This window comes from Dromiciops gliroides, chromosome 3 (genome assembly GCF_019393635.1).
Source record: "Dromiciops gliroides isolate mDroGli1 chromosome 3, mDroGli1.pri, whole genome shotgun sequence".
NCBI classification, from domain to species: domain Eukaryota; kingdom Metazoa; phylum Chordata; class Mammalia; order Microbiotheria; family Microbiotheriidae; genus Dromiciops; species Dromiciops gliroides.
This window is the reverse complement of record NC_057863.1, coordinates 645814555-645956528: the sequence shown is the minus strand read 5'-3', so window position 1 is coordinate 645956528 and position 141974 is coordinate 645814555. Positions and strand designations below refer to the sequence as shown.

The following is a 141974-nucleotide window of genomic DNA, read 5'->3' as shown; positions in this document are numbered from 1 at the left end:
GGAGAACTTGCCCCTTTCTAGGGAATTCCAGTCTGTGAGTACACATACAATGGGAGGATTTAACATTTCCAGTGTTAAGGGTTAAAATTCTAGCTAAACTGTCTAAAATATCTAATGAGTGGTCGCCAATAAATTATAAGCTTTAGCAAGAGTTAGACTTTTAAGCATTTATTAAGGAGAATAAGAATTTGGTAAAGAGAGAGAAAAGCCTAGATTCCTATCTATTAAAGGGAGAGCACATTTCTAGCTCCGCTCTCCACCAGAGTCCAGAGGAAAGAGAGCGAGACTGAGCGCCAGTCTCTTCCTTCCCCCTCCCACTAGTCCGCGTCACTTCCTGATGCCAAAGAAAAGACTCCTGGTCTTGCCCTCAAAGACCTTCGCTTCATGGGCAGAACTCTTCTACAGTAAGTCTCCAGCAGGTGGCGTCATTCCAATCGTTACACCAGAGAAAGAAGAAGCCTACAAAAAGGGTAAGAGAGGAGGTGGCCACATGCTACAAAGGGAAAGAGAGTTACACATTTCTGTTGATGACTAGATTTTCCTTCCCCCTGAGGGTCTGACATCTTCTCCTCCTGAAGACCTAGGGAGCCCTTGGTTTTTGCAAATAGGCAGGAGGCCACTCCAGAGGACAGAAAAATGACAGGGCTGATATACATAAGCAGGTATTTGTCTTTGCTATTCAGACTGGACATCCTCTCAGTGCTGGAAATAAAAACTCTTGGTTGGTATAGGAACCTGACCAGTTAGCAGCGACTGACTTTGAAGAATTGGTATTGTCAGACCCTGCAGCCACCGAAAGCAAGAGACTTCCCAGGAGTGGTTTGGTTTAGTTTCCAGAGACAGTTTGGCAGAGAGATACAATCCAGACCTGCAGCAGAGAAACAAAATGCTCAGCAAGATTGTGGGGAATGTTGCTACTGAGACAAATTCCAGAGGGCCAGAAACCATCAATTCTCCTTTAACACAGAAGAGAAATGAGAAGATGGCAGGGAGAGGAATGGGGAGACTGCCCTTTTTATTTGCATCTCCCTTAGACCAGCGACTCCTTTCCCAGCTCCTTCCCTAGCTCTGGAAGGCTGAGAGGATTCTGAGGGAGGAAATTTCACCCTGGCAGAAACAATACAATGAAGAGTGCTCTTCCCCTTGACAGTTTGTTTTTTAATCGATTTTGTTATAAACCAAACAACCATATCAAATGCCATTTGCCAGACTCTTATGGATTTCAGGATTCGTTTAAAGAGAACAGGAAACTTGCCACATATAGTGTTGATCGATAGAGATTTCTATATTTTAATAATCCTCAGCCACTTCATATTATATTCCTCCTAGATTAGTAATGAACCTGAGTTGGTGAGGGTTTCTTTCTTGCCCTAGCTATTTGAGGCAGATGGCTAGCACAAGCGTGTAGGGAGGGTCTCCTGAACTGGTTAATAAAATGAAAGGAGTGTTCTATTGTCCTTTGATCAAGGACAAGGAGAATGGCCTTGAGGCATGTTCCTTCCATAATACAACAGAGCCTTTGCTTTAAAGAATTGCATCTTTCCCATAATACCTTGCTAGCACGCGATGTCATTCATTGGCTGGTTGAAGCATCTCAGTTTAAAAGAGTCTATAATTATGAGCAGCAGGTGGTGCTAGGGAACTAGACAGGCTGAGTTGTCAATCACTCACTGAGCCTTCAGCCCTACTGAGCTTGCTAGGACAAATCATTCCCCTCCCTTTATGTGGGTGCATTTCCCTAAAAGATCATAGCCCTTTGGAGTTACTTTCCCTTTCTGTACAACTCATTGCCCTCCTCTTTGCAGGGCAAGGCTTGCTTTTCAGAACATTACCACTTGGAAATGGCCAATACCAAGATAACAAAAAGAAAAAGAAAAAATCTCCATCCTTTATTCTCTCCTCAAATGAGCAGGCTACTGGTTTGGAGAGAGAGATTACGATGGCTGCAAGGAATGATTTGGATGCCTACAATATGTTAGCCCCTGGGGCAGCTAGGTGGCACAGTGGATAGAGCACCGGCCCTGGAGTCAGGAGGACCTGAGTTCAAATCCGGCCTCAGACACTTAACACTTACTAGCTGTGTGACCCTGGGCAAGTCACTTAACCCCAATTGCCTCACTAAAAAAATTTTTTTAAAAATATGTTAACCCCAAAGGCAGCTCCAGGGACTAAGGAGGAGCCAAACCTGGTCCCTTCCATCACTGACAAGCGAATAGTATCTGTGAAGAGGACAACGGTGCAGTCATCTGGTTTTGGCTTCACAAAGGTGAGACACAATGTTGCTCTAACTGTGGAACCCATTACAAGCTGGTACCCCACCAGCTGAGCCACTGAGCCCCTGAATTGGTTTACCTGAGATATGGTGGAACATTTTCTTCCCTCCAATAAAAGATTAACCATTTCCCTGGCAAAAAAACAAACAAAAAAAACAAACAAAAAAAAACAAACAAAAACCCACAAAGCCCTCCAGTCTTCTTAACTTTCTTATCATTGTTGTTGTTGTTCAATCTTTGTTTCTTGAAGAGGACCAATGACTTGCATGTGAATTGGATTTAAGTGAGGCAGAGTTGCACAAAGTCATCAAATGCCTCATTCTCTTTTCCAGAGTCATCAAAATCCAGGGGCAGAACAAAAGCCAAGACCACTAGTGATAGCCCAGGATGCAATGGCTGACCTTGGCATTTTCTTTTTTTGGGGGGGGGGGGGACAATGAGGGTTAAATGACTTGCCCAGGGTCACACAGCTAGAAAGTGTCAAGTGTCTGAGGCCAAATTTGAACTCAGGTCCTCCTGAATCCAGGGCCGGTACTTTACCCACTGCACCACCTAGTTGCCCCTGACCTTGGCATTTTCTTTTTTTCTTTTCTTTTGCGGGGCAATGAGGGTCAAGTGACTTGCCCAGGGTCACACAGCTAGTAAATGTCATGTATCTGGATTTGAACTCAGGTCCTCCTGAATCCAGGGCCAGTGCTTTATCCACTGCACCACCTAGCTGCCCCCTTCACCTTGGCATTTTCAAAGTCTGACCAGCCTCTAAGCTTCCGTGGCACCTGCTTCAGCTGCCTTCATGGCCGATGGAACAAATTGTTCTCATCCACCCACTCCTCTGGGGGAAGTCTTCACATGCTTCCTATTACTTCCTGATTACTGTCTTTAGGGTACCACCATCCTTCTGGACCCTCAGGCTCACCACCTGAGTGTGATCCTCTATTCCTCCTTCTCCCTCACCCCCCTCCCATATTCAATCTGTTGCCAAGTTCCATCAATTTCACCTTTGCAACATTGCTCAAATATGCCTCCTTCTCTCCTCTGATACTGTTGCCAACCCATCTCTTCATGCCTGGACTGCTGCAGTAGCCTACTGATTGGTCTCTCTGCCTCAAGTCTATCCACTCCAATCCATCTTCACTCACCTGTCAAATTAATCTTCTCAAATGAGTGCAAATCTGGCCGTGTCATCCTCCCCCTTCTTCAATAAACTCCAGTGGCTCCCTGTCACCTTCAAATATAAAAGGATCAAATATGAAATGCTGTTTGGCATTCAAAGCCCTTCATAAGGTGTCCTCTCCCCCCCCCCCTTTCCTATCTTCTTATACCTTACTCCCACCCACCCCTCAGGTACTCTACGATCCAACAACACTGGCCTCCCAACTGTTCTTCCAACAAGATACCCTGTCTCTTGTCGCCAGACATTTTCTCTGACTGTCTCCCAGGCCTGGAACACTCTCCTTAATCATCACCTCCTTCTGGCTTCTCTGGCTTCCTTTAGGAAAATAGAGCACTTCCGGGCCAGTGCTCCATTCACTGTGCCACCAGCTGTCCCCTAATAGTGGATAAATGCTATCTAAGGGGCAGGTAGGTGGCTCAGTGGAAAGAACACTAGTCCTAGAATCAGGAAGACCTGAGTTCAAATCTGACCTCAGACACTCGACACCTACTAGCTGTGTGACCCTGAGCAAGTCACTTAACCCTGTTTGCCTCAATCCACTCCAGTATCTTTGCCAAGAAACCCCAGTGGACAAAATTGGTAAGCTATGGTCCACAGGGTCACAAAGAATCGGATAGGGCACAGCAGCAGCAGCAGCAGCAGCAAATGCTATCTAAGTTGAAAACAGAGAAAGAACAAACAAGATCAGCTAACCAGAAAAGGGACAAGCAGCTTTACTAGGAAGGAGAAGGGGAGCCTAGATCAGTCTCATCTTATAACTGAGAGCTTAGGGCCACCCCAGTCCTGGCTCCTAGATGCTGCTACTCTCACTTTTCTTGATTAAGCAGAGAATCAGTCCAGAGCCCTACACAGGCTCCCCTGGCTTATTTCTCTGCAGTTGCCAGATTTCCATAACCCTCCTACATCCATATCTCCTCCTCTTGCTTGCTTGCTCAGCTCTCAAGTTTCTTATGTCTTCAATTTTCTACACAATTTTTTTTTCTTCCAAAGGTGGAAGAAAGGGAGGTAGGAAGTTTGGGAGTCAAGATCAGCTCACCCCCCCCCCATGCCCCCAACACTCTTAAAGCATGCATGTGGCCAAAGGCCTGTGACATCCATTATGGAAAAGGGTAACATGACATTAGGGGAGGTACTGCAGCATCAGTTTTATTGGCCATAGTAATAATCTAGCACTTATATAGCACTTTAAAGTTTACAAAAGGCTTTTTAAAAAAGCAAACATTTATTATTATTTATTGATTTTAAGCTTCTTTTCTTTTTACATTTTGAATTCCAGATTCTCTTCCTTTCTCTCACCCCTTCCTCACCCACTGAGAAGACAAACAATATGATATTAATTATACATGAGAAATCATCTAAAACATATTTCCATATTAGCCATATTGCCAAAAAAAGAAAGGAAAAAGAAAGTGAGAAAATCATACTTCAATTTGCACTCAGAGTTGATCAGTCCTTTGGAATTGTCTGATCAATGTATTGATCAGAGTAGCCAAGTCTTTCATAGTTAATCATCATTACAATATTGCTGTTACTTCTCACTTCCCTTTGCATCAGTTCATATTGGTCTTCCCATGTTTTTCTGAAACCACCCTACCTCATCATCTCTTTTTTAAATCATAAAAGTATTTTATTATTTTCCAGTTACATGTAAAGATAGTTTTCAACGTTTGTTTTCATAAGATTTTTAGTTCCAAATTTTTCTCCCTCTCTCCTTCCCTCCCCAAGACAGAAAGCAATCTGATATAGATTGTATATGTACAATCACATTAAACATATTTCTGCATTAGTAATGTTGTGAAAGAAGAATCAGAACAAAAGGGGAAAACCTCAAAAAAGAAAAAAAAAGGGGCGGCTAGGTGGTGCAGTGCATAAAGCACTGGCCCTGGAGTCAGGAGTACCTGAGTTCAAATGCAGCCTCAGACACTTAACACTTACTAGCTGTGTGACCCTGGGCAAGTCACTTAACCCCAATTGCCTCACTAAAAAAAAAAAAAACAATCAAAAAGTAGAAACAGTATGGTTCAATCTGCATTCAGAATCCACGGTTCTTTTTTTCTGGATGTGGAGAACATTTTCCATCATGAGTTCTTTGAAATTGTCTTGGATCATTGCACTGCTGAGAAGAGCCAAGTCTACCATACTCGATCATCACACAATGTTGCTGTTACTGTATGCAATGTTCTTCTAGTTCTGTTCACTTCACTCAGCATCAGTCCACTTAAGTCTTTCCAGGTTTTTCTGAAATCTGCCTGCTCATCCTTTCTTACAGCACAATAGTATTCCATTACATTCATATGCCACAACTTGCTCAGCCATTCCCCAATTGATGGGCATTCCCTTGATTTCTAATTTTTTGCCACCACAAAGAGAGTTGCTATAAATATTTTTGAACATGACCTCATCATTTCTTTTAGCACAATAGTATTCCATCACTATCATATGCCCAAACTAGAAGGAATAGCTAAGACAATACACTGGCTAATAAACTAGATGGCAAAGTCAGAATTCAAAAGCAAACAGAAACAAAATCCCTTGTAGGCTAGAACATTAGGCCAAATAGAACACAAGGGCGTTTCACAAGCATAAATGGGAAGTCTAATAGGGGTTCCAAAAAACCAACTTCCCAAGTACAAGTTGAAAGAGAAGTGGTTAGGCAAAAGTTTATCTGAAGATCTAGGAGTTTGGGTGAACCTCAAGTTCAATAGAAAACAAAGGTCAGATATAGCAGCCAAGAAAATTAATGGAATCTTGGGTGGAATTGAGAAAGGCAGAGGTTCCAGACTGCCCACAAATGAGATACTGTGTTCAGTTCTGGATACTGTCGAATATTAAAATATAGCTTTTGTATCTGCCTGCCTCCCACAAACAAATCAGAGAAATAATGTTTAATCTCTCCTACAAATTAATAAACAGATCAGAGAAATTATGTCTTATATCTCCTACAATGAACCAAATCTGAGAACATGATATATCTGCCTGTCTCCTACTAACAGATCAGAGAAATAATGTTTAATTTCTCCTACGAAAACAAATCAGAGAGAGACAGAAAAAAACATAAATATCAATTTAATATTTTATTGTCCCAAGAAGAAAGTTAACAAAACACGACCATGTGGAGATTTCCCTCCTAAGAGAGAAGCTCCGGGGACTCCCCATTTCTGAGGGCATATATGGTTTTAGTCCATTGATTATAGGGTGTTGTCAGTTTCAATAGTATGATACAGAAATCAACCCAGAAGCCAAAAGTAGTTTAACAATTTCAGTTATAACAAGTATGGAGGAAATACAAAAGCATCATGATAAGGCTACAGGATTCCAAAAAAGGGTTTGGCAAGGATGAGGAAGCTCAGATGTTCCCATAAAATAGGGACTTACTATCCTGAGGGAAAAGAAGTCACTAGGTAGGGTCTTTTATCGGCTAGCTATCTGGGTTCAGGTTTGGAGTTCAGTTGAAGGACATTTTGCTCCTATTAATTCTTTTAATCCAGGGTTTTATAAAACTCCCCTTGGGTAATAAGGTACCTCCATCAAATTCAGTTGATCCATATATTCATATTTTTTTTCAAATTTTTTCTTTAATTTTAGTGAGGCAATTGAGATTAAGTGACTTGCCCAGGGTCACAAAGCTAGTAAGTGTTAAGTGTCTGAGACCAGATTTGAACTGAGGTCCTCCTGACTTCAGGGCCAGTGCTCTATCCACTGTGCCACCTAGCTGCCCCCATATATTCATATTAACAATACAATATTTTAAGAAAGACAGTGATAAGTTGGAGGACAGATAGGATGGTGAAGAAGGGACTTGGGTCCCTGGTATAAGAAGATCAATGGAAGGAACTGGAGGGTTGTTTAGTCTGAGAAAGACTAGGCCCTGGAGTGCTTGAGTAGGTGGGGTCTTCAACTTCTGAAAGACTGTCTTGTGTAAGAGTGGTTAAATTAGCTCTGATTGGCTCCAGAAGTTAGAACTAAAAGTAATCATAGGGAAATTATAAAGAAGCAAATTCAAGTTTAGGTTTGAAGTCTAGAAACACTTCCATACAAAGTGAAATATACTTCCTTGGAAGAGGCACAGGAAGACCTCACAGGAGGTCTTTAGACAAAGGCTGACCACTCAGTGTGTGCTATGTAGATGACCATTTAGGTGTTCTATAGAAAAGATTCTTGTTCAGGTGTAGATGGCACCAGATGCCTGTAAGCTCCCTTCCAACATAGAAGTTCTGTGATTCTAAGTCTAAGGCAACAGGCAAGACAGGGGGCACCCATACCAGGGTGATGACAGTAAGAAGAGAGAAGTAGTATGATGGGGGATGAACCAGGAAGAAGCCAATGAAAAAAGCTAGGAAAGCAGAGGAAGGGTGGGAGAGACAAAAGAACCTAATGCCTTCCAGGTCCTTTCAACCCCTTGAAGAAGGAAACAGGACCCTCTTCATGTGGAAGGGAGACAGACAGCACTAGAAGCAGAAGGTCCCTCAGAGCATTCCCTAGGACAGAACAGGAATAGGAGAGGGGGGCCCTTCAGCCCATCCTGATGGCCTAGAAATAGAACAAAACCCATAAGGGAATCATCTAGAGAGCACAGGAGCCAAGAGTGCTCTCCTCCCCACAGTGGGAAAAGATTAAAGGGGGGAAAAGGGCCAAGAAGAGGGGACTGGGAACAAGATTAAGTATGATTTCAACAAGAGGAGAGAGCAGAGCACACCCTCCCCCTCCCCCCCAACCCAGGTCCACAGGCTATCCCCATGTCCCACAGTGGGGGTAGATTTGGGGCAGGGAAGCACCCTGAGCTCACCAGTCAGTGTTCTGGGGCCTGAGTATTCTATCGGATCAAAGTGGCTGTAACAATCCTCAGCCTCTGTCTTCTTTAGGTTCTTGGGGATGACAGAGAAGTCCTCGTTCTGAGTACAGCACCAGTGGGTATGTCTACAGAAGATCTGGTGAGGCCCACAGCATAGCCTCCCTTGGGGCAACATGGAGAGGAATCCTAAAGCATTGCACTGGTGGGTCCCAGAGTTGTAAGCCATGTCCCCAAATATTCTCCATCTCTGCAACACCCACACCAAGTCATGCTCTGAATAAAGAGCTGAAAGAGCAACCAGCTGCCTTAAACTAGACCCAGGTATCCAAGCTCCTAGTCTGGGATGCCCTGGGTCTTTCCATACCATCCGATATCTCTAGGTCCACTCCTCTCCTGAAAAGGGATATGAGACCTCGCTAATTAGTAAAATGCTCACAACGGAAAGCTCTTTAGAGCAGAAGACATGCTGGAACGTCCTTAAAACAGAGAATATCAGAGCTGAGAGGGCTTTGGAATGTGGAATGTTGGAGCTCGGAGGGTCCTTAGAATAAAGAATGTCTGAGCTGGGAGGAACCTGAGAGGCTATCCTAGTCGATTTCTACATTTTACTATGTTTAACACTAATGTCCAGGGAAAAGGGCCACAGAGGTGTTTTACTGTGGCCCTACACCCACTGGTCTCCTAACCTTCCCATTCCCCTTACCACTCCCTTCTCCCTTTCTCAGTGGCCTCACCATCAAACACCTCGCAGCTGGCAGGAATAGGATTCTCTTCTGAGATAGGTATGACTCAGAGGCCCGCAACTACTGGAGGAGAAAAGAAAGGAAGGTGGGGCCTGCATGTCCCTTTTTCTGCTCATCCATATGCACTGTCCAGAAATTACTCTTTCAGGTCAGTATGATCCCCACTACTTTTGTCCTCCAAGACCAACATGCTACCTGCTATTTTTTTTTTCCTTTCAGTTAAAACTATTGGCTCATCGGGGGCAGCTGGGTGGCGCAGTGGATAGAGCACTGGCCCTGGAGTCAGGAGGACCTGAGTTCGAATCCGGCCTCAGGCACTTAATACTTACTAGCTGTGTGACCCTGGGCAAGTCACTTAACCCCAATTGCCTCACTAAAAAAAAAAAAAAATTGGCTCATAAAACATGGAATGCCTATTCTGGATGGTACCTTAGAACATAAGATTTAGAATGTTATTGCTGAAAGGCGCATTGCAACATGAAATGTCTATGCCAGAAAGGGTCTTAGAGACTGTTTCGCACCCTCATTTTTCTCATTGGGAAACTGAACCCCAGACAGGGGGAGGTCTTTGCCTAAGAGCTGGTAAGCAACCGAGGAGCCAAGATTAAAATCCAGGCCATCTGACTCCAGATTCGGGCCCTTTCTCACTATTCCAGCTTCTACCTCCCGTATAATTCCAAACTAAACTAGGTAGTTTAAGCTCTAGGAAGTATTGGGGGGGGGGGGGAGTGGGGAGAGTCATTCATCTATCCAATGAGAATTCTGCCATCTTCTGACTTTTTATATGAATAAAAAATTATTTATTCTGGAGAGTAATGTTGTTTCTTTCAGGCTATGTTAACACCAGAGTTTGGGGGTTTTCCCCATTACTTATAGCTCAGAACAAATCACTTTTTTCATTTGCCAATACTATTATATTTATGTGATATGAGAAAAATAATAGGGTTCTGAAGGACCTCCCCCCCAACTCAAGGGAGCTTTGCCTGACCACATTTTTTTTTTTTGAGGGGCAATGAGGGTTAAGTGACTTGCCCAAGGTCACTTACAGCTAGTAAGTGTCAAATGTCTGAGGTCAGAATTTGAACTCAAGTCTTCCTGAATCCAGGGTCAGCACTTTCTTTATCTACTACCACTTTACTGCCCCTTTGCCAGGCCTCTTTTAAGGCCATCCTGGAGTAAATAAAGTTGGAGCTCAGACTCTGAATAGAAACAATAGAGATTAAAACCACATCAATCTGAAAGGCTTTCCCTTCAAAGGGTCTGTCCTCTGGACTCTGACCTCAGCAAGTACTGTTCATTTTAATATGGACCACCCTCAAGTCCAGTAAACCAATAGATTTGAATGATGCTAGCCAATTAGCTTTGAGCAGTGTGTAAGGGCCGCCTCTACTCCGGACCACAGGAAGTTTATACTCTCTCACACACTCTCTTGGCCTGGGATGTTGGAGGAGGCAGTCATACTGCCCTGGCTCTCTCTCTCTCTCTTTTCTATCTAGGTATGTAGGAATTCTAATTCTGAGCAATGTACTCTCTCTCTTTACTAACATTTAATATACTTTAATAAATGCTTAATGCCAAAGACTGATGCTATAGCTTCTTTATTTTATTTTAATTTTTTTATTGTTTTTTTTTTTTGGTGGGGCAATGAGAGTTAAGTGACATGCCCAGGGTCACACAGCTGGTAAGTGTCAAGTGTCTGAGGCCAGATTTGAACTCAGGTTCTCCTGAATCCAGGGCCACTGCGCCACCTAGCTGCCCCACCCCCATATATTTTCAAACAACACAGTGACAACTGGCAAATAGTCATAATACACAGGGGCATCTCATAACTCACAAGGTCTGTTCTCCAGATTACAGTGGGTCTGCATCTCCTAACCTCTAGCTCTTGAGCCCCTACTAACGCACTCACTTTTAGTAGTCAACCAGAGGACACAATTAGTTCAAACAATGTATTATCCTGGTAAGAAAAATAGAAACAAAACTTTAACATCATAGGCATGGACAACAGGCTCCCACAAATAATAACTAACATGTGTTTAGCACCTTAAGGTTTGCAAATCTCTTAGATCTATCATTTCATTTGATCCACAACAGCCCTAAAAGATGTTATTATTGTCTCCATTTTACAGATGAGAAAATAGATTAATTGAGGTTAAGTAGCTTGCCTAGGGTCAAACAGCTAATGAATGTTTAAATCAGGATTTGAATTCAGGTATTCCTGACTCCAAGTCTAACATACACCTAGCTGCCTCAATATATATATATATATATTTAGTGAGGCAATTGGGGTTAAGTGACTTGCCCAGGGTCACACAGCTAGTGAGTGTCAAGTATCTGAGGTTGGATTTGAACCCGGGTCCTCCTGAATCTAGGGCTGGTGCTTTGTCCACTGCACCACCTAGCTGCCCCTTCTATTTTCTAAAAATATATTGAGGGGGCAGCTAGATGGTGCAGTGGATGAGCTCCGGTCCTGGATTCAGGAGGACCCGGGTTCAAATCCAACCTCAGATACTTGACACTCACTAGCTGTGTGACCCTGGGCAAGTCACTTAACCCCAATCACCTTACCCCCCCCCAAAAAAATAAAGAATTTCTTAAAAAAAGAAAATACATGTGGCTAAGGCACATGTATGGAGAAGAAATTCATGCCTCAGTACTACTGGCCCATTAATATCATACTACATAACGAATACACTTCCTTTTCTTTTGCCGACAAAGATGAAAAAGAGTGAGATTAAGTGCATATTTAGAGGGGTCAGCCTTGTCAAGAAGAAGGGCTACCTCTTTGTCAGATACTGGGGGAAAGGAGGAAAGAAAGTAGCAGATGTCAGGATTTTTGAAATGAAAAGAGTGGAAAAGGAGGGTGGCCACTTGGGAACAGGAACTCATGTCAAATGGACTCTATTTTTCTCAGTAAAGTAAGAGATCAGTGCCTCAGCTCCCTCACGGGAAAGAAGAGAAAATTTGGAATAGCAGCCTCCATAGCCAATCAAAGCTGTGCTCTCTATGGGAGTTTTTTCAGGGTTTTTGTTTTCTTCTAATTTTGGAGCCCAGTAAAAACAGTCATGTGTACAAGATCAGATAAAGCTTCCATTAGACGTGGGAGCCATCACAGCATCTTGTGATCTGCTCAGACCTGTACTTCAGGAAAATTACTGTGGCACTTGTATGGACGATATCTAACAAGATAGGTGAGGTCGGAGGCAAGGAGCCCAGTTCTAGCAGTGTAGGCAAAAGGGGATGAACTAGCAGGTCTGTGGTGTATATGGAGAGAAATGGATTTATAGTAAAGCTGTTGAGGCATAGCATTAACAAGACTTAGCAACTACTGGATGTGGAGAGTGAGTCAGAATGAAGAGGTTATGAGTCTGGGTAACTGGAAAGATTGAAGTGAGGAGGAGGGATGTTTTTAGAGGGAAAGATAATGAGTTTTGTTTTGGACATGTTGAGCTTGAGATGCCTTCAGGACATCGGTGTTGACTTCATAGGGCTATAAATATGGAGGTACAAGGGACTTCAGAAACCATGATGTCCAGTCTTTTCACTTTAGAGGTGCTGGAAACTTTGCAAAATACTGCATACATGGGGCAGCTAGGTGGCACAGTGGATAGAGCACCGGCCCTGGAGTCAGGAGGACCTGAGTTCAAATCCAACCTCATACACTTGACACTTACTGGCTCTGTGACCCTGGGCAAGTCACTTAACCCCAATTGCCTCACCCCCCCCCCAAAAAAAAAATACTGCATACACATGCCTTCAATCCTCCCAACAACTCTGTGAAGTACATACCAAAGGCATGGTAATACCATCCCTATTTTCCTGATGCTGGAAACCGAGGCTCAGAGAAGGAAGATGGTCCTCCATCATTATATAGCTAGTAACCTTTCATATTCAGAACTCAAGCCCAAGTCCCTTGTCTCCAAGTCAACCCTCCTTCCTCTGCCCCTCATGGGAGTGGGGATGGAATGGAGAATAAGATTAGGGCCTTCTTTTTCCTCTTTTATATCTGGGCAGAGATCAGAGCTTTCTGTTATGGATAACTATCTAATTTAGGGCTAGATACTCTTTTTTGTTTTGTTTTGTTTGTTTTGGGGGGGGGGGGTTGCAGAGCAATGGGGGTTAAGTGACTTGCCCAGGGTCACACAGCTAGTAAGTGTCAAGTGTCCGAGGCCAGATTTGAACTCAGGCCCTCCTGAATCCAGGGCCAGTGCTCTATCCACTGTGCTAGGGCTAGATGCTCTTAAATACTCCCAAGATCCTCTCTGGCTTAGGTACAAATGAATTTGTACCAAGACAAAAGGGAAGTTAAGAAGACAAGGTCAACATTCACAACCCATCCAGCCTCTGTTTTTGTCTGTGTTGTATTCATCTGTCAAATGGCACCCCATCTCCCAGGGTGGTTGCAAGGATGAAATAATAATTGTTAAGTGCTTAGCACAGTGCTTGGCAGCAGCAACAGTAGTAATGGTAGTAGCATTTGTCAATAGCAAAGTGCCCTTGCTTTCGTGCTGTATTTTGACTTGTGGAAAAAAGAAACTCAGTCTCTGCACGTGTCAAACAGCTCAAAGAAGAAGGAATTACTTCTTGGGAATATCTTTGGACCTCTGGGTCGGGGGATTCCCCCCAACAAGTGCAACATGCTAAGTGATTTTACTACAAATTTGAGATATACTTCATCCCCACACCAGAAACCAATTCCAAAGACCTCACTAAATAAAACACATGACTTGATTTCCCACTGAGATTCTGATCTCCTCATCTTTGTGTAAGCCAATGGAAACATACACATATTACAGTTTGGGTATCTCTCTTTTATCGCTTAGCCTTAAGGAATGGTAGCTGAGATCACCGGGGCTGGAATCCCACATCACTTCCTATTCTGTGCCCAAGCATTCAGTTCCTAGATGGGATTCAGTGCTCTAATTAGGGGGATTAGGTTTCCTATTCTCATATTCACTGACTCATTAACAAGTCCCAACCTAGTATCCCAGGGATGATGTTAATTATAATAAAATTTATGGATCCTCAAAGTTGGGGGGGGGTAGAAAGGTACTCAATGCACAAATATGACTCAAGGATGAGTTAGGCAATTAATTCCAACTCAAAAAAAAATGTTAAACACAGAAGAATCACAGTGTGCATTAACAGAATAATTAGAACTGAATTCAATAACAACTGATCATCATGATTACAATTGATTGGGAGGCTAATATTTTAGTTTCATCACGACATAAGGCAATTTGGGGAAATGGCTAAAGGAGCAACTTACATTTCACCTCAGTTGCCAATTGATCAAACAGTCAAGCCTGATATTGCTGGTAGACACCCTCTCTAATGTTGAGCTTTGCCAAATAGTTCATTCCTTCTGCTGCCACAAGTACAACCAACTACTTCAGTGGACCCTGCTGCCATATTCATAGACATTTCAAAATCACAAGGCTAAGACTGAGTTTGAGGCTCCTTTTTCTGGGTTTATTCTCTCCTGATCCCCAACCGATGGTCATTAAGTGAATGTGCATCCTGAGATGGGTGTATCCAGACTTGCAGGTTACCTTGTGACTTCAAGAAGTACAGAGATCCCGGGATCACAAAGAGTTGAGCCTAAAAATGAAAGGCATCCCCAGAAGCTACTCCAGAGTTGTTGAAGGAGAAGGCCACCAACAAGAAGATCGGTCTAAGACTGTCCATTTTACCAGTAGACATATACCAGGAGTTGTTTGGACAGTGCTGAGCCTAAGCAAAATGTAAAATACATTGTTAGCAGTGCTGCACGCTGATTTATGTTCTGATAAAGCTTAACTAACAGCCTCCCAACAGATTGGAAATGCAATTATAGATAACATTTTATTATTGTAAAAGTATTTTATTATTTTCCAGTTACATGTAAAAATAGTTTTCAACATTTGTTTTCATAAGATTTTTAGTTCCAAATTTTTCTCCCTCTCTCCCTTCCCTCCCCTCTCCCCAAGACAGAAAGCAATCTGATATAGGTTGTAAATGTACAATCAATCACATTAAACATATTTCTGCATTAGTAATGTTGTGAAAGAAGAATCAGAACAAAAGGGGGAAACCTCAAAAAAGAAAAAAACCAACAACCAAAAAGTAGAAAGAGTATGCTTCAATCTATATTCAGAATCCACAGTTCTTTTTTCTGGATGTGGAGAACATTTTCCATCATGAGTTCTTTGGGACTGTCTTGGATCATTGCACTGCTGAGAAGAGCCAAGTCTATCACACTTGATCATCACACAATGTTGCTGTTACTGTGTACAATGTTCTCCTAGTTCTGCTTACTTTACTCAGCATCAGTCTACTTAAGTCTTTCCAGGTTTTTCTGAAATCTGCCTGCTCATCATTTCTTACAGTATTCTATTACATTGATATACCACAACTTGTTCAGCTATTCCTCAATTGATCGTCATTCCCTCGATTTTCAATTCTTTGCCACCACAAAGAGAGTTGCTATAAATATTTTTTTTTAACATGTGGGTCCTTTTCCCTTTTCTATGATCTCTTTGGGATACAGACCTAGTAGTGGTATTGCAGGTCAAAGGATATACACAATCCCATAGCCCTTTGGGCATAGTTCCAAATTACTCTCCAGAATGGTTGGATCAGTTCACAACTCCACCAACAATGCATTAGTGTTCCAATTTTTCCACAGCTTCTCCAACATTTATTATTTTCCTTTTTTGTCATATTAGCCAATCTGATAGGTATGAGGTGGTACCTCAGTGTTGTTTTAATTTGCATTTCTCTAATCAATAGTCATTTAGAGCATTTTTTCATATGGCAATAGAAAATACTTCATACAAATAAAATCAGATCTAAATAATTGGAAAAATATCAATTGCTCATGGATATGCAGAGCTAACATAATAAAAATGACAATTCTGCATTAATTCTAAATTAATTTACTTATTCAGGTGCCATACCAATCAGACTACCTAAAAATTATTTTATAGAGTTAGAAAAAATAATAACAAAATTCATCTGGAAGAACAAAAGGTCAATATCAAGGGAACTAATGAAAAAAAATACACAGGAAGGTGGGCTAGCTGTACCAAATCTGAAGTGATACTATAAAGTGGCAGTCATCAAAACTATTTGGCACTGGCTAAGAAATAGAGTGGTGGATCAATGGAGTAGGTTAGGCACAGGAGACACAGTAGTAAATGACTATAGTAATCTACTGTTTGATAAACCTGACTCCAGTTTCTGGGATAGGAACTCGATATTTGACAAAAACTGCTGAGAAAACTGGAAGATAGTATGGCAGAAACTAGGCATCGACCAACATCTTACATCATATACTAAAATAAGGTCAAAATGGGTACATGATTTTGACATAAAGTGTGATACCCTAGGTAAATTGGGAGAGGAAGGAATAGTTTACCTCTCAGATTTATGGAGAAGAGAACAATTTATGACCAAACAAGAGATATCAAATATTACGAAATGCCAAATGGATGATTTTGATTACATTAAATTAAAAAGGTTTTATACAAACAGAAAAAATGCAGCCAATATTAGAAGGGAAGCAGGAAGCTGGGAAACAATTTTTACAACCAGTGTTTCTGATAAAGGCCTCATTTCTAAAATATATCGGGAACCAAATCAAATTTATAAGAATACAAGTCATTCCCCAATTGAGAAATGGTCAAAGGATATGAATGGGCACTTTTAGATAACATTAATAAAACATGTCCTAACTTTGGGTTTTTATCCTTGTTAGTCTTTGATATTGAGCGTTGTGTGTGTGTATAGGAATAAAATAAAATACCTGCCTCATTCCTGACTCACATTATAGATCTAGTACCTTCCTACCCTCTTTTTTGAAGAAAATCTCAGACATGAGCCATAATCTAAGCTAAAAATTAATTTGTCCCCCAGAATGCAAATGTAGGAGGTTAACAAATCAAAAACACAGAGGGCCTAGCCCCCTTCAGTAGAGGCCAGGACCTCCAGGACTGAAACCAGTTTAAACTGTACATCTATGTTAAAAACAAGGAGTGGGCTCAGTCCCCCATCTCTTGTGGAACCAGAACTGGTTAACAGAGCCAGGAGCCAAGGAACAACTTGAGAAGCAAGAATACTGGGGCACACACACACATACACATCTTGCAAGGCTCGAAATATTATATTTAAATATTCGATCCTGCCAATGAGGGAACTCCACCCAAGCCTTGTTCAGGCTTGATTCAGCTTATTTGGCTGACAGACCAAATCAGGATAGGTTACCCTAATCAGGATCTTTTGAGTAGGTCAACAAACAGGCAAACCCTAACAAATGTAAGGACCCACTGGGTCCTTACTATCAGAGCCTCCAAGAGAATCCTAGGCCTAAGAACTTAGTTCCACTGTGATCAGTGGTCTGTGTGGTGCCTGGCCTTGGGTCCAGGCTAATCCAAACTCAAGCCGATTCCATGTTCAGAGACAGCTGGGCACTGCAATGTCTGCAAAGGACTTCTTTATCTAAGGGGGGTTTGGGGGGGAGGAGAGAGGGAGAGGGGCAGAGAGAGGGAAGCAGAGAGACAAAGAGGGAAGACAGAAAGGAGAGAGACAAAGAAAGGGAGAGACAGAGACAGGGGGGAGAGAGAGAGAGAACTAGCCTAGATATGAATCCACCTGCCTTGCAATGTCTCAAAAATAATCTTTGTTCTATTATGAGCCCATTTGACTAGCAACAGGTTTTTCAAGACTTTGGAGGCAATACGTTTAGTTTACTGTAAGCCTATGTATATGTATATGCAGATATAGATGTATAGATAGATAAGTGTGAGCCAGCACTGCCTAGTGCGTAAAGAGATGGCATCAAAGCCAGGAAGACCTGGGCTCCGATCCTATGTTTAATACATAGTGTTCTTGGGTCCTGGGCTAGTAATAACCTCCCATAATTCTAGGTAACTCTTAGAAGTTTTTAACCATTTTTTCATCCTGTACCCCCTGGGCAGTCAGTCTGGTGAAGTCTCTGGACCTCCTTCTCAAAAACATGTTTTTAAATGCATGAAATAAAATGTATAGGATTACAAAGAAAAACAATTCTATCAAAATACATGTATTGGGGGGCAGCTAGATGGCACAGTGGATAGAGCACCAGCCCTGGATTCAGGAGGACCTGAATTCAAATCCAGCTTCAGACACTTGACATTGACTAGCTGTGTGACCCTGGGCAAGTCACTTAACCCTCATTGCCCCACAAAAAAACAAAACAAAACAAAATACATGTATCAAGACATTTTTTTTTCTTTTTCTTTTTCTTTTTTTCTTTCTTTCTTTTTTTTTTTTTTGCGGGGCAATAGGGTTAAGTGACTTGCCCAGGGTCACACAGCCTAGTAAGTGTCAAGTATCTAAGGCCGGATTTGAACTCGGGTCCTCCTGAATCCAGGGCCGGTGCTTTATCCACTGCACCACCTAGCTGCCCCCAAGACATTTTTAAAATACAAGTTTATCGACCCCAGGTTAAGAACCCCTTCAAGACTCTGAGTTTCTAAAAAGGTGATGACTTAGATTATTGGAGGGAATTTCCTTTTCTAGGAATTCTGTATATCAAGGAAACTGCAGATCCAGTATGGATAGATAGATAGATAGATAGATAGATAGATAGATAGATAGATAGATAGATAGATAGATAGATAGATAGATAGATAGATAGATCAGAGAGGGAGAGAGACAGAGGGAGGGAAAAAGACACAGAGAGAGGGAAAAGGAAAGACAAAAAGAGGGAGAGGGAGAGAAACAGATAAGACAAAACAGAGACAGAGAGGGGGAGACAGAAAGAGGGAGAGAGACAGAAAGGTAGGTAGGAAAGGGAAGGGGAGAGGGGAGGGAATGGATGGAGATAGATAGATAGAAAGAAAATACTAATGTACTAATGTGTTCATACTTGTATTTGTGCATAGTATGTACACTCTGACTCACTCTCCAAGAGCTAGGCTGCTATATATGCCCCTCAGGCTTCTGAAAGCATTCATGAGGTATATCATCTACCTCCATTGCCTCGAGCCCTCACTGACTGTGTTCCTGCCACTGTTAGGGGCCAGTGATGAGCACTCCAGTTCTTTTTAACCACCTAATGTAAATTTATTTTTACACAGCGATAGCTACTTCAAATATATGGATATAGCAAGAATAGAACACATACATTTTCCCCTTGACATGTTGGGAATATATTGTTCCCCCACATGGCTACCATCTCTGAAGTTAGCAGGCTCCATACTTAGGACTGGTCCTAGCACATTGACATCCAAAGATGGCATCACTGCCATATGGACCTTTGTCTCCATTACCACGGGGCTGGGGTCCTGACAATTACTCTCAATATTACTCTTGCTCCTCATCTATCCAGCATCTATACTGGACTCCCTCTGGAACCCAGCTTCTAGAAAAGGGACACTAGAACACCCTGTGACCTTTCACAGGTCAAGAGGAGGTCCCAGACCCATGCTGCAGAACCACCAAACCCATATTGGGTCACTGCAGTAAGGACAGGTATGAAATGGTAGCTTTGCTCCCCGTCACCCAATTCCAGATGACAGATCCAGGGTGGACTGAGGAGAGGCATCCTATCTAGGAAGCCTGAATAATGTATGGAGAATGGAAGAAGTTCAGAAGCCAGCAGCCACGTGGCTCAGATATCAGGAACAGAGCAGGGTCTCACTTCCAGCCTCAGCCCAGCCTGAAGAAGAGTAACCAAGACAGGAATCTTGGAACAAAGGGAAGCCTACAATTCTGCCACTTGAACCAACAGAGCCTCCCAGCTGGCTGGTAGAGACAGAGTCCAGCAACACCTGCTCTTGCTCAGAGTAGCAAAGCAGCTATCAGACTTTGGGAGCCCTGAAAGTTCACGGGTCTCCTACCTGTTTCTGAGAACCTGGAATAACCCAACACTCAATGCCCCCAAGAAAACAGCAATAGGACCAACACAGACCTTCCCTCCAGACATGTTCTAGAGGCTAGCCCTAATATTAAGTTCAAAATCAGGAAGCAGGATGGAAGAATGAGCAAACAAAAAAAAAAATGTATCCCACCATAAAGAGCTATTATCATCCCCCATTGCCCTGCCCCCCAAAAAAAAAAAGAGCTATTATCATGCCTAGGAAGCTCAAGGCATAAACCCAAAAGAAGAGAATGGCTGACTCCAAAATAACTACAAGCAAAGCCTCAGAGAAAAACATAGTTTGGGCAAAAATTGAACTAGACTTCCTGGAAGAGGAAAAGATGGAGCAAGAGTTCATTTTTTCAGAAGCTTAATTTTTTTTTTTGGTGAGGCAATTGGGGTTAAGTGACTTGCCCAGCATCACACAGCTAATAATTGTTAAGTGTCTGAGGCTGGATTTGAATTCAGGTCCTTCTGAATCCAGGTCCGGTGCTCTATCCACTGCGCCACCTAGCTGCCTGCCCCAATATTTTTAAATAAAATAAAATGAGAGCATTTGATAGAAAAAAAGTGAAAAGAACTAAAAGCCATGGAAAGGGTATTATAGTTTGGCATGAGAATTACCAAACCTTGCCTAAACAAGAAACTCTGAAAATTAGGAGGAGCAAACAGAATGACTCCATGATACAATAAGAAATATTAAAATCAAGTCAAAAGGCTGAAATATACAAGAAAAATAGAAGACATCTCACAGCAAAACAACTGATCTGGAAAATAGATCAAGAAAAAAAATTGAAGTATCATTAGATTATCTGGGTTTGTCATGTCCTATTTCAAGACATTATAAGAGAAAATTGCCCAGATCTCTTAGAAACAGAGGGCAAAGTAGAAATATAAAGAATCTACTGGCACCTACTGAAAGAAATCTGCAAACAATTCAAAGAAATTTTTTTTTTCAAATTTAAACAAAAAGCTAATTAATATTAAGTAGTTAAATTGAACTGGAGTATTATCCATTGGTCTCTAACAGTGGAGAAAATATAGCCAGTTGGGGTTCGAGCTGATGGAAGTAGAGAATAAGGACCCCATTAACTTCTCAGAGTACCCTAGAACTATGAGGGGCATACGCAGCCAGCCTGGCTCTAGATGAGAAGGCCAAAGGATACTCCTTAAATACATACATCTATATACACATATATGTATTTACACACATACATATGTATATGTGTGTATATGTGTATATATACATGTAGTAAGGATAATCCACATTCACCCCAAGAGAGTAAGCTCAAAATTTCCCTTACTGACTCCAATGTACTGAGTAGGAGCTTTGGGTCTGGCTTCCGACCATGTATGACTCATGTCTAAAGGGTTTGAACTCTGAGGTGACCAAAAGCCCCCTAATTTATTGGCCACCAAACTGGAAGAACTGATGCCCTGGCGGATGCTCAGAGAGGAAGTGGTCCACCCCCTCTGCCTTCTCCAAGAGTTGGATGTAGGGTGGGTAGGCAGCACCAGGGATGGAGCCCAAATTCAGACTCAGGCTTGCCCCAGCTGGACATGTGCTCTAACTTCTGTGCTCACAACCACCATGTGGCAGGGTGTGGTAGGGGCAAGTTTCCTGAGAAGTAGCTGAAATGGTTCAGTCACAATCTTGGCCAGAAATGAAAAAGGGGGTGAGGGGGCAGAGGAGATGAGAAAATGTGAACAAGATGCTCATGAGTCAGTTAGCCAAAGGCCTCATGATTTCAAGAGAGAGTATATCTAGACTTTTGCTTTCAGAGCTTATGTGGTAGGAAGAGACTTGGATTCAAGTATCTCAAGTTCTAATCCCATCTGTGACATGTCTAAGATGTGTGAGTGTGCTCATGTAAGATATAAATACCCACATGGAATGTATAAACCTATAAAGAGGCAGCCCAGGGGGGAGGAATACACACACATTTAGAATCTTGCTTATTCCCCTCCAAGGGAGATTGCAATTCCTACCTTCAAGGGAACAGGAGAAGGGGGCCATAAGACTGACCACTCTGATACTGGACTGAGAGTTATATCTACCTCTCCCCACAAAAAAAAAAATGCTGGTCTTGGGGCATAATTTTTAGATTCAGAACACAAAACAGTTTTTCTGCTTGCTGTGCCTTAAAGGGGGAAGGGTAGCCCTTAGCTTACTCTTGCTGCAAACTTCTTAAAAGCAAAGACTTTTTTTTGTCTTTCTTCATATCCCCAGTGCTACTATGTGCTTGGCACATAGTAGATGCTTAATAATTCTAGTTGACTAACTAACTGTTTAATTCCTTTCCCATTGAGTGCCAGTTACACAAAAGACCATAAATAGTGAATGAGGAGTAAAAACCATTTATCCAAGGAGATACCAAATAGAAACTGGAAAAATTATTTTGTTGTTTAGTTTTATCTGATTCTCATTGGGGTTTCTTGGCAAAGATAAAGTGCTTTGCCATTTCCTTCTCCAGTTCATTTTACAGATAAGGAAACTGAGGCAAACAGGGTTAAGTGACTTGCCCAGGATCACATAGCTAGTACGTGTCTAGGCCTGATTTGAACTCAAGAGTTTTTCTGACCCCAGGCCCAGCACTCTATCCACTGTACCACCTAGCTATACAGATTAGAATGTACCAGGGAAAAAAAAAGCCAGAGTGAATAAGCTCTCCTCCTAGGAGCAAGTAGAGTTAGGGGGTTAGGTGGGGTGAGGGGGCACTGATTTCACCCAAGAGGAAATTTCCTGAAGTCTGGAGAATTAGAAATCAGGAATATATTGAGGAGCTGACTTTCTCCTACATGAGAAGTGATGCAGTTGCAAGAATCAACACAGTGACAAAATGCAGGAAAATATACAAAGGAAAAAGAGTTCATAAGGGACCATAGAAACAAGCAGAATATATTTGTTTTGTTTTGTCTTTTGGCGGGGCAATGGAGGTTAAGTGACTTGCCAGGGTCCACACAGCTAGTAAGTGTCAAGTGTCTGAGTCCGAATTTGAACTCAGGTCCTCCTGAATCCAGGGCCGGTGTTTATCTACTGTGCCACCTAGCCGCCCTGAATATATTTGTTAATCAAAGAAAAGGCATTCCAAGTCATTTTACCTTAATTCCAACAGCAGGTCTATTCATGTCTCTGAGCCTCAGCTATTTTCCCTTCTGCAATGGATAATAATCTTTGTACTAGAAGAACTAGAAACAAAGCATATTCCCATTGACTGGAGATGACTAAATAACGGTGGTACATGAATGCAATGAAATATTATTGAGTCTTTTTAGACAATGATACATATGAAGTATACAGAAAAGCATGGAAGACTTGCAAGAATGGATGCAGAATAAAGTAAGCTGGACCAGGAAAAAATGACACCACCACCAGAAATGGAAAAGACAACAACAATAAAAAGAAACTGAACACTGTGTGATTATAATAACCAAGTCTGATTCCAAAAAAAGAAATGAGAAAATAGACTCCTTCTCTTCTTGCAAAAAAATGAAGGACTGTAGGTGTGGAACACTACATATACAATAAGACTCAGTTGATTAGTTTGGTTAGTGTTGGTTAGTTTGACAGAACTGATTTTTTTCTTTTTCTTTTTAATTCTTGTTAAAGGGGATGGCTCACCAGGTACTAGAGGAGGGAGAATATATTTGGAAATTAAGGCTATAGGAATTTCAGATAAGATATAAATGTGAAATATCCTAGAGAAGTGCAAGTCCCCCACCAACACCAGAGCAAAGATTAAAAAGAGTACCAAATAAAATGATCAAGAACAGAGGTCAGCAAACTAGAGCCCAAGGGCAAAATCCAGTCCATCATCTATTTTTGTACAACTCATAAGCTAGAAATAGTTTTTACATTTTAAAAATAAAATACAATTTGGGGGGGCAGCTAGGTGGCACAGTGGATAAAGCACCGGCCCTGGATTCAAGGAGGACCTGAGTTCAATCCGGCTCAGACACTTAACACTTACTAGCTGTGTGACCCTGGGCAAGTCCACTTAACCCTCGCCCTGCAAAAAAATATATATATATATAATACAATTTTATTAAAATAAAAAAACCCTTCTTAGATCACAGTCTGCACCAAAATAGACCAGACTTGGCTCAAGGACTATGGTTTGCCTACCCTTGATCAAAAGGACCAAACAGAAAAGCCCATAAGTTCCTCAAGTCACTCCTGGAATACACAAGTAGAATGAGGAGCCTTTGGAGGTTTGGAGACATCTGATTGGAACCTGTTAGAGACACAGTAGGGAATAGAACCAAATCCCAATTGGGGATTGTTCAAGGAAGAGCCAAAATCAGGACAAGGCCAGTCTTTTTGCATATCTCCAAAGCTAGTCAAAAAGCCTCCATTATAGTTAAAGGCACCATTCATAATGAAATGTCAGTACATAAAATACATGACCAAATGGTATCAAAGTACTTAAAGCAAAAGCTAATGAAATTGGGGCCAGGTAGGTGGCGCAGTGGATAAGTACCAGCCTTGGATTCAGGAGGACCTGAGTTCAAATCCATCTTCAGACACTTGACACTTGCTAGCTGTGTGACCCTGGGCAAATCACTTAACCCTCATTGCCCACAAAAACAAACAACAACAAAACAACAACCAAAAAAAGCTAATGAAATTATAGGGAAAAATATGCAATGATACTGTAATAGTTGGAATCTCAATTTGCCCCCTATCAGACCTAGACAAAACTATAAAACAATATAAACAAGAGAGTATCTGAAGGGATTTTTAGAAAAGCTAAATAGGAAATGTCCCTGGCAATTATTTAATGGAAGTCAAAGGGAGCATATCTATTTCTCAGATGTTTGTGGTACCTTTACAAAAGTTGACCAAAACCAAGTGCTATGACATAAAAGTCTCAAAAAACCAACACAGAAAAGCAGAAATATTAAACACATTCTTTATTGGACTAACATGTAATAAAAATTATAGTCAATAAAGGTATTTGAAGAAGGAATTCAAACAAATGAAGACTCAGTAATACAATACTAAAGAATATAAGGGTTAAAGAATAAATCATAATTTCATCAAAAGAGACAAGGTGACAATGTGCTAAAACTTTTTGTTTTGTTTCGTTTTTTGCGGGGCAATTGGGGTTAAGTGACTTGCCCAGGGTCACACAGCTAGTAAGTGTTAAGTGTCTGAGGCCGGATTTGAACTCAGGTACTCCTGACTCCAAGGCCAGTGCTCTATCCACTGTGCCATCTAGCTGCCCCCTGTGCTAAACTTTTAAGATGCAAATGAAAGATGTCCATAGGGGAAAATTAATAGTTTTAAAACACTATTCATCAACACAAGAAAGAATAACTAGAAAACCTAAGAAAGCAACAAATTGCTCATTTACAGAAATTGGGAGGTATATGTGTGTGGAACATTTTCAGATTTCTTTAATATATGAATTGGTTTTGTTGATTTTTTTCTTCTTTTTCCTTTTTTTGTTTTTAAAAAATATTATTTTTTTTAATATGGTGATGGTTCTCTGGGAGAAGAGAGATAACAGGAGAAATTTTGGTGATATAAAAACAAAGTTATCAATATAATTTTTTAGATTTAAATATCATTCTTTTAAAAGAGAAAAGCAAGGGGCAGCTAGGTGGCGCAGTGGATAGAGCACCGGCCCTGGAGTCAGGAGTACCTGAGTTCAAATCCAGCCTCAGACACTTAACACTTACTAGCTGTGTGACCCTGGGCAAGTCACTTAACCCCAATTGCTCACTAAAAAAAAAAAAAGAGAGAGAGAAAAGCAACAAATAAAAAAGTACCCAATGTAGAAGCCAAATTCTGGCAGGAGTTGTGCAGAAGTTTAGTTACATAAAGCCTAAATGAACAAAAGCTCTCTCTTGGTTTCAGACATGTAATGACCTCTGCCTGAACCCAACCACCAGAATCCCCTTATTTGTCCTTATGTGTTATGTAACACCCAAGCCCTAAATCATTGGGCGATGCCAAATGGTACACATCCAATTGCTGAGCTGGTTTTCAGACAAAGAATTCAATTTCATTTTTTTTTTAATTGCTCTGGACTAGTTCAGTGAGGCTTCTATCCTAATCCATCCCATGAAGCTAGGAGTTCCCCATACAGCCTGCTTGCTCTGCTAGGATACTATCTCAGCCTCTCTTTGCAATTAGAAACTTCCATTCAATTATCTTTTTGTAGTTTTAATGAAATTCCTTTTGTTACTACATTGTAGCTCACATTGCCATTACAACCCTCAAATTTGATTATACATGACTCTTACACACAAAACATAAAAAGAAATTCTGAAAATCAAAGAATGGAGAAACAAAGTGGAAAAGCAAAACAAAACCAAATTGAATGATAAATAAAACTAGAAACTGATTTTTGCGATAATAAAAAATGGACAAATCTTTAAAGGCTAATTTGCCTTTTTTCTTTGTTTGTTTTGTTTTTTGTTTTGTTTTAGTGAGGGCAATTGGGGTTTAGTGACTTGCCCAGGGTCACACAGCTAGTAAGTGTTAAGGATCTGAGGCCGGATTTGATCTCAGGTCCTTCCTGACCTCCATGGCCGGTGCTCTATCCACTGCGCCATCTAGCTGCCGCCCTGCCTTTTTTTTTTTAAGAGAGGAAAAACCAAATTGATGAATTAAAAAAGATGAAGAAAGAAAATTGTAAGAAACTGTTTTGCTTGATTATATGCCAACAAAACATATCTTATATACTAAACAAATATTGGATTAAAAAATGAATTAATATTCCGGCCTCAGACACTTAACACTTAATAGCTGGTGACCCTGGGCAAGTCAGTTGACCCTCATTGTCCCACAAAAATAAATAAATAAAAATGAATTAATAGTTACAAAAATATAAAATATCCAAATTAACAGAAAAAGTCAATAATTTTAACAACTCAATCCCAGAAAAACAAATTAAACAAGTCATAAGAGAACCAACAAAAGAAAAGGCCTCAGGACCAGATGGATCTACAAGTGAATTATATTGAAAAATAAGCATTCTATTCTAATTTTATTCTAATAAACATAAATTCTAATAAATGATCAAAGGATAAATGACTAGAATGTTACCTAAATCACTTGCAAACATAAGGAAAAAAAAGAGAGCCTAAAAAACTACTTCTTTGCCACATCCTGGACTATGATCACCTAAACCAGAGAGAGAGAGATGATGTGGACAAAAAAAACAACAGTCCAATAGACAATGAATACCAATGTCAAAGCGTTGACTAAAACATTAATAAAGAGGCTACATCAACATATTTTAAAAGCTCACACCATTACTAAATTAGATTTATATCAGGAATGCAAAGTAGATTCAGTGACAGGAAAACAAGTTTATTTACATAAAATTAAAGTTTTTCCGTATTAGCAAAATGAATGCAATTAGAATGAAAGGAGTAACATTTCAGTGGGGAAGCATCTTTAAGAAATCTCCTATAAAGGTCTGATATTGACAACAGTAATTCAAATATGAATAAGATATTCCACAATAGATAAAGGGTCAAAGAATATAAGCATACATTTCTCAAAAGAAGAAAGGCAAGCTATGAAAATCAATGTGGAAAAAAATCTATATAACCAACAAGAGAAATACAAATTAAAACACCTCTGAGGTTCTACCTCACACCCATCAGATTATTAAAAATGACTAGAAAGGGGGCAGCTAAGTGGCGCAGTGGATAGAGCACCGGCCTTGGAGTCAGGAGTACCTGAGTTCAAATCCGGCCTCAGACACTTAACACTTACTAGCTGTGTGACCCTGGGCAAGTCACTTAACCCCAATTGCCTCACTAAAAAAAAAAAAAAAAAAATGACTAGAAAGAGAATATCGAAATTGTTAGAAGGGCTGTGGAAGGGAGACAGGCATGTTATAATACACTGTTGATCAAGCTATGAATTGGTCCAATCAGTCTAGAAAGCAATTTCATTCTCAGTAAGTGTCTCAGAATCTCTTCTTTCTGATGTCATGAAAAGATGCAAAGAGGAAGCAAAAAGAAAAAAAGGTTTTCTTTAGGATTACATAAACAACAAGGATTTATTAAGTGCCTATTGTGTGTCGGGTACCATGTTGAGCACTGGGAGTAGAAAGACAAAAAAATAAATACTTGCTGTTCTAAAAGAACATATAATTGGGGCAGCTAGGTGGTGCAGTGGATAGAGCACTGGCCCTGGAGTCAGGAGGACCTGAGTTCAAATCCAGCCTCAAACACTTGACACTAGCTGTGTGACCCTGGGCAAGTCACTTAACCTCAATTGCTTCACCAAAAAAAAAATTTTTTTAAATTTAAAAATAAAAAAGCATACAATTTATGGGGAGAAAAACATGTAGACTTATGAGTAAATATGTGTGTATGTATTGCCTCATGTTCTGAGGCAATACATTACCACTCACACTGATGAATCTGGACCCCAAAAGGTGGTTACTCTGTCCATTCAGGTCTCTAGGGGTCTCCCTGAAATGTTAAGAGCCATATTTTCTAGTGTTCTTGCTTATGAACCCCCAGAAGTGGACTTCCCATCATGATTATGGGTAAAGAGTCAGTTCAAACTCAGATCAGCTTTTGGGGGCAGGCTAGGTGGCACAGTGGATATAAAGCACCAGCCTCTGGATTCAGGAGGACCTGAGTTCAAATTCGGCCTCAGACACTTGACACGTACTAGCTGTGTGACCTTGGGCAAGTCAATTAAACCCTCATTGCCCGCAACCCCCCCCACCCAAAAAAAAAAACCAAACTCAATCAGCTTTTAGAATGAGGGAAATCTACCAATTAGAACAATTGTGGTAGCAGATCTCTCTCTCATGTCTCTCTGTCTCTCTGTCTCTGTCTCTTTCTCTCTCTCCCTCTCACTTGTTCACATGCTCAACACACACACACACACACACACACATCCCATGAGTTCATACAGAGTTCAAGGGAGAGTGGGCTCAAGTTTAGAGAGCATATGTGGTGAAAGGAAAATTCACTGCTCCTAGGAGTCCCTTTTGCTGGGGGTCCTCAAGATGTTCCCCTTAGGGACAGTGTGACTTTTTCTACTGGTTGCTTTAAAGAGCCTTGAGCCTGCATCCATGTAATACAGACACAGCTATCAACTGATCCAAGAACCTGCTAAGATGTCAGTGGGAACTCACAAAGTCCCTCACTCCAGCCATGGAGAAACTGAGGACTAGGTGACTTAGACCCAGATAAGGTTCTGCTCCTTTCCCTCCCCTTTCCCTTTCCCCCAGTCGATTCCTTCTCAGGGGCTTAGAGGGAGGCTTTCTGCTTTTTGTTTGCTTAAGTCTCCAAAACCCACCACGCAGTACTACCAATTTTCCTTAGACAATATGAATATATTTCCTAGGCAACGTCACTACTGTTGACAGATGAGCCAAGGTATTTATTGCACTTCATCTAAAGCTTATGATTGACTGTTGATCAAAGAAAAGTGGTTTTTACCTAGTTGAGGTATCAGGGCCTAAGGCGGGTGGGATGATTTGTTGAATTTACTTTTCAATCCCCACCCTTTCATATATATATAATGCGTCCCTCCTCCCCTCCATCTTTTTGTCATTCCCACCCCCTACTTTTGTTATCTCCCTCTTGAAATCACTGACACTAGTTATGATGAACAGCATTGATGTAATAGAAAGAAGATGAGCCCTGGGTATGAATTCTTCCTCTCTCTGGATTCTGGACATGAACCTTCCTCCTTTACCGTTGCCATTTAGAATGCCTAGAAAGTCATCCCAAAGGCTGGCTCCGACATCAGGCTCTCCCTGATCTGGGCAGCTGCTAGTGCCCCTTCCCAGCTAAGCCCATGCTAATTTATTCACTGTGACAGAGGAGCAGGGTAAAAGGGACAGTAACTAGACTTCACGATATCACTTTAGCATTGGAACCTCCATAGCAGGGTTCAACAGAAGGCCCCCTGGGGCAGCTAGGTGGAGCAGTGGATAAAGCACCGGCCCTGGAGTCAGGAAGACCTGAGTTCAAATCCGGCCTCAGACACTTAACACTAGCTGTGTGACCCTGGGTAAGTCACTTAACCCCAATTGCCTCACTAAAAAAAAAAAAAAAACAGAGGCCCCAACCATGGACTGCATGAAGGGAGTGGGGGTGGTGCAAGCCACGATTCTCTACAACTCAGAGTTTTGGCTGGTGTAGCAAGGGCGGGAAGAGTGTTGTGAGTATGGGGCTTGAAGGGAGGCACACTATACATCTCTAATCCCTTTTCCCCCACCCTTCTCCAAAGGAGACTTTTCATTGTCTGTAAGAGGGGGTCTGGAGGCCACTCTGCTCTCCTCAGAGAGAGTGGGCCCCCAAGCTAGAATTATATCTACTTATCTCCCCAATAATACACATAGCAAAAAAAGCTTAGAACCTTCATTATCCAAACATAGCAAAACAGAAATCAAAGAAGTTATACATTGTAGAGTGTACACCACACAATATAAAGTGAAGGTGCTCTTTCATTGGGAGCAAGATAACTCAGATCAACCAAGGAGTGTCCTGTTTCTTACCTGAAGGGAAACTCCCCAAAGTCTCTAGTGTAGCAAGCTGGGAATGGGAACAGGCTTCTTCCCAGATTCTTTTCCCATCAGCAATCTGAAGTGGGGTTGGCTTCTTCCATCCTCCCTCTCCAAATTGGAAGCCAGAAGTGCTCCTGACTCAACACTGGAAGAGTCCTACGGAAGACTTGAAGTTTGATGAGTCACAAAGGAGGGACTCTAGGGGACTGGCCCTAAAGAGTCCAGAAAGGGAGACTGATAAAGGCTGGAGATCACTCACCTCTGGCTAACTCTGCCCTTCCCTCAGGGCATAGCATTCATCTCCACCAATGAGGAGAGAGTTCCATGTTACTAGGTTTTGGGACAGAGGGTTATGCCGGCAGCTGCTATGAATCCTGTTCTCAACTCCAAGAAGCTGGAGGAGAGGGCAGCTAGGTGGCGCAGTGGATAAAGCACTGGCCCTGAATTCAGGAGGACCTGAGTTCAAATTTGGCCTCAGACACTTGACACTTACTAGCTGTGTGACCCTGGGCAAGTCACTTAACCCAAATTGCCTCACCTAAACCCCCACTCCCCCCAAAAAAAGAAAGAAGAAGCTGGAGGAGAACCTCAACCCTCTCCTTTGTGAGTGGGGAGAAAAGTCCCTCTTCTCTCCTTGGATCCAAATCCTTTACAAGCCCTGGATGCTCATGCTTGGGAATTTTGCCCATCTGCATGTAAGATATGAATGGAAAGAGGACCCAGTTGATCAAGCAGTTTTTGTTAAGTGTCTATTATGTGCCACACACAGTGCTAGGTGCTAAAAGTACTAAGGAAGGCAAGAGATGATGTCTGCTTTCAGGGAGCTCAAAGTCCACTGAGAGGGGGGGCGGGTCACATGAAACAAACTCATGCTAAAAGATAGATGCAGGGGCAGCTAGATGGCGCAGTGGGATAGAGCACCGGCCCTGGAGTCAGGGTACTTGAGTTCAAATCCAGCCTCAGACACTTAATCATTTACTATCTGTGTGACCCTGGGCAAGTCACTTAACTCCATGGCCTCACTAAAAAAAATAATATAAATTTTAAAAAGATATATGCAGTATAAAATTGGAGATTATCAACAGAGAAAAGGCACTGGCATCATGGGGGAGGGCAGAAAAGGGCTTCCTGAGGAAGCTGGGATTTTAGCTAGGACTTGAAGACAGCCAGGATGGTAAGGAGGCAGAGATTTGAAAGAAATGTATTGCATGCTTTAAGGAATAACCAAGAAATGTAGAGTCGGAAGATGGAGTATCTTGAAGGAGTAGTGAGGAGAGCAGCGTCACTGGATCATAAGATGGAGTGAAGGGGAGTGAAAGCGTAAGAAAGGTAGAAAGGGAACAGGTTTCTGAAGAACTTTAAAGACCAAAGAGGGGATTTTTATATTTGATCATGGAGGTAAGAGGGAAACGTTGGAATCTATTGAATGGGGGGGTGACGTAGGTCACACCTGCATTTTAGTAAGATTATTTGATATTCTGAGTGGAGGACAGACTGCCGTGAGGAGAGACCTTGAATCTCTCTTTGGTGTGGAGAGCCACCAGTGGGCTATTGCAATAGTACAGGTATGAGTTGATAAGGAATGTTCTAGGGGGGAATAGCAATATCAGAGGAGAGAAGGGGGGTATGTGTGAGAGATCTTACAAAGGTGAAGTCAACAAGCCTTAGCAACACATTGGATTTAGGGAGTTAGAGAGAATGAGGAATCAAGGATGAATGATGACGCCTGGGTAACTAAGAAAAACATGGTGCCTTTGACTGTATATGGACTAGGTGAAAGATAATGAGTCCTAGTTTGGACATGTTGAGTTTAATATGCCATGAGACATCCAATTTGAGATGACCAATAGGAAATTAGAGACTGGAGATCAGGAATGAGGTTTAGGGCTGAATAAATAGATCTTGAGAATCACCTGTAAATAGATTATAATTGTATCATGGCAACTGATTACAAGCAAAATAACATAGAAGGAGAAAAGAAGTAGGGCCCCAAGTCAGAGCCTTAGGGTTAACATCCTTGGTTAACAAGCGGGACCTGCATGAAGATCCAGCAAAAGAAGAATGAGGAGTGGTCAGAGAGGTAGAAAGAGAAGCAGGAGAGAACAATGTCATGAGAACCCAGAGAGAAGAGAGTATGAAGGAGAAGAGTGTCAAGGCTTCAGAGAGGTCAAGAAGGATGAAGATGGAGATCATTGGTAACTTTAGAAAGAACAATTTCAGTTGAGTGATGAGGTGGAACACCAGCCTGAGAGATTTTGGAGAAGAGCAAGAGGAAAGTAAGTGGAGGAACCAGTTGTAGATGGCTTTCCCAAAGAGTTTAGAGACAAGAGGAGGAGGGTTATAATCGCTATCATGGATGGGGATGGTTGAATTATATATTCTTTTTTTCTTTTTTTTTTTTTTTTTTAAAGTGAGGCAATTGGGGTTAAGTGACTTGCCCAGGGTCACACAGCTAGTAAGTGTTAAGTGTTGAGGCCGGATTTGAACTCAGGTACTCCTGACTCCAGGGCCGGTGCTCTATGCCACTTGCGCCACCTAGCTGAAGTAGATATTCTTTAAGGATGGAAGAGACGTGGACATGTTTGGTAGGCAGCAGAGAAGCAGCCAATATACAGGGAGATTGATTGGACTGATAGAAAAGGCAATCAGCCAGAAAGACCCAATGAAATGGAACCAAGGACATGTAGGGGGATTTAATTTGAAACAGGTGAAGGAGAGGCAGCTAGGCGGTGCAGTGGGTAAGCACCGGCCCTGGTTTCAGGAGGACCTGAGTTCAAATTCGGCCCTCCAAACACTTGACACTTACTATGTTGTGTGACCTTGGGCAAGTCACTTAACCTCATTGCCCCCCCCCCAAAAAAAAAAAGAATAGGTGAAAGAGGGAAAGTATCTGAGTAATGTGAGATGAAGATCAGTGGAGAAGAGGGAGCTTCACCAAATGACTTCAACACAGAGATAAAATTTTCAACCGAAAAGCTAGGGGCAAGGGGAGCCATGGGAGGTTTGCAAAGGGGTAAAAAATGGACTGGAAGGGGCAGCTAGGTGGCGCAGTAGATAGAGCACCAGCCCTGGAGTCAGGAATACCTGAGTTCAAATCTGGCCTCAGAAATTTGACACTTACTAGCTGTGTGACCCTGGGCAAGTCCACTTAACCCCAATTACCCCACCAAAAAAAAAAAAAAAAAGGACTGGAAGATCTAATCTAATGGGAAGAGATGACATGAGAATAAAAACAACATAATAATAAGGACCTGGCATGTGTGTTTGCTCATCTGATACAACATCTCCACATGGAGGATGCTAGGGCAGATGACTTCCTGGGAGAATCACAATGACCCAGAAGGGAGGGGCCCACTGCAAGAGTGCAGAGTATTTTGCGACATTCTGTAACTGTTAGGGAAGGAGCTTTTTCCTTTGGCTGTGTAGAGGGACCTGTGAGCACCTTCAAAAAGGATGGATTCAGCCCTCAGTGGCCCCTTCTTTCTTCTGAATCCATATCTAAATGACTCCTTCACTCATCATTATCAAGGGGAGAGACCTATGCTGTGTTATATTTGTAAATTAAAGTTAAACTGAGAGACAATGGTCTGAACATGATCAATTAATTAGTGGGGGGGGGGGTAAAAGAAGAGAGAAGGAGAAAAATTTGGAACTCCAAAATCTTACAAAATGAATGTTAAAGAATGATTTGAGAGAGGCCTGGAAAGACTTGCATGAACTGATTGTATAGGTAAAGTGAGCAGAACCATGGAGAAAGTTGTGCACAGAGTCAAGCAATAATGTTTGATGAAGAATTATGAAATGATTTAACTATTCTCCCCCACCCTCTTTTTTTTTTAAGTGAGGCAGGTTGGGGTTAAGTGACTTGCCCAGGGTCACACAGCTAGTAGTAGTTAAGTGTCTAAGGCTGGATTTGAACTCAGGTCCTCTGACTCCAGGGCCAGTGCTCTATCCACTGTGCCACCTAGCTGCCTGATTTAAACTATTCTCAGCAATACAATGATCCCAGACATTCCCAAAGGATCGATGATGAAGCATACTATTCCAACTCCAAAGAAAGAACTGATATTGACTGAAGACAGACTAAAGTAGGTTATTTTCACTTTCCTTTCATTTTTTTCTTTTATTCTGTTCTTATACAAAAGTGACTAATATGGTAATGTTTTACATAATCGCACATGTACAACCTATAGCTTATTGCTTACCGCCTCAGGCAGGGTGGTGGGGGAGTACACCAGGGATAGCAGACTCTCAGCCCTCCTAGGAGAGGTTTGTTTAGGAAGACAAGACCTTCCTTTATTGTACAGAACAGGCACAGATGGATAATATGTGTTGTGGAAATATACCATGTCAGTCTTGTAGGCCTATTAAAGATAAAGTTGGTAGAATAAGTTTTTTCTTGTAATTGTACTTGTAAACTAACAGAATGAAAGCTAAATTCCTGAGCTCAATTACAAGGAATATAGCAAGGTGGCTTAGACAGATGCAGGATGCAACATAAATTCAGTTACATTTTCATTATATATATATAACCTATATCAGATTACTTGGTGTCTAGGGGAGGAGGGGAGGGAGGTGAGGGAGGGAGAAAAATTTGAAATGGAATCTTTATATTAACAATGTTGAAATAACACTACATGTAACTGGAAAATAATAAAATACTTTTATTAAAATCAGTTACATTATAGGATAATACTGTAGAAATCCATACTATTGAAGAACTAGAGTTAATACTAATTTTGATCTTTTCTTTTCAGCTGTGAATGAGCCTTCACTTTTCAGGACATATATCCCCTGAGAAACTGGCCTGAATTTGGGTCCTTTTGTTCATTTTTTCTGTTCTAAGTGCAAGGAGTAGCATCTCCAACCATGGAAAGTGAGCCACTAGAACCCAGACATCAGACTCCAGGATGGGCATTACCTACCAGCCCAACATGGACGTCCCAAGGAGCATGATCCTTAGCTCACTGGTAGATGGAAGTCATGACACATATGAAGGTAAACTTGGTGGAACTAATACTCTCTAGGAACTGAGCTAAGTTATGGCCTACACCCCACTCCCCCCTCTGATGAGAGTATGTCCTAGAAATGTTAGGGAGAATGTCTCGTACTTTTCATGCTTGCTATATTCTTGAAGAAATATCCATTTTTTAAATAAAACTTCTTAATGTAAAGTTGTTAAATGGAACTGGTGCCTCCCAAAAAGAGGGAGGGGAGTATGTCCATGAGTAATTCACCCAACAGCAGAGAGAAGAAACACCCCCACACACTCCTGAGGGAAACCTGAGGGACAATAAACAAGCCTGGCTTCTGAGAATGCAGGGCCAGAGCATCCCATTTTACAACACAAGAGATAGAAATCCAGAGCCATAGGGTCTGGCATGACTCTTCTTGTACCACTAGTTTGCCCTGGGATAAAATAAAAAGAATAAGGTTCTGCTGTGCCTCCTTGGGTTGCTAAGTATCCTGTGCATAGAGCTAAGAGGATTGCATTGAGACAAGACCCCATCCATAGAGGAGGAGATAGTCCTGGTCTGAGGCCCATGGGGATAATGAGTCTAGTTCTGGACTGCATTTCAAGAAGGGCATTGATAACTTTGAGAATGTCCAAGGAGAGAACCCAGTGATAGGACTGGAGTCCATCCCATACATAGATTTGCTGAAAGCTCCAGTAAAGGTTTAACCTGGAGATGGTGAGACAATTGTTGTCATTTAGTCAATTTAGTTGTGTCCAACTCTTCTGACCCCATAGGAGGTTTTCTTGGCAAAGATACTGCAGTGATCTATCATTTCCTTCTCTAGCTCATTTGACAGATGAAGAAACTGACAGGGTGAAGTGACTTGCCCAGGGTCATAAGGCCAATAAGTGTCTGAGGCCAGATTTGAACTCAGGTCTTCCTGACTCCAGGCCTGGCACTCTCTCCACTGTGCCACCTAACAGTCTACATCCCCAAACTAAAGCTGCTGCATCAGACAAGACTTCAAGGGAGGACACGACTGTGACCTTCAATACTGCAAGGGTGGTCACGTGAAAGGGGGATTAGATTTCTTCTCTTTGGCAGTAGATGAAGGTTTCAGAAAGGTATTTTCCAGCTCCATATAAGGAGGAGGGGGGAAAAAAAACTTCCTAAATATTGTGACCAAATAATGGGATTTGGCAGGCCCAGGGGCCCACCATGAAGATTGATTTGGAATTGATTGAATTGGGTGAGACTGAGGACTGACTGAGTACCTACTTAAGAATGATTAAATCGAGACCATGCCTGGCTGGCCCTGAGTGGGGTGTTGTTCTCAGAGGCTGTGGACTACTGACGTCACCAGGAGATGACCCTCAACCAATCAGCTTGAAGGACCTCCCCTTTTGGGGAGGGAGACAGAACTAGGAAGGTGAGGCTGGCTCTCTGCATCTCACTTTTTTTGTCCAGAACTGGTTTGGTGCGGGTAGATGGAGACTTTGGCGTGGGTGAGGGACTTCATGTGGACTGCTAGGAAAAGCAAGGGTTTTCTCTCTGGCCTAAACTGACTCTCTCTTCACTAACTTCCTCATACACTTCAATAGATCTTAAAAGCCTAAACTCTTGCTGAATTTTATCAGTGATTTTATCCAGCTTCCCCCACCAAACTGGGGGGGGCAGAGGCAGGTTAGGACCCACATTAGATTGGGGTTTTTGTGGGACAACGAGGGTTAAGTGACTTGCTCAGTGGTCACACACTAGTGTCAAGTGTCCTGAGGCTGGATGAGAACTCAGGTTCCTCCTGAATCCAGAGCTGGTGCTTTATCCACTGCGCCACCATAGCTGCCCCGGGGACCCTCATTAGATTTTAAAACATCACAAATTCAAAATGACTTACAGTAGAATAAACTGCCAAGGGAAGTAATAAGTTCTCCATCATCTAGAGATATTTAAGCAGAGGCTAGAAGACTGCTTGTGATTAGTTTCCACATACAGGGCTTTCTTAATCAGGCATAGTTTCCTTTCCAGGTTTCTTCTAGCTCTGCCAGTGCATAATTCTCCTCTTTGGTTGAGTCCTACAAAATCCTTACCCATGAATTATACTAGAAGCTTGGATAATTGCTTATGACCTCAGGGACTATGGTTTGCCCTGTATCTGACATGTGGCAAGCTCTTAGTAAATGCCCAATGACTGATTGATTGATGGATTAATTGTCCTCTCCCTGCTTCCTCTGCTCCCAGGAAGCATTACTCAGGAAGATTGCCTTAATTACTGGATTCCATCCTGGCACTGCCCTTGGCCCCAGACCTGGGAATTCTTTTGATGAGGAAGGCTGCCCACTACCCTGGTACTCTCTGGGTCAGAGTAGTTCCAGGAACTGCTTAGCTGGATCAGCAGCTCGCACAGACCTCTGAACAACTACCTATCCCCTTATAGGGAGCTTTTGAAGCCCTAATTTGCTGGCTTGCTCCTAGAGGAAGCAGCAACACTTTGCCCCAGGTAGCCCTGATCCCCTGGGACTTTTTCTTTTCTTTTTTTTTTTTTTTTGGTGGGGCAATGAGGGTTAAGTGACTTGCCCAGGGTCACACAGCTAGTAAGTGTTAAGTGTCTGAGGTCAAATTTGAACTCAGGTCCTCCTGATTCCAGGGCCAGTGCTCTATCCACTGTACCTTCTAGCTGCCCCTGGGACTTTTTCACTAGGCAGGTTAAGGACATCCCAGGACTCCAGACACGGTGCATGGGTTCCTATGCCCAGCTGTACTTACTGTCTCTACCCAACTCCCAACAGGGTCAAGGTCCTCCCTCCTGGCAAAGTACCCAGATCAGGACAGGGGAGCAGAAGTCATTTCCACTACTCTGTGTCGACTGAAGCTTTACCTAGGGACAGTGAAATAAACTCAAGTGAGCCACCAGGCTGACTTCCCAGGTCGATTGTCGCCTCCTGATGGAGAGAAGCTCGCACTGGGGATGATGCTGGGTCCCCTGTCTGAGGCTCCTACAGAGGAAAGAGCAGAGATGGGAGCCAGAAGTGATCGTGAAATCTGGACGCCCTCTAGCGGAAGAGACAGGGATGGAGGGGAGAGGCAGGATCTTGGAGAACCAGAGGCAATTGTAGCTTACACAGGGACCTCAGGGCCAGAGACTGAAAATTGACTCTCACACTACCCAGGATCTCCTCCCTCCTTCACTGAAACCCTCCTGTCTGACCTGATGGGCCACCTCCAGAAGTCATCCTGACAGTCCTCTGGCCTCTGACTGCCTGTGCTCCAGGATAAGAGATTCCGATCAGGGAAAATATCGCAGAGATCATTCCCTCCAACTCTCCCATTCTTCAGATGAAGAAAGTGAGACCCAGTAACTGGAACTGCACCCAGTCTGATTGGCTAGCTGGGACTCAGGAGGACACAGAGCTGAACAGAAGAGCCACAGAGGAGGGCCTCTCTGTGGTCAGCTGTGAATGGATGAATGAATGAATGAAATGCACTTATTAACTGCTTACAGAGCACCAAGCACTGTGCTAAGTACTATGAAAAACACAGGGGGCAGCTAGGTGGCGCAGTGGATAAAGCACCGGCCCCGGAGTCAGAAGTACCTGAGTTCAAATGCGGCCTCAGACGCTTGACACTTACCAGCTGTGTGACTCTGGGCAAGTCACTTAACCCCAATTGCCCTGCAAAAAAAAAAAACAACCCACAGTCCTTGTTCTTGGGGAGATTTCATCTAATTGGAGGAGACAACACTTAGCAGAGTTCAGCTATAAGGAGAATGGGGCGGCTAAGTGGCGCAGTGGATAAAGCACCAGCCCTGGATTCAGGAGTATCTGAGTTCAAATCCGGCCTCAGACACTTGATACTTACTAGCTGTGTGACCCTGGGCAAGTCACTTAACCCCCATTGCCCCGCCAAAAAAAAACCAAATAAACAAACAAACAAAATAAGTTATAGGGGCAGCTGGTGGCACAGTGGATAGAGCACCAGCCCTGTATTCAGGAGGACCTGGCCTCAGACCCTTGACATATACTAGCTGTGTGACCCTGGGCAAGTCACTTAACCCCAATTGCCTCACCAAAAAAAAAAAAAAAAAACTTATACATGAGTAGTCATGGAAAACATTCCCATATTAGCTAGTTGTGAGAGAAAACAGTCAAAAAACCCCAAAACTTCAGACTGAGGAATTGTCAAAGAGGAGAAAAAAAAATAGAAAAAATGTGTTTCCATCTGTTTTCAGATACTATCAGTTCTTTCTCTGTAGATGGGTTGCCATTTTCAATAAGTCCTTCAGGTTATATTGGATCATTGCTTTGCTGAAAATGACCACACACTTCCCAGCAGATCATCTTACACTATTGCTGTTATTTTGTATACAGTACATTTCACTCTGCTTCAGTTCATGTAGGTCTTTTCCAGGTTTTTCTGATAGTATTCTCTTCATCATAACCTGTAATAGTACCTTAAACTTGACAAAAGAATTTTCTTCATAATAGCCCAGCAAGGTAGGTACCATATGTTTTGCCATTATATTCAATCATCATGACTATTTCCCTCACATCCTATTCCCTTCCCATGATATTTACTCTATTTTCTATCTTCTTTTAACTATTCCTCCTCAAAAGTGTTTTACTTCTAACTGTCCCCTCCCCTGCTCTGTACTCCCTTTTTTTCACCCTTCCTTCCTTATCCTTTTCCCCTCCTGCTTTCCTGTAGGGTTAAATAGATTGGACTACCTGAAAACCATGACCAAAACAAGAAGTAGACACCATCCTCCAAGAGATTGTGAGGGAAAATTGCCCTGATATTCTAGAAGCAGAAGCTAAAATAGAAATTGAAAGAATCCACCAATCACCTCCTGAAAGAGATCACAAAAGGAAAACCTCCAGGAATATTAGCATTTAAAAAATTTTTTTTTTGTTTTTGGCGGGGGCAATGAGAGTTAAGTGACTCTGCCCAGGGTCACACAGCTAGTAAATGTCAACTGTCTGAGACCAGATTGAACTCAGGTCCTCCCAAATCCAGGGTCAGTGCTTTATCCACTGCACCACCTAGCTGCCCCCAAGCTAGCATTTATTAAGGGACTGCTGTGTGCCAGACATCGTGCTAAGTGCTGGGGATACCAAAAAAAAAGGCAGAAGATAGGCCCTGCCTTCAAGGAGTTATTTATCGGAGTAGGGGAGCTTAACACGGTAAGACCTGGGCTTTTAGGAAAATCACTTTGGCAGCTGAAGGGAAGATGGACTGAGGCGGAGAGTGGCTGGAGGCAGGGAAACCAACCAGAGACTATTGCAACAGTCCATAGGTGAGATGCTGAGGGCCTGCTACAGAGGGGTGGCAGTGTTGGACGAGGGCTGGGGAGCATATTCGGAGATGTTATGAAAGCAGAAATGACAGAAACTGATACGGGGGGAGGGGGAGGGGGGGGAGGGAGGGGAGAGAGAATGAGGCATTAAGGAATTGTTTTACCTCTATATTTATGTGGCTGGCACCTGGCACAGTGCCTGGCACAAGGTAGGCAGTTAATAAACTCTTGGTGATTGACGGATCTAGCTATACCTCCCCCCTTCTCCCACACACTATTGTAGTGAGCTATTCAGAGAGTTCAGATTCAATGGGGGCTATCTCTCAGCTCCCTTCTAGGAAAGTCCAAATCAGCAGAGTTACAGAAAAAGTACAATAGGGACTTCTAATGCAATCGACAATCATTTATTTCCCTTTGACTCATTTCGTGGCCCTTGGCATCTGGGACCAGAGCGTGCAAATTACCCCCTAGTAAATGAATTACTGCTCATTTAACAACACTGGAGGAACATGATAGAATTAGCTACCTTTGTCCTTCATTCCTGCACTTAATATTCAGGTTGTAACCATCTTACCTTACTATCAAGAAAACCATTCCAGAAAATATCTACTAGCCCATATGCCAACCTTCCCAGCTCCTCCAGCAGACTGTGAGTCCCCTGAGAGCAAAGATTTTCTCTGGCCTTTCTTTGTAGCATAGTGCCTAGCACATAACAGGTGCTTAATAAATGCTTGTTGATTGGCTCCATAAAATATTTATAAGATAAATCATGGGGCTGCTAGGTGGCGCAGTGGACAAAACACCAGACCTGGATTCAGGAGGACCCGAGTTCAAATGTTATCTCAACACTTGACACTTACTAGCTGTGTGACCCTGGGCAAGTCACTTAGTCCTCATTGCCCCACAAAAAAAAAAAAAAAAAAAAAAAGATAAATCTACAGATGTATCAAAGGCATTATTGATGAAGTTATGAGAAGGGAACAGTCGGCTTCCACAAAAGATATTCTATAGCAGACATCATTATAGTCACACTGTTGAAAGAAAAGTACAAGAAAACACAAGATTTGTATTGGTTTCTGTGCTTGTTGTCTGGTTATTATTTTGCTTTAGAGCACTGGATTTCATAGAGTAATCTGTTGCTTTAATGCCTCCAAAAATATGTCCTTCAAAGATTTAAGAGAGAACTTCGTTTGATTCCTCCTTGAGTTATTACTATCAAGTGAGGCATGAAGAAGGAAGATGTATGTTCACCAAAGGTATTAGCTCACTGTCTTATAATGCAAAACCCAAATGGAAGACAATGAGGTCCTGCCGATACTTCTGATGGGCTAATTGTATCCAGCCCCAAAACATTACAGAGCCTCCTAAGTGAGATTCATAATCACTTAAGACTGTAACCTAACTATCCACACAGAAAAAACCAAGTGGATGAAGAATATCAATATGTACACTATATTATACAGTTTGAATGGACAGCCCAGAGAGCTGGTTTATAAGTACATATATCGGGGCAGCTAGGTGGAGCAGTGGATAAAGCACCGGCCCTGAATTCAGGAGGACCTGAGTTCAAATCTGACCTCCGACACTTGACACTTACTAGTTGTGTGACCCTGGGCAAATCACTTAACCCTCATTGTCCCAGAAAGAGAAAAGTAAAGATAAAATAAGTACATATATCATGGACATTGAAGATAGATAAAGAACTGGCCCACAACTAAACAGGCAAACAATAGAGGCTTTCTTTTTAATATCATATTGTTTCAATGATACGATGTGGCTGAAGACCATGGAACTAAGACTCCAAGGAATTAATTGCAAGTCATTCAAAGGGTAATAGAGTCACTCCTGTTTCCAGATCTCCATCATCCAATCCATTCTCCACACAGCTGCAAAATAATCCACTCTGACCCTGTCGTTCCCCTGCCAAAACCTTCATGGGCTTCCTCTTCTCTAAGCTAAAATACAAAGTTCATCAGCCCCAGCATTTAAATCCCTCCACATTTTGGCTTGTTCCCACCTACTTTTCATGACATTTTAATCCCCTTCATATACTCTACATTCCAGCAAAGCGGATTTATTAGCTGTCCCGTGCCCAGCTTTCCTCTATTCTTAAAAAACCTTCACTTGTTCCTACCACCAATCAACAAGCATTTATTAATCACCTACCATATATCAGGCACTGTGCTAGACAATGTGTTAGACATAGGGTTACACAGACAAAAAAGTAAATAATCTTTACTATCAAAGATTCTACATTCTTTTGGAGGGAGACAACATGCATAGATTAGAAAACACAGGATATATATAGAATATCTACACATAAGGTATTGCTCTTTTCTTAAATGGATGTTTTCTTTGCTGAAAGAGGTAGGGAAAAAATGCATTCACGTTACAAATATAGAAAGAAAAAAACAGTTTCGGAAGAAAGGCATTTTTGAGAGGGTTTCAGATAAAAACAGCACTTCAAAGGTAAAAATACTTACTAATGGTACATATGGCTGCAATGCATTGTTCCCCAGCTGATAATGTATGTATAACTGGTTTTAGACCTATGAATTTTGTACATGGGAAATTATGTTTTTGGGTTTTTTGGGGTTTTTGCAGGGCAATGGGGATTAAGTGACTTGCCCAGGATCACACAGCTAGTAAGTGTCAGGTCTCTAAAGCAGGGTTTGAACTCAGGTCTTTCTGAATCCAGGGCCGGTGCTTTATCCACTGTGCCACCTAGCTGCCCAGTACATGGGAATTATGAATCAAAGAACTCTTTGGGGACTATGAGACAATTGTAAATTGATTGTGTCATATCTGACAGAAATGTGGATTTAGGGTTTCTCAACTTAAGCTAGAGATGAGAGGCCAGGCTTTGTGGTTGGAGAGACATTAGAAGCCAATAAAAGGGGGCAGCTAGATGGCACAGTGGTTAAAGCACCGGCCCTGGATTCAGGAGTACCTGAGTTCAAATCCGGCCTCAGACACTTGAGACTTACTAGCTGTGTGACCATGGGCAAGTCACTTAACCTCCATTGCCTAAAAAAAAAAAAAAAAAAGAAGCCAATAAAAGAGGCAAACTTGTGTCCCCACAACTCAAAAGCATCTCAAGATCACCAATGATTTCTTTATTGCTAAATGGCTAGACAGCATTGGTTATGGTAGCAAGGTAGCAAGGACCTAGAGAGAAAATGGATTTCCAGACCAAAAACAAAAGCAAAATTCTTCCTTTGGCCCTACTACTAATCAATCAGCATTTATTGAACTCCTCTTAGGTATCAGATATTGGGCGTTCGTGGACCAAAAAACATATTACTGAAAGAGAATAGTATTATACAATAAGAAATGATAGATGTGGGGGCAGCTAGGTGGCGCAGTGGATAAAGCACCGGCCCTGAATTCAGGAGGACTTGAGTTCAGATCTGGCCTCAGACACTTGACACTTACTAGCTATGTGACCCTGGGCAAGGCACTTAACCCTCATTGCCCACAAAAAGAAAAAAGAAAAAGAAATGATAAATGCAAAAAATTCAGAGAAACCTGGAAAGAGTTGTATGAATTGATGCAATGCAAAGCAGAACCAAGGAAGCGATCTATATTAGGACCACATAGTATGTAAGTGAAAGGTTTCATAAAATGCAGTTGAACTGTGAGTAAAAGAAGAAAAACCAGTGAAGGTAGAAGAAAAGAAAGAAAATGAAACACACCTCCTTCTTCATGGCAGAGGGACTGATAGAACAGAGTATTATTATCAGACACAGTGTCTGCATCTGGTATTTTTACTGATTTGTTTTTCTTGGTCATTTGGGCGAGTTGGATCTTGAGGTTGGCAGGATGGGAAATGACTGTGATATAAGTACAAAGGAAATCAATAAAACTTATTTTTAAAAATAAACCCAGTGGGGGCAGCTAGGTGGCGCAGTGGATAGAGCACTGGCCCTGGAGTCAGGAGAACCTGAGTTCAAATCCAGCCTCAGACACTTAACACTTACTAGCTGTGTGACCCTGGGCAAGTCACTTAACCCCAATTGCCTCGCTAATAAATAAATAAATAAACCCAGTGACCTTTTCTCAGTTCTCATCCTTTTTGTTCTCTCTGTAGCATTTGACCATTCCCCTGCCTCTGGATTCTCTTTTCTCTCTAGGTTTCTGCACCCCGGCTCTCTCCTGGTTTTCCTCCTATCTGTCTGACCCCTCCTCCTCAGTCTCTTTTGCTGGTTCATCATCCAGATCACTCCCCAAGTCTCTGTCTCAGGCCCTCTTCCCTTCTCTCTACTCACTTTTAGTGATCTTCTCTGCTACCATGGGCTCAATTATCATCCCTATGCAGATGACTCCCAGAACTATCTATCCTTTGCTCTCTCCTGAGCACACCTGCCTGCTGGACATCTTCATAGACACCCCAAAGTCTATATGTCCAAAATGGAACTCATTATCTTTTTCCCCGAACTCTCTTCTTCTAACAATCCTATTTCTCTCTTTCTTTCTTTCTTTCTTTCTTTCTTTCTTTCTTTCTTTCTTTCTTTCTTTCTTTCTTTCTTTCTTTCCTTCTTTCCTTCTTTCCTTCTTTCTTTCCTTTTTTAAGTGAGGTAATTGGGGTTAAGTGACTTGCCCAGGGTCACACAGCTAGTAAGTGTCAAGTGTCTGTGGCCGGATTTGAACTTAGGTCCTCCTGAATCCAGGGCCGGTACTTTATCCACCGCACCGCCTAGCTGCCCCTAACAGTCTTATTTCTGGGGAAAGTACCACCAACATTCCAGTCATCCAGGTTCGAAACCTAGAAATTTTTCTCAATGAGTCACTCTAATTCCTATATCCAATCAACTAGCAACCAATCAATATATCAGTCAATAAACATTATTAACTACCTACTCTGTGCTGGCACTGTACTAAGAGCTGTCCAATCCTGTCAGTTCTAGCTCCTCCACATCGCTCATAACTCATCCCTCCTTCCCATCCATCCACAAGCCCTCTCACTCAGGGCCTCACCCAAGAAGCCTCCCTCCTCCCAGTGTGCCTGCAGCCAGTCTCTCCCTTCTCCAATCCATTCCCTATACCACTGGCAAATGGATATTCCTATGAGGCATATCTGGGTTCCGATGTTTTCTATAGGACCTGAACCTTGCATTTAAGCTTCTTAAACTGAGGGTCATGACCCCACATGAGGTCACACAGCTGAATGTGGGGGTCACAAGAAATTTGGCAATAGTAAAAGGTTGTGTATACCTATTTTATATACCTATATACCTGGGGGTCACGTAAAAATATCTCGGGTGAAAAGGAGTCATGAGTAGAAAAAGCTTAAGAAGCCCTGGTCTAGGGAACTCACAGGTGAGAAAACTGCCTCCACTTTCCCTGCATAGACCTGTATTCTCCGAGAGCTGCCTAGAATCCAGAGAAGCAAAGTGACTTGGCCCGGGTCATGCAACCAGCAAATGTCAGAAGCAGCACTCAATGCAGACCCTCCTGGCATGTTCCCTGCGCCTGACTCTAGGTTCATCTTCCAGACTCCTCTGTCTGGTGTTTAAAGTCCTTCACCTTGTGCTAGGCTTACATACGACTCACTTCACACAGTCTAATAGTCTCAACCTGACCTGCTTGAAGTTCACCATTGAGGACATTCCATCTCCAGCCACCAGACTTTTGCTCAGGCTTCCTCTCTGCCCACTGACCCCAAAGTCCATGTGCCTGGAGTGCTCTCCCTCTTCAAGGCTCAGCTCAGGCACTCTTCTATTAGAGACCCTTCCAGATGCTTCCAGGTGTTAGTTGTGCACATTCATACACACACACACACACACACACACACAAAAGCTCTTCATACTCATAACACCTCCTCAGTCAGGTTTGTCTTTTCTTTGGCACATCCCTCTCTTTTTCACACAGAAGGAGCCTGAGGGACAAAAGAATCTGTGGCATGTGCCGCCCTCGGGGGATTAACATGACTGGAGTTGCCCGATGTCATTTAGCTGCTGAGCTCTGAAGGTGCATATTTTTAAAACTGAACCTTTCTATATAGGGCTGGACTTTTTTTTTTTTTTTTGCACCTGGGGCAAGTGTCCTAAAAATCAGGGGTAAGAGAAGAGGATAGATAGACACTCTAGGATCCCCCACCCCCAAATCCCTAGAAATAAGGTCACTATACCTTCCTTTTAACACTAATTATTCTTGATAATTGCGTCCTAAGGTCAGTTGTTTCTTCACATTTGGCATTGAATTAAGAGACTTGATTGCTGGGAAATGGAGAAAGGTAGGGGGAAGAGAGACAGAGAGAGGGACAGAAAAGGAGGGAGGGAAGGAGGGAGAGAAAGAAAGGGGGGAAAAGAAAGAGAAATTGAGATTGAGAGAAAGAGAAGGAAAAGGAGGAGGAGAGAGCAAGGAGAGGAGGGAGGAGGAAAGAGGGAAGGAGGGAGGGTGGATGGAGAGAAAGAAGGAGGAGAGAGAGGGGAGAAGGAAAGAGAGAGGGAGGAGAGGGAGGGGAGAGGGAGAGAGAGACAGAGAGGAAAGGAAAGAGGAAGGGGAAGAGAGAGAGAGAGAGAGAATGAGGGGGGTGGAAGGGTTAAGAGGGGGAAGAGAGAGAAGGAGAAGCAGGAGAGAGAGAAGAAAGAAAGGAGGAGAAGGAGAAAGAGAGAGAGAAGGAGGGGCAGCTAGGTGTCGCAGTGGATAGAGCACCAGCCCTGGAGTCAGGAGTACCTGGGTTCAAATCTGGCCTCAGACACTTAACACTTACTAGCTGTGTGACCCTGGGCAAGTCACTTAACCCCAATTGCCTCACTAAAAAAAGAAAAAGAAAAAAAAGAGAGAGAGAGAAGGAGAGGAGGAGAGAGAAAGAGAGGAGAGAGGTAACTGATATATAATAGATAAGATGCATTGGGGATGGGGGCTGAAAAAGTACTTGAAGCCAACCCACTTCCCCCACAAAAATTCCTCAAATTTCCATGAGAAAGCTAGAAAACATCTTAGGGATAATAGATTCTAAGCTAGAAGGAATCTTCAAGGTCATCTAGTCCTCTACCTTCTGAAAGAAAGAACCGAGGCTCTGAGGGGGAAGGGAAGTATTTGCCCAGAAACACATGGATAAGTGTCAAAAGTAGGATCTGAAGCCCAGTGTCTCGAAATAGTATGGTTCAGGGGCAGCTAGGTGTCGCAGTGGATAGAGCACCAGCCCTGGAGTCAGGAGGACCTGAGTTCAAATCTGGCCTCAGACACTTAATACTTACTAGCTGTGTGACCCTGGGCAAGTCACTTAACCCCAATTGCCTCACTAAAAAAAATTTAAATTTTTAAAAAATAAATAAATAGTATGGTTCGATCTGCATCTATATTCCATAGCTCTTTTTTTCTGGATTTGGAGAGCATTTTCCATCATGAGTCCTTTGGAACTATCTTGGACCATTGTATTGCTGAGAAGAATCAAATCTATCACAGTTGATCAATACACAATGTTGTTGATACTGTGTAAAATGTTCTCCCGGTTCTGCTCATCTCACTCATCATCAGTTCATACAAGTCCTAAGGCTAGTTTTGAACTCAGACCTTCCTGACTCCAGCATACACTGTGAAACCTAGCTGGCCCTGAGACAATGGCTGGCTGGACAAGAATCACACCAGCTAAGTGCTAGAGGAAGACCTGGAAAACCACACAAGAGACATAGGGAGAGAGAACTGCCTGAGAAGTATGATTCCTTCATCAGAGTACATGACCACCAACACTATTTTGCAAAGAGGCCTAGATTGACAGTAGGCACAAAACAGGAGTTGTTTAGACAGTGAAAAGTCAAGGTGAAGTGTGTAATGCTAATCTGAAGGTCTGCAGATTGCATTGGTCTGATGAGGTTGAGGTATCAGCCTCCTGATAGAGGATCACAGTAGTTAACAAGTTATAAAATTCTGTTTTAAGTCTTTCTATCAAAGTACCCTTGTGAGTCTTTTGTCCTTTACCATTTGTTTTATTTTTATTCTCTTTTTTGTTTTTTTGTTTTGGTGGGGCAATGAGGGTTAAGTGACTTGCCCAGGGTCACACAGCTAGTAAATGTCAAGTGTCTGAGGCCAGATTTGAACTGAGGTACTCCTGAATCCAGGGCCAGTGCTTTATCCACTTCGCCACTTAGCTGCCCCACCATTTGTTTATAGAAAATAAATATCTGTCCCATGCCTGAGCTATATTGCACACCGAGTACCTTTCTACTCTCTCCTCTTGGGAGGACCCTAGATCAAAACCTGAGTGAGGATGTAACAAGCCAACAAGTATGAGAAAAAGAAACCTAAATCCCCTTTCCTTCAAAACCAAGTTCCCCCAGGACTGAACCTGGTCCAGACCACATGTGAGTCCAAAACTGGGGCTTCCTTAGGGAAAAGAAAATGAGCGGGCAGCTAGATGGCACAGTGGATAGAGCACCGGCAACTTCTCATATCTCTTCTCAGGAACCAAGCTTGTTCTTTGTAATTTTGCAACATTCTTTTTTAAAAAATAATTTTATTTATATCTTGAAGGGCTTTTTAGAAACATCAAAATTTCTCCCAGTATCCCTCTCCCTCCCGCTTCTCCTCCCATACCATATAACTTAACGAATAATATTTTTAAAGAAGAAGAAAAGGAAAAGAATCAGCAAAAATGACCAATGCATTGGGAAATATATGCAATATGCCACACTGATGGACTTCTCACCTTTGCAAGGGAGTGCAATTGAAGTGTCTTCTCTTTCCTTTGTGATATATACATATATTGTAACGATCGGAATGATGCCACCTGCTGGAGACTTACTGTAGAAGAGTTCCGCCCATGAAGCGAAGGTCTTTGAGGGCAAGACCAGGAGTCTTTTCTTTGGCGTCAGGAAGTGAAGTTGGCTAGTGGGGGGAAGAAGGAAGAGCTGGGTGCTCTGACTCGTGCTCTTTCCTGAGGACTCTGGCGGAGAAGGGAGCTAGAAATGCGCTCTCCCTTTAAGATAGGAATCTAGGCCTTTTTCTCTCTCTTTATCAAATTCTTATTCTCCTTAATAAATGCCTAAAAGTCTAACTCTTGCTAAAGCTTATAATTTATTGGCGACCACTCATTAGATATTTTAGACAGACTAGCTAGAATTTTAGCCTTAACAATATATATATATATATATGTGTGTGTGTGTGTGTGTGTGTGTGTGTATATGTGTGTATACATATATTTTATTTATTTATTTATTTTGGTGGGGGCAATGAGGGTTAAGTGACTTGCCCCTGGTCACAAAGCTAGTGTCAAGTGTCTGAGGTCGGATTTGAACTCAGGTTCTCCTGAATCCAGGGCTGGTGCTCTATCCACTGCACCAACTAGCTGCCCCCTTTTCTTTGTGATTTTGCAACATACACTTTTGACTATTTTGTGGAGGTTGGTTTTTTTTTCCCCTTTATATTGTTCAAGCCATTGTGTATATTGTTCCCTTGGCTCTGCTTACTTCTCTCTGCATCAAATTGTGTAAATCTTTCCACAGTCCTCTTTATTCCTCAGATCTATCCTTTCTTACAACAATATAGTAATATTCTAATACATTAATGAACCACAATTCATTTAGCCCTTCCCCAACTAAAAATCATCTACTTTCTTTTCACTTCTTTATGACATCAAAAAATAAATTAAAATACTGTTGTTGCATATGGGACTTTTCTTTTTTATCAATGACTTCCTTATTTCTAAGCCTAGCAGTGGAATCTCAGGGTCAAAGGGTAGAAAAATTTTAGTCACTTTATTCTCATAATTCAAAATTGCTCTCCTGAATGCTTGTACTAAACCAAGCTCCACCAAGAATTCATCAGTGAGGGGCAGCTAGGTAGCACAGTGCATAAGGCACTGGCCCTGAATTCAGGAGTTCCTGAGTTCAAATCCAGCCTCAGACACTTTATACTTACTAGCTATGTGACCCTGGGCAAATCACTTAACCTCCATTGCCCCACCCCCCCCAAAAAAATTCATCAGTGTGCCTATCTTTCCTGACTGTTCCCATCTGCCACTTTTGCTCAAGCAAATGACAAAGTAATGAGAAGTTAGCTTGAGCCCAATCATATCCTCTAGGCTAATAATATATAAGAGAACAGACAGACTTCTAGCCCTATACCCTCCCTTCTCTCTGGATTGCAGAGTGGACTCCAGCCCCAACTTCCTGCTTTCCCTCTTGGCAGGAATTGGAAAAGGGTGGGGAGAGAGGAGGCCAAAGATGTCTAGTCTGCCTCCTTTCGATCCATACGAGAAGCTTCAACATGTGTGGGCCCCTCTTTACACAGGAGGCCCACCCTCTTTTTCTTTCATCATGTTATGATCATCAGTTCATCATGCTATGTTTTAAGGGCCCTCCCAGCTCTGACATTCCCTGTTCTAAAGGCCCTCCCAGCTCTGACATCCCATGTTCTAAGAGCCTTCCCAGCTCTGACATTCCACCTGCCCCTCCATATTCCTTGTTCTAGATTCACCCCACAGCTCTGACATTCCCTGTTCTGGGGCCCTCCCAGCTCTGACATTGCTGGAGGATGTTAGGGCTTGGTTAAGTGCTTTGGGAGCCTGTTGTGATGGACACGTCTCGATCTCACACCCCCAGGGTCCTAAGAACGTCCATCCTTGGGCTGGGGTACAGGACAGAGGAGTAGGCAGCCTTCAGGCCTACCCTGCCTCAGGGTTGTCACAGAGGATAGAAGGAAGAGAAAATCATCTGTCTCCCCCTCCCCTTTCTCCTCCCTGGGGCGTGGTCTTCTCTGTGCACGTAATCCTGTGGCCCCGCCCCCCAGCCCGAGTCCAGGATGGAGCTGCGTGATGACGGCATTCTCCGGGTCAGACCATATAAGTAGTGGGAAGAGGGCAATATCGGGGTCGTTTCCTGCAGCACCGTCCCACTCTCCCTGTAGGGGGCTTCATTAGATGAAACAGTTCCTCGTTAATTCAATAGTTTAAAATCCTCTGTCATCTTTTCGCTCCTGGGATAAGAGTTCTCTTCTTCCGACGTATTCCTTTTTTCTCTATGTCCCCCTTTCCGGCCCCATGCGGTGGCACGTCCCGGTTTGACGCATTGCAGGGAACGTCGGACCAATTGGAGAGCCCCTCTCATTTCCGCTGCCATTGCGGACCAATGACGGCTTAGTTCACACGGTTGGGGTGGGGAGAAAGAAACGTGTCACTCACGAATTATTAGTGCCCCTCCGCCGCGCCCGCTACGGCTAAAAGAGAACAGAGAAAATAGTCCCTGGGCCGCGGACGGGGGCGGGGGCGCGGGCGCGCACCACCCCAAGTGTAGATCCGGCTCGGGCCCAGGCTGACAAGGGCTGGAATGGGGCGGGCGGAGGGATCCTGCACCGCAGTGCGGCGCTGAAACTGGAAGGGAGGGGAAGCTGGTGGGGGCGGGGCCGGGGACAGACGGGCGGGGCGCAGGCGCAGGCGCAGGCGGAGAAGCTGTCGGCGGCGCGCGCTGCAGTCTGTGGTGGCGCGAGCGCGCAGCGGCGGCGGCGGATCCGGCAGGAGCTGTGCCCCCTGCTGCGCTCGGAGCCTCGTTCCCAGCGCCGCGCGACCCCCGCTCCTCCCTCCTCCTCTTCCTCTTTCCTCTTCTCTTCTTCCTCCTCCGGTGCCCAGAGCGCCCGTGCCCCGCCATGGTAAGTGTACTGGGGCGGGGGGGGTGGGGAACCGTTAGGGTGGGGGGAGGGGAAGGCAGAGGGGGGATGGTCAGTGTTCGCCAGCGAGGCCCCCTGGGGTGTTCTGGGGGAGGAGGATGGTTCCATACCCAGAAGACCTGGGGTGGGGGGAGGGGAAGAAGAGCTGACTTGGGGGGGAGGTTGATGATGGGGGGGGTAGAGATGATCAGTTTCCCACTGAGAGGACCCGGAGAGGAGGGGGGAGAAAGGCTGGCTTCGTCTTGAGGAATGGGAGGGGGTCAGTTTCTGCTAGAAAGGACCCCAAGAAGGCGGTTTGGGGGGAGGGGAATAGTCAGTTTCTAACGGGGGAGGGAGAAGAGCTGACTTTGGTCTTGGGGAATAGGGATGTCAGTTTCTGTCAGGGAGGACCCCGGAGGGGAAGGGTGATTAATTTCCAGCCCGGAGGACCCAAGGGGGAAGTAGGGGGAGAAGAACTGAATTTGGTCGGGGAGGGGGCAGAGAGTGCTGATGGGGCGTGGTGGGGTGTCAGTTTCTGCGGGGGGGGGGGGATTTCAAACGTGAAGGGGGGAGAAGAGCTGACTTTGGTCTGGGGGAGCGAGAGGTGCCGGTGAGGATTTGAAGGGGTGTCATTTTCAGCCGGGGAGGGCCCCAGGAGGATGGTCTGGGGACTGGCAGAAAAGAAAAAGATTAATTTGGGCCTGGGGTGGGGGGATGGGAATGAACTCGGGGTGCAGAGCTGTGTTGCACTCTTAATAGGGAAGATCCTTGGCTACTTGGGGTGGGGTGGAGATGGTTTTGAAGTGGGTGGGGTGACCTTAGTTATTGGGAATTGAACCCTGAAATGGAGATTGGAAGCCTGATAGGATCCCTTAGGAGGGGGGGAGGGGCAGCAGGGTTTGGTCCTTGGAAGGGTGGGGGAGGGCTAGACCGACAGGGAGAAGCTTTGAAGGGCAGAAAGTGATGGGGGGGGGGGGGGGGGAAGGGGAAGAAAACAGCATTGGAAGGTTGAACCCTAACAAGGAGGAACCTTTGAGGGGTTGGGAGGAGGGGGAATGGCTAGTACCTAAAGGGAAGGTTGAAGATAAGGGTGGGGACCTGGCTGGCAGTTCTGACTGGGAGAATAGTTGAGCCCCTGGGCTGGGGATTTGCATTCCTGTTGGGAAGGACCTGAGAGTTGGCCTCTGGGGAGGGAAAGACCTTGGTTGGAGGTGGGGAAGGATTTGGTTCTGAGCTAGAAGAGGGGAGAGTTTGGACCCCCGTGGGGCTGACTCTCGAGGGTCAGCTGGCTGGTCTTTGTAGAAGAGGGAAAGGGATTGGAAGTAGCCACCAGGTGGGTGGCTGGTTCCTAGAGGACAGAGGAGATGGGGACACCCCTAGGGAAGATGAGCAGAGGTCCTAGCTGGGCGGGCCATCGCAGAGAGGTTATGCTTGGAGCATGGTGGAGTTAGCAGATCAAACCTAGAAGGAGTGTGCGAATTGGAGGGAAACTGACCTGAGGTTTGGGAAAGGTGAAAGCGTCTGAGCAAGGGATTAGAAGGAAGGGGGGGGGGTGGCGCTAAAAGGACTCTGGTAGAAGTGGTTGGTTTTTGCCGGGAAAAGAAGGGGCATTTGACCCCTTGGGAAGAAAAGGGATTGGGGGGGGGGTGTAAGGTTGGACTTGGAAGAAGATGGCGATGATCAGACTGAGTCAGAGGAAGGAGAGAGCAGGCCCATTTGTTAGGGGGAAGGAGCAGCCTTGTGGAAGTGATGGGAGAGGCTGAACCCTGACTGGCCAAGCACTGTTGGGGCCAGTTGGTATATTGCAGGAAGAGGAAAAAGAAAGGGGTGAGAATGAATCCTGCAGATGGGTCAGGATGATAATTAGATCCTGGATCCTGGGAAATAGAGGGTGTCTTTGCAAAAGGAATTGGGAGGGGAGAGAGAAAGATCCCATTTGTAATGGGAAGGAAGATGGAAGGGTTGGGGACGCCCTGGGCAGGTGAGGGGACAAGAGAGGACCAGGGCAGGCCCAGAATCCCAGTGGGGGGGGGCATTCGAAGCCTCCGTGGAGGTTTGAGGACAACGGCATCATCCTCTTGGAATTCTGGGGGACGGGCAGGGGGAAAGAGACTAGGGAAGAGTATAGGGCTGGATGAAGAAGAGGAAGAGGAAAAGGCTGAGGGGGGAGGGAGAAATATGGGTGGGATACAGAATGCTGGTGGGTGGAAGGCTGAACCAGAGGGGGTTGGAGGAGGAGAAAGGGGAGGGAGAGTTGTGGGAATAACTGAAGGGTGTTTGGGTATTAGCCAAGTGAATGAAGTGCAAGTGGTTAGGCAGAGGTAGAAACCCAGGTGTTGGGGGGGGAGATCCCAGGGTTTCAGGGGGGTTACACAGAATGAATTAGGAGAGTCAGGGGAGGGTTGAGCTAAAAGATGGATTTTTCCTGTGAATTGCGTTTGTGCCCACAGTGGGATCTTAAGGGCCTGCTTGCTAAGGAGGGGAGAAGATAAACAGGCCTGGGAAGGAAGGATTGCCTTTGGTACAATGAGGTGGGATTTAAAATTGAGAAATAAAGCTCTGAGGAGAGAAAAGTGGGATTCGGGTTGGGGGAGCAGGTGGCAGGTGGTTTTCTGGAAGATTGGAACAAAGGATTTCCAGTCTGGGGAGACGGGAGGGGTGGACTAAGGCAGAGGCGGGGGATCCCAGTGGAATGGAATTTGGCCAAGGGTACCAAGAGTGTGGGAGCTGCTGGGCGAAGTTGCCCAGGGTAGCACTTGGAAAACCGAGGTGTGGGGGTGAAATGAAGGGAGGCATCCAGGAAGACCTCCCAGCAGAGTGGGGAGGGCTAGAGTGCTCTGCTGCTGGGCCGAGCCTGCTTCTCCTACCAATACAGCTGAGCCAGGCACTGCCTTCTTCCTCCTGGTCCTGAGGGGTCTTTGGTGTCGGCCTTGGACTAGCCAGCCAGTGGGATTGTTCCCAAAGAGCTCACACGCTCACGTTCAGTGAGAGGCCCTTACCTCTAGCTAGACTTCCGGTTGACTTAAGGAACAGTCAGTCCATCTCCAAGCCTTCTTGACCTCATCCTTGGGGCCTAGTCATAGAATGTCAGGCCTGAGAGATCTTCATCCATCTGCTCCATTTTCTAGCCAAGGAGACCAAGATGGTGAGTGACTTGTCCCAGGCGCTCATTTCCTCATTGGTGAATTGTTCTTCCCTCCTCTGCAACACACCCCCAAGCCCCCCCGCCCCCCCCCCGCCCCCCGCACTATCATCACTGCTGGCATTGGCTGAGAGAGAAGCCTCAGTCACCTTGGGCTCCCTTCTCCCTCTGGCCCTCATCTCCCCAACCTTCCTGCAGTTTCAGGGTCTCCCACCTCCGGGGGATCCACCTTTTGTCTGCCTTTACCTCAGGGATCTTGGAGTGTGTGGGTGGGAGGAAAGGGATCCTTTCCTCTGTGGCAGACTTTGGTCTCCTCCCTGGATGGCCTGAGGGCCCTGCCTCTGTGTCTGGTCTCCCCAGCAGCACTGTGGAGGGTGGGCTCGGCCCTGGCCTCCCAGCTGCGGGGCAGTGTTGGACACGGTGTGGGCTCCCCATCTTTGCTCCTCTTCTTTCTGGAATGGGCCTTGATGAGAAGGCCTGCTCCCTCGTTTCTTTCCATGACGTGTCTCCTCGGGGGTCCTGGTGGAGGTGACCAGGGACCGTGTGAAGGGATTCTGTCCTCCCTCTTCCAGCCCATGGCTCAGCTCTGTGTGGAGGCTGGGGATGAGGCTGGAGGGAGGCCAGAGGGGAACCCTTCCCCTCCCCTGGCTTCTCTTCAGAGTGGGGGTTCTCGTTCCTCTCCTTTCTTCCATAACTTTGACATTCCTCCCATTCTCCTCGTTCGTGCCTGGTTTTTTGTGGGCCCAAAGTACCCACAGATGCCTTCTTACCACTGATCTTGAGACAAATGATCCAGGTGGAGGGGCCCTTGATGGATATGGGGCGAGTGGCAGTCTTTGGGCCGGCCCTTCCCCTGAGAACGGCCGTACTTCGTCGGTCCTTCTCCCCTGCTCTGGAGCGTCCCACACTGCGTCCCTGCCCGGAGAGGAGGTCCCCTGCAGCACAGACCAGCTTTGGCCTCAGACTGACCCGTCGGGTTGGGATGGCAGGGAGAGAAGGGGTTAAGAACACTGCAGTGGCTGGGAAGCCGGCTCCAGCCCGCGACGGCCGCACTGCTGCAGTCCCCTCCCTGACAGTTGTCCCTCGAGCCCAAGGAGAACATTCTCCAGTGGCGACCCTCCAGCCAGGGAGCAGGCTGGGTCACACAGACCCTCCTGCCCGCCATCAGTCCTGGAGTGCGGCCGGCCTGGAAGAGCGCTTTGCCCCTAGGCTCCCTCTGATGTGGAGGTGACATGGGACATGATTTGGGTTAATGGTGCAGGTCTGGGCTCCCACTTCCACTCCCTCCCCCTGCTCAAGAACTGACCTGTTTCACTTTGGCAGAACCTTCTAGACCTGCTCGATGAGGCTTCTGGGGAAGAAGCTCCTGCCTCCTCAGTGACACCTTAAAGGCACAAACCCAGGGCTCAGGGAGGCCTCTTTCCCCTTGAACACGCCGTCATTCTCATGCCCCTTGCGCCCCCGCACGGCATCCTGGCTGAGTGTCCCAGGGAGACAGGTCCCCAAAAGCGGCTGGGCCCAGCCGCCAGCCTCAGTCTGTCATACACAGAATCGGGGCCTGCATTTCAGCCCGACTGTGGCCGCTCCAGATAAGGCCCCTGGCCCGGCCTTGTTGCCCGCCACCCTCGCCCCAGCTGCTCTGTCTCCACAAAGTATCTGTTCATGCGGAGGGGGTGGAAAGGAGAAATTCATTAAAGAATTATGGGGGCGTTGATGTTGACTGGCCAGCCGGTCCAGTAACACACTTCTCCGTCTGGTGCTTTTGCAGGCTGACCAGCTGACCGAGGAGCAGATTGCAGGTGAGGCCTCCTCCCCGCTCCCTCCACCCCCCAAGGACACCTGTGACTGAGCCGGGCGTCTCAGGGCCCGCTAGATGGCTATATAAACTTGTTGTTATCCCTTGCCCGCTAGCTCTGGGGAAAGGGTAGAAACGTCCCCTGGGACCCTGAGAGGACAAGGAGTGCCTGTTGTACATTGTTGTCCCCCATGGCTCCGTGCACACAGGTCCCGGGGGCATGTGGTCCTTCTCACTGCCGAGTGCCATCCCCGCAACAGGCTTGGGAGGGGGCAGTAGAAGTCACCTCACTGCTCAGATAAGGACCCTGAGGCTTGGCCAGCAGCCTGGCGAGGCCCAGGATTCCGGCCCGGGCCTCCTGCTCTCCACTTGTCTACCCTTTCCGCTACCACCTCTTAAGTGCTGTTTGCTAAGTGACTGGTACTGGACACCACCAGTGACCCAGCAAGCTGTGTTGTGACTGCCACGGGAGCGAGGCAGATTCTATGGCACCCCCGTGCTTCTCTTTGACTTAGAAAAGACTCATCTGAGCTCGTGTCCCAATCAGAGAGCGGGTGGGCCTGAGCTTACTCTTCCTCCCTGCTCTCAGAGCCGCCCTGGTCTGCGTGGCCAAAGCAACCCCTCCTTTGCTTCCCGGCTTGGAGCCAGCCCGTGTGTCCTGGGAGCACAGTCCAGCCTCAGGTCGTGGCCCCGTAGGACACGGGCCCTGCTCTGAAGGAACCTCTGGGCTTTGGCCAAGCTGAGGGAGCCAGTAGGCCCATGGGCACAGATACCCGAGTGCTTGCCTGCTCAGCCACCACCACTGGGCTCACACATGCACAGCCCCCTTAGACCGTACCCTTTGGGGAAGGGCCACCAGACGTCTCCTCTTCCCAACAGCTCGGCTGAGGAATTGGGGTACAGGAGCATCTGGTGCCAAAATGAACCCAGTGGGAGGGTAGGAGGCATGTGCCTGCTTCCCAAGCAGCGAGCGCCCAGCTGCGGCCTCCCCATTCGGCACCGGCAGCTTCCCGTCCCTCTGGCTCGGCAGCCGCCTCTCCCTCCCCACGCACTGTCCGTCCATCAGGCATGCACCGCTGCCACCCACCCCCACACCTTGCCACACAGAACCGCTGAGCTCCTCCCACGGGCAGCCCCAGCGGCAAGTGGGGGGACGGCAGTCTGGGTTGGCAGAGCCAGTTAGATGGGATCGTTTCCTTGGGCTTCATCCTGGGCACTGCTGGGCCCTTGTGTGGCCTTCTCCCTCAGCTTTGGGGAAGATAAAGGTGAAACCCCATCTCTCCAAAGCCCTCCCCCCATGCCTAGAGCAGGGCCAGGGCCCACTGCTCAGGTAACCCTTGGCATAATTTGGCCCTGGAGGGGTCAGTGGAGCTGGGTAGGCACCTGAGGCCTTTCAGAGGCTCTCACTCTAGGGGTTGGGTAACCCTGGCTGGGGTGACCCACAGCTTGTATAAAACAAAGTGTCCCTTCCAGTTCTGACCTTGTAATCTTGCCCTTTTAGAGTTCAAGGAGGCCTTTTCCCTGTTTGATAAGGATGGAGATGGGACCATCACCACCAAGGAGTTGGGTACAGTGATGCGATCCCTGGGTCAGAACCCAACGGAGGCTGAGCTCCAAGATATGATCAATGAGGTGGATGCAGATGGTGAGCCCTGAGGAGGTGGGTGGTGGGTGGGTGAGCCAGAAGTCCTCTCCCAGGTACTGGTGGAGAGATTGGCCCCTTCTTTGTATTGCTGTATTCCAAACTCTTCTGACCTGGCCACTCACTTCCAGGAAATGGGACCATTGACTTCCCTGAATTCCTGACCATGATGGCAAGGAAAATGAAGGACACAGACAGCGAGGAAGAGATCCGAGAGGCGTTCCGCGTTTTTGACAAGGTGAGTGATGGCACCTTTGCCCAAGGGAGGGGGAAGCAGGTCTGGCTGTGGGGCAGGAGCCTGCCCTCTCTCGGCTCAGTTACCCAACTGCTCCCATCTTCTGGCGGGATCACATCGCCTCTCCAGTCCCTAGCGACTGCTGGGTCTCCTTGAGAGTTGAGTGAGGTGGTGGGTGGGAAGGTGTGGAGGAGGCTCTGGGCAGACAAGGAGGCCCTTTCTCCTCTGCTTCTCCAGGATGGGAACGGCTATATCAGTGCTGCGGAGCTTCGTCACGTGATGACCAACCTCGGGGAGAAGCTGACCGACGAGGAGGTGGACGAGATGATCCGAGAGGCAGACATAGATGGCGATGGCCAAGTTAACTATGAAGGTATGTTTAGGGTCTACACACACACACCCTTAAAGCACCCAGCCCAGGGCGTAGGCTGAGCCCTGAGAGAAGTCAGGCAACAGATACGGGACAGGAGTCACCAGGGGACCTCCCCATCCGCCCCCAGCTCAACAGGGCCAAGGGAAGGTTTGTGGGAGTCCCGGTAGAGTTGCCGTAGGTGTCGTGACATCCCCAAGCATCCCTTCCCCGTGTCTCGGGCCCAGAGCCAGGTCCCCAGGCCTAATGAGCGTTCCCTCTCCCTTGTCTCTGCAGAGTTTGTACAGATGATGACCGCGAAGTGAAGGCCCCGGGCAGCTGGTGATGCCCATTCTCCTTTGATCTCTCTCTCCTCTCTCGCGCTCTCTCTCTCCGACACTCTTACTCGCATAACCTGGTTCTAAGCCAACCCTGACTGACGACTGAGAATCCGACATAAAGCAACACGAGATTTGTCCCAAGCTGCATGACTGCTCTTTGATCTCCTCCCTCCCTTCTTCCCTCTCCCCCCCCTCCCCCCGGGACCTCCCAGCACCTCCACTGACCCCTCAGACGGCCCCTTCCCAGCCCCCCACCAAACAGGGGATCTGCCCTCGTGGCTCTCCATAGCTTCCCTCCTCTCCCTTGGATTTCTGACCTTGTTTTCGGTGGCCAGTGCTGGTCCCATGCCGGGAGCTACACAGGAGTGGGGAGAGTGTCCCTACCTGGGCCAGGAAAGCCAAACCCTTTAGATGTTTGCATGCGTCTGACACTGTGGTTCTGTGTGCGAAACCTTCGGGGGGCCATGGTGAAAGGTCTGCAGGAGTTCCAACAGGAGGTGTTGGGGTGGGGGGTGGGCATGAAGACAGTGTGGCGCCACCCAGCGTGGCCTTGGAAAGTGAGGAGAAGGGAAGTGTAGGCACTGGTTGGGGGTAGGACAGGTGAAGAAAAGGAGGTTGACGTGAACATTACAAACCCATTGGCTTTTATTCCCAAATCATCAGCGATTGGCTCTACCAAGTTCTGGCCTGTGGGAGAGGAGGGGAGAGGAGTCCCTGCCCCCTTGGCACCGTGTATAAATTGTAAATGTCCGTACTCCTAAAGCAATCTCTCCAGCTGTTCTGTAAATATCTGGTGCTAATCCCCGCGCACCCCTCCCCAGCCCCCCAGCCGGCTTCCTCTGCTCCAGCCCCCCACTTTGAGTGAATGTGTCAGTGGTCGCTTGGCAATGTGCTCGAGTCTTTGGTTTTGTTTTTCTTTTTCAGGCAAATCCATATATAGCTTGGGGGGGGGGGGTGGGGGGGTGACCCAACTACCGTTATTGATCATAGCTACAAGAAGAGCAATGTAGGAGCCCCTGAGCCGTCCAGGCCGGGCCGTCCGCGCTCCCCTCTCTGCCCCTCCTCGTCTTCGTAGTGACCGCTGCCGCTGTAGGTCTGGCCTCTGTCTCTGCTAGTCAGCCTCCCTCCGCTTGCCCCCTCCCTCTGCCCGATAGCATGATCAGCAAACTCTCTTCTTATCAGCAACCAGTTCTTTCTTCACTTAACATTTGGCACGAGGAAGGAGCCATGGGCAGACTGGCCTTTTCCTCCTTAGGTTCTTTCCCTTTCTCTCCTCATGCCCCCCAACCCCCAATGCCCAGGTGGATCAAATTGACCCTTCTCGAGCCTGGCAAGGAGGCAGGCCGCCCGACCCGAGAGATTTCTCTCCTGCCCAGCCCCTGGTGCCTCCCTCCCAGGGGAAGGAGAGGTAGAAACCCAGCCAAGGGCCATGGTGGGCAAGCAAGTCAGGATGAGGCTGTGGCTATTTGGGGAGTGGTTTGATTTTGTTTTGTTCTGTTTTTTAAACCGGGCAATATTGTGTTCAGTTCAAGCTGTGAAGAAAAATATAGATCAATGTTTTCCAATAAAATACAGTGACTACCTGGGCTGGCTCTCTTCCCCTTTTGCAGTAATTCACAGATAGAGAATGTTTTGTGATTCACAGAGGGCTTTCCCTGTGAGCCGGGGAGGTGAGACCCAGGGTAACAATGCCACTGCATGATTCCCTCCCCCACCATGTCCCCTGCCTAGTTGGCCACATCATGCCAAGGCCTTGGCTCTCCTAGAAGTCTTCCTTTTCTGGGTTCCCTCTGACTCCGTTTCCTAGAAGTCAGCCTGGCTGCCCACCAAAATCAAAAGGGTCTCGAGGTCAGGCCGTATCTTGGTTCTTCTGTCTCCCCCAGTGAGAGTGTGCAGTCGTGTCAGACTTACTGTGACCCCATCTGGGCTCGTCTTGGCACAGATTCAGCCATTTCCTTCTCCAGCTCATTTGACAGGAAGAAACAGGCCAGCAGGGTGAAGTGACTTGCCCAGGGTCACACAGCTAGTGAGTGTCTGAGGTCACATTTGAACTCCGGTCTGCCTGACTCCAGACCCAGTGCTCTATCCACTGCACCACCTGGCTACCCAGGACCACTTCAGAGGCCTTCAGTTAACTCCAGATGGCTTTTTAATGGCATCAACTCCGTTTTTTCTCAATTCCATTGGTTCTCCAGAGTTCTGCTCTAGACTGTGAGGTAGGTAATAGTGTCAGCCCAAGGCTCAGGAATTCTGCTTTCAGCTCAAACATCAAGTGCCTACGTTATACTGGACAGCAAGGGGCTTGTGTCGGGTGTTTATTGAACCCTTACTGCTCAGACCCCTGTGTGAGGCACCTTAGGGAAACCACAGAAATGCAGTGCAGGGTTTGATGGCAGAATTGCTCCAGTATGGAATTGTGTCCAGTGAGGGGTCAGCAGGGACAGCTGCCCAGCATGAGCTGAAACCTGAGGGACTAGTTGGATGTAGATAGGGGTTGGTAAAGGGCACCCTGGCAGCAGGAAGGGGATGAAATGGTGACATCTGAGACAAGAGGCAAAGATGCTACTAGGATAGGGGAAAAGCTGGACCAGGAGTCCCCTTCCCCTCTCAGGGGCAGGGGTGTGTCCACAATTCAGACAAGTTGGGGATGGATCTAGGAATGTCTAGTCCTTGTTCTGTCACTGGGAGGAATGGGCAGGGCTCAAGCCAGGTGGGCTTCAGGAGAAGGGGGGTGAGTTGGTGAGGGCCGGACCTGGCAGACGAGAGTAGCTGAAGGCAGTGTGGATGGGGGTAGATTTAAACATTGGAGAGGCCCAAATGTTGAAAGGCTCCTTCCAGGGAAGAGGTTGAGATCTGGAAGGGACTTCAGAGGTCATTAGTCAAATTCCCCTAAATGCTGTTGAGATAACAGAGCTCCAGGTCCCAGAGCTAGTAAGGTAGAGCCTGACACCAAGGCCAGCATTCACCCAGCATTCGTGCTTCTTAGAGGGACCCCAGGGACCACCTGGCCCCACTCCCTTCTCTCACAGAGGGAAACAGCCCTGAGAAGGCCAGTTGGCCTTTTTGCCACAGGAAGCCAGAGTGGGAGTTGTTTGCTTCTCAGATGAAGGACAAGGCAAACTGTGAGAGATGCAGGAAGGCCTCTGGCCATGGGAGAAGTGAAGGATGCTGGGGGAACCTAGCTTGGCTACAGACTACAGAGTCCTTCACCCCAGACATGCAAACCTCCCAGAATTGCTGCCTAGGGGGCCTTAGAGCCTGGGAGCGGTGGGCAGGTGTGGGCCGGGGCCGGGAGGAGCTGAACGTACAAATATAGGGGGGAGGTCTCCAGGGCCCCAGTCCACGAGGAAGGATGTGTGTGCACAGAGGGATAACTAGGAGCTGGAGACGGACCAGAGGCAGATGTTTGGGGCGAGCGTCTGGAAGGTTATGACTCCCATGCTGAAGTTGGAGGGGGGTCAGAGCCAAGATGCAGCCCCCGTTTTACAGAGAGGGAGCACAAGTGCCCTGACGGTGGCCATGTCGCCCCTTCCTCAAACAAGACGGAAGTTAAATAGCTTGTGAGGGTGGGTGCCTCAAGTGTGGTGGGAAGGGTCCCTGGGCAGGAGGAGTGCAGCGCTTGGCGGATGGGCTTGCAGCCTGTGAGGGTCTCCGTGTAGCCAGAAGGGGGCGGCAGCCGCCCAGGATCTGGGGCCTGAAAGGCCTCTTTGTGGCGCCAGAGAATCTCTTGCACAACTCCCGCCCACCCCTATGACGATTGTGTGATTGGTAGCCATTGATTGAGAAAGTCCCGGCCCAGTCATCCTTCTTTAGTCACTGGGGCTCCCAGAATGAGCCATGGGTTGGGAAGTCAGCTCTCATTGGGTTTCTGTATGGGACAAATGAACACCCCGGGGCCCAGAAAGGGGCCGCACTGGAAGAGGCCCTGAATAGGACTGTAAATGAATGGTCTGTCCACAGCTTCCCCCTCTCTTAGGATCCTGGAGCTAGAAGGGACCTCAGAGGCCAGCTAGCTCTCACCCCTCCTCACTGTACAGATGAGCAAACAGACCCAGGGAGGTAGAGTACTTGCCTGAAGTCTCACACACATAGTGTCCAAGGTGGGATTTGAACTCGGCACCCTGACTCCAGAACCTGTGCTACCTGCCCAGTATCCCCGCTCCGTCGCCTCCCGGAGTGCGCTTCCCAGGCCTGCCCTCCCCAGTCAGCTCCCACCCAATTCTATGCCCCCCTGGCAGCCTCCAGTGCCATCCCCAAAAGCTTCAGGCAGGTGGGCTTTGACACTCACCCTCCCTCTGTTCGAGATCCCTTCCCTCCCTCCTCCCTTAGCCCAGCTCTGATGGAGGCCCTGTGATTCATGCCTACCAGGACTTCCTCTCCAATGGAAAGGCTTTGAGACTCAGCCTCCCCTTACCCATCCATCATCTTCTTCATCGCTCCCCAACTTACACCCCCAGCAGGTCAAACTTGGAGGGGGCCTTAAGAGAACACCCAGTGCACCCTCATCTGACAAGTCCAAGCCGAGGCACCGGAGGGGAAGGAGGGGACCTCATGTGATAGAGGAGACTTGTCGGCCAACACGCAGCCTGACACAGAGGGCGGCCCCTGGATGCGCCTCCTGGCTGACCACCATCCCACCCCTCCCCCAGTGTGAGGATGTAGGAACCACATGGAATTATTATCCCCAGTTTTACAGATGAGCAAAGAGGGTCAGAGGTTACATGATTTATCTAGGGTCACATGACTGATACATCTTAGAGGTGGGGTTTGAGTCCAGATCTTCATGACACCATGTCCAGTACTGAAAAGGCTGAACATAAGTGATATTCTAAGGCCCCTCCCAACTCTAGCATTCCCTGTCCTAAGACCCCTCCAGATCTGACACTCCCTGTTCTAAGGCCCTCCCAGCTAACCCTAACCCTAACTCTAGCATTCCCTGTTCTAAAGTCCTTTCCAGCTCTGACATTCCTTGTTCTAAGGCTCCTCCCAGCTCTGACATTCCCTCTTCTAAGGACCCTCCCAGCTCTGGCATTCCCTGTTCTAGGGCTCCTCCCAGCCCTGACAGTTCCTATTCTAAGGTTCCTCCCAGCTCTGACATTCCCTCTTCTAAGGGCCCTCCCAGCTCTGGCATTCCCTGTTCCAAGGCCTATCCAGTTCTTACATTCCCTGTTCTAAGGCCCCTCCCAGCCCTGACAGTGCATATTCTAAGGTTCCTCCCAGCTCTGACATCCCCTGTTCTAAGGGCCCTCCCAGCTCTGGCATTCCCTGTTCCCTATTCCGATATCTGCTATGTCTTCTAAGGTTCCATCTAGCTATAAAGCTCTGTGACTTTGGGACCTTCATAGATACCTAGTCCAACCACACAAAGGAAAAGTGACTTGTCCAAGGTCACACATGTGGTAGACGAATTAGCAGCAAAAAGACTCAGCCCTCACTTTCTGGCTCTTGGTAGGGAGTCCTTTCAACTCCACTGATCTGGAACCCTTCCAGTCCTACCATCAGGATCCCCTGCCTCCACTGTGCTGCCGGGTCCCACCCTAGGCTAAGAAGTCACCCGGAGGGGTCGGGGGCATCCTCTTTTCTTCACACCCAGACCCCAAGTCCAGAGTTGAACTCTGCCGGTCAAGGAGGCCTAACCCTAACCCTAGTAGCCAAAAGGAAGCCTGTCCTGCAGGATCCTGCTGCCTGGACTGCATGACAGAATGTGCTGAGCCCAACCAGCCCTTCATGGAGGGTGGGGCCCACATGGTCAGGAAAAGGGAAGTGGGATTCGTCTGTCAAGCTGTTTTTTTCTGCTCACCCTCTAGCCAAGATGCCAATTCATCATTCATTCCCTCTGGTGCCCCTGATTAGGGGCTGTGCCTCTTTGACCCCCCACCCCATTCCCAAAGGCACGCAGAGGAACCGGCACTGGACTGGGAACTCAGGGAAGAGGACTGGAGGGTTAGAAGGGTTTGGGGGTAGGAAGACCCCAGGTTCTAACTTATTCTCCACCTCCATCCCTCCAGGGCTCATCGATGGACAGGGAGAAATTGAGTGTTCTGAGACCCTGGGGGTTTTGCCCTGTAAATAGGAAGCTTTGCAGTGCTCGTTCATTTGGCATGGTGCTTTACGACTCTTGGCCGTTTCCCAACATTTGGATGGGAAACGTGTCTCCAGGACTGTCTGCCAGCTACCCTCCCTGCCTTCCCCACCACCAATGTTGCCACCAACACCGTTTTTCTTCTTGAACTCTACCGTTCCCCTCTTCATCCCTGCCATGCCCATCAGCTTACTCCTTCCCCATTCCACCAACCCAGCTCCATCCTCTTCCTCATCTCCCTAGACATTCCTTTACCCTTGGGGCACTTCATCTTGGCGGGGGGAACTTAGGGACTAGGGCAGGGGAGGACTACATGACATGACTCTTTGAGGGGGAACTGGGAGGGGCAGCTTGTCTGATGGGAAGAGAAGCCCTTGAGATCCCGAGGTCTCCCATCTTGCTGAGAGGTTGAGGCCCACCACTGGGGAAGGAAGAGGAGACAGGGACCAAAGCTGGGGAATTCACATTGAGGATACAGAAGCCACTGAGAACTTTGCTGCTTTCCAAATATTTAGACAGTGATATAGATGGGAGACGAAGGGCTGGGCTGGGCTGGGCTGAGCCGGGCCAAGGGAGCGCAGAGCCTGGTTATTTTGAGATCACTATTCTTTCTAGGTTCCAAGATACTTTTTTTCCTTTTTCCCTTGTCTGGACTTTATAGGGGCAGCTACTTGATGGGGCGATCCTAGAGGAGTGCTGGGGTGACGCCTGAGGTGGGAGGATTGGGGAGACTCTGACAAGCCAGATGTCAGGGTTCCTGGGCTGACACTAAAGACGGCAGATGCATCTGTCCCCTCTGCCCCTCTCCGGTGGCTGAGCCCCACCCAGACAGCCGCCTGTGGCCCTGAGCATTTCATCCACTTTGGAAGCAGGAAGGGTCCTTGCAAACTATTGTAATCCCTTTGTTTTACTCATGAGAAAACCGTAAAATGGGACAGGGACTTGGCCAGAGTCACGCAGACGAAATGGAGAGTTGGAGATTTTGGTGGCTTGGGGGGATTGCTTGGAGGAGGACCTGCAAGGACTGACAATCTGTCCTTCCACCCATATCCCACTGAGCCCCCCCCCAGCCTGGCAGGAGCTGAGATGGCCAACAGAGACTGGGGGGTCAAACAAGGACAGGTGCCTGGTGTCTCATCCCTGGGTTGTGTCAGGAAAGGGGAAATTGTGGACCTTAACAGCTGGTGGCCCCATGGGTGGGGCCCGGCGGAGACAACAGCACACATGCCGGAGCCTTCGGAAGACGGCCTTTCTGAAGAGGATGAAGACCCAGGGATCCAGGATGGGGTTGAAGGCACTGAATCTGAAGGCAATAAGGTCTCCTAGGTCCTTGGGGTCAGGTCTGATGGCTTGCCTGAAGCCACGAATCTGGGGGAAGGAGGAGGGACGGGGAGCAGGTTAATGGGACGAAGGACACCCGGGCATCAGACCTCCTGCTCCCCACTGTCTCTCAAGCTGTCTTTTGGGGACCCAGTTCTCCCCATCTCCTCCTGATCCAGGAGTCAAACCCAGGCAGCCCACAGCATCCTGAGCTAAAGAAAGTGAGGCAGAGGGCTGAAGTCATTTACCCAAAGGTCACGAGGACAGAGAATTACAAAAAAAAAAAAAAATTACCCAGGTCTTCTGACTAAAACCATCAGATACTTCCTCTCTCTGCCTTCTCTCTGCCTTCTCTCTGCCCCACCCCCGTGGCTCCCACACTCCCACTCCTGGAGGAGAGGGGAACAAGAGGTGGGGGAGCAGCAATAAGATAAGAAAAAATAAAGAAACTAAAAGGGAAGAAGGGAAACCACACCGAGAAGAGCTGGGTGATACAGGATAGGGGGTGAGCCTGGTCTCCTAAGGGGCTTTCCACCCCACCCTAAGGTTTGCTGGACACTGAGGAGAGCAGTACGCCATGTGGGTGAGGGCAGAACCCCAGCCAGGGCTGTCTGGCACTTCAGAGATCTCCCACCTGCTCCCCTAAGCAAATTGTCTGGCATTCACCACCACCACCCCTTTTGATGAAGAAAGTGGGGAGCAGAAAGCTGGGGATGTTTTCCCCACCATCACAAGGCATGCCAGGGGCCGGATCCAAAGGAGAGACCCAGGTGAGCTACCTCAAGGCTAGGGAGCGACAGATGTCTCTGTGAGGACACAAGAGGGAGAGAGGGTCTAGAAGGTGACAGAGAATCCAATCCATAGGAAGTCATGCCTGAAAGGGACCTTTAAGGTCATCTCTCGTTTTGTAGGTGGGGAGGCCAGAGTAGCAAAGGCTTTGTCCGTGGTCAAAGTGCAGGGAAGTGGCCGGGAAGCCCAGTCAGCCCCGAAACGGAGAGCAGGCATGGAAGCCCCTGCCCCCTCCTGACCTCTTCCCACTTTAACCTTCCGTAGGGGGTCTCACCGTGAGAGGCAGCGAACAGATGGCCAGGATACCGGTCATGAGGGCCAGCAGAATCAGGTGATCCACTTCGTCCTCGCCCTCCCTGGACCCTGGCCCAGCTCGCCCGGGTGCCAGGGAACCTCTCCGCCGTCGCTGCTCCCGGTACATTCGGCACAAGCTCAGGGTGACGGAGCCGTTACATAGGATGATGGCCCCCACAAGCAGTCCCACCAGGGTGGCGTAGGCCAGAGAAAAGGCCTGCACAGCAGCCTCCTCGGAACGCATCTGGATGAAGCACCAGCTCCCCGGGCAGTACTGTTGGTGCCGGCCCAGCCCCAGAAAGGGCAAGGAGCAGAACAGAGCACAGAAGGTGTAGATAGCAGGGAGGGCCAGCTTGGCATAGCGACGTCCATTGAGCTGCGCATAGCGGTAGGGGTGGCTGAGGGCTAGGCATCTCTCCACCGCCATGGCACAGAGGATGAGAGTGGATGCCAGGCCAAAGAAGGTCATGGCGAAGGCAAAGCAGTGGCACAGCCCCGGCCCCTGGGCCAGCCCCAGGAGAGAGCTGTTCTGGGCATAGGCCACAAAGACAGCAGGGCTCAGGAAGCATGTGCCCAGCAGGTCAGTGCCCGCCAGTCCCGTAACCAGCACAGTGAAGGCAGAGGAGCGAGCCCGCAGCACCCGCCGGTGGGCAGCCAGGATGCCCAGGGCCAGTCCGTTGCCAACCACCCCAGCCAGAAACATCAGCGTGCTGGTCACTGGACCACCATTGCCCTGGACGTAGGTGAGGTTCTCACACAGCTCAGGCATCCCTGGAAGGGCCGGAGGCTGCCTGCCTCAGGGCTGAGGGCCCCAGGGGCAAGGGTTCTTCAAGAGGCAGCAAAGGGGGCAGCAGTCGCTCTGGGGCCTTCCCACCAACCGCACCCTTCAACCCACTCCCTCTTCTTTGCTCTCTGGATGCTCACACTTCCCTCCCTGAGATCACCATCACCTCTCTCCCAACATTTCTGCAGAAGGTCTTCAGCTCCCCATGATCTGCTCTGACTGACTCAACTCTCCCTGTGTGTTATCTGTCTGCTCCCTCTCTAGGTTCTGTATGCACCTCCCCTCCCTCCTCCCTCCTCTTTCTCTCTCTCTCTCTCTCTCTCTCTCTCTCTCTCTCTCTCTCTCTCTCTCTCTCTCTCTCTCTCTCTCCCCCCTTCTCTCTGTCTCTCTGTCTCTCTCCCCTCTCTCTCTTCTGTCTCTGTCTCTCTCCCCCCCCCCCCCCACACACACCTTTCACAACCTCTCACAATTTCTGCCTCTCCTCATCTCTCTGTGGAGCTATCTTCTCTTCTTCTTTGGTCTTGATTCATGTTATATCTATTTTATGAAACCGCCTCGGCCTCCGTCTCTTTCTCGTTGTCTCTCTCCCCCCTTTGGCTCCCTGGCTGCCTCTTCTCTGTCTCTGAGCTCTGGGTTTGCCCCTTGTTTTCATATACACCCTTCCTTTCTCCCTCCCTCACTCCCCATCTCACTTGATCTACTCCCCACCACTGCGTTTTTGCTTCCTCTCTGCCTCCGCCCTATCTTCCTCCCTCCCTCCCTCCACCTTCCTCTGCTCCCCCCCATCATCCCCATCCAGCTCACTCCCTCCACTGCTCCCTCCCCCGCCTCTCCTCTGCATTTCTGTCATTTCCCCCAAACTCTTGTCTCTCCTCCATCTCTGACCCCGCACTTCTCTCTCCCACCAAGTTTATTTCTTTCTAACTCCCCAGCCCACAGCTGTCGCTCCTCCACAACTCCATCTTTCCACTCTTTGCCTCACCCTTTCACTCTCTCCCCCTCTCTGGCACCGGCTGACCTCGTCTCTCTGTCCCTCCTTCCGTGTCTCTCCCCTTCCCCCCCCCCCCATGTCGCCACTCTCCATCTCCAGCACCTGTACATCCACATCTCTCCCGTGTCTGGCTCAACAGCCCAGCTTTCTCCCTCTCCTCCTTCCATCCCACTTTCCCTTCCTTTCTCCCTGTCCCCCCAGAGCCCTGCCTCCTCCTGTCCTCCCCCCTCCCCGCCCCCATCCTAGCCTAGGGGAACTTCCAATCCCAGAGCGAACAGCCTCTAGGACAACAGCAGCCAGCGATTCTTTTCTGGGATAAGACTGACCAATCCAAAGGGGGTGACTGAGGAGAAGGGAGGTCAGGACTCCCGGCTCTCTTCTGGGCTCTGGTCCTGGGGGTGAGGATGCTGTCCAGGAGTTGGGAAATAACCAGGAAATGCCTTTCCGAGTTAATGTTTTCCAGGGGCCATGAGCTCTCTCAGCCCCTTTCACCCCAAGCTGGGGAGGGAGTCAGGGAGAGAATCTTGATTTCCTCCAGCTAAGTACTCGGAGGAGAGGAGAGAGCTGCCGGAGGAGAAGAGGTCGCAGCTGGGATAGATTTTGGGCACCAGTTTTCCTGGGGAGAAGAGTGGAGGCTTCCATAGAAGTCCCAAAGTACCTCTCCCCCTCCCACCCTCCCGCCCCACCCCGCCCCATTTCTTTTCATGTCTCCCAGGACGAAAGCCAATACTCTGGGACAGAGTTTCCAAGAATAATATTTGGGGCACAGATCTGCAGTGCCCTCACCACTCACTTTCTCATCCCCCCTAGGACTGAGGCAGGGTAGTGGGGATCTTGGTTTGCCCAGGTCCCGAGACATCCCTCTCTCGATGGGCAGAAGGGAATGAGCCCAGGTTAAGAGCAAAGAGACCTTGGTTAGGACCATCACCCTCCCTTCTTGCACAGGCTTATCCCTCTCCAAGCCTCCATTTCCTCCCCTGTCAACTGATGGGGTTGGACTAGACAGACCAGATGGGTGCTCAGAAGAGAAGCATCCAAGGGGTGTCTGGGCCCCCCTAGATAAGGTTACATACCTCCCTGCACTGGAGAGAGTAATCTGGGAGACAGCGGCTCTCAAGTGACCTCCGGCCCCTAGATTGTACCACAGTCTTGGTCTGCAAGTAGAGTCCTATCTCCCTCTGCTTGCTGCCTCCCTCCCTTCCTATCTTCTGCATCCAGCTGACATCCCAAACTTCCAGCAGAAATGGGGCTCAGAAGGAGTCAGTCACTAGCCCGAAGACCAACAGCTCTGGTTTGGGAAAGGGAGAGGGAACCTGCAAGTCTTGGTCCCCCACCACCACCACCACACACACACACACACACACACACACACACACACACACACACACACACATACCACCCCCTAGCTGAGAAATCCTTGGTCAGAGGGCCACCTCGAGAATGGGTATTGTGTCTATGTACGCATACCCCATCACTGCACCTCCCCCAGCCTCCCCCGGCAAATCCAGTGCGGAACTAAGAACTGTCAAAAAAAACCAGCAAAATATTAACGAGGAGCCTACTGAAGGTTCGCAGCTTTCCAGCACCCCTCGGACGGAGTTCTAGGCCTCCCCTTTGAAGCTCCTTAGCCCAGGAAAGGACAGCTCGTCACCCTTACTCTCCATTCACTGAGGTGAATGGGAAGATGGTGGGCAGACAAGAAACCTGAGGTCTCTCCTCCTGGTCTGATCTACTGCCAGCTGCGTGTGACGGCAGACCAGCCCCTCCCCCTTCTGGGCCTCAATTCCCCGCTCTATAAAATAGAGAGGCTGAGCCAGAGATGGTCTCTAAAGCCCCTTGCATCTCTGAGAGTCCAAGATTCAAAGGAGACGATTAGTGTCTAATAGTGTCTAATAGCCTAGAATCCCAATCCCTGAAGATCCTTTGATTATAAGCTTCAGCCAGCCTGGTCCTCTCTTCTTTTCACTTGCTATGAGTTGGAATCTCTAACATTTTGTCCCTCTCTACTCCTCACATTTCAGTTCCAAGTTTATAATATTTGGTGATTCTGTAAGAGATACCGGGAGAACTAAAGAGGAGAAGCCTGGCTCCTGCGCCTCACTGAATCCAAGTTAATGGGCCCAGGGGGAGGAGGGGGCTATGCCTCAAGCTGGGAAGTCTGATACTCAGCTTCCTGGTAGCCTCTGGCCCCCTGCCAGCCCCCACCCCAGACACTTTCCTTGGAAGACCAGGATTGGGGTGGGCCCAAAACATCTTAGTCCTCCCCCATCCCCTAGACAGACTTGGGGGGCAGCTGAGGTTGCTGACATGCCCAGATACCCTCATCTCAGATGGGCAACCGGGGGCACTCTCTCCTCTGGGTGTCCTCAGTAACCTGGTGCCTAGTGTGTAAGTGGAGGGGTGGGGGGGTTTCCGGAGGAGCTGGGAAAAGGAAGCCCTTGGGGACAGTGAGTCAGCAGAGGCGATGGCCTGAGAAAGACGTTGTCTTCTTGCGTGGTCTTGTCAAGGAATTGGACTCGGGCATTCTGTGTCTCCAGCCGCAGGAGGGAGAGACAAAGGAAATCCTAGGCTCCCAGAGTTGGATAGGGACCCTAGTCCGACCAAAGTCCTCTTTTCTACCTAGACCTCATTCTATTATAGGGAGGGAGGAGAAGTGGTCTGGAGGAACCAACTAACCCATTTAGAATGGTTTAGTAGGAAGCTCCAGGACCCAAGCCCTACTCAGGTATTTATCACCTGGGTTTTGTGTGTATTTCTTCATCTCTGGACCTCAGTTTCTTCATTAGATTAGGTCATCTCTCTCTCTTTTTTTTTTTTTTTGGCGGGGCTAGGAGGGTTAAGTGACTTGCCCAGGGTCACACAGCTAGTAAGTGTCAAGTGTCTGAGACCGGATTTGAACTCAGGTCCTCCTGAATCCAGGGCTGATGCTTTAGATTAGGTCATCTCTAAAGGAACTTCCGGACTTAGATCCTATGATTAGCCCAGGGCATTAGCCCCAATGCAGCCTTCCCTTCAGTCCCCTTCCCCTCCTCCTCCTCCATGCCAGTAAAAATCCAGTAATGAGGGCTAGCAGCTCAGCCTGACATCTGACACCTTCACAGTTCAATCAGCTTTCTCTCTCCCCCAGGCAGGAGCACTCCCTGTGCTTGCATTCATCAGATTGATCACAGCCTACTGATGCCACCTAGGATGAAATGGCTTTCTCTCCTCCTATCCCAGCTCTCCTCCAGCATGATCCACCCACCTGGACATGGTCCTTCCTTCCTCTGAGCCACCATGACTGAGTCTACAACTCTCCACCTAGAGCTGGAGGTTTGGTTTGGGTTTTTTTTTGGGGGGGGGGTTGGCTTTTTTTGGCAGGGCAATGAGGGTTAAGTGACTTGCCAAGGGTCACACAGCTAGTATATGTCAAGTGTCTGAGGCAGAATTTGAACTCAGGTCCTCCTAAATCCAGGGCCGGTGCTTTATCGACTATGCCACCTACCTGCCCCGCCCCCCCCCCATAGAGCTGGAATTCTTTTTTTTTTTTTTTTAGTGAGGCAGTTGGGGTTAAGTGACTTGCCCAGGGTCACACAGCTAGTAAGTGTTAAGTGTCTGAGGCTGGATTTGAACTCAGGTACTCCTGACTCCAGGGCCGGTGCTCTATCCACTGCGCCATCTAGCTGCCCCCAGAGCTGGCATTCTTAATCCCATAGAGTCCATGAACTTGGATGGGGGAAAAAAATCATATCTTTATTTTCATTAACATCTGGTTGAAATTGAGCATTCCCTTCGATCATGATTGTGCCTTAGTCCCAACATAGTAATGTCATTTTGGTCCTTTTCAAGAACGAAGGACAGCAACCCACAACCAAGACAACAAACAGCACCATCAGCAGTACTTAATCACCAATAGAAATCACAGATATTTTCATAACGCACGACAGTGGTTACAGATTATCTCAGAATAATCATTTCTTCTCATCACTGCTTCAAAATGACTGCAGCTGGTAGATTCTCTGCTAGATTGATCTGCAATTTGTATTTCCAAAGAATGGGTTTCCCCTATGATCAGACGAATTTTGTTTTCTGCATCTAAAAACATGATTCTGAGAAGAGTGTCAACTGTCAAACCTCCTTATTTGTCCCGGTGTTGAGTGGAACATTTTAGAGATTGAAGGAACCACAGGGGTTCTACAGTCCAATGAGGTCAAACTAAAATAGAAAGGGGGGAACTTTGGAAGATGAAGGGGCCACTAAACCATATATAAGGATTCCTGCAGACCCCATGTTGACTTAAAAAAAAAACACATAGTAACATTATCTATGTTTTATTTTTACTTATTTGGTGAAATCTTTCCCAATGACATCTTATTTGTTTTGTTTTGTTTTTTTGGTGAGGCAATTGGGGTTAAGTGACTTGCCCAGGGTCACACAGCTAGTAAATGTCAAGTGTCTGAGGCTGAATTTGAACTCAGATCCTCCTGAATCCAGGGCCAGTGCTTTATCCACTGCACCACCTAGCTGCCCCCTAGAGTTGCCCTCTTTTATAATGGGCAAGGCAGGTACACTAGGAGAATTGTTTCAAAGAGATACTTTCAACTTGCCTAGTAGTGGTTTACTCCACATTTTGAGGAGTAGGGGACTCCTCTCCCCCTCCATTTCCCAAGAATCTGAGCATCAGAGGCTGGGGGCACCTAGACACTAGAGACACAGAGACAACCTACAGAAACCCAGCCAGAGATGAAGGCAAGAGATGACATCAAAATATTGAGCAGACATTCTGGGCTAAAGAGAGAAATGGAAAGTAACAGCCCCTGGAAGACCAAAGTAGCTCTTGACCCTAAATTCCCTGGTTGCCTGCTTCTTGAGCCACTGGAAGTCATTATGGATGTTGGCAAGACAATTCTTTCCCTTTTCCCCAATGATTTTGAAAGTGGAGAACAGCTTTTTGTGGTAACAAAGCAGATACCCATCGACTGGGGAATAGCTAAACAAATTGTGGTATATTAATGTAATGAAATATTACTGTGCTGTAAGACACAGCAAACATAATGAATACAGAGAAGTATGGAAAGACATATATGAACAGATGCAAAGGGGATTAAATAGAAGGAGGATAATAGTATGCACCGTGATTCAGTAAACTCTTATTAGGAGCCTACTAAGAACTGGGGATACAAAGAAAGACAAAAGATAGCCCCTGCCCTCAAGGAGCTTACGGTCTAATAGGGGACAAATTACACAGGAGAAATAAGAAATAAGTAACAGGAAAGGGATTTGAAATGAGAAATTGGAAAAACTTCCTATAGAAGGTGAAATTTTAGCTGGGACTTGAAGAAAGCCAAGAGGGAAAGGTGAGGAGGGAGAATATCCCAGGCATGGGGGACAACCAGTGGAAGTGCCTGGAGCAGAGAAATGGAGAGACAGAGTTTCTCCTTTAAGGAAGAGCCTGGAGACCAGTGTCACTGGATCAAAGAGTGTGTTTGGGAGCAGGGATGAGGTTTGGGTAGGAGTAAGGTCTAAGAAAGCCAGAAAAATGCCAGGTTTTGTTTTGTTTTTTTTTTTTTTTTGTTTTTTGTTTTGTTTTTTAGTGAGGCATTTAAGTGATTTGCCCAGGGTCACACAGCTAGTAAGTGTTAAGTGTCTGAGGCCGGATTTGAACCCAGGTACTCCTGACTCCAGGGCCGGTGCTCTATCCACTGCACCACCTAGCCACCCCAAAATGCCAGGTTTTAAATGCCAAACAGAGGGGTTTATATTTGACTCTATGAGTGATAGGAAGCCTATTACTCTGGAAAGTAATAGGAAAATTAGGGAGAGGGGAGCATTTGGGGGGGAAATATGAGTTCAGTTTGGGATATGTTGAGTTTAAGATGTCTATGGAGGGGGGGGGAATCAGCTAGGTGGTGCAATAGATAAAGCACCGGCCCTGGATTCAGGAGGATCTGAGTTCAAATCCAACTTCAGACACTTGACACCTACTAGCTGTGTGACCCTGGGCAAGTCACTTAACCCTCATTGCCCTGCAAAAAAAAAAAAATATATATATATAATATTATTTATATATTTATATATTTTTAATTTTATATATATATATATATATGGGGCATCCAGTTCAAGATGTCCAATAGTCAGGTGGAGATGTAAGACTGGAGGTGAGTAGAGAGGTTAGGGCTGGATGAGTAGATTTGAGGGTCATCAGCATAGAGATGATAATGGAATGTATAGGAGCTGATGAGATCACCAAGTGAAAGGGTAGAAGAGAAGAACACCTAGAATGGAACCCTGTGGGACTAGTGTTTAGCAGATCTGAGCTGGATGAAGAGCCAGCAAGGGAGAATGAAAGGGAGTGGTCAGATAAGAAGCCAAGAGTGTCTTGAAAAGATAACATCAAGGAGAAGAAAGTGACTGACAATGTCAAAGGCAGCAGTGACATGCAGAAGGATGAAGATTGTGAAAGGTCTGTGTGGTTTGGCAATTGAAGAGATCTTTAGTTACTTTGGAGAGAGCAGTTGGGACTGAAAGATGAGGTCGGGAGCCAGACTTTAGAGAATTAATAAGAGAGCAAGGAAAGGAAGTGCAGGCAACCAATTGTAGTTGGTCTCAAGGAATTTGGGCACAAAATGGAGGAGAGATGTGGGACAGTATCATAGGGATCGGATTGATGGATCAAGTGAGGGTTTTTTTGAGAATGAGGGAAACACAGGCATGCTTATAAGCAGCTAGCAGACAAGGAGAGCTTGAAGATTAATGAGAGAGTGGTCATGACAGAGGGGGCAATCTGCTAGAAAAGACAGGATGGAATGGGATCATCTGTGAATATGGAGGGATTTGCTTTGACAAGGAGAAGGGCCACCTCATGGGAGACTTGGGTGAAGGAGGACATGGTGCCAGTAGAAGAACTAGGGAAGAAGACAGAGCTCTTGGTGAATGTCCTTCAATGATATAAATGGAGAGAACAACTACAAAACAATAGAAACTGAATGTTGCATCAAAGGTGTGGTGGGCTGTGTTTTTCCCATGAATGACATGGTTCTTTCTAGATGTAACTCATAGGGAGGCAAAAATAGATATTTCTAGAGTCTCCTCCCCCATTCCCCTTCTCCAAGGGAGACTTTCATTCCTGCCAAGAAAGCAAGATTAGGGTCAGAGAGGCTGACCACTTTTCTCTCCTCAGAGAGAGGGGATAGAATGATAGCAATCTGGTCCGTCAAATATTGTTATTCAAGGGGAAATATACACACACAAACACATATGTATATGTGTGTATGTATAGGTATGTGTATGGGTGTATGTATGTATTCATGTATGTATGTGTGTCTATGTATTAGGCTGAAGCTTTGCTTTGATTGCCATCCGATATAATGGGAAAAGAATGCCCCAAGCTCTTTATCCAAGCCTTAACTCTCTTCTCATCAAATGTCAGTTTCACAAGGAATAATATTTGATTGTTGTTTTTGTTCTATCATTTCAGTCATGTCCAACTCTTCATGTCCCTATTTGGAGTTTTCTTGGCAGAGATACTGGTTTGCCATTTCCTTCTCCAGCTTATTTTACAGATGAGGAAACTGAGGCAAACTGGGTCAAGTGACTTGCCCAGGATCACACAGGTAGATTTGAACTTAGGTCTTCCCAACTCCAGGCCCAGAACTCTATTCATTATAGCACCTAACTGCCCAGTAATGAATATACGTACAGAATAGCCAATAACCTCATTTATCCAAACCAATAGCAAACAGAAATCAGACAAGATAAACATATGGGAATATATACCAGACAAATACAGAGTGAATGAACTCTCCCATTGAAAGCAAGATAACTTGGCTCAACCAAAAGAGATCTCACCCAAGGGAAAATTCCCCAAGGTCTCTAGTGTAATAAGGTGAGGATAGGGACATAATTGAGGTGCCAAGTCCTCTACATGTCAACTTTTTCTAAGAGTTTTTCTCTCCCTTCAGGAACCTGAAGAGAGTCTGGAACTAAGTATCTTCTCCCCCCCCCCACCCTTTTTGCAGGGCAATGAGGGTTAAGTGACTTGCCCAGGGTCACACAATTAGTAAGTATCAAGTGTCTGAGGTCAGATTTGAACTCAGGTCCTACTGACTCCAGGGCTGGTGCTCTATCCACTGCAGCGCCACCTGGCTGCCCCGGAACTAAGTATCTTCTTACTCAAGCGTGGAAGCCCAAAGACCAGGCCCTCTATTCTCCCAAGTTCTTACCAACTCTGCCCCTCAGAAAGTGAGGACTATTGAGTCATCAATCTCCACCAACAAGCAGAGCCTTTTTTGAAATATAGGTTACAGTCACAAAACTATAAAGAGTGAGGTTGGTCCCAAAGCAGGTATATGAGAAGATACCTCCCTTCACTCCCTTGGATAGATGTGGCATATTATAGACAACATCAGATTTTTTTTCAATGTATTGACTGTTGGTTTGTTTCTTTTTCTCTCTTCTCTTTTTCTTTATCCAAAAAAACCCACTTTATGATGTCGGATGATTCCCTGGATAGTAGGAGAGAGAAGGATACTAGGAAAAATTGAAGTGAAATAAAAAATGAAAGATATTAAAAATATTTTTAAATTAAGGGTAAAAGACAAATAGTACATAATAGAGACTCATGTTTTTTCATACAATTCTCTTTTTCTGTTCTTTTCTGTGGAAATATTTCTTGATGGTTATCAAATTCAGAACTATAAATTAAAATTATCCTTTTTTAAAATGGAGTGCAATAATATAATCTCCCAAAAGGTTATTCGGGTATACCAAGAATACCTAAGCTAAGAATGGAAGTTTCCAAAGCGGACATTTTCAGGTTTTTAATGAATAGAAATTCTAATGTGTTTTGTAAACTCCAGTCCCATTTAGCAAATGGATTTTAAGCTACAAAATGGAATGTGTATTTCATTGCATCACTTGACGTTTGGAAGCAGGGAAGAATCTTAAAGGAAATGGAGGCACGAGGCTTTCTGATATATTTATGGAAAAGAATGAAGGGAACTACAGGGAACCCAGGCAGGCATTGGGGAAGCTAGGAGTGCTTCCTGGCACTGGGATGAACAGGGATCCATCCGTCTGGGTAAGCGGTCTGTATTTACCCACATCTGTGAAAGAGGCTGGGAATTATTTACTTAAGTTTGAAGCACCACCTGGTGGCTCATGCTGAGTTTTATTCTGAGGAGCTATTCCAGGACACACCCCTGAGCATAAATTAGGCATTGTGGGCCATCCACCTGTCTTTCCACTTCCAGTAACCAGGTATGGGGCAGATCTTTTTGTACTGAGGAAAATGTCCCATACCTGGCAAATCCTTTATATGTGGGTGCTCACCTGGAGACTAGTTTGGGGTGGGGTTTTTTTGCATCCGAGATTTTTTTTTTTCTATTTTGAAGTCTCAAATGTTTTGTACTTAAGGATATTTCATTTAGGCTTGATTTCCTCCCCCCCTTCCCCCACCACTACCCCCCACTTAACTGAAAAATAATTGTTTGAATTTTCCTTTTCATTTTTAAAATCTTTTTTTTTCTTCACTGTATTTCTTTCCAGTTTAATATGTGGAGTATTTTCCCATCAAGATTATCATCCTCGTTTCATTGAGAAACATTTTTCCCAGTTTTTTTTTTTTCATCTTTCTTTTAACTTACCTAAATTTTTTTTTCTTTCCACACTGGAGATATTTTATTTTCAACTTCGAATTTTCTGTTTACTTTTCCCACTGAGATTCATTCTTCTGACCACCAGGTCTGCCTCTCCCATAGGGTTCCAAATGCAAACTACATTGTGATTCCCAATGCTTAAAATAATGGTGACTCTTTTTAATCAACTTCTTTGAAGTTATTTGGTCTTGATTTCCCAGTGGCTCATTGCACGTGGTACTGTTGTTTATCCTTCCTTCTTGAAAAGAACCATGACATCAGGGTGACATCATGACTTGCAGTGAATTGGATATGAGGGAGGGCTGTGCAGTCACCAACCTCACTCTCTCCTCCAGAGCCATCTGGGTCCAGTGGTGGTGAGATATATATATCAAGATGACTGGAGATGGCATGGATGGTTTTTAAGGTAATTGGGAGGTAGCTAGGTGGCACAGTGGATAAAGCACTGGCCCTGGATTCAGCAGGACCTGAGTTCAAGTCTGACCTCAGACCCTCACTGCCCTGTAAAAAAAAAAATATCTGGTTAAGGCAATTGGAGTTAAGTGACCTGCCCAGGGTCACACAGCTAGTAAGAGAATGAATCTCCCCACCATCTCATATCTAATTTGGAATATTGCTCTTTTGGTATCTGCCTCTCTAATGCTACCTTTCCACAGGTATTTTGGTTAGGATGCCTGTACACTGGCACTGAATTCATTGCTATTGCATGCCCTTTCATTTGCTGATTGTTAGTGCCATCTTTACTATTCAGGTTGGATAATACATTATATGTTTGTTTACATTAAAATAGAACTCAAAGGTTTGCCAACGACTTTACAAATATTGGAAGTGTTATTATTATCCCCATTTTAAAGACAGGGAACCTGAGGCAGGCAGAGGTTAAGTGACTTGGACAAAGTCATAGCCTAAGGTGAGATTTGAAGTCAGGTCTTCCTGCTCAGCACTCTATCTAGCTGCCTCCAGGGTGATGATGATAGATAGATAGATAGATAGATGATAGATAGATAGATAGATAGATAGATAGATAGATAGATAGATAGATAGATAGATAGATAGATAGATAGACGGATAGATAGACAGACAGATAGATAGATAGACAGATAGATAGATAGACAGACAGACAGACAGACAGACAGACAGACAGACAGATAGATAGATAGATGGATAGATAGATGGATAGATAGATGGATGGATGGATGGATAGATAGATAGATAGATAGATAGATAGATAGATAGATAGATAGATAGATAGATAGATAGATGATGGATGGATGGATGGATAGATAGATAGATAGATAGATAGATGGATAGCTAGATGGATGATGGATGGATAGATGGATAGATAGATGATAGGTAGGTAGATGGATGGATGGATAGATAGATACATAGATACATAGATAGATGATAGGTAGATAGTTTGGTTACTTTTGTATTATTGATTTGTTGGATATAGTTTTGGATTTGAATAAAATGAAGCTTGAAACACTAGGAATGAGTCCTAAAGTGGTGGATAGACAATGTTTCTTTCTTTTTCTTTCTTTTTTTTGTGCAACAAACATTTATTTTATTTTTTCCAGTTACATATAAGGGTAGTTTTCAACATTCATTTTCATAAGATTTAGAATTCCAAATTTTTCTCCCTCCCTCCCTTCCTTTCCTCCCCACAAGACCAGGTTATATATGTACAATCCACAAGTGCTCTTTTTATCAGTTCTTTCTATGGGGGTGGATAGTATGCTTCATCATTAGTCCCCTGGGATTGTCTTGGCTCATTGCATTGCTGAGAGTAGTTAAGTCATTCACAATTGCTCATTGAACAATACTGTTATCACTATGCACAATGTCATCCCAGCTCAGCTCAGTTCATGAGTCTTTCCAGGTTTTTCTGGGATCATCCTGTTTGTCATTTCCTGTAGCACAAGACCATTCCACCACAATCATATAGCACAGCTTCTTCTGTCATTCCTCAATTGATGGACATTCCCTTGATTCTCAATTCTTAGCTGATAGAAATAGTGTGTCTGCCTCAGTTGGCAGGATACATTATTCAAGTCCTGGGGCCTTCTCCCCCTTCTCCATCATTCCTTCCTTTTTCCTGCTGAGTCAACAGAGGTTTTCTAAAGTTAGATAACAAAGATTCATAAATTTTCAGGGTCTGGTTGTCCCAGGGGTAGGGGCAGCCACTGTGGCACCACATCTCAGAGGGAAAGGAGGGTGGTCTATACGTTTAGAAGTATCAGTGGGGGCAGCTAGGTGGCACAGTGGATAGAGCACTGGCCCTGGATTCAGGAGGACCTGAGTTCAAATCTGGCCTCACACACTTAACACTTACTAGCTGTGTGACCCTGGGCAAGTCACTTAACCCCAATTGCCTCACTAAAAAAAAAAAAAAAGAAGTGTCAGTGAAGAATGTGAACCCAGATGGGGGAGGGACCTTGTGTTAGATCTAGGATAAAAGAAGGGGATTTCACTGGAACAAACTGCAGTACCTAAAGGGAGGTATTTGCCCGTCCTTGCAAGGTCAAGAATAAAATGGCCTTCCTGCTTTGCATCAAATCAGGGTCCTGTCTCAGTTTATCTGTTTCTTACATTAGCCACCACAAAGAGATGCTATAAATATTTTTTGTGCAATTTCCCCCCTTTTCTCTTTTTCATGATTACTATTGTTAACTGTTTCTCTTCCATCCTATTCCCTTCCCCATGATATTTATTCTATCATCCATCTTCTTTGATCCTATCACTCTTCCAAAGGGATTTGCTTCTATCTGTCCCCTCCCCCACTCTGTCCTTCCTTCTTTTGCCCCTCTCCCTTTATCCCCTTCCCCTCCTATTTTCCTGCAGGGTTAGAGAGATTACTACACCCAATTGAGTGTGTACATTATTCCCTCCTTAAACCAATTCTGATGATATTGAGGTCTTTGAGACAATTCTGATGAGTGCTGGCTCATTTACTGCCCAGATTAAACAGATTACTCCACCCAGTTGGGTGTGTCTGTTAGTCCCTCCTTGAGGCAGCTCTGATGAGTTTAAGGTCTTTGAGCCTTTTCTGAAGAGTGTAAAATTCATTTACTGTCCTGCTCCTCTCCCATCTCTTCCCCCACTCCATAAGCCTTTTCCTGTTTCTTTCATGTAGGATTTCACCTCTGCCCTTCCCCCTCCCCCAGTGCGTTCCCCTCACTCCTCAATTTAACCCTAAAGATGTCATCATGGGACAGCTAGGTGACACAGTGGACAAAGCATCCCCCCTGGACCCAGGGGTATCCCAGCCAAAATCCAGCCTCAGACACAAGAAAGTCACCCATTGCATGACCCCATGTATGTCCCCCAACTCCAATTTTTTATGGTTCTCTAGGGTCTTGTATTTGAAAGTCAGATTTGCCATTCAGTTCAGGTCTTTTCATCACAAATATCTTCTTTTTCATTAAAGTCCCATTTTTTTCCTCTGAAAGACTATGCTGAGTTTTTCTGGGTAGGTGATTCTTGGTTGTAATCCCATTTCCTTTGCCCTCTGGAATATCATATTCCATGCCCTCCAGTCCTTTAATGTAGAAGCTGCTAGATCTTGAGCTATCCTGACTGGGGCTCCACAGTACTTGAAATCTTTCTTTTTGGCAGCTTGCAATATTTTCTCCTTGACCCAAGAGCTCTGGAATTTGACTATAATATTCCTAAGAGTTTTCCTTTTGAGATCTCTTTCTGGAGGTGATCGGTAGATTCTTTCAATTTCTATTTTAGCTTCTGCTTCTAGAATTTCAGGGCAATTTTCCCTGATAATATCTTGGAAGATGATGTCTAAACTCTTTCCTTGATCATGGTTTTCAGGTAGACCCATAATTTTCAAATTATCTCTCCTGGACCTATTTTCCAGGTCAGCAGTTTTTCCCAGAAGATATTTCACATTGCCCTCTATTTTTTTTATTCATCTGGATTTGCTTTATTGTGTCTTGGTTTCTCATAAAGTCACTAGCTTCCATTCATTCAATCCTAATTCTTAGACAATTATTTTCATCAGACAGCTTTTGTACCTCCTTTTCCATTTGGCCAATTTGACTTTTCAAGCTGTTGACTTTTTTCTCATGTCTTTCCTGCATCTCCCTCATTTCTCTTTCCATTTTTTCCTCTACCTCTCTAACTTTATCTTCAAAGTCCTTTTTGAGCCTCTGGCCTGAGACCAATTCATATTTTTCTTGGTAGCTTTAGATATGGGGCCCTGATGTTGACATCTTCCTTGTCACTGAAGAAACTTTCTATGGTCCTCACCTTTCTCTGTCTGCTCATTTTGCCTTTCTTTTACTTGACTTTTAGCTCCTTAAAGTGGGGCACTGTTTCCAGGCCGCACTGTCCCAAGTGTCAGAAGTCCCAGGTGGTATGATTTAAGGAGGATCAGGTTCTTCACTTACTTGGCCTGTTCCCTGGTCTGTAGATGACCCCAGACCAACTTGCTAATCAACCAGCTTTGTGTGTTGTGGTTGTCAGCTCTGATGAGCCTGTGCCCCTCCCCCGTCTGGGCCGCTGCTACTCAAGCCTACCTCCTGGTTCTCAGCAGGGTTGTGAAATCCAAGTTCTGCCTTAGCACCAGCATAGACCCCTGTAGTCTGCCCCCTGCCCAGGGCTCAGCCCACTCACCAGACTGTGAGCTTAGTTCCAGATGACATTGGTGCTTCAGCTGATTTGGAGGCTCTGGGGGTCTCTTTCTCTGTTCAGGCCTTCCTGGGACTGGATCTGTGTCAGGGTGACTGTGGGGTTGAGCAAGCACTTTATAAATATCAGCACAGCAGCTCCCTCCTTCTGACCTTCCAAGCTGTTCTTGGTTAGAAGATGATTTCAGCACATTCTTCTGTGGGTTTTACTGCTCCAGGAATTGTCCTATGGCATTATTTGGATGTTTTTTGGAGCGATTATGTCATGAGTTCGAGAGCTCACTGCCTTTCCTCTGCCATCTTGGCTCCGCCCCAGAAGTCCTGTTCCCTCATTCTACATTTCGACATTGTTTCTTAATTTATTTTTTTTTGCAGGCAATGGGGGTTAAGTGACTTGCCCAGGATCACACAGCTAGTAAGTGTTAAATGTCTGAGGCTGGATTTGAACTCAGGTCCTCCTGACTCCAGGGCCAATGCTTTAACCACTGCACCACCTAGCTGCCCCCCAATGTTTCTTAATTTTAAAAGTATAGTTGTTGGTGTTCAGTTGTTTCAGTTGTGTCTTACTCCCTGTGACCCCACTTGGGGTTTTCTTGGCAGAGTGATTTGCCATTTATTTCTCCAGCTCATTTTACAGATGAGGAAACTGAGGCAAATGGGGTTAAGCGACTCACCCAGATTCACACAACTACTAAATGTCTGAAGCTGGATTTGAACTCAGATCTTCCCAACTCCTGGCCTGGTACTCTATTCCCTACACCAAAGAATATAACATGACTATAAAAATTAAACCTTAAGGGGCAACTAGGTGGTACAGTGGGTAGAGCGCTGGCCCTGGAGTCAAGAGGATATGAGTTCAAATCTATCCTCAAACACTTGACACTTCTTAGCTGTGTGACCCTGTGCAAGTCACTTAACCCCAATTGCCCTGCAAAAAATAATAAACAAAATAAAACCCTGATAAGGAATCATCCAATATTTGAGAAGAATGAGAGTGAGAACTCACAAATTGGACCCAGGATTTACCATCCAATTTTAGGGTCACAGATTTAGAACTGGAAGAGATTCTAACTGTTAAGTCCAATCCTTCATTTTATGGATGAGGTAACCGAAACCCAGGCTCACATAGATGGTAAGCACCTGAAACAGGATTGGAACCCAGACCTTCTTGCTTCAGAGTCCAGCACTCTATCCACTGTAACTGCTTCAGGCTGGATTTCTGTGAATTATCAGACATATGTGATCATTCAAAAATTCCTGATGTAGTAAGACTAAGGAATAATACTTGGAAATTTATCATGGAAGGAAAGAAGGGCACAAGCATCTATTGGGCACTTATAATGTAGCAAGCACTTTATAAATATCTCATTCGATCCTCACAACAATCCTGAGAGATACTATTGTTGTCCTCATTCTACAGATGAGGAAACTGAAGACAGAGGTGGAGTGACTTGCCCAAGGTCCCACAGCTAGGAAGTGTCTGAGAACTCAATTCTTTATTTCAGGCCCAGCACTCCAACCACTATGCCATCTAGCTGTCTCCCTTTGAAGAGAAGGAATTGCTTAAATGACTGGAAGCTTTCATAGGAAAACAGAGTCTGCTAGTGGACAAAGTGAAAAGATTGGTTAGTTCTGAAAAAAAAAAAAAGGTTCCACTCTTCAATTATGGATCCTATGGGGGCGGCTAGGTGGCGCAGTGGATAAAGCACCGGCCCTAGATTCAGGAGTACCTGAGTTCAAATCCAGCCTCAGACACTTGACACTTACTAGCTGTGTGACCCTGGGCAAGTCACTTAACCCCCATTGCCCCGCCCAAAAAACAAAAAAAATTATGGATCCTATGGGCTGACTCAAGAACAGAAATGAATGATTTGTGAGCATGTGCTACAAGAGTCCAAAGACAAGACAAATGGGAGGGTCTTTAAAGAGAGGATTAACATAGGAAAACATCTGGTCATGTATCGATTACAAAAGCAAGGCCAAAAACCACCACTAGTCACCTGGAGTCCAAGGCATGAATTCACAGAAATTGCAGAACCATAAGGAGAAACGCTCCTCCTCAAAAAAGGATCTTGAAAAAATAAAAAAATTTTTACAAAGGGGCGGCTAGGTGGCACAGTGGATAGAGCACCAGCCCTGGAGTCAGGAGGACCTGAGTTCAAATCTGGCCTTAGACACTTAACACTTACTGGCTGTGTGACCCTGGGCAAGTCACTTAACCCCAATTGCCTCACACACACACACACAAAAAAAAGGGTCTTGAGATCCCACTGGTGGAGGTTGCCGCAGGTAGAATGCACCTCAAGAAGCAGAGCTATTTTCTACTACAGATTTGGACAAGATCGTCACATGTGTGCTGAGTGCCTTCAGCGGTAGACCCAACCATCTATGCCTTAGAGACTGAATGGAATCAGGCTACCTTTGGGAAGCAAGAACAGGATAAGGGGCAGAGGTCACCCAGGTCCTGAAAACGTCCAGCCCGACCTCATCACCGGTGATTTATGACTGAAGACTGAAGGTGTGAAGTTAGTCCCAAGCGACTTCTTTTCTAGACATTCTATGGAGTCCAGATGAAAAACGCCATCGCACACAGAGGACAGATTTAACAAATTTTATTGCTGTGTTGTTGTTGCTCATTCTTTGTTCTGGGAGAGGACCAGTGACACATGGCTGAGGTCTTGACCTGTGCATGAATTGGATTGAAATGAGACACAGTTGCTCAGTCATCAGACTCGTTCCCTTTTCCAGAGTCAGTGGAAGGACAAGAGTCAAAATGACTGGCGATGGCCCAGGATTCAGTGGATGATCCTGGCGTTTTCAATGTCTGACCACGTTATAAGTTCTTAACTGCCTCGGCTGCTCTCATGGCTGTTGGAACAAATTGTTTTCATCTACCCATTGCACCAAGGGATATCTTCACATGCTTGGGGCAGACATTCCCTTAACTTACAATGTGTTTAGGGCAGCTAGGTGGAGCAGTGGATAAAGCACCAGCCCTGGATTCAGGAGGACCCGAGTTCAAATCCGGCCTTAGACACTTGACACTTACTAGCTGTGTGACCCTGGGCAAGTCACTTAACCCTCATTACCCTGGGGAAAAAAAAAAAAAAAACCTTACAATGGGTTTGAGGCCTGTTGGTTATCCTCAACCTGGTTTGCACACCTGCTGAGACACTTTACTGGAGTGTGGCTGTTGCACATTCTACAGCTTCTTGGAGCCACAGGTGAGAGTTGGGTGAAGGTGGACACCAAAGGTTGATGAGCAGCCCTGAAAATGTCTCAGTAAGCCCTCACAGCAGGGGTGCTAATGCTCCCTAAACACCCCCTATACCCCTACAAGAAGAGGAGGAGAACAAATGCTATCAGGGACAGTCTCAGTGTGTGGCCTCCATGCCCAAGGTGGGCAGCATATCAAGTGAGTGTGGGGAAGATGGAAGAGGTATCTGTACTCAAACGTTCAGAGCCAGGGGGCAGCTAGATAGTGCAGTGGATAAAGCACCGGCCCTGAATTCAGGAGGACCTGAGTTCAAATCTGGCCTCCGGCACTTGACACTTACAAGCTGTGTGACCTTGGGCAAGTCAGTTAACCCTCATTGCTCTCCCCCCCCCAAAAAAATCCCCAAACAAACAAACAAACAAAAAGGCTCAGAGCCCCTCAGGGCTCAACCTTATATAGTGATCATTTGAAATAAAGAGCCAGTGTGATGCCAATGAGACCAGTAAAATGAAAATATTTTTTAAATTGCCTAGGAAGGAGGAAGGAATGGGGAACAGGGAAGCATGAGGTCAAGGGGAATGGGAAACTCAACCAACACGATTATAGCAGAAAGAACCTGGAACAGAGTGCTAGGGCCATACCAGGTATCACCTGTTGACAGAGATACATTTGAGGAAAGAATGTTTACAGACTATGGAAGGCCTAGGACTTTGTGGACTGAGTGATGGAGGTGATCTATATTTAGAATAAGCCAAAAAATTGTTGAGGAAGTTGGCATGACTAGAAGGTAGACACCATATAATAAGTATGTCCTGAACTTGGTGGCCGGCTTTAGAGTGTCAGTATTTGATCAGACCAACTCCAGTCTTTTCATGGTCTTAGGAGAACATTCAAACAACATGCTGGGATTTGATACCTGAACTCCTTGATTGTCCATGTGTCATATCAAAATTTACAACACAAGAGCACTGGCTCCTTCAACTCAGAATGGAACCATAGAAATTTGATGCTTATGACCCTCCAGTTTCTTAAGAATGAAAGGTTCAAGTAGATAGAGCACTGGCCCTGGATTCAGGAGGACCTGAGTTCAAATCCAGCCTCAGACACTTAACACTTACTAGCTGTGTGACCCTGGGCAGGTCACTTAACCCCAATTGCCTCACACACACACACACAAAAAAAAAAAAAAAAGAATGAAAGGTTCACATCCTGTTTCTACTTTTTTGAGGGTTTTTTTGAGGTTTTTCCCTAGTGTTCTGATTTTTCTTTCACTATATGACTATTGCAGAAATATGTTTAATGTGATTGTACATATATAACCTATATCATATTGCTTTCCATCTTGGGGAGGGGGGAGGGAAGGAGGGAGGGAAAAAATTGAAACTAAAAATCTTATGAAAAAAAAAAAAAAAGAATGAAAGGTGGGGCAGCTAGGTGGCGCAGTGGATAGAGCACCGGCCCTGGATTCAGGAGGACCTGAGTTCAAATCCAGCCTCAGACACTTAACACTTACTAGCTGTGTGACCCTGGGCAAGTCACTTAACCCCAATTGTCTCACTAAAAAAAAATTTTTTTAAAAGAAGTTTGTGGGATGCAAGTAAAGGAAGAAAGGAATCTCAGATACTGGAACCAGAAATATCATGCTATCTTTCCCCATACAACATGCTTCCTACTTCCACCATCACAATAGGAGCGTGTTCGGTGACAACGCAGAAGGAGAAAAGGCTACATGGGATTAAAAGCAACAAGTGATTAAAATCCAAAGAAGACTAAAAGAGTAGCTACAAATTCTTTTTCTTTTTTTTTTCTTTTTTTTTTTTTTTTAGTGAGGCAATTGGGGTTAAGTGACTTGCCCAGGGTCACACAGCTAGGAAGTGTTAAGTGTCTGAGGCCGGATTTGAACTCAGGTACTCCTGACTCCAGGGCCGGTGCTCTATCCACTGCGCCATCTAGCTGCCCCCTACAAATTCTTTTTAAAAAGGGACTTTGGAAGTACAAACGTGATAGTTAACTGGTGTTACCACGGACCCTGAGACTTGTATGCCATACCGAAAATTTGAGTAGAATATATGATTTATTCAGACTACCACCTTTTTTTTTCTTTTTCAAGGTTATCAGGTTAAGTGACTCACGTAGGCTCATACAGTTACTTGTATCAAGTGTCAGGGGCAGCTAGGTGGCTGAGTTCAGATTTGACCTCAGACACTTGATACTACTTTTTTTTGCGGGGGGAGGCAATTGGGGTTAAGTGACTTGCCCAGGGTTACACAGCTAGTAAGTGTCAAGTGTCTGAAGCTGGATTTGAACTCGGGTCCTCCTGACTCCAGGGCCGGTGCTCTATCCATTGCCCCACAAAGCTGCTTCTACCTTTTGTTTTAAAAGAGAAACTGAAAATCAGGGTGATGACAAGGGAAGTCACATTTGGAGCAATATGGAACCCATAGAACTTTTGCCATCTGATAATTTTATACTTAAACTTGTTTGTTTGTTTTTTCAGCCAAACTACCAACTATACAATTTCTTTTAGAGGAGTTTCAAAACTAAAGATCTGATTTACATGAGAAGCTGTAGAGAAGATAGCTAAAAAGTCCATTCATGAAACTTTTATTCCACTTATATCAACTTAATACACTCATTCTTAACAATTATGCTTGGATTGTTCATGAAAATTTCATAAGATGTTAAACAAAGCTAGCCATCATCTCAAGTTATTTCACTGCTTTTTTTTAACAGTATGTGGATGTTAGGCAAGTATCCAAAAAAAAATCATGAAAGCAAAAACACCTAAAAAAATTAAATTCATGGGTTTTCCTATGCTTGATATACAGAGACTTTATGAATCTCAAGCAACGTATTTTTACTGCATCTTTACTTGTACATTTGTTCTTGGGTTGCCTAAACTGTTTTTAAAAAAAGTTTGAGGGGCAGCTAGGTGGCGCAGTGGATAGAGCACCAGCCCTGGAGTCAGGAGGACCTGAGTTCAAATCCGGCCTCAGACACTTAACACTTACTGGCTGTGTGACCCTGGGCAAGTCACTTAACCCCAATTGCCTCACTAAAAAAAAAAAAAAAAAAAGTTTGAGGCAGTTGGAGTTAAGTGATTTATTTACCCAGGATCACACAGCTAGTAAGTGTCTGAGGCCGAATTTGAACTCAGCTCCTCCTGACTCCAAGGCTGGTGCTCTATCCATTGTACCACCTAGCTTCTCCCTGAACCATCGAAATACAAATAAAATAAATGTAGCAAAAATAATAAAAGCAAACAGCTGGTAACTTTACAAATAATGGAATGTGAGTAGTTTCTGCCCTTCTCCAGAATAAATTAACTGGGCTAAATCTTTATATTAAGGACCTTTTTTTTCTCTTTTTTTTTTTTTGGTGAGGCAATTGGGGTTAAGTGACTTGCCTGGGGGCACACAGCTAGTAAGTATTAAGTGTCTGAATCCGCATTTGAACTCAGGTCCTCCTGACTCCAGGGCCAGTGCTCTATCCACTGGGCCACCTGGCTGCCCCTTCTTTTTTTTTGGTGGGGCAATGAGGTTTAAGTGACTTGCCCAGGGTCACACAGCTATTAAGTGTCAAGTGTCTGAGGCCAGATTTTTAACTCAGGTCCTCCCGAATCCAGGGTTGGTGCTTTATCTACTATGCCACCTAGCTGCCCCAGGAACATTTTTGCAGCTACAATCATAAAGATATACACATTGAGACTGCATATTCCACAGATGCACATGAAATGACATGTAATATCTATGGTACATCTGTTTCTACCTTGGCTATGAGTACTCCAACCCTAAAGTACCTGCAGATCACCAAACGGAGGTTCAGTGATCTCTGGACAGGCAGGGGTGGAAACAATGGGGTTGAGATTCTATCCCCCTCTCAGCTCCTATAGATACCATAGTCAGGAAACTTTTTTTTTTTTTTTTTGGTGAGGCAGTTGGGGTTAAGTGACTTGCCCAGGGTCACACAGCTAGTAAGTATCAAGTGTCTAAGGCTGGATTTGAACTCAGGTACTTCTGAATTCAGGGCCGGTGCTTTATCCACTGTGCCACCTAGCTGCCCCCAATTTGTTTGTTTGTTTGTTTGTTTTTTTAAGTGAGGCAATTAGGGTTAAGTGACTTGCCCAGGGTCACACAGCTAGTAAGTGTTAAGTGTCTGAGGCCGGATTTGAACTCAGGTACTCCTGACTCCAGGGCCGGTGCTCTCTCCACTGCGCCACCTAGCTGCCCCAGGAAACATTTATGAAGTACCTACTCCATACCAGACACTGTATGTACTAAGTGCTAGGGATACAAAAATAATAATAAAGGCAAAAGACAATCCCTGATCTCAAGAAGTTCACAGTTTAATGATTGTTGGTGGATTTGGCAACCTGTATGGATCACTGAGAGCAGTGGGCCTGGTTGTGTAAAAGAAAATTGGATGTTCGTGGACTAGAAGACTTTGAATAAGAGAGATAGATTGGACTAGGGCAACATGTTGGGAGCTATGGTACCTGGATTCTCTGCTAGGCAGCCAGTGGTTCTCAGTGTTGGAGTTTTGGAGACTGGATCCTGCCAGATATCTGGATCCAGTCTGGTTCCCATAACAGAATAAGAAAGGGAACTGGGGCAGCTATGTGGTGCAGTGGATAGAGCATCGGCCCTGGATTCAGGAGGATCTGAGTTCAAATCCAGCCTCAGACCCTTGACACCTACTAGCTGTGTGACCCTGGGCAAGTCACTTAACCCCAACTGCCTCACCAAAAAAAAAAAAAAAAAAGACAAAGGGAACTAGTTTTTCATTTGCCTAGGTAGATTTTACCAGTCTGAGTCTCTGCTTCAAGGTGTCCTAGGGAGACCTGCCACTTTTCAGTAGCTTATGGAGGAAGTTGTTGGAGACACGAACTCTATGAGCATTATGACGTGTGTCTGGATGAGTTCATTGTCTTTGAGAATATCCTGCCATGAGAAAAGACAGATGAAAGTGGTGGGTGGGCTATAGGAAACAAGTCTGAAGCTGTGACAAATGTCAGTCACACAGAAAACGTCTACCTAGTATGTGAATCATAAGGTATCTCAGCAACGAGAGGTCACCCAGAGAAAATAAAAGTGCTCCTCAACTAGCCACCTCTAAAGGATCTTTGAGACCCAAGGACTTCTCTAGGATTTGGAGGCTATTATCACAAAAGGTGTAAGTTGTACTGTTGTTATTGTTAAACCACTGAGGTGGCAAAGTGCATAGAGTGCCTGGCCTGGAGGCAAGAAGACTCATCTTAATGAGTTCAAATCCAGCCTCAAATATTTACTTAGCTGTGTGACCTTGGGCAAGTCACTTCACACTGTTTGCCCCAGTTTCTTAGTCTGTAAACTGAACTAGAGCAGGAAATGGAAAACCACTCCACTATCTTTACCAAGAAAACCCCAGATTGGGGTCATGGAGAGTCAAACACGACTGAAATGCCTGAATAACAACAATCTTACTTAGGAGCATGTATGTTTGAGAATCAGATGTAGATGGTTATGGTAGATCACTTTAGTTGAGCTGTCTGAAACTGGGTAGAGATGGTTGAATTGATAAGGTGAACAAACTTGTAATAACTTAGCCTGTTACCTCCAGATACACCATAGTTGGTCTGCACAGACTTCAGTGTGGCTTCTGACTTGCTTGCAGATAGATGCTAGCCTGAAATCAGTCTTATACCAACAGAGTGACAGGCACCCATCCCATTTGTCAACACAGTGAAACTCTGGGCAGTGAAACTTATCCTTAGTCTGGAGTTCTTGGCTCTAAGGGCGGCTGGGTGGCTCAGTGAATAGAGCATTGGCCCTGAAGTTGGAAGGACCCAAGTTCAAATCTCACCTCAGATCCTTATTAGCTGTGTGACCCCAGGCAAGTCACTTAGCCCCAACTGCCTTAAACAGCCAGGCCCATCTCCAGTTGTCCAACAGAGACAGAGACAGAGAGAGAGAGAGAGAGAGAGAGAGAGGTTTGTGACTTTGTACAGCCCTCCCTCACTCAAATCCAATTCACTGTAAGTCATGACATCACCCCAATGTCATGTTCCTCTTCAAGAAGAAAGGATGGGGGGGGCAGCTAGATGGTGCAGTGGTTAAAGCACCAGCCCTGGATTCAGGAGTACCTGAGTTCAAATCCAGCCTCAGACACTTGACACTTACTAGCTGTGTGACCCTGGGCAAGTCACTTAACCCCCTATTGCCTGCAAAAAAAAAAAAAAAAAAGAAGGAAAAAAAAAAGAAGAAAGGACAGGGGGCAGCTAGATGGCACAGTAGATAAAGCACTGGACCTGTATTCAGGAGGACCTGAGTTCAAATCTGGCCTCAGACACTTGACACTTACCAGCTGTGTGAACTTGGGCAAATCACTTAACCCTCACTGCCCTGCAAAACAAAACAAAAAGAAGAAAGGACAAACAATAATTCTTGGCTTTAAAGTGGGCCATCACTGAAAAGTTCAAAGATTATGAGTAGGGTGCTAAATCCCAAGTGCAGATGGACACCAATCTGCTGGTCTCTATTTTTTTTTTCTTAATAGTATTTTTTTTTGGCAGGGCAATGAGGTTTAAGTGACTTGCCCAGGGTCACACAGCTAGTAAGTGTCAAGTGTCTAGGGTTAGGTTTTAATTCAGGTCCTCCTAAATCCAGGGCCAGTGCTTTATCCACTGTGCCACCTAGCTGCCCCATACTTTTTTTTTCAAATTACATGTAAAGCAAATTTTCAACATTCATTTCTGTAAGATTTTGAGTTCTAAATTTTTCTCCCTCCCCACTCTCCAAGACATCAAGCAATCTGATATAGGTTATACATTACAATCATGCTGAACATATTTCCACATTAGTCATGTTGTGAGAGAAGAATTAGAACAAAAGAGAAAACCCAAAAGAAGGAATAAACAAAAATAACAACAAAAAGGTGAAAATAGTATACTTCAATCTTCATTCAGACTCCATAGTTCTTTTTCCAGACATGGAGAGCATTTCCCATCATGAGTCTTTTGGAATTGTCCTGGATCATCGCATTGCTGAGAAGAACCAAGTCTCTTACAAGATCATCACACAATGTTGCTGTTATTGTGTACAATGTTCTCCTGGTTCTGTTCACTTCACTCAGCATCAGTTCACTTAAGTCTTTCCAGATTTCTGGAATCTGCCTGATCGTATTTCTTATCGCACAATAGTATTCCATTACATTCACATACCACAACTTGTTCAGCCATTCCCCAATTGATGAGTATCACCTCAGTTTCAAATTCTTTGCCACCACAAAAGGAGAAGCTTTAAATATTTTTGTACATGTGGGTCCTTTCCCCTTTTTTATGATTTCTTTGGGATATAGACCTTGTAGTGGTATTGCTGGGTAATGGTTTTATAGTCCTTTGGGCACAGTTCCAAATTGCTCTCCAGAATACTTGGATCAGTTCACAATTCTACCAACAGTGCATTAATGTTCCAATTTTCCCACATCTACTCCAACATTTATCATTTTCCGTTTTTGTCATATTAGCCAATGTGATAGGTGTGTGGTGGTACCTCAGAATTCTTTTAATTTGCATTTCTCTAATCAATAATGATTTAGAACATTTTTTCATATTACTATAGAGAGCTTCAATTTCTTTTTCTGAAAATGCCTGTTCTTCTGGTCTCTATTTTAACCAGCAGAGGAGCTAGGTAGCATAGTGGCTAGAACACTGACCCTGGAGTCAGGAGAAGTTGAGTTCAAATCTGACCTCAGACACTTGACAGTTATTAGCTGTGTGACCCTGGGCAAGTCACTTAACCCTGATTGCCTCAAACATCTGGGGCCACCTCAAGTCCTTCTGATGTATATTGTGCTACTAGTGAGGCTTGTGACTTTGCACAGCCTTCACTCACTTAAATCCAATTCACTGCAAGTCATGACATCACCTCCTGATGTCCTCTTCAAGAATGAGGAACAGGCATTCTCCAATTGAGAAATGGTCAAAGGATATGAACAGGCAGTTTTCTGATGAAGAAACCAAAGCTATCTATTCCCATATGAAAAAATGCTCTAAATCTCTAATGATTAGAGAGATGCAAATTAAAACAACTCTGAGGTACCACCTGACACCTATCAGATTGGCTAAAATGACAAAAAAGGAAAATAATAAATGTTGGAGAAGCTGTGGGAAAATTGGAACACTAATTCATTGTTGGTGGAGCTGTGAACTGATCCAACCATTCTGGAGAGCAATTTGGAATTATGCCCAAAGGGCGATAAAGCTGTGCATACCCTTTGACCCAGCAATACCACTTTTGGGTCTTTTTCCCAAAGAGATCATGGAAAGGGGAAAGGGACTCACACGTACAAAAATATTTATAGCTGCTCTTTACGTGGTAGCAAGGAATTGGAAGTTGAGGGGGTGCCCATCAATTGGGGAATGGTTGGACAAGTTGTGGTATATGAATACAATGGAATACTATTGTGCTGTAAGAAATGATGAGCAGGAAGAGTTCAGAGAAACCTGGAGGGTCTTATGTGAGCTGATGATGAGTGAGATGAGCAGAACCAGAAGAACATTGTACACAGTATCATCAACATTGAATGTTGATCTACTATGATGGACTATATTCTTCTCACCAATGCAATGGTACAGAAGAGTTCCAGGGAACTCATGATAGAAGAGGATCTCCAAATCCAAGAAAAAAAAAAAAGAACTGTGGAGTATAGATGCTGAATGAACCATACTATTTCTTTTGCTTTTGGTGCTGTTGTTTTTTTTTTCTATTTTGAGGTTTTTCATCATTGCTCTGATTTTTTCTCTTATAACAGGACTAATGCAGAAATAGGATTAATGTTATTATGTGTATATATATGTGTGTGTATAGATATATCTATATCTGTATATGTATATGTATATACAGATATAGATATATAGATATAACCTATATCAGATTACCTGCTGTCTAGGGGAGGGGGGAGGGAGGGGAGGGAGGGAGAAAAATCTGAAATTGTAAAGCTTGTATAAACAAAAGTTGAGAACTATCTTTACATGTAACAGAAAAAATAAAATACCTTATATGTAAAAAAAAAAAAAAAAAGAATGAGGGACAGGAGCAGCTAGGTGGTACAGTGGATAGAGCACTGGCCCTGGATTCAGGAGGATCTGAGTTCAAATCCAGCCTCAGACACTTGACACTTACTAGCTGTGTGACTCTGGGCAAGTCACTTAACCCCAATTGCCCCACCCCACCCCCAAAAAAGGGGGAAAAAAAAGAACAAGGGACAAACAACAACTTTAATGTCAGATGCTGGCTGCCAGAGATGGGCAGGGGCATCAGCCAGCTATAGGCTTCAATATGACTTCAGACCATGCTCCCCCTGGTCAGGGAAGAGTAATGAGAACCAAATGTTCTGTCCCATGGTCCAAGATGACACTGAAGTTAGGCTGATACCTGTTGTAGGGATGAAGGTGATGTTCGATACCCAGGGAACTTGTCTGCAGTCAAACATGAGTGGACCAGAGAATTTAGAATTCCCACCAGAGTTCATCTCTGGCATTTTTGGCCCTCGTGGGGCCTGGGTCTGGTACTACCATTTCAGGAGGTAAACTGCCAGACCGGAGCCCTGTGGTTTCGTCCCATTCAGTAAGTAATGAGATCAGCGAGGCCTGGACTCATAGGACACCAGGTTCCTGAGGCACAGGGACTGCCCTGTCCCTGACCTCTTGGGTTCCTATGGGGAGGTGGCCCTCCCATGAGCCTGAGTTTCCTGTCCCCTCCCCTTCCCAGACTTTTCTGCTCTCTATTTTCAGTGCCCAACCCTCTTTCTTTCTAATTTCATCAATCCCAGTTCCCCTGACTTTCTTTGGCCAAGCCCTCAATTTATATATCTCCAGTCAATTCCCCCAATCTGTCCATTTGCCTCCCCACCCTCTTTACCTAATGAACTTCATCCTCCAGGTATGGAACTATTAAATATTAGGACATAGAGACCTTCTCTCTGTCTTTCTCTGTCTCTCTCACTCTCACTCTCTTTGTCTCTGTCTTTCTGTACTCTCTGTCTCCTCTCTGTCTCTGCCTCTGTCTCCGTCTCTGTCTCTGTCATCTGTTTCACACACACACACACACACCACTGTATAATTAGAGATATTGAGTTCCCAAATCTGGCAGGCACTTGCCCAAGGCTATCTACCTAGCCTCACCTCAGAACTCGAATTTGAACCCAGGCCTCCCTGAATTCCATCCCTGGACTCTTGCCGCTACTCCCTTCCCCATTCCCCCAATCCCTAACCTGCAGTCCCTTTTCTCCAAGCATCCATTCCTCACAGATCACCATGTGATGCCTTCCCCTTCTTTGGGTCTTTAAATGAGCTGATGGGACTCTTACGTTTCTAAGAACCTGAGGTTCATTGATTCCAGAGTTTTAGGTTTCTGAAATTCCCAAGATCTAGCCACCTCCCAGCTCCTCCTTTTCCTTTGCCAAAGGAGCCCACTCACCGAGCCCTCCCCCGCAGCCCAACCCCCACAGAATCCTGCCTCACTCCCATTTCCCCAGGGATTCCAGCAGACATGATGCAACCTGGGCCCGGAGCCGGCGGCGGAGGGGATGCAGAGATATAATTACAGCTCTTCTGTCCTCCCAGCAGGAAGGAGTGGACCCCGGGGACCCTAATCTAATTGTTAATAACTGAGCAATGACCTGTCCGCTCCTCCCCCCCCTTTTCTGGTTCCCTCTCCCTCCCCTGGCCCCCATCTACACCTTTGGGATGGAGGAGTGTGGGCTCCCTCCGATCCCGCCCCTCCCGTGGTCCCAGCCTGAGCCTCCATTGCTCACCTCCCCCCAGCCCCCGCCAGCGCTCCCCTCAATGCGCCCACTGGCCCAGAGGCTCCTTGCCTCTTAGACACAAGAATTGGGGATGGGGTGTCTCAGTCTTGGCAGCTGCCCCTCCCGCCAAAAGCAGTCATAAGAGGGCCCAGCTGGAGGGCAATACAGAAGCTCTGTTAGGGCACCCTAGGGGACAAGTGGGAGTACGTCGCCCACCCAGATGCGGCAGTTAATACGTAGGATTCGCTTTTGGTCAGAACGGGCTATGGGCTATGGGCTATAGTCAAATATGGAGAAAAGAGGGGACCAAGCGCGAAGAAAACGGGGGATGGCCTCAGGGAGTGGTTCAGAAGGAGTGGGGAGTGGATGGGGACTGCCCACGAACGGCCAGATGCAGGGGCTGATGGAGAAGAGAAGGGACGGGGGGGGGGGGGGAGGATGAGTGATCCTTTTCTCATCATCCCCACCCTATCCCTCTATCACTCCCACTGTCCCGGGGGAAGGACACGGGATTCCGATAAATCCAAAGCTCCTGTCCCAACCGCCCCCTCCTGCCCGTGCCTCAGTTGCCCCTACAAGGTCAGGAGATGCAGAAGCCATTCGTTTTATTTCTGTGGTTTTTTTAGGGAACTAGGGGGATTCAGAGCAGGACGCAGAAAAGTCGTTTCTCGCGGAAGGGGTTCTCAGCGGCGGGCACCGGGGTCACCAGTGGGTCCTCCTTCACATGCGCCTCGCAGAAAGCCAGCAGTTCGGCCCCAGCTTTGGATACCTAAGGCGGAAGGGAAAGGGTTAAGCGCATCGCTAGCCACCACCCATCCGAGCAGAGACCACTTAAGTGACACCTTCTGGTCGAGTGTGGAACTACATCGAGTATCTCTCCGTGGTCGCCGGTGAGCAGCACCACCATGTGGCCATAGCTGAAATCGCAGCCTCTTTTCCAGACTTTCCTCCGCGTGGCCGAGCTTGGGAATGCACCCTCATCCTGCCGCTTGTCAGGGACGCCCCCTGGGCGGGGCCTCGGGTCTAGGCTCCCAGCCCAGTCCCATAGCCATAGCGTCACCCCCTGGCCAAGCCCGGAATCTCACTCTTCCTTCCTCCCAGCAGCTGTACGGGCTGACCGACCCCAAAACTGCAGCAGTCTCTTCTCAGTCCTGCTGCCTGGACCTACAGCTGTTTTGTCACGTGATCACAAGATTTAGGGCTGGAGAAAGGTGGTCTCAAGCTATGTGGAATCAAAGATCTGAAGCTGAATGGGGACCTCAAGCCAAGCCCCTTCACTTTCCAGATCAGAACACTGAGATTCAAAGGGTTTCAACCCCAGATAACATTAGGGAGTAAGAGAAGGGTCCAGGAGTCAAACCCAGGTCATCCCTGCCCCTGCCCCTGCCCCCACTCAGCACCATGCTTACCACACCAACCCACCCATTTTGCAAATGAGAGAACTGAGGCTCATAAAGGAGAAGGGTCTTATCCAACATCAGAGTTCAAGAACCAGACGCTCAGCTCCAACCTTGGTCCCTCCATCTAGTGCCCCTACTACCACTTGTAAGAACTCAGGTTTATATCAAAGAATTTCCAAATTGGAAGGGACCTCAGCTGGTTAAATATATGCTCATAAAGGGGATCCCCCAATACAACCCACCCTACAAATGGCTATCCACCCCTTGCTTGAAGACTTCCAAGGAGGGAGAACACACTACCACCCACAGAAGTCTTTTGACATGAAGCTTAGATTTTCTTATTTACTGCTTAGTCTTGCCCTTTGAGTACAAATAAAATGGGTCTAATCTCTCTTCCACTTGTAAGTATTCAAATACAATTATTATGCCACTCACCCTTCTCTTCTCCAATATAGATCATCACTGTTCTCCAACTTTTAGCCTCAGAGAGCTGCTCGGAGGCACTGAGAGGTTATGTGCCTGGCCCTGGCTCATATGGCTAGGATATGCCAGAGACAGGGTGGGAACCCAGATTGGAATCAGGAAGACCCGAGTTCAAATCCATCAAACCCTTACAAGCTACGTGACCCTGAACAAGTCACTTCCCTGCTGTATGCCTCAGTTTCTTCATTTAAAAAGTGAGGGGGTGGTATCCAATGACAGCTAAGGTCCCACGCAGGTCTTAAATCTATGCCCCTATGATCAGGGCTCTGAGGCCAGCTCTCTAACCATTAAACCACACTGGATTGAATCTAATAAGATAGGCAGCCAGGTCACAGTGGGTGAAAATAACAGATCTCCTGAAGGGGCTGAATATGTTTGAATTCATACTATTTGAAGACAGAATTATGTAAAATATTTTAACTGGTTTCAGACCAATGGAAATATGCTATGCAAATTCAAATAATGAGCCACTTCAGGGAATTCATTATTGACACTAACCAGGACCTAGGTCTAATTCAAGAATGATAAAGTTTTATACTTAAGTTCAAAAAATCGGTTTTATCAATCCAAGATGGTTAGATAGTAGTTTGTCTGAAAAAAAACCTGGGGTCATTAGTGGATTTTAAATTCTTTGGGAATCCTGTCTTTTTCATCTGGGGTCCGCTTTCCCTCCCAATTTTGTATTACCTCCAGGTTTTATAAAGATGCCTCCTATGCCTTTATCCAAGTAATTAATAAAAAATATTCAACATTACAAGGCCAGGTAAAGATCCCTAGGGCACTCCACTGGAGACCTCTTTCAAAGTTGCCTAGGCCATCAGAATGCATGAAGTTATACTTTCATCTACCTCATTTCATGTCATTTTGTTTTCACAAGAATTGAATGAGATTAGATATTTTTAGACTTACAAAGCACTTTTCTCTCCAACCCTGCAAGGCAGATAGCACAAATATTGTTATTATCCCCATTTCCAGATTTGGAAACTAAGACTCTGAGAGATAAAAACTTACCAATAACCACAGGAGGAATAAGTGTCTAAGGCAAGTTTCAAATAAATTCTCCCGACTTCAAGTCCAGCACAGTATTTACTATACCAGACACCAAGTGTTTTTCCCTCTCCTCTTTTCTCTGGCCCCACTGGACAATGCAGATCCCATGTCTGAGGAGTGAATCTCTTTGTCCCTCATTTCCTTAGCCTCCACTCCCTCATTTGTGCATACCTTCATGCGTTCAATGTTGACCTCCAACTTCAGCTGCTCCACTGTCTTTCGGGCCTCAGCAATCTTGGCCATGTTGTTGGACATTGTTGTGGTGAGGAAAGGGTTAATGCACCTACAGATGCCCTGGGGACAGAGGGACAAAGAGATAGGGAACAGAGGGCTGAGAGGAATTGGAAGGGGGGGTCAGGGAAATGGAGGGAGATTGGAACAAACAATAGAGGAATGGAGGATAAAAACAGGGAACAGGAATGGAGAGAAACAGGAATGGGAAATAGAGAAAAGAGACAAAAATGAAAGAAAATAGTCATGAGGGGCCATAGGAACAAGGCGCAGGAGTAAAGGGTCAGGAATAAAGAATGAAAAAGGGGGTGGAAGTTAGCGATTAAAGAAAACAGGCATGGAGGGGCAGATGGACGAGGCACAAGGACGAAGGGTCAGGAAGGGAGAAACAGGGATGAGGGAGAATTTAGGGAAATGGACAGGAGGAGACTGAGGGACAGAGCATTAGAAGAGAAGCATTGTGGAACAGTCAAAAACAGGGTTGAGGAAGAAAGGAATGTAGAGAAACTGGGGTGGGTAATAGAAGGATAGAGAGAAATTGGAGGAGTGAGAGAAAACAGACATGGACAGGCAAAGCAATAAAGGGACATAGGGATGTAAGAGAAGAACGAAGGACCAAGAGATGGAGTATCCGGAATGAGAAATGAGGAACAGGAATTGGGAAAAACATGAATGGCAAGAGGGGTTGGGGCATATAGTTGGAAGGTAATGATGAGGGACAGAGTGCAGGATAGGAGTAGAAGGGGTGGAGGGAAACAGAAATGGGGAACCAAAGTGAGAAAAATAAGCATGGGAGAGAAGGATGGAGAGACAGAGAGTGGAGGGGCAAGAGTGGAAGGAATCAGGGATGGGGACAGAGGGATAGAGGGATGGAGGGACAGGGGGCAGGATGATAGGGATAAAGAAGAAAAGGATGCAAAAAAGGAATAAAGGATGAAAGAAACTAGAAACTCAATGAAAGGACAGGGGGAGGAAAATAGGAAGAACCAGAGAGATGTAGAAAGAGAGATGAAGGGACAGAGGAGTGAGAGATGAAAGACAGGCATGGAAGAAAAGGGGAAGATGAGGGAATAGAGTGATAGAGAGAAGGAGCAAGAGAAAGAAGGATACAGAGAGGGAATGGTATGGAGAAAGAAGCAAACAGTGGTGAAGGACAGAGGAATGGGGGAGCCAAGAATGAAGAACAGGGTGCAGAGGAAGGGAAATGGAGATTGGGAACATGGATGGCAGAACAGATGGCGGGGTGCTCTCTGTTGCCCCCCCCACCCTGGTTGTCTATTTCCTATCATTCCCCTAGAGTTGAGAGAGGTGGGGGATGGACTATAGCCATGTCTTGTTGAGTGTCAGGGCCAAGGTGGGGGGGGGAAGGTGGAAAGGAAGGGGGAGGACTCCCCATGCCAATTAGCACCAGCTCTAGAGCAAAAGAGAATTAAGGTCCTGGTGGGAAAGGAGGGGGGCCTGGGAAGAGGGGCTAATTAAGAGCTAAGCACCAGCTGCCCCCTCTTCTCCTCACCAGGAGGCCCCCCCACTCTTCCCTAGCCCCCAGCTCCAAGTCACTGACTCATTAGCCAGCACTAAGGGACAGCAGGGTCTAGACATCCAAGCTCCCAGCCCCCAGCACACACAAATCTTGAGCTCCCATTCCTGGGAGAGAAAGACAGAGGGACAGAAGGAGGGGGACAGAAAGATGGGGACCAGAGGGATTGAGAACAATAACAGAGAACAGTTGGATGGAGAAGAAAGGGGGTAGAGAGCCAAGGAGATGAGGGTCAGGTGAGAAATGAAGGGGTAGCGATAGGAGGATGGAGGGATGGAGGGATGGAGGGATGGAGGGACAGATGGTTGGTTGGGGACCCAGAGATGCAGGGACAGAAGAAAGGCAAATGAAGGCGAAGGGGGCAGGAAGAGGCTCTTACCTGTTGCTCCTTCTCTGCCTCAATGTCTGAGGCTGAGGCTGGAGGGAGCAGCTGCCAGAGCACCCTGGGGGCAGCCCCGCCCCTGCCCCCCTCTCCTCAGATCCTTCACACCCTCCCCTGCTCCCTGTCCCTAGGGCCTTTTCAAGGCCTGATCTCACACACGCACACTTCAGCGTGCACACGCTTGCGCGTGCACACACACTCACACTCCCTAAGTTACAGTCACAGAGACATACCACCTCTCTCTCTCTCTGTGTCTGTCTCTGTCTCTCTGTCTGTCTCTCTCATACACACACACACACACACACACACACACACCCCATCAGATGTGCATGGTCACACATTCTATAATAAACACCCAACATTTCCCATACAGTTACAGAGACACAACTGAACAGCTACAGGCGCACAGAGAGCCCTACACACAGCAACATGCGCACCCCATGCTCAATTAGTGGCAAACATTGTGGAACACAGTTAAAAGCAGCGTCACACCCAATGTTCGAAACACATTCAAAATCTCTCTCTGTCTCTGTCTCTGTCTGTCTCTCTCTTACACACACACACACACACACACACAGAGGCTCTCAAAGCCAGAGTCCCAGGGCCATGTTGTCATTAGTAGATAAAGAAACCCTGCCCCCCTCCCCATCCTGGAACAGACCATTCTGAGTCCCTCTCTCCCTTGGAATGACCCTTGAGCCTCAGGAGCCCAGGCTGTAATGCTTGAATTAGCCACATGGGGGTGACAAAAGAGCAAAAAGGAGCCTTCCTAAATCCCTAGGAGGCCAGTCTCTGAGAATCTCAAAGCCCCTTCTTTAGGGACCATTCTGGGGCATATGGAAACTCAATGCCCTAAGAGCTCAGGGGAGAGGGAGGATTAGAGAGTTGAGCCCTATACCCCCTCCTATGTGTGTGAGTGTGGGGGATGTTTGTACTAGTGAGCACTGATGGGTCAATCCACACAATCCCAGAATATTAAAGCAGAAAGGTAGCTTAGATCACTGAACTTCAACCCCAACAGCTATACCTATGGTAAGAGTCCCAGAGACTAGCCCAAGGCCACAGGTCAGGAACAGAGTTATAGAAATCCCAAGCACTCAGGGAGAGTTGGCAGCCACTCCCCCGTCCCCCTATTCATCACAACTTTCTGTCTCCTGTCCACTCCCGATCTCCCCTTTTTCAGAAAGAGAAGTCTCCATTCAGGACCCAATTTTCTTCTCCGTCTGCACTCTATTCCTTGGAGATCTCACCAGCTCTCAAGTGTTTAAGTAATCAGAATGATGTCATCTATGACACTACATAGCCAGCCCTCATCTCTCTCCTGAGCTACATCCCCAGCTGCTGTTATGCAGCTCTACATGTCCAAAATAGAACTCATTATCTTCCCCCCTAAACTCATCCTTCCTTTGTCCAAACTTCCCTGTTTCTGTTTAGGGTCCCCTCATTCTCCCAATCATCCAGATTAGTAACCTAGGAATCATCTTGAACTTTCTCTCACCTTCTATGTCCAATCAGTTGATAATCCCTATCCATTTCAGCTGGCCAGTGTCTCTTTTTTTGGGGGGGGTGCAATAAGGGTTAAGTGACTTGCCCAGGGTCACACTGCTAGTAAGTGCAAAGTGTCTGAGCTGGATTTGAACTCAGGTCCTCCTGAATCCTGGGCTGGTGCTTTATCCACTGCGCTGCCCCCTAGTGTTTCTTATATATGTCCCCTTTCCTCATTACTGCCAAACCAGTTCAGGCTCCCCCTCATCCTTTCCTGGACTGTTTAATGAACTTCCAGTCTTTCTCCTCTTCAACCTATTTGTGGATGTGGAAATAATCTCCCTAAAACACAAGTCTCACTGTGTCACTTCCCTGCTCAAAAAATCTGTAGTAGCTCCCTATTAATTCTACAATTAAATAGGGACTCCTGAGCTGATCATTTGAGGCCCTATTTTTCTTTTTGGAGGCAATTGGGGTTAAGTGACTTGCCCAGGGTCACACAGCCAGTAAGTGTCTGAGGGCAGATTTGAACTCAGGTCCAGTGCTCTATTTGCTGCATTATCAGCTACCTATTTAAGGCCCTTTCTAACCAGGCTGGGGCTGACTTGTTTATTTATTTCACATTACTCCTATTCATGATTATGTTTCAACTGTTTCCTAAAGAACAGAAGCAATAGAAGCAGTTAGATGGCACAGTGGGTAGAGGGCTGGAACTAAATGGAGGTCTAATCTTGCCTCACAGGTCTTCTACCTGTGTGATTTAAATTCTGCCTGCTTCCAATGTTTCCTCAGTTGTTGAATGGGGATAATAATAGCACTTCCCTCCCAGTTATGAGGATCAAATAAGAATATTAGTAGAGCACTCAGCACCATGCCTGACACATAGTAGGTGCTTAATAAATGCTTGTTTCCTTCCCTAACCCCAGACTTGTATGTTCTAGCTGTTCCCTAATGAACAGAGGCAATAGCTAGGTGGCACAGTGGACAGAGTGCTAGGAGACCTGACATTAAAATCCTGCCTCACATACCCTCTACCTGTGTGACCCTGGGCAAGTCACTTAATCTTTGCCTCACTTTCATGATCTGTAAAATGCGGTTAATAAAAGTACCCCACTAGGGCAGCTAGGTGGCGCAGTGGATAGAGCACCGGCCCTGGATTCAGGAGTACCTGAGTTCAAATCCAGTCTCAGACACTTAACACTTACTAGCTGTGTGACCCTGGGCAAGTCACTTAACCCCAATTGCCTCACTAAAAAAAAACACACACAAAAAAAAACCAAAAAATAAAAGTACCCCACTCCTAGGGCTAAGGATAAGTTGAAACAACATTTGTAAAATGTTTACAAGCCTTGCCATGCTAGATAGATGCTAGCTATTATGAGAAGGAGGGAGAGGAGGAAGAGAAGAAAATGTGTTGGTCCTTCATTCTCGAAGAGGGCCATGACATCAGGGTGATGTCATAATTTACAGTGAATTGGATTTAAGTGAGGGAGGGCTGAGCAAGGTCCTCAACCTCACTCTCTCCTCCAGAGCCATCTGGGTCCAGTAGCAAGACATATATCAGGATGACTGGAGATGGACCCAGATGGTTAAGACAATTGGGTTAAGTGACTTGACCAGGATCACACAGTTAATAAGTGTCTGAGGTGAAATTTGAACTCAGGTCCTCCCAACTTGAGAGCCAGTGCTTTATCCACTGTTCTACCTGGCTGCCCCAAGGGAAGGAAATAAGCATTTATTAAGCACCTACTATGTGTCAGGTACTATTTTAAGCGATTTCTAAATCTTATCTCATTTGATCCTCACAACAACCCTAAGAAGTAGATGCTATTATCCCCACTTTACAGTTGAGGAAACTGAAGCAGACAGAGGCTGATGCCTAACATGCATCGCCAGTCATATTTCTGTTGCATTCTCCTCCGACAGGAAATGTTCTCCCTCCTCACCTCCTGTTGCCTCGGATTCTTGCTTTCCCTCTAAACCCAGTTCAGGGGCTTATGGGAAGCCATTCTATCCCATCTCAACCAGCTGCTATCGTGTGTATGTTGCCTTTCTCTCAGTAGAATACAAGCTCTTTGAGGGTAAGAATTAATCTTTGTCTTTGTATTCTTGGTGCTTAGCACAGTGCCTGCAGCTAGGAAGGTGTCAATGTTGGGATTTAAATGAATGGAAATAGATCGTCCTTTCAGTGTTAATTTTCCCCTTTCTGTGTGGGCATCCTGCCAGTGGCTTCTTCTCTGCCTTAGTGTTGCTTTCTCGGGCTCTTTCCCTTCCTCCCACACTCCCTTTCTTGGGTCCTGAGGCCTGTGCTTGGCTCTTATCCTATTTTGCTGTCTCTCTGTGCCTCTGAGTCTCAGTCTCTCTCTGTCTAAGTCTATATGACAAACTGGAAATAATCCAGACGAGGGTGATCAGGGCATCGAGATGATGCCACGAGAGGATCTGAGGGCGTTTAGCCTGGAAAAGTGAAGAGCCGCGGAGGACATCATAGCGAACTTGAGACTGTGGAGCGCAGGCTGTCATGCGGAAGCAGCGGGATTTGCTTTATTGGGCTTGGCCCCACAGGGTAAAAGCAGCTTCAATATATGGAAGCTACAGGGAGACAGATTAAGACTTGACGTAAGGGGAAACTTGCTTTCTATTAGATGCCCAGCCTAGAAGATGAATAGATTGCCTCAGGAGGTAGCGAGACCTCCTTCTCTAGAGAAGAAAAGACTTAACACTTGTCACTATTGTTGTGTGGCTTCGTGCTCAAGTCCGAGCTGCCTTCGATGACCTCTGAGCCGCCTTTCGGCCCAAAAGATTCAGTTTCCGTTGTATTTCCAGACAGCGCGTGTTTCACTGGCTTTGCAGTGAAAAGACCTGCATTTAAAGGACAAATCACCTTCACCTTTCTGGGCCTCAGTTTGCTCATCTGAAAAATGCGAAGGTTGGACGAAGGTCCCTTCCAATTCTATCTATACGCATCTGGGTGTCGTTGTGTCTCTCTTTGTCTCACTTCGCTCCCCGCATGCCCCACCTCCAAGTAATTCCCCCAGTCTCCAAGGCAGGTGCAGAGCTAGGCCTCCAAATGATCTTGTGCCCCCCCCCAGGGAAGGAAACTGGTCCATATCCCCATGGGCCCGGGGGAAGACAAGGGCTTAGAGCAGAGACCAATCAAGGAGGGGCGCTGGGGCAGAGACATCTGGGAGGAGGAGATTCCCCGAAGGCCTGGAAGAACCTCGACCAATCAGGGGGATGCCCTGGAGAGGTGGCGACAATGGAAGGTGGGACCATCTGGGGGACGGGTCTAGAGAAGGGGGAGGCACACGGGGGGCAGGGCCCAAAATTAGGGGTGGGAGGGATGCAGAGAGAAGGGGGCGAGAGTTCTCAGCTCACCCAAATTCAGTGTTTATTTATAGGGGCTGAGTCAGCCGGCGCCAGGCCGGCTATGAAGTGGGGAGGGCAGAGAAGAAGGGGGGGGGGCTTCCTTCTGCCTGCTCCGGAGGGGGTTTCTGAGTCCCTGGCTTGGTTGTGTGTGTGTGTGTGTGTGTGTGTGTGTGTGTTTTATGGAGGGAGGAGAGAAGCTTGGCGTCCCCCCAACCCCAGAAGTTCCAAGGCTGGGAGGGAGGAGGGGGGCAGAGAACAGAGAGAGTAGAAGGTGCAGGCATTGGAGGGGAAAGGGGCAGCAAGTCCAACATCTGGAACACATCAGGGGCGGCTGGAGCTGCCAGGAGGGACCAGGGCCCCCCAGCTACAGCTCGTTCTAAAAGAGTAGTCGGCGCCAGGACCCTGGGGGGCCGAATTGAGAGGGGAAGGGAAGGGTCTCCTTCCACAGGCCTGAGGAGGGGGAGGAGGGGTCTCTCCTCTGGCTGCTTCCTCCCTCTCCCTCCCCAGCCTCTGGTGCACCTTTGGGGCTCTTACATTGTGAGGGGGATGGGGGCAGCAGTCTTCCCCCACCCCCTCCTGCAGAAGAAAGCAGCGTCTGTGCGCGGGCGCAGGGTGGGGGCTGACTCCCGGCTTCCCGGCCGGCCCCAACATCTGTTTCTCATAAGGCAGGGGATGGGAGGCTGAGTATCGGAGAGAGGACGGCCTAGCCCTGTTCCCCATCCCCCAGCGCCAGGTGGGGGGCAGGGAGAGAAACCTAGAAACCCGAGCGAGATGAGACGGTCTGTAAGGAGCTGAATTTCTCCCGGACCTCCCCCCGCACTCTGCCAGCGTGGTCTTCTCCATCCTCTCCCCCGATGGAGCCATCCGAGCCGCTCCTCCACCTTCCCTCCACCTCCTAGAAGTCCCTCGCTTCCGTCAAGGCTCAGCCCAAGCGCCATCCCGGAGATGGGGTGTTGGGCTCCTACGCAGACAGGTGCCTTCCCCGGTGCGGATAGAGCGTAAGCTCCCTGAAGGCAAGCTGTCCACAAGCTTTTATTCTGTGCCTGCTCTTTATTATGGGCCAGGCTCTGTGCTAGGCGCTGGGCATACAAAGACAGAAATGAGAACAGTCCCTGCCCTCAAGGGGCTTTCATTCTTTCAGGGGAGACAAAGTTGTACATAAATAAATATATACCAGATATTTACAAGGCCGTAGGAGAGGGCCACTAGCAGCTGGGGGGAGGGGAGGAGGAAAGAAGGGGAAACTTGGGAAAGACCTCTTCAGTCGAGTCTTAAAGGAAACCAGGACTTCTGGGAGACGGGGGTGAGAAAGGAGAGCATCGTAGTCACGGGGAAGGCTTCTTGGTCTCCTAGTGTCTATCACAGTGCCTTGGAACCTCATAGGAGAGCAAGCAAAGTTTGTGGATTGACCGATTGGCAAAGGCAGCTACTGTGCCCACCCGCATAGGGCACAGGGTACCCTCAATAAGTGGTCATAGGATAAGATGGACCACAAGCCCTGGAGCTGAAAGGAACACTGGGGATGCCAGAGACATACAGAATAATCAAATCCAGGGTTGGGAAGCACCCTGAGAGACCCATCTCGTCCCTTTTCTTTTAGAGACAGAGAAAATGAGGCTTATGTAAAGTACCCCCCTCCAAAAGGCCTTTCCTGATTTCCCCCAATTATTTGTGCTCCCCCACCCAAATTACTTTGTATTTTGTATGAGAGGCAGCTGACCAGTCAGAATGAAAATAGAAAGCTGGTCTCTGAGCCAGGAAGACCCTGGTTCAAGTCCTACCTTTGATACTTCCTTGGCTGTGTCATCCTGGACAAACCATTGAAATTATTCGTGCCCTAGGGAACTCTCTAAAATGATCATTTGCAGAGAAGGTGTAGACCCCAGATGATAGAAAGAATGCCCTCACGTGGGAGTTATCTAAAGCAATGAAATCTCGGTCCCTACCCTCACTTGGAAGGTCATTTGATCTGTGTCTTTACTTATCTGGATACTCTGCCTGAGGATTTCTGCCCAGTACAAGCTAAGCTTCCTATCTCTGGGTCCCCAGCCTGGTCCAGGGCAGGGCACTAAATAGGCACTTAATAAAGGATAGTTGCCTCGAATTGAATGCGCTCTCCTCACCTTTGCCTCCTGGAATCCTTAGCTTCCTAGGGACAAGTCTGACCAGATGACTCCCCCTGCTCAGGAACTATTGCTCCCTGCTGGCGCACTGGGGCTGCTTCTGCAGCGAGCTTGGAAGCTCTTCTTGGTGTCTTTAGTTATCGATGTGATCCCTCTTCCTCAAACCGTCACATTTATCGGCTCTGTTTTCCTCCAACAGAATGGGAGTACCTAGAGTGCAGGGATTGCTCATCTCATCTTTGCATACTCAGGACATGAGGCAGCGAGGCTAAGGGGTAGCGAGAAGTAAGGACCACCTCGGTTAAATAACTACTTCCAACACCTCGTATCTTCAAGAGCCTGGGCGAGATCTGCACTTCTCAGCATCCCAGGACCTAGAAAGAATTCTCTCTACCTAGAAGTGGACGAGCAGATGCTTGTCTGAAAGGGCATAGGATGATTCCTACACCCATTGATTTCACTGGTGCAGGGAATTCCCTCCACCAACAGAGATCAACCACAGTTCTGCGGCCTATAGTCTTAAGGAGTTGCCAAAAGCATTGAGAAGTGAAGTGACTTGTCCAGGGTCACACAGCTTGTATGAGTCAGAAACGAAATTAGAACGTAAGTCTTTCTGACTCTGAGACTGACTCTCTATCCATTGCGCCTTGGAAAACGCATTTTTTTAAAAAATACTTATTGGATTGGATTGGAAGAGAGTAAGCCAAGGCTGCCATCTCTACACCACCACCAGGTCAGGACCAGGGCCAGAGGAAGCCACCACCGGGATAACACTGTGAATTTATTTACAAAGAGAATATAGAAACAGATAGGGTCTGGCTCCCGTGGGGCAAGGGTGGGGTACAGGAGAAGATCACCATCTTCCACCTTCCCACACTCACTCGCCTGGGGAGTCGCCGTCATTATAATAAATACAGCAATTAAAAAAAACTAATTAGGGATTGGTCCCCCTCTGGCCCCCTTCCCTGTCCTCTATTCCTGGAAATCTACTTGTTCCTCCATTTCACTTCTCACTCGAGGTCACCAAGAAAGGCCTAGGAAGCACCAGGGACAGCGGTCCCTCAACTACTTTTCAGCCCCCAAGTTGGATTATAAACAGAGCGATCAGAAAAGATCACAGAGGCTTGGCCCTACAGGATTCTACCAGGACCCCCCAGTGGTCCACAGTATAGCCCGCCAGAGGTTTGGAAAGGATTCCCACATCATCTGCTGGCCATATATATATATGGTCTCGGTGGGTAGGGTTTGGGAAGGGAATGGAAACGTGGCCCAACTGAATGGATTGTAAACGGGCCAAAGGAGGTGGGAGAGGGAGAACACCCAATAAAGAAGGAACTTAGGGGGGGATTTCCTTGGCCAGAAAGGGATAGGAAAATAGAGACCCCTTCAGTAGAGGGCAGGGACTCCTTAGAGGCTCTTACGCCTCTAAGAATTTCAGAGCTGGCAGGGACCTTAGAAATTGGAAGTCCAACCACCTCATTTTTCAGAGGAAGCGACTAAGGCCTCAAGAGGGGAAGGATCTTGCTCAAGGTCACTCAACTAGTGAGTGGCAGAGGCGGGATTTGAACCCAGATCTCCTCATTCCAAATTTCTTTACACCACTCCACCTACTTCACTGAGTCCATTCGACAGCCAGGGAAACTGAGGCCCCGAGTTCGCCCAAGTCCACACCTCGAATCAATGGGCGAACTCTGGCGTTCTTGGCTGCCAGTCTAGTCAGCCAAAGAAGGGCTGGGCAAATGGCCTCCGCGCTCCGCCCTACGAGCTCACACTGTGGTCATGACCTTCAGTGATCCTGAGCGGAACCGTAATATCTTCTTCTTGAGCGCGTGGGAGGCCTTGATCTTGACGAAGACCTTCCCCTGGGCTCCCCCAGGGCCTCCTCCAGGCCCGGCCGCTGCCGACGCCGCCGCCAGCTGCTGGGGCCACACCAGGCCGCCGCCGCTGCCCTCCGAATCGCTGGAGGCTGAACTGAAGGCGAGGGACTCGCCGTCGCTGGCGCTCGACTCGCTCTCGCCGTAGGCTGGCCCGTAGCCGCCGCCGCCGCTGCTTCCCAAGGGGGGACCCCGGCGTCCGACGACCCCGCCGCGGCCGGCCGAACATTCCGAGTCGCTGCCGGCGCAGCCGTAGAGGAGGCGGCGCGGAGGGACTGGCGAGGGCCCCGGGACTCCTCCGACAGCCCGGCCCCCTCCCCCTCGAGGCGCAGCCTTGACCCGTCGCCCTCCCTCGGCCTCTTCACCGCTGATCTCGGCGGTGGAGCGCCAGCGGCGCGAGGAGGTGGGGGCTGCGCCTGCTGGGGTCCGACGGGGCCGGGCCGGTCGCGGCTCCTCCCTCTCCACGGTATGATACTTGGGTTCTCCCGGACCAGCGCCTGGCCGGTTCAGAAGGCTGTTTTCTGACTGCGAGCGGGCGGCCTTCTTGCCCCGCGGGGAGCCCCGTCGGGCCGCCCCGTCGGGGAACCTGCCTTTCCTGGTGCCTCCCGGCCGGGGCCGCTCCCTCGGAGGCGACAGCTCCACACTTCGGCCCCGTGTGAGCGGGGGAGGCGGAGGGCCCTTGCGGCGAGCTGAGCGGGCCACCGGAGGCCCGCGGACTCCTCCGTGCGCCGCGGGGATGTACTGGGCCTTAACCAGCCGGCCCTCTCCCGGGCTGGGGGGCGAGGAACCCACTGTGGGCGCTGGCTCGGCTGGGGGTGGGCTGGAGTCCCAGGGCGGCCAGCCCCCAGGCCCGGGAGAACCGCCCACTCCGGGGTGCGCCGGCTCCTCGGGCCGCTGCCGCGCGCTATTCTGTCGTCGTAGGGCGGCCGGCGGCTCAGTTGGCCCGGGGCCGGGACTGGTGCGGGGCTGGCCTGGCCCTGGCCGCCCACGGAGTCGCCTCCGGCGCCGCAGAAGGCCCGAGATATAGCTCTCCAGGTGGCGGCCCGGGGCGGTGCCGTCCGGGGGCCCAGCGATGGATGAGTCCGGATAGAGGTGGCCGCGCAGGCGGGGGCTCTGCAGGGCCACTGCATGGAGCGGGCTGGGCGATAGGAAGGAGGTCACGCCCCCGGGCCCGGCCTCCTGAGGGGCTGTAGGGTAGGGAGCGGAGAAAGAGCGAGGCACGGCTGCCCGGCCTCCCACCGGGGCCTCCTGGGAGCTGGGGCCCGCCTCTCCTGCGGGGAGACAAGAGACGAGAAGGGATGGGGACAGAGTCTCCTCCTTTCATCCAAAGACACTGCCCTTCCCCCTATCTCTTATCTCTTTCATCACCCCATTCCCTCCCCTTTTCCCCCCCAACCGCGCCTTCCCTCCTCCCTTCAAGTGAACCCATAAAATCCGAGTTGGAAGAAAGGATAGTAAGAGACCATCTAGTCCAGCTCAATTATTTTACTGACAGGAAACCAACCATGAAATTTAGCTTCGGAAAAGGTCTAAGATAGCATCTGGTCTCTTTATTTTTCAGGTGAGGAAACTGAGGCACCCCGAAGTCCAGGGGATGGTCCACACAGATTCAGGGGCAGAGCCAGAACTCCCAGCATGCCCAGGGGTCTAACTCCTATTCAGAATACCCTCCTCTGCACTGCAGCTGCTCATAGACCCAGGGCTTCTTAAATTTTTTTCATTCTCGACCCCTTTGGACCTGATAAATTTTTACACGAACACGGGTATATGGCTATATAAAATAGATATACATAACCTTTTACATGGCCAAATTTTTCACGACCCCCACATTCAATTACAAGATGCCATATGGGGTGGAGACCCACAGTTTATTTAAGAAGCTTTTCCATAAAGATTTAACTAGGGGGCAGCTAGGTTGAGCAGTGATAGAGCACTGGCCCTGGATTCAGGAAGACCTGAGTTCAAATCTGACCTCAGACACTTCACACTTACTAGCTGTGTGACCCTGGGCAAGTCACTTAACCCCCATTGCTTCACCAAAAAAAAAAAAAAAAGACAACTAGGAGGCCCAACTAGTCAATAATGGGAACGGTTCCCTTTCCAGGTGGGGTGGCCACTGTAGACAATTCTCCAAAGTTCTCTTTGCTCTTTCTCCTATTTACGAATAGGAGAGCAGAATTGGGAAGAGGATGGGTGGCTCAGTGGGCTGGGCCTGGAGTCAGGAAGACCTGAATTCAAATCTGGTCTCAGACACTCCCTAGCTGTGTAACCCCTAAGCAAGTCACTTAACCCTGTTTGCAAATCATTCCATTATCTGTGCCAAGAAAACCCTATGGCCAGTAATGGTGTGCTATGTATAATCCATGGGGTCATAGAGTCAATAAGACTGAACAACAAATAGAATTGAGAGACAGCAGCATAGCTCCTAGCCTAACAACCGCAAAGACTAAGGTTTGAGGCCTGCCTCTGAACATTTAAGCTCCCAGGGCTCTGGACAACTGCCTAAAACAGTAAGGGCAGTCAAGGTGGTTCACCTGAGAGTTCTGTAGGACACTAGTGAAATCACAGGACCAGGCCCTGTTCCTGAGGACTTGGGTTCAAATCTCCCCTGTGACATTATCTGTGACCTGGGGGAAGTCAGTCAGTCTCCCTGGACCTCAGTTGCCTCATCTGTAAAAATGAGGAGTTGAGACAAGATGGCCTCTAGGTGGTAGAGTGGCTAGAGAGTTGTCTTTGGAGTTAGGGAGACTTGGAAAAATCACAATCCTGCCTCAGACATTTACTAGCAGTGTGGGCAAATCACTTAACATCTCTCTAGGTCTCAGGTCCCCCTGTAAAAAAGAGATTAGCAATAGCACTTGCCCCCAGCTGTGATCAAATGCCAACCACCAAATTGTTGCTGCTGTTATCTGCTGTCCCTTCCAGATCTATGTGTATGGTCCTCTTTCCACTGATTTTCTCCAATTCCCTGCCCATCCTCTTGCTTCCAGGCAGAATGTAAGAGTTCTGAGGGGCCTTAGTTCTAGAATAAGCCCTTCGTTTTGTAGATTGGGCAACTGAAGCCCCAGGGAGAAGGACTTACCCAAGGTCACACAGCAAGTTAGGGGCATGGAATAAAAACCATGACCTCATATCCAGTTATTCACCCTACACCGATCCCTCCCTCCAGCCCTGTGGACAAACCTGGTCCTGATTCCCTTTCTCCCTTTGTTCTCCCTCCTTACCTGTCCTCACCTCTCCTCCTACATACATACATACCACCACATCACACATACACATGCCATATAAACACATGCCATATACACATACACACACTATATATACATGTACCACACATACATACCACACAAACCACATACACACAAACACATCACGCACATACACGCCATACACACATATACACACCACACACATTTCCTCCAGATACCCTCAGCAAAGTTCCCTCCCAGTTCTGGACTTCCATGACTCAGTGGCCTGACTTCCTGGGCCCCTTCCTCCCACCCCCTACTTATTCTAGTGTCCCTTTCCCACCCTTCTTACCCAGAGACTTGGGCCTCTCGCTGGCAAACACTCCCCGGGGCTCAGAGGGGCCCAGGCGGCTGTAGGAACCAGAGCCAGAGAAGCCACTGTCAGCTCCAAATGTTGAAGGAGGGGAGTCTGGACCAGTAGGGGAAGGGCCTTCATAGAAACCTGGATGGGGCACAGAAGGGAGAGACTGAAGGACAGAAAGAGGGATGGGGGAGGCGGGGGAGAGAGGGGTGAGAGACAGAGGGAAGGTGGGTTGGGGCCTCAACTTTGAGAGTTGAGGGGCTTTAGATTGAGGTTGCTGGGTTTCCTCTCACCTGAGCTCAGCCCAACATCTTCCTCCAGGCCTTCAGCATCCAAGCTCAGCTCTCCCAGATGTTGACCCAGTTCCCACATCAACCCAGGCAGGGCCTCCTGGAACAACAATGGGGTGAGGGGAAGGGAAGGGGAAGGACCCAGGGAAAGACACTCATGCAGACACAACTTCACTTTTGCAAAGAGCACCAGGAATAAACAAGACTACAGCTGAGGAAGAGAAAAGGAAAAGGGACAAGAGACTCCTTTGGGGAGCTAAGTTTAGAACCTTATACAATCTTCAGAACTTGGAAGCTTATGCTGAAGGAGCAATTCAAAGCAGAAAGCACCTTTGCCTACACTGACCATGTTGATCCCCTGCTCAAGAAGAGTAAGTGGCTCCCTTTGGCATCTGGGGTAAAATACCAATGCCCCTGTTGGCAGTACTTCCGCATCTTGCTCTGGGCTGTTTCCAGGCTGATTATCCATTATTCCCATCACGTTGTGCCCTCTACTTGCTGTACCTCAGTACAGGACCCCTCGACTCCCATTTCTATGATTCTGGGAAGGGTTTCTCTCTGTCGGTCTAGAATGCTCTTCCTACTCACCTCTGCCTCTCAGAATCCTAAGCTCCCTTAAAGGCTCCACTCATGTTCTCAAAGTTGCTAATGATCCCCCCCACACACACACCCCCAAATAAATCACTGTGTTTTCATTTTGTATTTGTTTATCTATTTACATGGTGTTTCTGGCTAGAAGAATGTAAGCCCCTTGAGGGCAGAGACGTTTAGTTTTGTCTTTGTGTTCTCAGCACCCTGGACAGTGTCCGGCACCCGGTAAGTGCTTAATGAATGCTGATTGAATTGACTCAGTAGAGGCAGGCCTGAGCCAGGAAGAATCTGAGTCCCTTTTCTGGTACATACTGGTTTGTGTGACCTTGGGCAAATCTCTATACTTCTCTGTGCTAGACCAGTTTGAAATCTTGGTGGGAAGAGTTTTTACACCAGGAGTTCACAACCTGGCCATATCAAGACACTGGAGGGCATGCATAAGCCCCTTCTTTCTCTTTCTTTCTTTCTTTCTTTCTTTCTTTCTTTCTTTCTTTCTTTCTTTCTTTCTTTCTTTCTTTCTTTCTTTCTTTCTTTCTTTTTTTGTGAGGCAATTGGGGTTAAGTAACTTGCCCAAGGTCACAAAGCTAGTAAGTGTCAAGTGTCTGAAGCTGAATTTGAACTCAGGTCCTCCTGAATACAGGGCTGGTGTTCTAGTCACTGCGCCACCTAGCTGCCCCTCCCCATCTTTCTTAATCTGTTCCTGGAGGTGAAGTGAAAGATAGAAAAAAGAATGAGCTTTCTCTCATTTGCTTTGGGAAACAATGACTCTTTCCAACCCTCATCTTCCCTCTGGATTTAAATAGGAATTTTCAAATCAACTCAATCAACAACTCCTTTTTAAGAGGCTACGGTGGCTTGGGGAAGGTACAAAGCTTGTATAACTGTGAAGGAGAAAGGGCACTCACTGGATTAGGAGTAAAGAGTCTGAGTTCAAATCTTGGTTCTGCTGGTTACTAACCATGTAACTTATAGTGAATCCCTCAACCACTCTGAGCTTCAGTTCCTTAAATGAGGGCAGTATGATCCAGTTGCTTTCCCTCCACTGGCCTCAGTTTACCCCCTTTGTAAAAAATGAGGAAGTTGGCCCTATTGACCTTAGTGTCTCTTCCTGTTCTAAGGCTCTGGCCCCAATCTAGTAAAGGGCTACAGCCAAATCCACTAAGGTGTTGGTGAATTTCTTTGCCAGCCCCAAAGCATCTTGTCAATATCAGTCACTGACAGCAGCACTAGGAAATATGATGTAAGTGAATGAGGGGTGGTCCAGGGGACCTGAAAGGCTTCGTGGGAGGGAACTTTACCTTGGCTTTTAAGAACCAGTAGGACTTCCGCAGGTATGCTGGATGCAGAAGGGAGGCAGAAGTCAATCAGGCAAGTGCCATCATCTGTACTCAGTCTTTGGGGGGCACAGATATAGTCTTGGAGGGGGAGAAGGGCTGGATTTATAGGGGCACAGGGGATAAAGCTTGGGTTATGATGCAGGTCCACTGAGGATGAGTGACTGAGGCTCAGGCCCTGAAGAAGAACTGATCAGCGGAGAGTTAGTGTGCTGGGTCAAGGAAAATGGAGAGGGGGGTCAGTGGCAAAGATGGCTTTTTAATCTGTAAAATCCTGAGAGACCCTAGCTGACCAGAAAGTCAACAAGATAAGAGGGATTTCCAGGGAGGCAGCTGAGCATTGCAGTAGATTGACCCCTGGGCCTGGAGTCAGGAAGACCTGAATTCAAATCCAGCCTCAGACATTTACTGGCTGTGTGACCCTGGGCAACTCACTTCACCTCTGCCTGCCTCGGTTTCCTCATCTGTAAAAGGGGGATAATAATAGCACCCACCTCCCAGGGTTGTTGGGAGGTTCAAATGAGATCATATTTGCAAGTGCTTGGTACACTGTAGGTACCACATAGATGCTAGCTGTTGGTGTCATTGTCTGTGGCTGCCTTGAGATGGAAGCACATGGAAAGTGCAGGTACTATCACCCGCAAGATCCAAGAAGGGAGTTCCTGACCCTAGATTCCTGGACAGAGCAATGGGGATCTCCTTGACTGCTTGAAGAACTCCGGGACCCACACTTCTAAAGATGGGAAAGCCCCAACCTACCTTCCCTCAATACCTCTCTGTCTTTCAGTCTATCTCTTCTGTTCTTCATCCAGGTTTCTAATGAAGCCCTTCCCCTGTTGGACCTAAGTACTACCAGCCCATTGGGGAGAAAAGGATGGTGTCCCCCCACACATATACACAGCTAGAGGAACAGAGAGATGAAAGGGAGTAAAAACACAACACAGGGAGAGAAGACTTTTTCCTAAGCTATTTTGGTGAGTTATTCAGCTAGCACAGATTCAGTGGAAAGGGGCAAGTTTCTTTCTTGCAGAGAGAGGTAAGGGTAATGCTGGGTACCAGCATGGATCTTGAGAGTGAACGCAGAACTCAGTGGAATGTTCAAAGTTTGCCTGTCTAGCTAAACCAAGGATCTATTCCTTTTTAGGAAAGTTCAACCCCTTAGGATAATAAAATAAGACTGGGGGCCTTGAAGGTGACCCTTAGGCAGAATTACACTCACTGAGTTGTCCAGGGGAGAGTGGATTCCTGGGAAGAAGACCCAGTTTTGTTTTCTTTCTGATGGGAATCCAAACCATGGTACCATTTGTCTGGGGAACTGTATAGAACTCACCAAAGGAGAATGGCCCATTGTTTAGACACTACTACAAATCTTTTCTATGTTTTCTGTTGGGGGGGGGGGCGAAGGCCATCCTTTATTGCCTTTGTGGGAGTGGGGAGCTTTTACCTACTGCTGTGGAAACCCAGACCAAAGCTATATTAGGAATTATATTTTGAGATTCCCTAGAGGGAACCGGGTGGGGTAAAGCGAACCAATAAGGGATTTTCCCCCCATAGTTCCCCATGATTGAACCTGGTCCATCTAAAGCCAGAGTTTGGGGAGGTAGTTCAACATTTGTAGACCTTTACACTCATTAAATCCTTCACTTAGAATCTAATAATAGCGGATGTTTACATGCATAGAAACTTAAAATCTAGGTCCTTATACTCAAAGCTTTAATTATTTTAAGACCTATCACAAATGCCAGACAAAATTGAAAGACATAAATGAATAAATAAAAGGTAGAAATAAAATAAATAAAAGGTAGGAAAACAATAGCAGCTTTTTGTGACAGAGAAGAACTGAAACTAGGTGGGGTGTCCGTCTCCTGGGGAATGGCTGAGAAAAGTATGCTCTATGAATGTAATAGAATACTACTATGCCATCATTTGCAAATCAGACTGCAAGATCCTGAAGGGCAGGAGTGTCTTTTGGCTTTCTTTGACAGAGTTTAGCACATGGTAGGTTTTTTGTTTTTTGTTTTGGTGAGGCAATTGGGGTTAAGTGACTTGCCCAGGATCACACAGCTAGTAAGTGTTAAGTGTCTGAGGCTGGATTTGAACTCAGGTTCTCCTGAATCCAGGTCTGGTGCTTTATCCACTGTGCCACCTAGCTGCCCCACATGGTAGGTTTTTAATAAACTGACATAAGAAAGAACAAAAGAGATGGATTCAAAGAAATCTGGGAAGATTTATCTGAACTGATGCTGAGTGATGTGATTAGAGCTATAAGGAGAATTTATACAATACCAAGCCTTTGAAAGACTTCAGATCTCTGACCAAGGCAATGACCAACTAGGATGACAAGGATAGATAGTGGTCTAGCCTACTTACTTCCTGACAGAGAGATGACAGATTCAAGATGTAGAATAAGATATATTTTTGGACATAAACAATGTGGGAGTTTTTTCTTCTTGATCTTATATTTGTTATAAGGGTTTTTCTTTTCTTCCTTTTAAATTGAGGGTGGATAAGAGAAATAAAATATATGCTTGTTCATTGAACAATAAATTAAAAAGCTAAAGTGCAGCTCAAAGATAACTTTCTCCAATGCCCTCCTTTTACAGTTGGGGATGCTGAGGCCCAGAGTGGGAGAAGATCATGCTTCTGATCTATATCCAAAGTCCAGATTAGAAGCCAGGTATGAGCATTGCCAGTCCCTGAACTCTCCACTATGATTCCTGACCCTCAGACAAAAGCTTCCTGTCTGGGTGTTGGGGGTGGAAGGCAGGAAGAAGGGGAGATTGGCCTCCCTGGTCCAGGAGTTGGGAGGAGAGGAGGGGCAAGGGGCAGGGCTTCACCAGAAGAGTCAGTTCCTTCCCTATTTAGGGCAGAGAGAAGGGGGCCCTGGAGGAGACTCTCCCCACCTCTCCTCCCCAACCCTCCCTTCAACTACTTCAGGGCCAGATGCCAGAGAGCACTGTTGAGAGACCCAGGATTTCATAACACTTAGAGCTTCCAGTTCATTTAGTCCACCCCCTTCGTTTTACAGAGAGGGAAACCGAGGCCCAAGGTTACACAGAGTAAGATTCAAATGGAGTAGAGATTCAAAAATAGACTGATGCCACCCCCTACCACCATACACTGAACTAATCTTCTAGAGTTGCCCCGGTGGCCCCTCATCCCCAAAAGAAAGTCCGTCTAAGACTAACTTTGGTCCTTCCTGCTGCAGGGCCAGGAAAGTCCAGCTCCTCATGAGGGTACATTGTGAATACGGGGCTTAGGCTGGAAGATGGGTTTCCCCTACTATCCCCTCCTCACCCTCCCCTCAGAGAGTATATTTAGCCTTCCTCCTCCAGCCCATTCTGTCTCTCCCTCCCTCCTCCTCCTCCCCTCCCCCCGCCCCCCTTCTGCTCTGCCTGGAGACAGCTCTGACTGGGGCGGCCTCTCCCACCTCCCCGACCCCCCTCAGGCTTCCTGACCCCGAGCGGGTGAAAGAACCTTCTCCTCTGAGACTCCCCGGGGCGCCCAGCCCTCCCTGCGCCCACCCGCGGTGAGAAAGCCTTCTCCCCCCCACCCCCCTCCCCGCTCTCTCCCTGCCGGATATTGGGAGGCACAAGGGAGAGCCAGAGAAACATGGGGATGGGGAGGGAAGGAGACATAACGAGAGGGAGCCACAGAGACAGAGATAGAGACGTGGGGATGTGGAGAATCATCTACCCCTCCCCCACCTTCCTCGGCCACCGGGGTCTCCCAACCCACTCCCCCTGCGCAAGTTCACGGCTGGCTTGGGTACTAGCCTCCCCCCCACCACCGCATAAGGCCCTCTCCTCTCCACCCGCTCCCTTTTCCCACCCCTATCCCCATCCCAGTGGTTCTCTCCTCCTGGAGAAGGGCCGAGGCGGAGGCCAGGAGAGGCGGGGCCTCCCACAGCTGTTTCTGCTTGGAGAGAGGAATGTGGCCAGGCCCTCCCGGGGGGAAGCGGGAAGGGGGGGGGGGAGGTGAAGGAGGTCTGCAAAGCCCTAGGCCTGTTCTCCCCCATCCCCCTTCACGGGTTAAAGCCCACCTCTTCCCCCCTAAAAAATTAGGGGCTTGCATTTTCTCCCCTAAGCAAAGGCCAGGGCTGGGCTGAACCGGAGGAGATTCCGACCAGAGAGCATCAGGTCAGGGAAATTAGGGCCTAGAGGTAATGACATGGGATTGGGGGTGGGGAGGGGGGGCAGGACTGGAAGGAGAGAGATCTGGATGGTCAAAAAGGAACGCATTTTAAAAGGTGAAACCAAGTGATACACAGAAAGACCAAGAAAGGGGAGCCCGAGGGACCGCGAAGGAGAGACAATGCCCCGCCCCCCTCCCCAGTTGACCTTCGCGTCCCTTGTCAAGCTCATCCCCCTGGCCCAGGTCTGGGAGCCCTTAGACTAAGCTAAAGTCGGGAGAGGTAGGGAGGAGGGCCCCAAGCACCCTCCACGGGTGCTTACAGGCTCCAGGTGACCCCCGGGGTTCTGGCCCTCTCCTACAGTGAGATCTCTAAGTCCTCTAGCGGGGGGGAGCTTAAGAAAGAGAGTGGAGACGCAGAGCCCCAAATGAGACCTGGGGATGGGGGAGGTGCCTCAAGTACCCCTGACAGTTCTAAACGCTGAGCCCCCTCCCAGCCCTGCCAGAGCGGAGAGAGAACCCCCAACCTCAGCTCCCCAATGATGGGGAGAGATAGAGATGACTTGGCGATGGAGGGGGAGGTCCAGCCTCTCTCCCTCCCACCACCCCCCCTTCCAGTCCCTTCTAACGGATCCGAGGCCAAGGGAGAGGGAACGGGCCGAGATGCACAAGGAGAGGTGGGAGGTCCACCCAGGAGTGTGAACTGGGGGGCCGCGATCCCCGCGGGGAGGGCTCGGAGGGCACGAGATCCGCCGGGGGATGCCTGGGTCCGAGGGTCTGGCCGGGAAGGTGGGATGTCGCCGAGGCCCACCGAGGGGGGAGGACGGAGAGAAGGACACGAGGGAGGGGGGCTGGGAGGGGCCGGACCCCGCGGGGGGATCTCCAAGCGCCCTCTCCGCACTCACCAGCTGCTCCTCCAGCGCGGCCGCGGCCCGGCGCGCCGCCGCCTCGTCGTCGTCCTCCTCGCAGTCGTCGTCGCCCAGGGCCTCGTCCTCCTGGTCTCGGCCATCGTCGGCCGCCCCTCCGGGCCCCGCACCCGTGGCCAGCGGCTGGCCGAGCCGGAGCGCCTGGCGCACGCGGAACTCCTGGCGCTCCCGCAGCCAGTGCAGCTCGCAGAGGCCGGCCAGGCTGCCCTCCAGCCAGCCTCGCAGCCGGCCCCGCTCCGGGCTCACGGGGAACGAGAAGGCCCGGATCATGGCCGCGTCGTCCCCTACGCCGGGCCTCGGCCCCCGCTCCCGGCTTCCCTGGGGGCCCCCAGCGCCCCGCCGGCCGCGCGCCCGCCCGCCGGTCCGGCCCGGCTGTCACCGTCTCATCTGCATAAGACGCAGCCCATTGGGCCGCCGAGCCAAGGCTGATCTGCATCGCCCCGCCCCCTCAGCGCTAACAGCGGGCTGCCCATTGGCGGCTAGTCGTGGAGCCACGCCCCTCGACTCCCCCAGCGGCAGGGCCTTTAGTGGGCCTTCGGCGTCTAAGCAGTGAAGATATGCATAGACCACGCCTCCCGTACCCCAGACCCGCGGTCGTGGAACATTGGTGGGCCTCGGGGTTCGGAACCCTGATTAGCGGGATAGCCACGCCCTCCACATCTCCCCCAACCCCGGCCCTTAGGGGCTGCCAGCCATTGGTGAGATTTTCTATGTCTGCATAAGCCCGCCTCCTCCTCCCTGCCCGGTTACACGCTGCCCATCCCGCGCCATTCGGCCCTCCCGGATTCGCCACGCTGCCCGGTCCTTCAACCGTACAGTCCCACCCCTTGGGCTCCCTTTTCTTTGCTACGATTTGCTGCGCAAGATCCCTCGTTCCACGGCGCCCGCTGATTCGTCTGTCTGAGGACAAGGCGGGGCGACTCTCTTGGATCCGCCCCCATTGTGGGCGGGCCCCGATAGGCTGGTCTCAGGGAACTTGAATATTATAATTAGAGAAAGTTGGGCGGGGTAAAAGAGAGGGCTGAGCTCCTTTTCTCTTCTTCTCTCACCCAATCGGGTGACGCTTAGGAAAAGGAAGGCGGTTCCTCCTTTATCCTTCTCCTCCTCCTCCCCGCCCCAAACCCTCTATTTGTCTCCGCCCCCGCCCCCCACCCCATCCTACCTGTGCGGCAAAGCTCTACCTCCTCCGGGAAGACTTCTGTGATTCCTCTAGCCTCCAGCAGCATTTGCAATCTGGCTCCAGGCGCGATGCTTTCCATTTTGGGCCAGTCTCTGATTATGAACAGGATGGAGCCAGGAGCCAAAGGACGGCAGTGCATGGTGGAAAGGTTGTAGTCTGAGGACCACGGGAGCATCTTCTGAAGGGACTAAGGATGCTTCCCCGGAGACTTAGAAGGGACTTGAGGCAGGGTCAGGAGTCACAGAGAACGTAAGTTCTTTAAGGCAGGGCCTGATTTGTCTATTTATCCTCGGGGTAGGGGATATCGCCTAGGAACTCCCTGGTGAGAAAATTCACTCTCCCAACAAACATCTGCACCAGGCTTGGATAGCGCCCAGGGTCCTACAACTGGCACGTGTCCAGACAGAGGATCCCCAAGGCGGGTTCTTTACACCACCTCCACATACACACAGTAGGTGCTTCATGTTTATTCATCTGAGCTGGAGTATTTGTAGGGCTGTCTGGCATTGATATGGTGCAAAACACTTTACAAATATGTCATTTGATCTTCACAACACTACTGGGAGATGGGTACGACTACCATCCCTACTTTACAGATGAGGAGACTAAGACAGGCAGATGTGAAGCGACCTGCCCCTGGTCACACAGTAAGTTCCGAGGCTGGGCTTGAACTTAGGTGCCCCATTTTACCAGTTACCCTACAAATCCCTTCCCATCCAGACCTCCATACTACCTAGATGGTCTTTTAAGAGCCCTCCCAGCCCTGACATTCCCTGTTCTAAGGGCCCTCCCAGTTGCCCAGGGTCACACAGCTAGTAAGTGTCAAGTGTCTGAGGCCAGATTTGAACTCTGGTACTCCTGACTCTAGGGCCGGTGCTCTATCCACTGCACCACATAGCTGCCCCTGACATCTACTGTTCTAAGGGCCTTCCCAGCCCTGACATTCCCTGTTCTAAGGCTCCTCCCAGCCCTGGCATTCCCGGTTTTAAAGGCCCTCCCAGACCTGACATTCCCTGTTCTAAAGGCCCTCTCAGCCCTTACATTCCCTGTTCTAAGGCTCCTCCCAGCCCTGGCATTCCCTGTTCTAAAGGCCCTCCCAGCTCTGACACCATGTCATGGACCCTTCTTTCCAATGATCTTGGGAGACTCAGGTAGAATTCAGAAACATGACATGATGATCTTTCCAGGTTCTCTTCCACCTCAATAGGCTGAGCACTGTCTCCCCAGCCCCACCTTTTTTTTTTTCTTTCACAGCAATGAGGGTTAAGTGACTTGCCCAGGGTCACACAGTAAGTGTCAAGTATCTGAGGCTGGATTTGAACTCAGGTCCTCCTGAATCCAGGGCCGGTGTTTATCCACTGCGCCACCTAGCTGCCCCTTAAGCCCCACCTTTTTGAAAGGAGGGGTCTTGACCCCCTCTGGTGGTCTAACTGCATGGCTACCCTGCACTCTTCCCCTCTCTGCAAACTTCACAGGCTCATAGACTGGGAGCAGGAATCGACCCTGGAAGTCCCACTCCCCCAATCTCCCAGAGGAAGCTGGCACCCACCGCCACAGGTGACACCACATCCTGCCCCTCATCACCTCCTGCTGTAGCATCCATGGGGGGGATCCAGGGTGCTTATGTTGGAGGGAAGACGAAGGCACCCCAAAAGGAGTTCCTGGAGGACCCTCAGAAAGTCACCCTCTAAGAGAAGGACCCAGCGCCAGGGACAGTCAGACAGACAGACAAAGGGGAGGGCTCAAAGACAAGGTCCCTTTACTGTTCCACGGGAAGAAGCTCAAGGGAGGGGTACGTTGGGGCGGGGCAAAAAGAGCGCAGCCCGAGGGCGTTCCTGGGAAACTCTCAGCCCGCCTCTGACCCTCCTCACTCCTCCAGGGGTAAGGGGAGAAGGCTGGGGGTGAGGGCAGGTGCTGGAATAGGCCAGTCAGGTCCATAGAAAGAAAAGGCAGCCCCCTTTCCATCAGAGGTGCTTGGGGATGCTGGGTTCCAAGCAGCCTCAGAGGACGCTGACCCGCTCGGCCAGACCCTGCATCTCCTGGTCCTGAGGGGGGAAGGGCTCGGCGACCCTCCCCAGGCTCACGCCCCCGTCTCCGGGCTCCCCACCCTCTCCCGTCCCGCGCAGGTGTGCCGGGTAAGGCAGCGTGTGCTCGGCGGCAAATTGCTCCCAGCGGGAGTCGTCACTCTCGTGGGTGATGTGCCGCTCCCCCATCTTGCCCTCCAGCTCTCGCAGGTCCAGCCAAGTCTGGTAGTCCTGGGAGGGAAAGAGTTAATCAGGGAGGGGACCACCCACCAATAGCATCCGAAGGTTCCCGCCCCTATTGCCCACTTGGCCAATGAGAAGGGCTCACATCTATTTCTGGGCTGGGGTCCCGCCCCCACCGCTTACCTGGAGCCAGGGATGGCTGAGCGACTTGTCTACACTGTATCGCTTTCGCATCTTCACCTGCAGCAGGTTGTTGATCAGGTCTATGGCTGTGGGCGTGAGAAAAGGATGTGGGGGGATGGTCCGACCACTCTAGGGGAGCCCTACAGTGGGAGCCTCCCTCCCCAGACCAGCCAAGTCCTCCTCAAGGTGTCAGAAATCTGGGCACTCAATTCCCCCTCATTTATTCATTCCCACCTCCCTTGGGTACCTAGTCGGCATTTCTTAAATTCACCTCCAGTGCAGCACTGGCTATTAGTCACCTCTTTCTATGTGGCCTCCTTGCTACGAGGCCAGTGACCGATCCTTTCTGGTCTGGACCTAGGTTCATTTGTGTAATGTGTAAGCTCTCTGAAGAGAAGACACTCTCAGCCTCTGCACAGTTGCGCCTTCTAGGGATTCCTGGGGACTTTGAGGGATTAATTAAAATCACTTGCCTGAGGTGGGAAGCTAGTACGTGACCCAGGCAGGGTTTGAACCCAGATTGGGCTGGTTCCCTGGGTGCTTTCCTCTTTTTTTTTTTTGTTTGTTTGTTTGTTTTGCGGGGCAATGGGGGTTAAGTGACTTGCCCAGGGTCACACAGCTAGTTAAGTGTCAAGTGTCTGAGGCCGGATTTGAACTCAGGTACTCCTGAATCCAGAGCCAGTGCTTTATCCACTGTGCTATCTAGCCGCCCCAAAAATTTGGTTTGTTTTTGTTTTTGTTTTTCTAGTGAGGCAATAGGGTTTAAGTGACTTGCCCAGGGTCACACAGCTAGTAAGTGTTAAGTGTCTGAGGCCGGATTTGAACTCAGGTACTCCTGACTCCAGGGCTGGTGCTCTATCCACTGCGCCATCTAGCTGCCTGGTGCTTTCCTCTTAGACTGTATCATATCAGAATAATTAAGGAAGGAGAGATGTGGAGGTTTGATCCTGAGATGCTACATGGATTAATGCCTACTGTGTGGGAGGTTCAGTTCAGTACCAGATAGGCTGAGGTCACGCAGCCAGTTAGCATGACACCCTGGGGCTTCACCCATCAGCACAACCTCTTCTTTCCCCAGCCCCCTGGCCCCAAGGGGGTACCTCCAGCAGAGATGTGGCTCCAAGGGCTAGCTGGGTACATGAAGGCCGCATTCTGGATCTGGTCGTTAATGTCCTCGTCCTCATTAAAGGGGAAGGTGCCACTGAGGCTGACGTACATGATCACACCCACAGACCACATGTCCAAGGAGCGGTTGTAGCCCTGATTCAATAATACCTCGGGTGCCAGATACGCAGGAGTCCCCACGACCGAGCGTCGGAAAGACTTCTCCCCAATTATACGGGCAAATCCAAAGTCACAGAGTTTCACCTATGGGCAGGGAGAGGGGCCCTTAAAAATCACTTAAGCCAGGCCTCTCATTTTACTTCAGGCTCAGAAAGGGGAACCAGCTGGATGATGGGTTGTTCTTACAGCTTCCCAGGGTGCCACCGCCACCCAACCTTGGATTGCAACACCCCCTTCTGTCAACCTTCAGCATGACTGTGTGGGAGGAACCTCTTGCATCCTAAATCTCCTAGCCCCATCAGGATCTGGCCCCTCAGCCCTGACCTCCAGAGACCAGGCTTCCCTCTCTGGGGCACCCATTCCTGCCATCTCCCCAGGCATGTCACCAGACAGGACCGGGAATCTAATCAATATTTCCTTTGTTTCCCAACCCTGAGATTTCCCAGACAACCCCCCTCCCCTCCCTGGCCAGTGCTCCCCTAATATACATTGTCTCCTCCTGCTAGAATATAAGCTCTCTGAGGCCAGGGCTTGTCTCCCTCTTATCCAAGTACCCCCGTGTACTTAGGACAGTGCACACTTAGTACACAGTTGGTACTTAATAACTGCCCTTTCATTCACTCATGTGGGGAGGGGATCCCCAAGAGCTGACCTGAGGGAAGGGGTCTGCAGAGGCCAAAAGCACGTTCTCTGGCTTCAGGTCACAGTGAACGATGTTCTTGAAGTGCAGGTGTCTCAGGGCCACCAGGATCTGGGGGTTGGGGGGGCAAGCAGGGACTCAGTGAAAAGACTGCCTTCCAATGTCTCCTCCAGTACCCTGGCTTCCCCTTCCTCATCCCCATCACCTTGGCCTAGGGGAGAAGGAATGAACTGGGAAGAGGAGGGGAGGGGAACAGGATTGATAGGGGAAGGGGAAGGGATGGAGAGGGGAGGGGGAGGGGATGGAGAGGGAAGGGGAGAGGATGGAGGGGAAGGGGACAGAATGGAGAGGGGAGCAGGAAGGGACAGGATCAAACAGAGGGAAGGAAGACTGGACTATAGTAGGCAGTGGGGAGAGAGGCAGGGAGATGGGGAGCTGAAGGGGGCCAGGGGGTGGGGGATGGGATCCATGGGATGGGGGCAGGGCCAGGGAATCACCTGGGTGATGAGGAACTTGGTGAGCCTCTCAGGCAGCCGCCCCTTCTCACTGGACAGAATCATCTCCAGCATATCTCCGTGCAGCTTCTCCATCACCACAAACACCTTTTCGGGGGTCTCAAACATACACTCCAGGTTCACAATGCCTGGATGCCGGAGACTCTGCCAAGGCCACATGGGGGGAAGGGGTGAGTGTTCAGACCCTTCCTTTGTGACCCTGTCTACCTCCCTTCAGAGCCTCCCTCTGCCCTTCCTCCACCCAGACAGCCCCAGGCAGGCAGCAAGGACAAGCCGCCTTGGAGCCGGGCCCAGGAACACCAGGGTCCTCACCTGTAGAATTGCCACCTCATTCCGTAACTGGCTCTCCTGCTTGGTGGGGAATCGGAGTTTATCTATGACTTTCACAGCCACATCCCTGCCCGTCTTCCTGTGCTTCCCTGTGGACATCGGAGTTGCGGGGATAGGGGTCACTCATAAGCCATCATCTCCCCAACCCAGAGGGGGTGAGGCTCCCCCAAGGAGTCTTGGAGTTGGAGAGCTGGGGTGGAAATCCTGGGTCTGACACTGACCTGCTGTCACCTGCCTCCCTGAGCTTCCTGATCCTACTTGCCCTTACGGGATTGTGTTCAGTCATTTCAGTCCTATCCGACTCTCTGTGACCCCATTTGGGATTTTCTTGGCAGAGATACTGGAGCAGTTTGCTATTTTCTTCTCCAGCATAGTTTACAGATGAGGAAACTGAGGCAAACAGGATGAAGGGATCTGCCCAGGGTCACACAGCTAGTAAATGTCTGAGGCTGGATTTGAACTTAGGTCTTCCTGACTCTAGGCCTGTCTCTCTAACCATTGAACCATCTATAGCTGCCCCATCAATTCCCCTACAATTTATAATCTTACAGACCAGCCTGGGGGCAGTGAGAGATTATGTTCACACAAATCATAATACGTCAGAGGCAGGGAGTTGAACCCAGGTTCCTCAGAGAGCTGAGGCCAGGATGGGAGAAACCCCTTGTATCATACATATAGGGTGTCCCAAAAGTCTTAGTTTTGTTTTTTTTTTAATAGTGAGGCAATTGGGATTAAGTGACTTGCCCAGGGTCACACAGCTAGTAAGTGTTAAATGTCTGAGGCTGGATTTGAACTCAGGTACTCCTGACTCCAGGGCCGGTGCTCTATCCACTGTGCCACCTAGCTGCCAAAAAGTCTTAGTTTTAATCTAATAAAACTTTAAACTGCACTAAGACTTTTGGGACACCCTGTATAAGAGTTAACATTATTATTAAGGTAGGAATAAATAACAACAGTTATACATTCATATAGTACTTTGAGGTTTGCAAATTAACTCATTTGATATATTAATAACAACCCTCTAAAAGGAATGCTGTTATTATTCCCCATTTTATAGATGAGAATGGGAGGACTTGCCCTGGGTGAACATAGTGAACAAGTGTGAAACAGGATTCAAACTCAGGTCTTCCTGACTCCAAGTTCAGCCCTCTACCCAGGGCGCCACCTGGTGGCCTCACTGAGGAAATGGAAGAAAACTAGGGGTGGGGCTGAAAGGGTTTGGGGAGCTGAAGAAAGGGAAAGACCAACCCGGGAAGTTCTATCAGTGGGGTCTCTAGCGAGTGGGGAGTGAGAATGTGCCCAGTCTTCACTGGCATCTCCATGCCAATGTCCCAGTGGCCCTTTGTCTTTTTACCTCCATAGACAACTCCAAACTGCCCAGAGCCAAGCACCTCATCAGGGAAGATCTGGTAGACTGTAGCAATGTCCTGGGGGGAGGCAGAGTTGTCAGGGAGGAAGGGAGGCTTTGGGGGAAGGCAGGAGGGAAGAGGAGTTATGGGGAGAGGGATGCAGAGAAAGGGAGATGGAAAGACGGGGAGGAGGGTTTGAGAGAGAGAAGGGCAAAGACGGACAGAGGGGAGGTGGGGAGAAAGGATAAGGACCAGGAAAGGGGGGCTGAATGAAAGCAGGGAGAGGGGTAACCCAGGAAAGGGGCAGGCAGAATAAAAGGGCCCCAAGGAGAGAATCACTCAAGGGAAGCAGGGGCAGAGTCTCACCACATTCTCCTGGATCTGACTGTTAGACACAGAAATGCTAAGAGAGGCCTGCCCTGAAGAGACAGAAGGGAGGGAGAGATAAGGCAGGCCACCTCACACCTGCCCCAGACCACTACCCCTTGGGAGAGCACCTCTCACCCATCCAAATTCACTAGGCATTGGGGCAACCCGTGACTCACTGTGGGGCGCGTGGCCAGGAGTGCTAGGAGCGTCTTGCAGGATGACCGGCATCAGGGCCTGGCGGATGGCCGTCTCCCAACCCCGAGCAGTCTCAGCCCCCTGCCCACCACCTGGGCCGCCAGGGGCCAGGATGGGCGTCTCGCCCACAAAGTAGACGGCATTGGCAGTGATGATCTCAAAGCAGTGTGGGTTGGTGCCCGGGGGCACCAGAGAGAAGTTCTGGGCCGGTTCCACAGCCAAGATCTCAGACAGAGGGATCTCCTGGTAGAACACAGGAGGGCACAGGTCAAGGTGCCCCAGAGGACAAAGTACAAAGGTTTGGGTTCCTCAGCCAATGAGAAATTGGATTTTTGTTCTAGAGCCAACCATCCTATCCAACCACCACCCAGCATCAGCAGGAATAATTAAACCTCCCTGGTCCTTAGGTGAGTCCAGGAACCCAGGGAAAGCCCCAGGTTCAAATCTCTACTCCCAAGGAGGCTGGCCAAGGGCCCGGGGCGTACCTTATAGTATCGGTTAGTCGTGTTGTTCTGGAAAAGGGTGAGGCACTTGCAGTCCAGCCGCCAGTAGTGACGTTTCCGCTGTAAGGAGGGACAAGTCGTCAGTCCAGTGCAGCCCACCTCTTCCCTGAGGCCCATCATCCACCTCCAGGCCAGACCACACTGAGAAAAGGTGATGGTGGAACCAGTGGCTCCCCCTCCCCTAGGGGATACAGCCCACTCACGGGTCCCAAGGTCCACTCACCAATGTGTCCTTGTTGCTGTAGTGAACAACCCAGCCCTCTCGGAGGGTCGTGCTGGACTTTCGGGTGGTGTGTCTCACTGACTGGACAACTCGCATCAGGGGGATATACCCAAGGGAACTGGAGAGTGATGTGGGATGGCAGGGGGGAGGGAGGGGATTGAAATGCACATAGTCAAAGGGAACAGTTAAAATTAATTATGGACGTGTCAAACAGAAGGAACCTTAGAATAAAATGTCAAAGGAAGGAAAGAAAGAATCAGTGCTGGAAAGGCTGGGAAAAGACAGGCACACTGATACATTGTTGGTGGAGCTGTTAAGTGGTCCAACCACTACTGAAAATAATTTGGAATGGTGCTTTAAAAAAAGTGGGAGGTGGGGACAAACATGTCTAGATGCCGTGACCCAGAATTTCTATTACTAGGCATATGCCCTGAGAAGGTCTCTAGCAGAAAGAGAGGTTCCTAACACAGTTAGGTATTCATTGCTGCATTCTTAGGGAAAATGAGAAGCAGGAAACAACTTAGATGCTCACAGATTGGGCAATGGCTAAATAATTTCTGTAGAGGATTATTCTGCACCTTAAGGAAATACAAAAGGGGGCAGCTAGTTGGCACAGTGGATAAAGCACTGGCCCTGGATTCAGGAGGACCTGAGTTCAAATTTGGCCTCAGACACTTAACACTTACTAGCTGTGTGACCCTGGGCAAGTCACCTCATAACCCCACCAAAAAAAAAAAGAAAAAAGAAAAAAGGAAATACAAAGAAATTAGGAAAATATGGAAAGACTTATACAGCGAAGTATAGCAGAAGCAAGAAAACAACAGACAAAGGGACTGTGACGAGGTAAATAAAAAGAACAATGAGGGGCAGCTAGGTGGCGCAGTGGATAAAGCACCGGCCCTGGATTCAAGAGCACCTGAGTTCAAATCCGGCCTCAGACACTTGACACTTACTATCTGTGTGACCCTGGGCAAGTCACTTAACCCCAATTGCCTCACTAAAAAAAATAAATAAAAAAAAAGAACAATGAATGAAACTGCTATGTAATTATGATATGGGTGGTTAAGTGGCACAGTGGATAGAGCGCTGAGCCTGGAGTCAGGAAGACTCATCTTCCTGAGTTTAAATCCATCCTGAGACTAGCTGTATGATCCTGGGCAAGTCACTTGACCTTGTTTGCCTCAGTTTCCTCATCTGTCAAATGAGCCGGATAAGGAAGAAAACACCAAATGGGATCACGAAGAGTTGAACACGACTGAAAAAATGACTAAACAACAGCAACAAAAACTGATAATGACTAAGACTGGCTCTGAAAAGAGCTGAGAAAATGGACCTGCCTCTCTTCTTTGCGGAAGCTGGGGAGCAGGGGGCAGCAGGGGTGGAATATTGCATACACCGTCAAAGACAGTGCCTGTGCTGATTAGTTCTGATGAACTGTTATTTTTTAACCTTTGTTACAAGGGATGGTTTGATGAGGAGTGGGGCAGGGGAATATGTCCTTTGAAATGAAGGTAAAGTGGAAACAAAATATATCCATTTAAATAAGATTATAACATAACATCAGAGGTGGAAGGGACCTAGGAATGGAAGATGACAGTGCTGGAAAAGACTTCAGAGACCAGCTAGTTTAACTTGGGTAAACTGAGGCACAGAGCAGAAAGGGATTGGCTGGAGGCTAGACAGCAAGCTAAAAGCCACGCACTTGACAAGAGGGAGGGAGGGGCCTTCCTGGCCATTAGCGTCAATACCTCTGGGCCTTGCCAGCTTCCCCTTCTTCCTCCTCACTGGCCCTCAACGCATTCTCTGCATGGGAGCCAGGGATGACCCCAGAGTCTTCGGACTCATCCATCATAGAACCCTTGTCAGAGTCCCCAAAGTCACCTGCTTCTTCCATGGGCACATCTGTGGGAGGAGATGGAAAGGACCACACGGCTCAGGGACCCCTGGAGACGTCTCCTTCCCATCAGCCCATCCCCATCCCTTCTCTCCAGCCATCCCTTCTCACCGCCGTTGATGAGTGCCTCTCCCAGGCAGTCATTGGGGACTCGGGTGGCACAGCGTTTGTGACAGTTAAACTTGCAATCTGTAAGGGACGGGGGAGGCTTAGTGGCAAGTCTCATGGGCTCTGGTGTTTTCCTCTCCACCTCCCCAGGCCATCCCTACCATCAGTGGGCATGCTGAGGATGAAGAACACCCATTCTAATACCTTTACCTCCCTGTTAGGACTTGGGGCTTTACCCCCAAACCCCATGGCTAATCCAGAGACCCAAAACAACCAACATGAAGAATCACCCAGGGCCTGCCTCAGGGAAGGCACATAACCAACGCCTACTCGTTGGTCCAATGGACTGACCCCCAAACCCCACCTCTCCTGCCATCGGCTCTGGAAACAGAGCACCTGCAACAATCTTTTAGGACAGGTCCGACATTCCCCGTTTTGGAAGTCTGGCACTCCAAGACTCCCAACCTCTACAACACCAAGTCTTTGATTCGACCCAATTTAGCATTCTGAGGTTCTAAAATCCCAGAGTCTTCTGAAGTCAATCTAGCATCCATGAAGCCTTGCCGCCAATATTCCAAGAGCCCCCAGCTTCATTCTGGGATCAACCCTACATGAGTCTGCCTTTACAAAAGTATTTGTATCCCCATCATCTGGGAGATAAGTGCTAGTCACTCATTCACTTCAAATTCTAACATTCTAAAATCTCTTAAGAGTGTCTTCTGTGGGGCAGCTAGATGGCGCAGTGGATAGAGCACCGGCCCTGGAGTCAGGAGTACCTGAGTTCAAATCCAGCCTCAGACACTTAACACTTACTAGCTGTGTGACCCTAGGCAAGTCACTTAACCCCAATTGCCTCACTGAAAACAAAAAAACAAAGAGTGTCTTCTGTGCCTAATGTTCTAGGTATCCATGCCTAAGATTCTAAGCAGTCTAACATTCTAGGTTCTCAATTCTAAGTCTTGCATTCTGGGTGTTTTACTAAGGTTCTCCGTTCTAAGCCTTATGTTTTATGTCTTTTTATGGTTCGGTATTCTAGGCATCTGTTTCTACAGGTCTCTGTTATAAACCTGATGTTCTAGGGGGTCTGTTTCTACAGTTCTCTATTCTAAGTCTAATGTTCTAGGTGTCTGTTTCTAACATTCTCTACTCTAATCTTAATGTTCTAGGTTCTGATTCCAAAGCTCTCTGTAATAAATCTGACATTCTAGTTATCTATTTCTAAGGTTCTCTATTCCAAGCCTAATGTTTTAGGTGTCTGTTTCTACAGTTTTCTGTTCTAAGTCTAATGTTCTAGTTCTCTGTTTCTACCATTCTCTATTCTAAGTCTAATGTTCTAGGTGCTGGTTCCAAGGTTCTCCAAGGCTGGTGTTCTAGGTATCTGTTTCTAAGGATTTCTCATCTAAGTCTAACATTCTAGCTATCTCTTCCTAAGATCCTGAACTTCTCTGCTTCCCTGGGGATTCTGTATCCCTGGCTCCCTTCTGGCCTCTACCTGCTGACCTTTGCACTGGAGGCCCTGTCGAAAGAGGCCCTTCAGGAGCTTCTTGCAGGCCTGGCAGACGGTAGGCCGGGTGTAACTGTGGATGAGGAAGGTGTGCGGGACCTTAACCTTGGACATCAGCAGCTTGTCCAGCTCAATGGGGCGGCCCATGTAGGATGCAGAGGAAGAGGAAGAGGATGATGAGGGCAGGCGGCGGGAGAAGGCCTCAGTCGAGCTGCGGCTCTGTGCAGGAGGAAAGGAAGTCATGGTTCCGGTCTCCGGTCCCCTCTCCCCAGCCTGGGTGACTCCATGACCCCTTGGCCTGGGGGGGAGGGGAGGGACTATTGGCAGAGGAAAGCTCTAGGCTCTAAAGCCTGGTTTTCTCTCTGTCAGAGATCTTCCAGTGCTATGCCCAAGCAGCAGCCCCGGGGCCCTCACCAGCTCATCGGGAGTGCAAGGCAGAGACTCAGATGTGCCAAGCCGGAGGGAGTGTCCACTGGCCAGCGAGGTGGAGGAGAGACGGCGCTTCCGGGCCCCGCTACAGTTGTTGGGGATGCTGAAGGCACAGCGTTTGTGGTAATTCAGTCCGCAGCCTGGAGGCAGAGGGGAGAGGTGGCAAAGGAGCAGAATCGGTGGACGTGCCCAGACACTGAGACCGTTAAGAACCCAGGCGTCCGGGACCCTGCCCCCTTAGCCTTCTCATCATATCATCCAGAATGTTTCCCCAGACCTAAGGTCAGCCTAGCATCCTTCTAACGTGGCTCCATTCTTCCCAGAACACCTCTCAAGACTCCCCCACGTCACGGTACCTCCTCTGTCAGCCTCAAAATTCGCTTCACTCCTTACCACAGGCACCCCTAAACTCCCTCCTCTATCTGGGCCCTCTACATTTCAAAAGGCCCCCTGCCAGGGGGCCTCTCTTCTCCCAAAGGGTTCCTTCCAACCAGAGGTCCCCATCCCTCCCTGTCGCAAAACCCAGTAAATGTTCCACCTCTGAGGTAACACCAGTTCAGCCTTCTCCTCCCCTAACAGGACCCCACCTCTTCCATTCTCTGCTTCTCCTCACCAAGAAAGCTGTACCCAACAGTTTCGGTGACTGGCACAAGTAGGACAAAAGGCACCTTCAAGTCAACTTTTTTAAGAGGTGGTGCAAGGGAAAGGGCCCTGACTCGAAAATCTCAGGACCTGAGTTCAAATCCTGACTCTGATGCTTACTGCCTGTATCACCTTTATCAAGTCACTCTATCTTCCTTCTGCCTGACCTTCCTCATCTATAATGAGAGAGTGTGACTAGGTGGCCCCCGGACAAATTTAGTTCCCACAGTAATCTACTCTTTTAACAAGCTATTCTTCCTAACAAAGAAGAAGCATGGCTACAGAGTGGACCTCCAGGTCAGGAACACTTGGGTTTCAATCTACTCACTAGCACAGTCTAGTCATACCTGTGTGACCCTGGGGAAGTCATTAGCCTCTCAGTGCCCTAAAGTAACTTTCTAAGATCACAAGCTGAAGAGTAAGTACTGATATGTCCTGGAGACTTGCTCTTCAGGAACTCCCTACATCAAAGAAATCACAAGACTGCTAAGAAAAACAAAATCTTGCTAAGTAGGTACTAAACTCAGTTGTTTCCTTCTGCTAAAGGAGCAGCCCCCTAAATTTCAGCATCCCGGCACAAAGTACAGTTTACCTTGCCCTAGGTAGACCTCCACATACCAAACCCACCCCGATGCCCTGGTCTTCCACCATTCATTCCCTCCCCACTATGGCTGGCTCACCATCACACTTGAGGCCCTGGCGCACCAGGCCAAACAACATCTCCCCACAATGGTCACAGAAAGCTGGAGCTCGGTAGGAATGCACAGTGAGGGCGTGTGGACGAATCTGGAAGTCCTCAAAGGTGGCAGAAGCTGAGGGAGGGCAGGTGAACCATGGTCAGGACTTGGAGGGGGAGAGAGGACAGGGGGGCAGGGATTCTGACCTCCTCCGGGCACAGGGCCCGGCACAGATTGAGCACTTTGTGAAGGCTTCTTTCTTCACTTTCCTTCTTATGGGTAAAGCCTCCGAGAAACACGACAGAAAGCAAAGAAGCCTAGACAGGATCCCAGCAGACCCAGGAGCAGGGCAGCAACCTCCAACCCTTCTTCTCCACCACTAAGTCGCTGTATGACCATGGATGGGCAAGTTTTCTCCTCCCTGGGTCTCAGTTTCCCCTTCTGTCAAGTGGGTTAGAGAGCAAAAGGATCCTTTCCAGATCTAACCTTAATATTCTATGATTTGGAGGCAGCTAGGTGGTGCTGCAGTGGATAAAGTACCTGCCCTGGATTCAGGAAGACCTGAGTTCAAATTTTACCCCAGATACTTGACACTTACTAGCTGTGTGACCCTGGGCCAGTCACTTAACCCTTATAGCCCCGCCCAAAAACAAAGAAACAAAAAAGATTCTATGATTTGAAAATTCTCAGACTCAAAGGATCCTCTAACGCTGCCACCCCCCAACCCCCTTACCAGACAGCACCACCTCCACAAGATCTCCCTCCTGGATATCCCCAGCAGACCGAACCAGCTGCAGGAGGTTAGCGGAGGTGGGGTCATGCTTGAAGAGTAAGATCTTGTCATACAGACCATAGAAGCCACACTCTGGGAACTGAGGGATGGGGAGTTAAGGTTTTAGTGAATCTCCAAGTGTTCTCCTGACTCAACCCAGAACCTTCCCAGGGTTGGGCCCATTTCCACCAAAACACAAGGACCCCAAAGCCCCTGCCCCTCCCTTCCTCCTCTACCTCCTCCAAACACACACACACACACACACACACACACACACACACACACACACACACACACACACACACCAGGTGTCCTGGGATGAGAACCTGGAATGGGTGGAGTCTGTGAAAAGAGCAGACAGGGGAGGGGAGAGGGGACACCTGGGGTCTGATCTGGGTTCTGGGGCTGAGCAGGAAAGCCCAGTGATCCCAACCCTAGACCCCTCTCCCCACCCCCAGTTTCCTTCCGGATCCTATTGTTCTCCAAACACCTGGCCTGGAGCCCAGCCTTGGGGGAGCTAAAGCAGGGGAGGTGGTGGCGGCGATATTGTCAGGGGAAGGAATCTAGGACCCAAAGCCTGGGTCTTCTCTCTTGCAGACTGGCATGTGTAGGGGAGCGGTGGGGGAGGTGGATTCTGGGCTCGGAAGTTCAAAGGTGGGATGGAGTAAGAGCCTCCCACCTCCACCCAGAGCCCAAAGGACTCGTGCTCACATCACTGTCCCTGATCGACCTCTACCCACAACCCACAGGCACATTTCTCTATGGGGGGGGGGGGGGGTGTCAGGAAGTGAAACCAGTCTAGAAACAGAAAATGAAACCAAAGCAGGTAGAGGATCAAAAGGTGTAAACATGCTTCAACTGGGAGGAGAGCTGGGGCCATCTGGCCTCCCAGCCCCCTCCGATTGGGCAAACCTAGGCTCCAGCCTTTCCAAGTGACTGTGTGGCCTTAGGTAAGTCCCTTCTCTCCTCTGGGCCTTAGCTTCCCCTTCCTTCCATTTAGTCAGGAGATGGGGTGGGTTCTGTTGTGTCTAAGGTGTCTGCCTCCCAGCCCCAACCTTCCATGCTCCAAGGGCCCTCCCAGCCTTCTAAGCACCCTTCCAACTAGAACATTCCATGTTCTTTGGTCCTTGATATACACCCAGCTATCCTATGGCTCTAATATTCTATGACATCAAAGTCAGGGTGTCCCTGGATCTCCAACCATTCTCCTCACTGGCACTGCTCCTCAGGGTCCGGCCCCTCTCCCCATTCTATCCCCTCCCCAGGTCCGCTCCCTTCCCCACTTCTTCCTCCCATCTCAGCTCCCAGGGAGGGGATCCACAATCCAGCTGGCAGAGACAGAGGACAGAACCTAACCAAAAGGGAGAAAAGAAGCCCAGTCCTCCATCTCTCTCTCTCTCACACACACACACACACACACACACACACACACACACACACACACACACACACACAGAGTCACTCAAGACCTCATCCGCCCCCCACCCCAGCCCTCCCCTTCTCTGGAGCCCAGCTCCTAGGTCCAGTTTCCACTAAAGAGAAGGGGGGCAGGGTTAGACCAGAGCCTGTCAGTGCCCAGGCCCCCCCCCCAACATCTGGGCTCACACCTGCCCCATCCTCCCTCCCCCCACACACACACTTGGCCTGCCTGGCCCCTTCGCATCTAGCACTTACACACCCTCCATGAGCTCCCTCCCCCAGAAAACAACTTGTAAAGACATGCCGAGTTTCCCTGGGGTTCTCTCCGCCTACCCGGCCTAGAAGCCCTGGGGTGCCCCCACCCAGGTGTTGGCCCCTCAACTCCCTTCCAAAGAAAGATCCCTGTCCTGGGGGTCAGGAGATCTGCGTTCAAGTTCCCGCTCTGGCGCCGGTGCTGGCAGTGCCCGGGGCCTCACTGGTGGTGTCCCCGTGGGGTAGCCCTCTGCTGTAGCTTTCTCCCACTCGATGATACCACTTCCTCGGCTCCAGGGCCGCGGGAGCAATCACCTTCCCTCGTCTAAGTTCCCTTTCCCAGCCCCCAGCCCCGCACCTTCTGGTCCACGATGGAGCACGCCAGCTGCTTAACGTGGGCCAGGTCAGAGGCGGCCGGCAGCAGCACGAACTCGCGGGTCAGCCCGATCTGAATGTGGAAGGAGACCCCGCCGGGGCCCGGGGCCAGCAGCAGGGGGGGCGGTGTCTGTTGTTGCTGCTGCTGCTGTTGTTGCTGCTGCTGCTGCTGCTGCTGCTGCTGCTGCGACAACTCGGGTCCCGCGTGGACTAGGGGCGGCGACCCCGGCCCCGGGGAGAGAGGGAGCCCAGCGGGAGGGGAGGAAGCGGCGGGGGCAGCCATCGGGGGCGACGGGGTGGCGCCCGGCCGCCTCACGCCCACATCCACCCGCGATCGTGGGAAGGGGTTGCGTGAACTAGGGCAGAGAGGTGCACCCCTGAGTCGGAATCCCCGCGCCTGGGGGGATCAGTTGGCTCCGGAGGAGAGGGATGGGGCACCGAGGGACCTGGGGACTGAAAGGTCCGGACACCCCGCGGGGCCCCCACGCGGGCGGGGAAGATCGGACCCTGACGGTCCTGGGGAAGTTTGAGGGGCTCGGGAGTTACCGGGCAGGCTCGGGCTCGGCTGGCCAGGGTCGCTGTAGTGGCGGGCGGGCGGGCGGGGGTCGCGGGGCTTCTTTCCCGCCCCCGCCCCCCGCACTCGGAACTTTGTAACTCGGCGGCGGCGGCCCAGGAGGAAGTGTCCTGACCGACAGCGCGGGCAGCCAATCATCGTGGCCCTCGGTGACGTCAGAGGCCGGGGGGGCAGGGCCTAGAGGCTCGAGGGGGGCCCCGGGGAGCCTGTGGCCCCCGGACCTCCGGCTGGGGCTCCAAGGGCGGAGTGTCCCGCAGGGGCGCGGAAAGCCCCCTCCCCAGACCCGGAAAGTGGGGCGGGGGGCCCTTAGGCCGACTCCTCCCCCACACCCCCAACCCCGCCCCGCCCAGGTCCCGGAAACAAACTTTCCCCATCGCTCTGCTGAGCCCCCACGCGTGGGACCCGGCCCGGCCCGACCCTTCCTCGGGCTCCAGGTCCCAGGACGCCCCGGAGGAGGCTACCCTGGGATGGCGGGGAGGATGCCCGTGGAACCCTAGTTAGGCACCTTCCCGCCACTGCGGGGGGTGGGAGAGGTGGGGGGGGGGGGGGACCGATGTCCCGGAGGCATTGTACTGAGCTTGGAGACCCTCCGGCTCAACTTGTAAGGGGGCGGTCGGAGGCCAGAGGATCTTGCCCAGGGCTAGAGAAAAAGTGCCCCCCTTCTGGGGGGGCTGAAGGTGCTTAAGGGAAGAGAGGGTGGCGGATTGGGGGGCAGGGGAGCATTGACGATCCAGGTGTAGGAGGTGAGATGGATGGCTGTCCCACACCTTCTTAACCCCTCTGTGCCTCAGTTTTCTCATCTGTAGCGCCTACCTCAAAGGACTGTGGTGAGCATCAGATAGTTAATGTGTGTAAACCCTGCAGACCTAGATTAAAAGCCTCCGCACGGAGAAAGCTGCCCGTTTCCCGTCTTTCTCTCCCCCCACAAAAAAGTGGTCTTTTCTTTCTCTGAGGTAGAAAATTGCCCTGGCCTGGGGCCCGTGAGCCAGGCGAGATGCCCTGTCCGGGTCCACAGTCCTCCTTCCCTGCCTTGGGGCTCGTGTTCCCAAGTCCGGCCATTCTCTATTCTAATGTCCCTGCCGGCTCCGGGGTCTGAGCTTCCAACGGCCATTCCTTTCGGACGTTTTACACTTAAAAGGGTCTTCTAGCTCTGCAGTCTGTCTATACTAAGCATCAGGTAAAGACCCACCGTGGGGGGCAAAGAAATCTGGAAGGACCCCAGTACTGGTAGTGCCTGAGGGGAGGTGGGGGTGGGGAATAAGGCTACCCCTCCCATGTCCTTAGGAGTTCTGGAGAGGGGCTGGGCATGCAGACTGTAGAGTAGTGGCTGTTTAGAGACCACATCCGGGGGCTGGGG

At 47.8% G+C, this 141974-nt stretch overlaps 4 protein-coding genes across 9 annotated transcripts; 1 reads left to right on the top strand and 3 right to left on the bottom strand.

Moving 5' to 3' along the window:
* The first annotated feature begins 51964 nt into the window (after positions 1-51964).
* CALM3 (calmodulin 3) lies at positions 51965-59842 on the top strand. Its single transcript, XM_043993001.1, has 6 exons — positions 51965-52200; positions 57108-57138; positions 58636-58779; positions 58908-59014; positions 59249-59384; positions 59658-59842. The coding sequence occupies exons 1-6, from the start codon at positions 52198-52200 to the stop codon at positions 59684-59686; spliced, it is 450 nt and encodes a 149-aa protein (XP_043848936.1). The 5' UTR covers positions 51965-52197; the 3' UTR covers positions 59687-59842.
* Positions 59843-66280: 6438 nt separating this feature from the next.
* On the bottom strand, positions 66281-69286 carry PTGIR (prostaglandin I2 receptor). The gene is made up of 2 exons (XM_043996137.1): positions 68167-69286; positions 66281-67151 (listed from the first exon to the last, which is right to left on the bottom strand). Exons 1-2 carry the CDS (start codon positions 68953-68955, stop codon positions 66918-66920), a joined length of 1023 nt encoding a protein of 340 aa, XP_043852072.1. The 5' UTR covers positions 68956-69286; the 3' UTR covers positions 66281-66917.
* A 29571-nt stretch (positions 69287-98857) lies between these two features.
* On the bottom strand, positions 98858-123657 carry GNG8 (G protein subunit gamma 8). 6 transcript variants are annotated; one of them, XM_043992963.1, is made up of 5 exons: positions 122973-123015; positions 116015-116111; positions 115713-115862; positions 101343-101465; positions 98858-99007 (listed from the first exon to the last, which is right to left on the bottom strand). In XM_043992963.1, exons 3-5 carry the CDS (start codon positions 115854-115856, stop codon positions 98879-98881), a joined length of 396 nt encoding a protein of 131 aa, XP_043848898.1. In that variant the 5' UTR covers positions 115857-115862; positions 116015-116111; positions 122973-123015; the 3' UTR covers positions 98858-98878. The 6 variants fall into 6 exon arrangements, with proteins under 6 accessions (XP_043848898.1, XP_043848897.1, XP_043848900.1 ...); XM_043992962.1 differs by lacking the exon at positions 116015-116111 and having other exon boundaries at positions 122973-123381; XM_043992961.1 differs by lacking the exons at positions 98858-99007; positions 101343-101465 and adding an exon at positions 109223-113443 and having other exon boundaries at positions 122973-123381.
* Positions 123658-125931: 2274 nt separating this feature from the next.
* Positions 125932-140705, bottom strand: PRKD2 (protein kinase D2). The gene is made up of 18 exons (XM_043992959.1): positions 140027-140705; positions 137959-138097; positions 137229-137360; positions 135892-136046; positions 135474-135696; positions 133977-134054; positions 133720-133873; positions 131972-132089; positions 131731-131808; positions 131227-131488; positions 131048-131100; positions 130687-130759; positions 129315-129421; positions 128985-129146; positions 128500-128598; positions 127664-127931; positions 126564-126649; positions 125932-126428 (listed from the first exon to the last, which is right to left on the bottom strand). The coding sequence occupies exons 1-18, from the start codon at positions 140324-140326 to the stop codon at positions 126174-126176; spliced, it is 2742 nt and encodes a 913-aa protein (XP_043848894.1). The 5' UTR covers positions 140327-140705; the 3' UTR covers positions 125932-126173.
* Positions 140706-141974: the final 1269 nt, after the last annotated feature.

What these genes read in the sequence shown, in the direction of transcription:
- CALM3 (XM_043993001.1), top strand. An exon ending in CAATGAGGTGGATGCAGATG is followed by an intron (nt 58,780 to 58,907) that starts GTGAGCCCTGAG and finishes ACTCACTTCCAG; the next exon opens with GAAATGGGACCATTGACTTC. An exon ending in CGTTCCGCGTTTTTGACAAG is followed by an intron (nt 59,015 to 59,248) that starts GTGAGTGATGGC and finishes CTGCTTCTCCAG; the next exon opens with GATGGGAACGGCTATATCAG.
- PTGIR (XM_043996137.1), bottom strand. Translation starts at nt 68,955, where the DNA reads ATGCCTGAGCTGTGTGAGAACCTCACCTACGTCCAGGGCAATGGTGGT. An exon ending in TCTGTTCGCTGCCTCTCACG is followed by an intron (nt 67,152 to 68,166) that starts GTGAGACCCCCT and finishes TCCTTCCCCCAG; the next exon opens with ATTCGTGGCTTCAGGCAAGC.
- GNG8 (XM_043992960.1), bottom strand. Translation starts at nt 123,429, where the DNA reads ATGCAGATCAGCCTTGGCTCGGCGGCCCAATGGGCTGCGTCTTATGCA. An exon ending in CCGCGCTGGAGGAGCAGCTG is followed by an intron (nt 115,863 to 122,972) that starts GTGAGTGCGGAG and finishes TGCCCCATCCAG; the next exon opens with GTTTCTATGAAGGCCCTTCC. An exon ending in CGAGAGGCCCAAGTCTCTGG is followed by an intron (nt 113,444 to 115,712) that starts GTAAGAAGGGTG and finishes GTCTCCCCGCAG; the next exon opens with GAGAGGCGGGCCCCAGCTCC.
- PRKD2 (XM_043992959.1), bottom strand. Translation starts at nt 140,326, where the DNA reads ATGGCTGCCCCCGCCGCTTCCTCCCCTCCCGCTGGGCTCCCTCTCTCC. An exon ending in GAAGCTGGCAAGGCCCAGAG is followed by an intron (nt 132,090 to 133,719) that starts GTATTGACGCTA and finishes ATCACTCTCCAG; the next exon opens with TTCCCTTGGGTATATCCCCC. An exon ending in GAGCCACATCTCTGCTGGAG is followed by an intron (nt 126,650 to 127,663) that starts GTACCCCCTTGG and finishes TCACGCCCACAG; the next exon opens with CCATAGACCTGATCAACAAC.